This window comes from Megalobrama amblycephala, linkage group LG14 (genome assembly GCF_018812025.1).
Source record: "Megalobrama amblycephala isolate DHTTF-2021 linkage group LG14, ASM1881202v1, whole genome shotgun sequence".
NCBI lineage: Eukaryota > Metazoa > Chordata > Actinopteri > Cypriniformes > Xenocyprididae > Megalobrama > Megalobrama amblycephala.
In genome coordinates, this window is record NC_063057.1 from 40068121 (window position 1) to 40178953 (window position 110833).

The 110833-nt window shown below is 38.5% G+C and overlaps 5 protein-coding genes across 5 annotated transcripts; all 5 read right to left on the reverse strand.

Moving 5' to 3' along the window:
• Positions 1-14944: 14944 nt before the first annotated feature.
• LOC125245237 lies at positions 14945-24899 on the reverse strand. Its single transcript, XM_048155777.1, has 5 exons — positions 23320-24899; positions 23131-23196; positions 18985-19122; positions 18766-18837; positions 14945-15228 (listed from the first exon to the last, which is right to left on the reverse strand). Exons 1-5 carry the CDS (start codon positions 24755-24757, stop codon positions 15014-15016), a joined length of 1929 nt encoding a protein of 642 aa, XP_048011734.1. The 5' UTR covers positions 24758-24899; the 3' UTR covers positions 14945-15013.
• Positions 24900-25177: 278 nt separating this feature from the next.
• On the reverse strand, positions 25178-33952 carry LOC125245283 (histone-lysine N-methyltransferase set-1-like). Its single transcript, XM_048155820.1, has 8 exons — positions 32551-33952; positions 32089-32232; positions 30978-31140; positions 30700-30892; positions 28570-28647; positions 27716-27793; positions 26266-26319; positions 25178-25596 (listed from the first exon to the last, which is right to left on the reverse strand). Exons 2-8 carry the CDS (start codon positions 32195-32197, stop codon positions 25504-25506), a joined length of 768 nt encoding a protein of 255 aa, XP_048011777.1. The 5' UTR covers positions 32198-32232; positions 32551-33952; the 3' UTR covers positions 25178-25503.
• Positions 33953-34080: 128 nt separating this feature from the next.
• LOC125245255 (tripartite motif-containing protein 16-like) lies at positions 34081-40310 on the reverse strand. Its single transcript, XM_048155795.1, has 6 exons — positions 39358-40310; positions 36977-37072; positions 36658-36891; positions 35926-36085; positions 35725-35772; positions 34081-34607 (listed from the first exon to the last, which is right to left on the reverse strand). Exons 1-6 carry the CDS (start codon positions 39928-39930, stop codon positions 34081-34083), a joined length of 1638 nt encoding a protein of 545 aa, XP_048011752.1. The 5' UTR covers positions 39931-40310.
• A 12410-nt stretch (positions 40311-52720) lies between these two features.
• LOC125244473 (zinc finger protein 850-like) lies at positions 52721-87205 on the reverse strand. Its single transcript, XM_048154551.1, has 4 exons — positions 86947-87205; positions 86317-86451; positions 71417-72778; positions 52721-54293 (listed from the first exon to the last, which is right to left on the reverse strand). Exons 2-4 carry the CDS (start codon positions 86399-86401, stop codon positions 52912-52914), a joined length of 2829 nt encoding a protein of 942 aa, XP_048010508.1. The 5' UTR covers positions 86402-86451; positions 86947-87205; the 3' UTR covers positions 52721-52911.
• A 4853-nt stretch (positions 87206-92058) lies between these two features.
• On the reverse strand, positions 92059-108702 carry LOC125244474 (oocyte zinc finger protein XlCOF6-like). Its single transcript, XM_048154552.1, has 4 exons — positions 108553-108702; positions 107951-108093; positions 102771-103732; positions 92059-95378 (listed from the first exon to the last, which is right to left on the reverse strand). Exons 2-4 carry the CDS (start codon positions 108033-108035, stop codon positions 93996-93998), a joined length of 2430 nt encoding a protein of 809 aa, XP_048010509.1. The 5' UTR covers positions 108036-108093; positions 108553-108702; the 3' UTR covers positions 92059-93995.
• Positions 108703-110833: the final 2131 nt, after the last annotated feature.

Consider the following 110833-nt stretch of genomic DNA (forward strand, 5'->3'; position numbering starts at 1 on the left):
CTTTTCAGCCAAGTGGTTCACAAAAAGGTTCATTTCTCGAGGCTTCATTTGCTCACAATACCACCTGGTGTCAGTACTACCATTCATTATTGCATTGCTGCTTTGACTGATATACCCACCTGCCTGTTTGCTTTACCTGCCACGTCTAATAAATACTCTTATTCATTTCTACATTGTTGTGAGTTTATGTTCCGTAACACCCAGATCCTGGTTCCAAGCCGGCCCCTAAACCTCACTGGTCTCGAATAAGGGAAACCATGACGTTAGTAGGCGGAGCTTCCACTACAGACCGCAGTGTGAAAGGTGTCATTTTTAAAAACTGTTGGAGTTGAGGTAAATTAATTAAAAACAATAAGCAGTGGTCTGCAGAAGAGATCAACGCTCTCCTCGCCATCTGGTCAATGAGGGAAATCCAAAAGAAACAAGAAAGTAGTGTGGGGGGACATATATGAGGAGATGGCGGGAGAAACCGTGGGTTTAACCAATCCACCAACCAGGTGGTCAAAAAAAAATACAGGGATCAAAAAAAGAGAAGAGGGAAAGCGGCAGCAGACAAAATGGTACGTTGATGTCATTGGCTCTGGGACATCGGCCAGCAAGTCAGTCAACCGGCATGTTAAACCCAACAAATTCATTTGTTGAACAAAAATTGCGTTCCGGGAGGTTCCACCATTTTTGGTGGGGTTCCCCTGTAAAATTTGCATTCCAGAGGCTAAAATATCATGTTATATATTTTATGTTATATTTGGGGTTGAATTTGTTCTTAACCTTGTTTGATGTTGATGAGTAATATTTGTGCTTGGGCAGGAGCGTTAATCTGCATCTTGTCATCCACAGGGTCAGGCTGGGCATGTGGTCCATAAGGAATAGGAATTCCTCCAGGCCAGCGTACAACAATGTTTAATATGGCATTGCAGACTACTTAAACTTTGATGGAATGATCATTTTTCTGGTCACATAGTTAACTGCATTTGTGGATTTGATGCTTTGATATGCACATGAGTATAGTCTGTTGCACCAATGGTATTATGTATGCCACTCATCTTGTGGAAACCTTAACTACCATCTGGTGTGCCTCACTGTAGGGGAATTTTACTTAAGCCTTATAATAGCTTTTACCACTTTGTCAATGGCATGGCTTATGGAGGGTTGAGAAATTTCTGGTCGGTCTAATTAATTCCCTTTGGAATGTTCCTGTGGCAAGAAACCCAGTGGTAGCTAGATCTTGGAGATGTGGTGCTATGGGGTGAGAGCAGTTAGTGAAATGGCTTAGGTGTGGTTCCAGAGTTCCATGAATCAACAAGGACTTCTCTCGCCAACCTAAAGCGATTGAGCAGCTATTCTTCACTCCCAGCAAACATGTCCATGCTCTCTAAAGATGTGCTCTCTCCTGAGAGCTTGCAGCGCAATATCTTCAAGCCATGCCAAGTGTGTGTGTGTGAGTGTGTGTGAGTGTGTGTGAGTGTGTGTGAGTGTGTGTGAGTGTGTGTGAGTGTGTGTGTGAGTGTGTGTGTGAGTGTGTGTGTGTGTGTGTGTTCCTTTATCTTTTATAAAATGTAAAATTATATGTACTGATATAACATAATTGTCACAGGTGAGGCTCCCTCTCCGCTTCCTCCGGATCATCAGAGGGAGCTCTCACCAGAATATTGACTGTTGCTTTTGGACTCCATTTCCCATAAGCCCTCATACCTGGTAGTGTGTGTGTGTGCGCAATCAGTCCCATCGCGAAGTCTTGATTTCCTAGGGTGGTAATTTCTTTTGTTTCTTTTTGGGTAGTTATTCTGTGTTTGATATTGGACTGTTTTCCTGTTGCCTGATTCTCTGCTGCCTGCCCCGACTATTGCCTGTTCTTTGGATTGTGATTGTACTCTGCCTGCCCTGACCCTTTGCCTGTTTCCTGGACTGTGTTTGTTTGCCGCCTGCCTCGACCTAAGCCTGCCCCTGTTTACAATTCAGTTTTGTCTCTGCTATTCCCATTGCTGTGTTATGACCCTGTACTGTTTGACTCTGGTTATAATAAAGCTGTAGATAGATCCTCACTCTGCTGACCCTGTTACAATAATACTGTATAGAATTTAATGAATGAGCTAAAATATGATTCTACTTTCTTGTTTATAGAATAGATCATGTAATGCTTAATTTCCTTTCATGTCATAGGAGAGTTTGGATCCTTCATCGATCTGGTGTGTGGTGGAAGCATGTCCTTACCAGCTGGACAGACTTTGAATGGTGCAAGAATTTTAGGATTAAGAGGACCACATTCATGCAGCTATGTGATATCCTCAGGCCACATCTTGAAAGACATTTCACCAGATGTGTCTATATCACATTGTTTGTGGAACAGCAAGTTGTAGTATGTATCTGGAGGCTGGCTACAAACCTGGAATTCAGGTCACTTACACATTTATTTGGGATTGGATTGTCCACTGCTTGTATGGTAACAACATCAATCATTGTACAGGAATTGCTCCAAGTGTACATCAAAACACCTTCTGAAGATAAATTCAAGGTCATCATTCAAGGTTTTTGTAACCATTGGGGTTTCCCACAATGTAGAGGGGCTGTAGATGGTACCCACATTAGTATTTTATGTCCACCCGACAGCCCTGCAGACTATTATAACCGTAAAGGCTTTTATTCAGTCGTTCTACAAGGGTTTTGATTGATTCTGATGACCACAGTGAACCCTTTCCGCTCATCTTGAATGTCTGTCAACCACATTATTCGTCATCAACAGCGGTTCACTTCCGCGATTTGGTACGATTGCATTCATAATATCAGCAGAGAACTGTACCGGGATTTACTTGAACCGCACCCCAGACCAACCTTTTTAAGTGGACTCTGGTACGGTTTGCGGGTGTTCAGAAGACAGTGTTCACATCATCCATTTCAAACATACCAAACTCTGACGTCAGTTGAACCCGGGTGCACACCAAAAGTGCTCATAACTTTTATTCATATTTAGGCAGTTGCTAATTGCTGTGGTTTACTTATAAGATTTTGGTCATATTTCCCACCCTAAATGCTCATTTTATTAAGGCTAGTCCAGTGCTATATAGCTTTATTTTTATTTTTTGGTAAAATAGAAAATAATTTATATGCATAGTTTGTTCTATTGTCATGTGTGACTATTGTACATCTAACATAGTACATAATCTGGTAAATGTGCTGTCCTAATTATAAATAAAACCACATTTTTTCGAAATTTCTGGAAATTGCCACCACAAATCAGTTATTTTGACTGAAAAATTTGATTGATAAATATGATATCATGAGTGCTTCAAAGCAAGCATTGTTGGGGAAATATTCATGAAAATATGATTTAAAAAAAAGCCACAATGTCTCTTTATTTTCTTACTTATGTATGATGAAGAGATACAGATCAAGCATCAGTTACAAGCTACACTTAAAATGTATTACTTTAATATTCTAGATTTACTATTTGAGTAACATGATATTCATGTCTGTGTCAGATTACTGAGCTGTCTATACACGTAACTTTGTATGAAGAGTTTCAGCACTATGTCAAATTTCAAACACACATTAGTTCTCATTAATACAGGTTCATGTTAATGATTCTTCAAGATTTTCATCATATGCTAAAGTTTCAGAATTATTGGAATCACATTCTGCAAAGCTCTTGTTCTCTTAAAGGTGCCCTAGAACTTTTTTTTAAAAGATGTAATATAAGTCTAAGGTGTCCCCTGAATGTGTCTGTGAAGTTTCAGCTCAAAATACCCCATAGATTTTTTTAAATTAATTTTTTTAACTGCCTATTTTGGGGCATCATTAACAATGCACTGATTTACACTCGACGCCGTCCCTTTAAGACGCGAGCTTCCTGCCACACGAGCAGTCAACTACATTACAGCGCATTTACAAAGTTCACACAGCTAATATAACCCTCAAATGGATCTTTACAAGATGTTCGTCATGCATGCTGTATGCATGCTTCGAATTATGTGAGTAAAGTAATTATTTTGATGTTAAAAGTTTTATTCTGAGTGAATCTGAGGCTGGGCTCCGTGGCTAACGGCTAATGCTACACTGTTGGAGAGATTTATAAAGAATGAAGTTGTGTTTATGAATTATACAGACTGCAAGTGTTTAAAACATGAAAATAGCGACGGCTCTTGTCTCCGTGAATACAGTAAGAAACGATGGTAACTTTAACCACATTTAACAGTACATTAGCAACATGCTAACGAAACATTTAGAAAGACAATTTACAAATATCACTAAAAATATCATGATATCATGGATCATGGATCATGTCAGTTATTATTGCTCCATCTGCCATTTTTCGCTGTTGTTCTTGCTTACCTAGTCTGTTGATTCAGCTGTGTGCAGCTCCAGACGTTAACTGGCTGCCCTTGTGTAATGCCTTTTATAATGTTGGGAACATCATGGGCTGGCATATGCAAATATTGGGGGCGTACACCCCGACTGTTACGTAACAGTCGGTGTTATGTTGAGATTCGCCTGTTCTTCGGAGGTCGTTTAAACAAATGAGATTTATATAAGGAGGAAACAATGGGGTTTGAGACTCACTGTATGTCATTTCCATGTACTGAACTCTTGTTATTTAACTATGCCAGGGTAAATTCAATTTTTGAATCAAGGGCACCTTTAAGGGAAACAGCAGGAAACCACTGAAAGTGTTGAAGTTATTTGTGTCATCATATATCCTCGTGCCAGACCGAAGTCTCACATAGACAAAATCTCCAACCTCCAGGAGCAACACAACTCCATTAGAGGAGTTTAACCGATCCTGAGCCTGAACATCATATGCTACAACCACCTTCTCTCCATTCTTATAAATGGAGGCAGATGCTGTAGCTCCACCATGACCAAATACAGAGACTCTGAACATGTACGCTCCTTTCAGTAGGGCTGTGAAAATACCTGAATCAAATAACAAGAGATACAGAATCAGCTGTTTTCATGTATGATTGCTCAATTACCAAACACACTGTGTAATAGTTTTGAGAGATGGCAGATCGTTTAATTCTCTTATACACATTACACAACTGCAGAGAGGTCTGAATGGAGCAGAAGGGTTTATGACTCCATTTCATTGATAATTACCTGTAACTGGGTTGTAGGCGTTCCCTATGTTTGTGAAGACTTTCCTGTAGGTTATTGTGATTTCAGTGGTAAAAGGTCCAATCCACTGCCAGATTGCATCAGTCCAGCTGAAAAAGCTATTTCTCTGTCTGTTATTGAAAAACATTAGCAATATTGTGATATATTAATATATTACACTGAGAATATGTACTCTAAACTTATCATTCTTGCACACTTTCACCTCTATTTTCCTTTCTCACTTGACTCAGAGTAAGATTTGACATTTCTGTGATGGAAAAAAGATTCTGTTAAATGACATTTTTACTACTAATTGTAATAAATAATCTAAACAATTTACACAATATACACTCAACTTTAACATTTACACTATACAATGTATTGCATTGGTGTTTTTCTTTGCAGATCACTGATAAAATAGTGAATGTTTTTGTGAGGTACCATAATTTTTTTTGTTCATCTCATCCCTCAGATGTACATTTGAACCCATAGTGTACTACAAGTGGTATCTAAATACATTTTTTTAAATACAGAAATAGTATATTAAAAGCACATTTAAGTTCATATTTCATGGTGTCTCAAAATAGCACAGTTGAGTACACTTAGATGTTCTTAAGACTATCTTAAGAAGTACTAAAGAAGAGCTTTTAGTATATTAAGTACAAAATTAGCGCGCGGAAATAGAGCACTTTAAGTACGTTATTGAAATGTACCTTTTTTTTTTTTTTTTTTTTTACCTGGGCAGTGAAGTTCCTCCACACCAAACTCACTCATTCATGTCTTTATGGACCTTGCTTTGTACACTGGTGCGCAGTCATGTTGGAACAGGAAAGGGCCATCCCCAAACTGTTCCCCCAAAGTTGGGAGCATGAAATTTTCCAAAATGTCTTGGTATGCTGAAGCATTAAGAGTTCCTTTCACTGGAACTAAGGGGCCAAGCCCAACCCCTGAAAAACAACCCTGCACCATAATCCCCCTCCACCAAACTTTACACTTGGCACAATGCAGTCCTGCAAGTACCGTTCTCCTGGCAACCACCAAACCCAGACTCGTCCATCAGATTGCCAGACAGAGAAGTGTAATTCATCACTCCAGGGAACACAACTCCACTGCTCTAGAGTCCAGTGGTGGCGTGCTTTACACCACTGCATCTGACGCTTTGCATTGCACTTGGTGATGTAAGGCTTGGATGCAGCTGCTTGGCCATGGAAACCTATTCCATGAAGCTCTCTACACACTGTTCTTGAGCTAATCTGAAGGAAGTTTGGAGGTCTGCAGGTATTGACTCTGCAGAAAGTTGGCGACTTCTGCGCACTGTGTGCCTCACCATACGTTGACCCCGCTCTGTGATTTTACTACCACTTCGTGGCTGAGTTGCTGTTGTTCCCAATTGCTTCAACTTTGTTATGATACCACTAACAGTTGACCGTGGAATATTTAGTAGTGAGGAAATTTCATGAATAGACTTATTGCACAGGTGGTAACCTATCACAGTACCACGCTTGAATTCACTGAGCTCCTGAGAGTGACCCATTCTTTCACAAATGTTTGTAGAAGCAGTCTGCATGCCTAGGTGCTTGATTTTATACACCTGTGGAAGTGATTGGAACACCTGAATTAAATGATTTGGAGGGGTGTCCAATACTTTTGGCAATATAGTGTACATACATACACATAATAAATACAAAACACACACAAATGTAACGCCTGTTGCAACACCAACCAACTTTGGAATTTTCAGAATGCTTTTAGCCTGCTGAACTGTGCATGTAAATCACGAATCAGCTCCGGCCGGTCTAAGAAAGACTGGGATTTGGCATCTTTGTGGCCCTGTCAGAAACTAAACAGAGAACCCCAGTCCCCAGCTCTGGGGACTTCAAAAGCATCACCCCTTGTGTGTTAAGAGCCATGTGGCTATGGGCCAGACCAGCCAAATCCCAATACACACCACACACACACACACAGACACACACACACACACACACACACACACACAAACCCGCATGAAGATTGTATGCACAAATATGACTGTGCCTAAGTGTACCCGCCATTGTATTTCAAATTGCATATATGTAGCCCTAGTGTATAAGCTATGACCGTAGTGTGTTAAGACTAAAGCCGAGTTCAGACTGCACGATTTTCAAAGTAGTCGGGTCACTGTTCTTTTCACACTGCATGACTATCTTGGCCAGCATTCAGTCGCTGCTGTGTTCAAACTGCACGATGGATCGGCGACAGAAGGTTTCACACTGCATGACTTTACAATAGGAAGAATCGCCGACAACTCTGTCTGGCACGCAAACTACATTTCACAACCAAACACACGCAAGATGTGACAAGGAAACAACGCGATATCACGCGTGCAGGACCGGAGTTATTATTATTATTATTAAAAACGGTAGCCCGCAAGAAGCTTGAAATACGAGTTGCCTGTTCGCTGATTTGCAGCGAATATAAGAAAAAGAAAAGAAAAATATGGAGGAGGAAATGGTTGGGGAGACTGTGGATTGTGTGTTCTGCAACGAGAGTTGGAGGTAAATACATAACTTTTCAATGTGCTGCTGTTGCGGATGGTCAAGCAAATGTTTGTGTTTTTGTTTCAGTTTGATACAATAGTGTGAATGAAGATGCTTGCTGATGTTGTGGTCTATAACTCCTCCCCGAACTCCCCGCTGCTCTGTATCTTGCTCTCTCATTGGCTGTCGGTCATCGCCGATGTAGTTTTCAGTCAGAACACTTTTCACACTGCAGGATTTTGAATCGCCGACAGGTCCAGATATTTAGCATGCCAAATATCTCACGGGCGTCGGCGACTCGTTGGTGATTCTCTCAGATCGCGTCTTTGCTCATTCACACTGCGTGATTGTCACTCGCGTGAACGAGCACCGATTTGCCTGTGATTTCGGGCATTTGTCGGCGATTTCTCAAAACCTGTCGGCGAGCCAAAATCGGGGCTAAAATCGTGCAGTCTGAACTCGGCATTACTGTAGCTGTTGCTCTGGTCTTCATTAACAGCCGCTTGCACCACCTGCTGGTGAGCCGACTAACAGCAGATGGAGATCATGCATCGCCAATCTACTGCTATTCCTGCAGTTCCCGGATGTACAGTATTGAATTTTCTGTCGAATTTGTGGAAGCGAATTTGTAAAGAAAAATAAAATCGACAAAAAAATTGCCTGCCGGATATTTTTAGGTTGTATTTTTAAACAGACCAAATATTTTGGAAGTGAAATCTGAAAGGTGAATATAAATTATTGAGTTTTTAATAATGAAAATGTGTGAACGATTTGAAGTGAAATATTCATAGATTAAATATACGACCATGTTGAATTTCAGCCCATATAAATGCAAGTCCTAAAAATACAATGCATTAAGTGAAGTTATTAAATGTAATTTTGGGAGGAGTACGCCCATCTAATCTTCCAATTACACTGAACAAAATTATAAACGCAACACTTTTGTTTTTGCCCACATTTTTCATGAGCTGATCTCAAAGATCTAAGACTTTTTCTATGTACACAAAAAGCCTATTTCTCTCAAATATTGTTCTCCAATCTGTCTAAATCTGTGTTCGTGAGCACTTCTCCTTTGCCGAGATAATCCATCCACCTCACAGGTGTGGCATATCAAGATGCTGATTAGATGATTATTGCACAGGTGTGCCTTAGGCTGGCCACAATAAAAGGCTGTTAATAAATAATAATAATAATAATAAATGTTTTTTCATTTCACGCTTAGGTTAAATTCACAACTTTTGATGGAAACATAGTTAGTGTTCAGGATAATGCTGAAAGAGCTATTCTGTTCTGTAATGACAATGTTTCAAACAAAAAGAGATTAATTCAAACTATAGTTTCTCATAGACAGATCTATAATCTCATTATACTTTAAAATTTACATTATTATGTAGTATTTATATTATGGTTTGATTATAATTTCCTCATCTGCCGGTAAATCGCTGAGCTTGTGCAAACGTATTCACATCACTACGATCAGATGCTTTCTTAACTGCTGTTTTTCATTTTTGTAGTGCGTTGATTTTGTTATTGAAAGGAAACATATGACAGTGTCTGAATGTTCATTAACAGTATATCACAGCAAAGATATATTTCACTTAATGGCCACCAACAATAATGGTCACTAATAATAAGGGGAAAAAATGTTGAGTCTTTTGTCGAATCTTTAACAGCAAGATGAAAAAATAAGTGCTTTGTTACTGTACTTAGACACTCACTTTTGTCTGAGACAATCACCTCGTTCCATCCAGATTATTTCAATAATAAATTCTATTTCAATTTAAAAGAAAATCATTATGTGCAGTTTGTCATAAAATAGTAATAAAAAAGAAAGAAATCAGATCATGACTTTATGACTCCAGTCTGATATGAATGAACAGATTTCTCGTGCCACATGTATTTTAATGCAGCGTTTCACAACCGGGGAGCTGTGTAAAAACTCCTTCAAACATTTTTAAATTGCTAAAAATGTGTGTTAAAAAAATCATTTATTGCATACATTAACTCTCTGATGTCTTCAATAACAACAAATAACACAAATTTATAATAAAAATGTGAATCATAAAAAAGTTGGTCTGAATTGTGCATGATTTCATTTCCTGTGCTTAATTCCCAGTGCGTACACACAGGCCGCCTCTTTTTCATGGCTTGTTGCACTTATGGTTCAATACACATTAAAATACTGTCACAACCATCTTGACTCGTATTCACATAAACACATTGGTTATATTAGTTCTGTCAACCTTAAAGGTCCCGTTCTTCGTGATCCCATGTTTCAAACTTTAGTTAGTGTGTAATGTTGTTGTTAGAGTATAAATAAAATCTGTAAAATTTTAAAGCTCAAAGTTCAATGCCAAGCGAGATATTTTATTTAACAGAAGTCGCCTACATCGAACGGCCAGTTTGGACTACATCCCTCTACTTCCTTCTTTAATGACGTCACTAGAACAGTTTTTTGACTAACCTCCGCCCACAGGAATACACAAAAAAGGGGGCGTGGTCTTGTTGCGCTCCCACGGAGAAGAGCAAGAGTTGCGTTTGTAGAGTGTGTTTGTCGCCATGTCGTCGAAACGGTGTTATTTTCATCCCGCAGTCCAATCACCTTTGTTTGGCCTTCCCAGGGACGCTGTACTTAGAGATCAATGGTTATAATTTATGTTTAACTCGGCTCCCGAAAATTATAATTGTGGTATCCTTACTGCAATAGTTAATGTTGGACTGCAGTGCACATAATGGCCACAAGAGGGGACTATGTTTATGTATATGGCTGTTTTCCGTATGAGGTACTCTTCTGAGTGAGTGCTAACGTTGTACATTTTCTGTCGCTGCTTGTGGAGATTAAAGAGTTCAGTCTCTCGGGAATTATTGTCTTTTGTGTTCATTCGGCACGACACCACAATAATCCACATGTAAAACTATGTGCAGCACACGTTATGGTAAGAGGCGTGACCTTTCCGGGCAAGGTGCGCTCTCTATGGCTCTGGGTACGCTAAGCTGCTGTCGAATCACAACACAGGAACCGCTGGCACAATCAGAACTCGTTACGTATTTCTGAAGGAGGGACTTCATAGAACAAGGAAGTCATCAGCCCGTTTTTATGACAGTGGAAACAGCGGTATACAGATAAGTAAATTATGTGAAAAATACTGTGTTTTTTTTACACGCGAAACATGAACACATGTTATATTGCACACTATAAACACAATCAAAGCTTCAAAAAAACACGAAAAACGGGACCTTTAATGTGTTAGAGTTTGTTTTTTAGTTTAATGCAGTAAAAAGATTTCACACAGCATCCATTTTTTCTGTAATCATGTAAACAATTTACATTTTATGATCCTACTCTTCTTCATGCAAATGCTTCTAAAATTACCCTGAAATCAAAATGTAAGTTTTTTAGCTTTTAGTATGAATTAATGCTTTAAGGTTATGAATTAAGCAGGTGTGTTCAAAAACAATGACAAAATTCGCATTTAGGAGATTTAAGCTTTCAAAACTTACAGTCTCTCACTTCCACTAAAATGGATCACAGATTTTCATGAGCTGATTACTTGTTAAGTAATGCCGTTTCTGGGTCCAAGACTCGACTCGTTTCTCTTGAGAATGCCGTCTCTATGAGCGCTATTTCAATTTTTAAAAAGTTAAACATTTAAAATACAGTCTACACAACCATCTCCGTGCTCACAGCGTCACAGACATTAATATTTTAATGATTTATAAGATGAATCACTGTCTGGCCATCTGGGATTTTGGTATGGAGATAAAGGTTATGATCATAATTTTTTGGTAATTACACCACATTCTGTGTGTATATCAGCACCGTTTGTTGTGTTCTTGTGGAATGAGAAAGAGCGTTTGGACCCGGAAGCTCAGCCGCTTGACGTCAGACTAAACAACCGAACAGCAGCAGATCTTAAAGTTACAGCAGCCACTAAAGCTGTCTGTCATTAATGTTAAAGAACAAAGGTTGTGAATTTGACAAAAACTAAAAGCATTGTATTTGGATCAATTTTTGAAATTAAATTCAAATTCAAACCACAGGTAATTATGTCTGTAAAGAGTTTTATGCGCAATCTAACTTCTGTTTACGGTAAAACAGATTAGATCACTTCTGGTTTAGGTTTTTTATATGTGCTTAATGAAAAATGAGCTGTTTTATTCAAGATAACTTAAAAGGAGCGAGCAAAGATGAGCATAACTCTAATGGAATTCCTATTCTAATTCCATTTTTCCGTAAGTTGAATAGGGAAGGCGTAGGACATACAGCGTAAGCTTTTTGAAGAATATGAAAGTGTGGTTTTGGCGGAACCACTTGGAAGGTGATCATTTGTTTATATAAAGCATATACATTTACATTTTTTTTTTTAAATGGCCGATGGTTTCTCTAGATAAGACCCTTATTCCTCGTCTGGTATCGTTTAAAGCCCTTTGAAGCTGCACTGAAACTGTCATTTTGACCTTCAGCCATCTGGAGGCCATTGAAGTCCACTATAAGGAGAAAAATCCTGGAATGTTTTCATCAAAAACCTTCATTTCTTTTTGACTAAAGAAAGAAAGACATGAACATCTTGGATGACATGGGGGTGAGTAAATTATCAGGAAAATGTTATTTGAAAGTGAACTAATCCTTTAATAGAATAAACACCTATAACAATGTGAACTAGGTAGTTTCGCTGATTACCCTAAAAATCGATAGATATGCCGTCAGTTCATACTGCTGTTAACACTTTAAAAAAAATGAATGTGTGAATCTGAATTCTGAAGTTGTTTCAGAATGTTTTCCATTTCGTGTCTCTCTTCCATTTGTGGTGCAGCAGTAGCGAGTAAGGCTCACAGATCTGGCTTTTAACGCGATCGAAGCAGATTCAAATCCGCCTTTTGCCAAGCTCGCATTTATTTTCAATAAAAATTTAAATGTTCTAAAAGTGGAAATAAACTGCGAGTGAGTGTTTAATAATATTAAAAGTGTTTATTTGGTAGAGTTTGGGGAAGGTGTGGGGAGGGTTTTTATTCTCCCAATAATGCAGCATTCATTTAATAATTTTAATAAATTTAATCATTTACACTCTATGATATTATTGCATCCTTTTAATGTAAAGGTTTGTTTTTGTGAATTATGAGGACATTCCATAGGCGTAATGGTTTTTATACTGTACAAACCGTATTTACTATCCACCTACCCCTAAACCTAACCATCACAGGAAACTGCACATTTTTACTTTCTCACAAAAACTCATTCAGCATGATTTATAAGCCTTTTGAAAAATGGGGACATGGGGTAATGTCCTCATAAGTCTCCCTTTCATTGTAATACCTATGTCATTTGTGTCCTGACATGTCACAAACACACACACACACACACACACACACACACACACACACATACTTGTTTTCATGATATATCGGGACTTGTGAAAAAAACGTGAAATATTAGGACATGCCTTTCCCAAGGTCCAACAGACCTGGTTATCAAATAATTTCCTACCAATGCTTCAAGGAATAGATCCATCTGTTGAGATTTTGTCTAAGGCTATATTTTGGGCAGACCTGATTTTAATGCTACTTGTGAGGACATGTTTGGGTTTTTGTGACTTATGAGGTCATAGCAACAAACACTAATTTCATGTTTAAGTGATTTGTGAGGCCCATAGATACACATTCAATTTTCAGATTTAAATGACTTATAAAGACTCAGTAATGAATAAAATAGGGTGCATATTTGCAATTTGGCTGCTGTTAAATGTTTGAAATTTCTTTCTACATTAGAAGCAGCGGTGTACAATACAGGCATGCTCAATGCTCAGTAAACCTTTTTCGCATTTACAGGTTGATAAAATCTAGTAAAACTGAGTGGCTCAGAGATATATAAAATATATATATATATATATTGATATATTGAAAATTCTTTTGAGCTTATACAAAAGAAACACTTCTTGTAGAATTCATCCTTCCTGCGATAGAAAATGCCAGCCATCTTGTCGGTGATTGGCTGGAATGTTGTTTGTGTTATTTTGGAACAGAACCTGTGCACCTAGTGTTTTTTTGACATTACGATTCCTGTGTTGTCTCCTGAGACTGGGCTTTTTCACAGAGTATTCAAGGGGCAGGCAGCTAGCGGATCAAGGAGAGATGCCAGTACATTACGCGTATACAGGCAGGAGCCATCTTGGAAAACAGTCTCGACCAGTCGAGCCACGAACGCCGTGCTATGTGAGATGACCTGTGACTTAAACCTATCAACCAGCTCACTTAGCATGCCGTTCGTGGCTCGACTGTTTTCCAAGATGGCTCCTGCCTGTATACGTGTAATGTACTGTCTTTATTAAGCATATTATTATTAAACTGTTTGTACACTTACAAAGTTCTCAATGCACCTAGGTTCATTTTGTGCCAGAATTGTCCTTTAAAAGAACTACTCTCTTTAGTGTCATTCTATAAAGAAGAAAATTATGAATACATTATTAAAGCTTCAGCCTGAAACATTACAGTGGGTTCAGCTAACCAGTTTAATAATGTCAGAATGTACATCCCAGTTACATTAATGGAATTTAACACACACGGCCTGTTAAAAGTAACACCCACTCATAAGGATTTGTCAATAGCTGAAAGAGCACATTAAACAACTTGTGCAAAAACAAAGCAACACTGAAAACCTGGGAAATGTGTGTGAAAGTAAAAATTAATTTTAAGTACTTGCTTGTTGACACTGAGGGTATAAATTACATATACTTTTAAACCTTATTCTATGAAAGAAATTATGTCAGTTACTTGAAACAATGCATTATGATATTATCCTGAAGTAGTAAGAAAAAAAAAAAGTGTCTGAAGGGTGGGGATAATGTAACGTAGGTCCACTGGAGGCAAGTTGAAGTGATGAACCCAGTTTATTTCCAAACGTGAACAGATACAACATAAATGATCACGACTAAAACAGACTTGACTTGAACCATGAACAGACATGACTTGGAAAAGACTTGTCAGAGAACTCACCAGCAGCGGTTACAGAAAACAATCACGACAAGAAACTATGGAAACATGAGGAGTATTTATTAGGGCTGGCCGATATATCGCATGCGATTCTCACGCGCATTTTGTCAGTAAAGCCGGTTCCCTGATTACCGCTAAATCGCCATCACCTGCTTTCAAATGGAGCGGCATTTAATAGACAGCCGTAGATCACTGACAAGCTACGCAATATCGCGTTCATTATCGAAGGCGATTCATCTGCGATATGAACGCGATATTGCGTAGCTTATCAGTGATCTACGGCTCTGTCTATTAAATGCCGCTCCATTTGAAAGCAGGTGATGGCGATTTAGCGGTAATCAGGGAACCGGCTTTACTGACGGAATGCGCGTGACAATCCCATGCGATATATCGGTCAGCCCTAGTATTTATACACTCTAGTTCTATCTATTCATCTTCCTTTTCATTGATATGATTCTGTTGTGAATGTAGTATTTGATTGCAACCCAGTCTCTGTCTTTCAGAGCCACTGGTTCTGCCTGGAGGCAGGAGTCACAGTCCTTTTTACCTGGCACCTTGCAGCTGGTTATGAAATGAATCATGTGCTGCTCCACAGCCTTCACTTCATTACCTGTCCACTTGCTCCTCACCTTCCCAGCTGTCGAATGTAAACAAAAGAAATGTATTAAAGATGAAACAATGGCTCTGCTAAAGTGAAACATTGAGGATTTTGTTACATCCGTTCTCTGATAAGTTATGTTTTTTTTTCTCAGTTTAGTATTTCCTGTTTTATTTCACATGTCTGTCCCTATTTGTTGATGCTAGTTCGTCTCCTCTGTATCAGTAAGTGTTCCAGCATCAATTGTTTCCTAGTGTTAGTCCCCTAGTGTTATATTGACCTTTATTCTGTGTACCTTGACTCAGCCTAAGCCTTGTGATTTGGATACCTGACTGCCATTTCCAGTCGTGATAATTTAGTTATGATAGTATATGGCATTCCTTAAATGATAACACTTTATAATAACGTTCAGTTATAAGTCACTTTATGAATGTTTTATTAATTCAGTTACAGGTCATTTATAAATTATTAGATAATGTTGAACAAATCATTTACAAAACATGAAAAAACATTCATAAATGATTAAGTGATATACTAACATTTTATGAATGTTTTATTAATTCGGTTATAAGTCATTTATAATTTATTAGTTAATGCTCAGTGATTACTAAATGAGTATTAGTAAATTAGTAAATGATCATTAGTAAATGATAAGTGTATGATTTATTGATGAAGTTGTAAGCTGGTCAGTGTTCAAAAGCACAAACATGCAGGTATGCTAAAGCACTATTTTTAAGAAGAGTAACTTATGTGTTTTGAAGTGGATACACATTTATAAATACCTTACAGTCAGGTGATTCCAGTGGGTTGTGTTGTGTGTGTGGGATCTAGTGATTAAGTCAACCTCTGAACCGGTTTTACCTTCCACTGAAGCTCACATCAGGTGCACAGAGTTAAACACTCCATGTGTGTCAGAGAAGACAGCGGTCTATACCCTCACCAGTCAGCACTTACACTGCAGTACACACTACAAAGTGTTCAACACCTGTTATAGATGTGTAAACGCATGAAGAAATTATTTACAAAGCTTTCTGCATCCCCTATTCTAAAGTGTAAACTTTTCATCACTTATAAATGTGTTATATATCATTTGTAGACCTTTCTTACCTGTATACATATACAAATAATTTGTAACAAGTCATTTACAATGCTTTCTGCATCACCTATTCTAAAGTGTAAACTATTCATCACTTGTAAATGTGTTGCGTATCATTCGCAGAACTTCCTGTTACATGATCCATTGCATTCCATCACTTTACCCAAGCTTAAACTTTACATTATTAAAAAAAAAAAAAAAAAAAAAAAAAAAAAAAAAAAGAAAGAAATGAACACTCTGCCACTGTTTAACCAGCACTTAATCATTTAATTTTTATTTTGTTTTTCATGGAACAGCTCCTCACCATAACATGAAAACGAACCATAAACTGATAATAAACGTAGTCCATTATTTCGTGCATTTTATTTCAAGTCTTCAGAAGTCGTACAATGCCATCGTGTGAGGAAGATTCTTATAATGGTTATATTACGTTAATAATCGTACCAATCCGCCGTTTCATAACTTTCAAAATTGGCGCTTCTAACAGGTTTGCGGCAGTGACGTCAAACCTCACTCCTTATTGGCTGTTCCATTTGATTTGAGACTACCATAGTGTGTTTGCGACATGCCGAATTTGAGTTGCTGTGTTGAGTTAGATTCAGCGCGACGCTTAAAAGTATGGAAATGCAGATCAGGGGAATGTTTGCAGCGATTAAACACTTTAATTTCATTCTGTTACTCACACACAATTATGATTTGCTGTCATTTCGCTGATAATGTAGCACACGCGTCATTTTGTCTGTTCTGTATACTGCTTTTTGAATTGTTTTAAATAAATGATTGTGACTAACGTACATTTATCTGCCTGTTACACCACGTATATTGTCAAAATGGTTATGCTTAAGGTTATAGGGTGAAGTAAGGAGCTTAATTATTCTTTTTATAAAACAGTATATCAACTAAGATTGTATCAACAGTCACTGTAAATATATCTATATTGCGTTTTTATTTTTGTGAAGTGGCTAAAAAGTGGTCATGTTTAGGTATAAGGGGTGAGTTAGGGGCTCAAAGATATAATAGTAAAATATATTTGTATAAAAATATATAATTTAAATATTGGGATTCGTATAGATTTTTATATCCTGTAACTGAAAGGTATACTTTGCATATGGCAAATAAATGGTAAATTTACAAATTGTAGTTTGTACATAATTTATAAAGAAGATCTGCAAATGATATGTAACATTTATAAGTGTTGAACAGTTTACAATTTAGAATAGGGGATGCAGAAAGTGTTACAAGTGACTTGTATACATAAATAATTTGTAACAGGTAGAATAGGGGATGCAGAAAGCTTTGCAAATGATTTCTTCATGCGTTTACACATCATCTATAACAGGTGTTGAACACTTTGTAGTGTGTAGTGCAGTGTAAGTGCTGACTGGTGAGGGTATAGACAGCCGTCTTCTCTGACACACATGGAGTGTTTAACTCTGTGCACCTGATGTTAGCTTCAGTGGAAGGTAAATCTGGATCAGAGGATGACTTCATCACTAGACCCCAAACACTCCACACAGAACACAAGTCTGTGCTGATGAGTGAAAGGATTTAACACAACCCACTGGAATCACCTGACTGTAAAGCATTCATATATGTTTATCCACTTCAAAACAAATTACTCTTCTTAAAAATAGTGCTTTAGCATACCTGCATGTTTGTGCTTTTGAACAGACCAGCTTACAACTTCAATAAATCATATACTGTTCATTTACTAATGATTATTTACTAATTTACTAATACTTATTTAGTAATCACTGAGCATTAACTAATAAATTATAAATGACCTATAATTGAATTAATAAAACATTCATAAAATGTTAGTATATCACTTATTAATCATTTATGAATGTATATTCATGTTTTGTAAATGATTAGTTCATCATTAACTAATAATTTATAAGTGACTTATAACTGAACATTATTATAAAGTGTTACCATTTTTTTTCATAAATACTTCAATTATTATAAGTGATAAATAATGTATCAACTAATAACTTATAAACCATCTACTAATGATCTGTTTGATTTATTTGATTAAGATAACTTACAACACATTTGTAAATTGTTAGGATAACACTTATTAATCATTTATGAACCTATATTGTAATGTTTTGTAAATGATTTGTTCATTATTAACTAATAACTTATAAATGTCTCATAACTGAATAAATAAAACATTCATAAAATGTTAACATATCACTTATTTATGAACGTATAGCCATGTTTTATAAATGATTTTTTCCTAATTAAATTATTATAAATGACTTATAACTGAATTAATAAAACATTCATAAAATATTAGTACTTATTATCACTTATAAATCATTTATAAATGTATATTCATGTTTTGAAGATTATTTGTTAATCGTTAATAATTCATAAATGACTTATAACTGAATGTTATTATAAAGTGTTACCCATTAAATTTAATACATTTTTCTAAAAGAGTAATGTGGATCCAAAATGCTTACAGTATTTACCTTGCTTTGCAGTGGAGCACTTTGAAGAAGTTTGGGATGTAACCAATTGAAGTGCTGTGTTCTGCTGGGAATCTGAAAACCATGAATTTAAATATATTTCAGATAAAAGCTTCACATACTGCCCTCTCTGTGAAGGCAAGAATAAATAATTGTTTTCATTATGAACCCATTCACATTTTAGTATGCACATTTTGTATTTCGGCGCAATTTATATTTTACCATGTCTTGGTTGAGTGTTGCTGACATTTACGTTGTCCAAGACGGTTGAGGCAGAAGTGCCCCCCGAATGATCCAGGGAGGTTGAAGTGTGCGAGTGCCTCAGAAGTGTCCGATCCCCAGAAGTCTCAGTTCTTGAGCCTTTGAAAAGTAAAAATGAAATATGAGCATTAAATGACAATGAGTTTGTTTGATTGCCCCACAAGATTAAGGTTATAAACATGAAACTCTGAAAGGCAAAGGGGAGGTGTTGCTGCATTTTATAGTAATATTTTCAGAATTACTAAGAAGTCTAGTTTCAAATATAATTCTTTTGAAGTGTTGGTGCTTAATATAACAATATCTAGTGTAAATGATAAATCACATTTGAGACTTGTGCTGGCTACAGGCCACCATACAGACTTTACCAAAGAATTTGCTGATTTTCTATCAGAGTTAGTACTGGCTGCAGATAAAGTACTAATTGTTGGTGATTTTAATATCCATGTAGACAATGAAAAGACACATTGCTAAATGCCAATCCGCATTTAGAGACATTCTAAACTCTATTGGAGTTAGACAACACGTGTCAGGACGCCGTAATCATACTCTAGACCTAATACTGTCACATGGAATAAATGTTGATACCGTTGAAATTCTGCAGCAGAGTGACGACATCTCAGATCATTACCTAGTATCATGTATACTTAATTTAGCTAAGGCTGCAAAGCTGACTCCGTGTTACAAATATGTTTATTAATAATCTTCCTGATCAATTTAGAAGAACTCGATATTTCGACAGAAACTTTAAACTCTTTCTTTTCCAGCACTTTAGACACAGCTGCTCCTTTACGCTTAAAGATTAAAGAAAATAGTCCAACGCCGTGGTACAACGAGCACAAAACTAGAGGTATTTCGCATTGCATGGAAAGAGAACACAAGTTCATACAGAGAGGCATTAAAAGCTGCTAGATTGGCTTATTTTTCAACCCCGTTAGAAGAAAACAAACAAAACTCTCGGTATTTATTTGAAACAGTGGCTAAACTAACGAAAAATAAAGCTTCAAGCTAAGACGTTTCCAAGCAGCACAGCAGTAATGACTTTATGAACTTCTTTTACTTACAAGATTGATAATATTAGGGAGAAAATTATAATTAGGCAACCGTCTACTACAATTTTGCATCAGCCAGTGCATTGTAGTCTCCCTGACAAAAAAAAAAGATTGATTCATTCATTGCTATAGGAGAGGAAGCATTTCCTAAACTCGTTAAATCGACAACATGTTAGACTCTATACCGACTAAGCTACTGAAAGAAATGCTTCCAGAGGTCATAGATCCTCTTCTTAATATCATTAATTCATCTTTGTCCATCAGGATACATACCAAAAAAGTTTAAGCTGGCTATAATTAAACCGCTTATTTAAAAAAAAAAAAAAAAAAAAAAAAAAAAAAAAAAAACACGCAACTTGATCCTACAGAATTAGTCCTACAGGCCGATTTCAAATCTACCCTTTCTGTCAAAAATACTAGAAAAGGCAGTGTTTTCACAATTATGCTCCTTTTTAGAAAGAAATAGTATCTGTGAGGATTTCCAGTCAGGATTTAGACCGTACCATAGTACTGAGACTGCTCTCATTAGAGTTACTAATGATTTGCTCTTATCATCAGATCATGGTTGTATCTCTCTATTAGTGTTACTGGATCTTAGTGCTGCATTTGACACTATTGATCACAATATTCTTCTAAATAGACTCAAATTATGTTGGCATTAGTGGAATTGCATTGGCATGGTTCAAATCATACTTATCTGACCGTTATCAGTTTGTAGTAGTAAACGATGAGATGTCATATCAATCACAAGTTAAATATGGAGTACCGCAAGGCTCAGTACTTGGACCGTTGCTTTTCACTCTGTACATGCTACCCTTGGGAGATATCATTAGGAAGCATGGCATTAGTTTTCATTGTTACGCTGATGATACTCAGCTCTATATTTCTTCACCTGACGAAACTTACCAATTCACAAGATTAATGGAATGCATAGCTGATATAAAAAACTGGATGACCAGTAATTTCCTACTACTAAATTCAGGAAAAACAGAGATTCTAATTTTTGGACCGAAAACTTCTTCACGCAATAATCTAGAATACTGTCTAACACTTGATGGCTGCTCTGTTAAGTCATCGTCGTCAGTTAGGAACCTGGGTGTGCTCTTTGATACCAATCTTTCATTTGAAAGCCATGTTTCTAGCATCTGTAAAACTGCATTCTTTCATCTTAAAAATATATCTAAATTACGGCACATGCTTTCAATGCAAAATGCTGAACAGTTCATGCGTTTATGACCTCAAGGCTAGAAGGTTACTGTAATGCTCTACTGGGTGGTTGCCCTGCTCGCTTAATAAACAAACTCCAGCTGGTCCAAAACGCAGCAGCTCGAGTTCTTACTAGAACCAGGAAGTATGATCACATTAGCCCAGTTCTGTCAACATTGCACTGGCTCCCTATAAAACAACGTATACATTTTAAAATATTGCTGATTACTTACAAAGCACTATTGTTTAGCTCCCTTAGCACGCACTGAGCAAGCTCTTAAGGCATTATACTCCATCACGTCTATTGCTCAAAATTCCGGCCAGTTGATAATACCTAGAATATCAAAATCGACTGCTGGCGGTACAGCCTTTTCCTATTTATCACCAAAACTCTGGAACAGTCTTCCTAGCATTGTCCGGGAAGCAGACACACTCTGTCAGTTTAAATCTAGACTAAAAACACATCTCTTTGGCCTAGGATACACATAACCCATTATAGACTTGTATAATTCAATGTTAGGCTGCATAGTTTAGATCAGCCGGGACCGGGAACGCTTCCCATAAATCCTGATGTACTTGGTACATCATAAGAAGGATAGCGTCTATGTTAATATTAGTCTCTCTGTTTATCCCGAGGTTTACCACAGTCCGCCAGATCCAGATCTGATGAAGGACCAGCGCCAGGACACGACAACAACGCAGTCCTGAAGTGTCAACTAGTCTCTCCCTGTGAAGGCCTCTTTCCCTTTACCTCTGTACGTACAGATAAAATGTTGTCGGGATAATTCCAGTTCGCGTGGCTATGCAGACGTGACAAAATTCCTGTATTATAAATTTTTAAGGCCTAACAAGTAGTTTGTTGAGGGTTGATTTTTGAAGGACTACATGCCTGTGCACATATATATTCAAATGCGCATTCACATTTATGCATTTGGAAGACACTTTTGTCCAGAGCAACTTAGACGCTCTACTGTTCGAGCTACAGGAAAGCTCCCTATCGACCGAACACGTGATGCGCATGTGCGCGCTGTCTGTGTTTTTCGCGGGTTTGCGCAGAGAAAATGGATAATTGTTTTGGTGGCCGGAGCGCGTTAAGGGTTTTCTGTTAGAACAGTGTCATGTTAGCGGCCCCTAAGTTAATGACTAATGATCTTCGCAAATTCACTGTTACACTAATATCTATTATTACTGTAAAGCTGCTTTGAAACAATAAATACTATTAAAAGCGCTATATAAATGAAGGTGACTTGACTTGATTGTATTAATCTATGAAATCAAACTCAATGTCAGACAACAAAAGAGCTTAGTGGAAGTCTGAACCTGCTGGCTTGAAAAGGCCCACTCATATCAAAAAGTATACTGTATCTCTACTGTATGGTGGAATATAAAGAGGAAGGCCTATCTCTCTATTGTTTTCTGTATCAGAGTAATCTTTTAAGCTAACTATTCCTCTACCTCTTACTTTAAATGTTCAAAGTTACATTTTTCCTTTTTGACTTAAAATCCCAATAAAAGGCTGTCCTAACTTACTCCTCCTGTACTGCTAACCGGACTTTTTGCAAAACATTAATTACCTTAATCATGTACTATAACTATTGCTTTCTTAGTTGTCTTCTCTCATTCACTATTTCTTTATTTCTTGCTGCTGTTTAGACTTAATTGATTAAAACCTGTCCACCTTCTTTCTATTAATGATTCTAAATAATTCAGCACCATGTTTATACATAATCTCTCCTATCTTTTTACATTTATTTAAAACTGTTCCTTTAAGCCCATCTAACACTATCATCAGGTCTCTACTGTCTGTCTCCTTGGTCATAACCTAAAGATATTATCACATAAGTCAGTATACCTTCATGTTGATGTAGGTCAGCAATGGTTTCTTCACTGGAATCATCATCACTCGTGCCGACTTCATCTGGTTGGGTAAAAAAAAAAAAAAAAAAAACAGTTTGGACCAAATATTTAAATCAAAGACTAAATACAAGTATAAATGTGATATAAGAAGTACTTATAAACTACATTTAAAACTGAATTTCACCTTCAGGATTAATCTCAATGTCATCCAGCCCTTTCCCTTGCAGGTCAGACAGTCTTCCTTTTTCCATTGCTATCAACAGTTTGCTAACTTTTGCAAGCTGCATGGTACTCTCTGGAAGCCGATAGAATTCCCTGTGGACCCTTATATCATGTCCTAGAAAGGTAGCAAGTTGATCCATTTCATTTTCTTTTAAGTTTAGTACTGTTGACAAAGTGGCAACTTGTTTCCTCAATCTCGTTGAGGTGAGTGACTCTGGGTTTTTTGCACCACATCGTGTTGAATACTTGCGGAAGCAGTCAGAGCCTCTGTAATGGGAAAGCACACATGGGCGTGCAAACAAGTACACATTCTCTGTGTGGACTTGACACTCATTCCTGTTTTTAATGAGGAGATCCATTGCAGTGATCATGTCAGGTGTGAGAAGCACGGGCACCATTCGTGACCTTTTACCTCGAATCTCAACTCTGTCAAAGTACTTTGCAACCTTCCTCTCAAACTCAGTAAGGCCCATCATAATGTCAGGATTCAACTCTGTACGATTTCTGGATGTGAAAGCTTGGAGTTCCATTTTTGAAACTTCCCCTTGCCGCCTTCTGTTAAATAGTACCACCTGCGTCAAAGTCACTTGTGCAAGATTCCCAAAGCTTTTGATGTTAGGTTCTTCCTCAAGGTCCTTCATGCACTTAGCACGCTCAGTAGCAAGAAACTTGTGCAGCAGGGACACATCCTGTGTAAAGGGCAAAACATGTGGTTTATTCCATTTGGCTTGATGAAGTGTACCCAGTGCAGCACTTGAAATGGATTCCGCCCATCTTTTCTCATACAGAGTGGAGAATTGCTTGGCAGACTCTGCGACGGCATTGCGATTTGCAATGATAGCATTGCATTGTACAATGCCTGCAACCTTAGCCAAACTGTGACCCAATTTTAAAGCCAATGATGGGGTTTTATATGAGTTGCTATCCAAGTCATAACCAGCAACAGATCTCACTGCTTGTATCACGTGGGGGAAATTACTGGGCATAACAAGGTCTTCAGTGCTCTTCAAAGGTGTTGTAGCTCTTGCAGTTATCAAGAGTCTAGCCATCTCTCTCATTTTTTGACGTATGTAATCATTTCTTTTATCATTTGGTTTCCTGCCATTGTACATTGACTCGCCAAGACTAAGGATGTCTCTTTCACTCCTTACAACTAAAGAAATGTCATCCTGGTTCATTTCACAAGCAATCTTCCAAACAGCATCATGAACTGTCTCAGCTTTTGGTAGGTCAATGTGGATCCGTTTTTGCCCAACTCTAGACTCCACCTCAACAGACTTCTGAGGGCAGTTTCTGACATGTCTCCATAGACTATCTCTTGCATAGAGTCCTTGACAAAACTTGCAGTGACTGAAGTCATTAGATTGTCTGACTCTAGTGGGTCTTCGACAAGCAACCATTTCTCCAACACCACTGCTTGCCACAGTGGCATTATGGTTAAAGTTTCCCCTCTTCTTAAGAGAGCGTAACAAATCTTTTCTTTCGCGAGATCTTTTCTTAAAACTGAAAGCCTTTGCGACATCAAGCTGTGTACTGTGAGCGGATTCGAGGTGTCTTGCCAATTTAGAAATGGCCTTATTACAATATAGACAATATTGTTTCTTGTTGTACTTGCTTCGCTTTGCTTGTTTGGCAATGAAGTGACATTTATGGAGCTGTGCGAGGTCTTCTCTGATGAACTGTCACTGCAACTTATCACTGAACTACAATGGCCGCTGCTCATCTTTGAGGAACTAAAACTTCTCTGCTCCTTGGAACTGTTGGTACTGTCCGAACTGTGGGCTGTAGCGATCCCCAATGATTTTTCCTTTAACACTCTGTGGGGAAGATGATTGTCTATGATTTTTAGATCTCTACTAGAATAACTTGTGTCAGAGGAGTTGCCACTTGAATCTGGAACATAGCTGGCATCATCATAGTCCGAAGCATCCGAAGATTCATCAGTCATGTCATTAGAAATCTAAAGGAAAATGGAGAGAAAAGCATCTCATTCCATCAATAAGTTAAACATTTAATAATAGCTAGAATATTGTTATCCTAGTACCATCACATTGTGCATAACACAACATTTAAACATATTAATAAAAACCATAAAATTAAAAGTAATATTTGAGCTTCTTAATATGTTTTGTGTTTTACTATTTCATTATTGTTGACTATGGGTATTTATTACATGGTCATCTGAGCTTGTTGAGTTTCCATCATGAAATCCACCATCATCAACTGAGGGAGGTCCAACCTTTGAAATGATTAATAATGTTCATCAAACAGAAATGTTCACCCCAAGTTATATCCATTTAATGCTGATTGTTCCAAATTCACACCACACCGCTCCCATTCAGACTGCAGCCGAGATAGCATATGTATTCCCCCAATGCCAGTTTTATGCGTACCTAGGAACCTGTTGTCAATAATTTGCATCATATCTATTCTACATGTTATATACAAATTAATACTCTCCACTTAATTTAGCATTAGATTGAAAGCAAAAACAAATCTTTTTAAATATAATTGTAAATACATTTAGATGTCAATGTTTCTCAGATTAACCATCTGAGAAACATTTCTTTAAAGTCTTTGGAGTAAGAAATTAAGCTATTCTTAAAAGGCTAGGCTAATTTATGTTATAGAAATAATGTTCTTGTAACATTAAAATACTAAAAGATAAATACTTTTCTTATAATTACAAGATGGTTTGATTTAGGCTTGGATCAGCCTTCTCATAACGATCCTCACAACAATCATGATGACGCTTCAGATTTTGCAGACGCTGTTTTACTCTAAGCTGTTCAAATCAAACATCATGTGTACAAACCCGTAGTCTCACCTGGAATCATACACTATTTCCTAACAGTAAATATTCACATAAGTTAAAGAAGAAAAATAACTTTGAATGTAGCTATCTCACCTGCTCTGCAGTAAGTACATGATGGAAGGATGCAATTCCAGTGGAGTGATTGGCCTTAAATGAAAAGATGAATAAATATGTATTTTAGTACTATAACTGAAAATAACAAAATAATACATAATACTAATTAAGAAAATCATTTTGGTTCACAGGTGAACAATTTTATGCTCAACCTAACCCTGAGGATAATTTACTTACATTTTACAAACATAGTGACATTGAGATGAAATCGCAACATACTGAAGTTTTAAAGGTGCCCTAGAATCAAAAATTGAATTTACCTCGGCATAGTTAACATGAGATAACTATGAGTTCAGTACATGAGTTCAGTACATGAGTTCAGTACATGAGTTCAGTACATGAGTTCAGTACATGAGTTCAGTACATGGAAATGACATACATTGAGTTTCAAACTCCATTGCTTCCTCCTCCTTATGTAAATCTCATTTGTTTAAAAGACCTCCGAAGAACAGGCGAATCTCAACATAACACCGACTGTTACGTAACAGTCTGGATCATTAATATGTACGCCCCCAATATTTGCATATGCCAGCCCATGTTCAAGGCATTAGACAAGCCAGTATTAACGTCTGGATCTGTGCACAGCTGAATCATCAGACTAGGTAAGCAAGCAAGGACAACAGCGAAAAATGGCAGATGGAGCAATAATAACTGACATGATCCATGATATCATGATATTTTTAGTGATATTTGTGAATTGTCTTTCTAAATGTTTCGTTAGCATGTTGCGAATGTACTGTTAAATGTGGTTAAAGTTACCATCATTTATTACTGTATTCACGGAGACAAGAGCCGTCGCTATTTTCATTTTTAAACACTTGCAGTCTGTATAATTCATAAACACAACTTCATTCTTTATAAATCTCTCCAACAGTGTGTAATGTTAGCTTTAGCCACGGAGCACTATCAAACTCATTCAGAATCAAATGTAAACATCCAAATAAATACTGTACTCACATGATCCGATGTATGCATGCAGTATGCATGACGAACACTTTGTAAAGATCCATTTTGAGGGTTATATTAGCTGTGTGAACTTTGTTTATGCAATGTATATAGAGTCGAGAGCTTGTGGGCGGAGAGCGCGAGGATTTAAAGGGGCCGCAGCCTGAATCGGGGCATAATGATGCCCCAAAATAGGCATTTAAAAAATTAATTAAAAAAAAAATTTTGAGCTGAAACTCCACAGACACATTCAGGGGACACCTTAGACTTATATTACATCTTGTGAAAAAACGTTCTAGGGCACCTTTAAACAAAAATAAATTTTTTACAATACGTACAGTTTTTACAATACGTACAGTTTTTACAATACGAGTTTTACATTAAATGTTTGTTGTAGCAAGGTAAAAAGGGGTGTAATTTACATGAGAACCAAAAGAATTATGTAACTTTTAAAGAAAGAAATCCAGAGTAAATGTGTAGTAACCTGTTGGAAGGATGAACTGGATCTCTCGCTCACTTCTGGGTCTCCTGAAGGTTGAGACTGGATCATGTCACTTGGTGTCTGCAATGAAGTATAACAACAATTAGCAGTCAGAAATATTCAGAACAATAACAAACTAATGATCCTACCTATTTCAATTCAAAGAAATCCCACCCCCATTCTATCATAATCACCTGTGGACTAAGACTCACTGCTGAAGTCAAGGGCTGCATCAACTGTGCATTTAAGGAACACAAATTGTAGTAAAAATAGCTAATGTGAGGACCAGGGCTTTTCATTCAAGACTCTATGGAAATATTTAAAACTTACAATGTCCTCATATTGTGGGTAACAGATATTGTACAAACACACACACACTACACGTGTCACATCATACAATATCAGGACATCGTCTGAAACACAGTTCAGTCTTTCACAGCCTAAAGCAAAATGAGGACATGACGACTAAACACACAAAGAGTCAGTGTTTCTGTCTTCTAAGTTATACTGTTGTAGTAAAAGAAAGCTAAAATCTCCACAGTAATGGACAGGGATCTACTTCCCTAGAAGTTAAACCATGTAAACTGATAAGCAGAAGCTTGCATGGCCAATACATGTGTTTGAAGTAGATAAAAACATTGAATTGTGTGAAAATGAAGGTAACTTTTAATGTTTTGAGGTGTAGCTTGATCTTTTAAATGCTAGGGGTAATTTCCTTTCATGACAGTATGCAGAAACTAGTGATGGTAATATTGATTGTTGAACATTTTACATTTGTCTGCCTGAAGAAGGTGGAAATGCATTTTATTGATGCATAAGATTTGTGTGAGAGTAATCCAGAGTAAATGTGTAGTAACCTGTTGGAAGGATGAACTGGATCTCTCGCTCACTTCTGGGTCTCCTGAAGGTTGAGACTGGATCATGTCACTTGGTGTCTGCAATGAAGTATAACAACAATTATCAGTCAGAAATATATTGTACAATAAGTTTTAATTAAAAAAAGTATCAATGCATAAAAGAGCCAGAAAGAGACCCTTTTCTACCTTCACTTATTTTAATCAAACAGATAGTATTTAACTTTTTTTTTAAAAAGAATCTTCTTTCCTTCGTTGCATGTAAGCACACCTCATGGTAGGCCTGCACAATTCTGGGAAAAATATGAATCACGATTTTTTAGCTTAGAATTGATATCAGGATTCTCTACAACGATTTTTTTTTCTCATGAAATGTAATGTTTATTGCACACATGAACCATAACAAAACAAAACAAATTGGAAGTACCAAAAATATTTGTTTTGGCACCTATAGAACATTGCACATCACCACAAGCCTGTAAACATAGAGGCTTCAATGAATAGAACTACCGCGCTCGCTCGACGAGTGAAACGCGAGACTAATGCTGCGTTCACATGAAACGCGAATAGAGCGTCAAATTCGCGTCTACCGCGTCTAGTTTGCCGCTTGAACATTTTGAATGCATTCGCGCGTCTAGAGCGAAACAGACGCGCGAATGAGGCGAATTCGCGTCTTCCGCGCCGCGCTAAACGCCTCATTCACGCCGCGAGACCTCCAGACGCGCGTAAACGCGTCTTTACATTGACTTAACATTGAAATCATTCGCGCCAGACGCTCTATTCGCGTTTGGTGTGAACACAGCATGAAAGGCGCTTTGTCGTTGGCTGAGGGTGAAGCCCTGTGAGAGCGGTCCTTTCAAAATAAAGGCTGATTTTTTTTTTTTTTTTTTTTTTTTTAAATCGAAGTCATTTAAAAATTAAATCGTGAACAGGGTGAATCGAGATCGCGATTTTATAACGATTTATCGTGCAGGCCTACCTCATGGTGCATAATTAACTGAACATAGTGTATACAATTTCATCAGTAAAGTAATTCCACAAGAAGATATTGAAGGAGAGCATACATTCCTGAAGGGAAATTAATTATCTAATTATATTTTAACTAGAGATGCACTGATACCGTTTTTTAAGGACCGAGTACGAGTACCGATACTTTTTTCTAGTACCCACCGATACATTTATTAATTTCTCACTTTCTTTTTTTTCTTTTTTTGATGTTGCAGTTTTCCAAGTACAACACAGTGAGTGAACTAATGAATGTAGGACAGCTTCTTTATTATTAAATGAAAAAATATTTGTGCTTGTCACAAACTTAAAGAACAAAAATTTCAGTGTCCAAAAACCTTTAAAGGGCATAATTACCAATATATATATAATTGTTGTTATATAAAAGGAAATTTACAAACAATACAACAAACACTAAAGAGATAAAAATTAAATAAACTTGTTTTTCAGATACAGTAGGTTTATTTACCATGTATACATGCATTTAACATATTTTGTTGCTTTACTAACATTAATTACAGATATAGTACCTTTAAGACCGAATCCATGGATACTGACCGTCTATGATACTGAGTGACACATATCCTGTTTTCACCCAAATGTTTACGTCCACTTAAGTCATAACCGACTGTATTTACGTGAGATACTCCACACTATGGGTTGGAGTATGTGCATGACCATTCAGGTGAGAGGAGAACCGATCATGCGCTGTCTGAGAGAACTGGGATCGCGCGCAAGAAAGAGAGAGCGAGCACGTGAGAGAGAGCACGCTTGTGGTCTGTGTAATTCAGCGCAATTCCACCTATCCAGCCCTCACTAATAGAATAACAAAAGCATGTAGTTCGCAATGTGTGTGTTGTCGTCATTAATTTTGAAGTATTTCCACACCCCTGAGGCTGACATTGTTTCTGCTGTTGCCGCCGGTGTCTCTGTGCACGGACAATTTTGTCACATACGTCACGTGAGGTATCTGTCTTTGGTATCGTGGTATTTTTATGAGTATGAGTACAAGTACATGAGCTCTGTTAAAATTAGGGATGCACCGATGCCGATACTAGTATAGGTATCGGTGCATCCCTAATTTTAACAGATCCTATACCGTATGATCTATCAAGAGGTCTTACTTACCAGATTACGCCATGGCCACTGAGAATCTCCATAATCGTAGGTTATTTCAGTCTCTGCTTGGATGTTTTCAATTGCGAATAGACAAAGATGAGGTTTACCCTGGACTGTCAACCTTTTCATTTTACAATTTGGTGACGTGTGGCAATCATTCACCAGTCTTCCCAGAGAGCCATCTTCGCGGGACGCATCTATGCTAAAGTAGGAGAAAGCAAAAGGTTTTTCCACAAAACAACACAAGGCTTTAATGAATAACTGATCTTGTATAGGCCATGACTTACCACCATCTGACATTGTTCCATTCAAAATCAAACAAGAAAGCATTTTGTTTTTCTGTGTACTTCTTCTGCCTCTTGTCCTGTTCATATTGTGATATTAACTCCCCACGGTACTCAACGACAAATGATCCCTTTTCAATTGGTGTGCAGGTAAATACACCACGTCCTGAGGAAAAATTAATAAAAGTTATGCAACCAAAATTAGTTGAGAATCGCTATTAACGAGATATTGACAAATTACAAAATAAACAAACATCAGACTTAACAAAATAAATAATATATGAGTGTTAGTGTTGCACAGTGGCAGATTAAGTCGGCTAATGCTGTAGGTAACAAACAGCTTCAACAGAAGCTGAAAAGGGGTTAAAGTGGGTATTTCAGGGGTTAAAGTTAAAAAAAAAAAAATCCTGAGCCCTGCTCTGCTTTAGATTGGCTTGTAACATTAGTTAGAGCTGCATTCCTCTCGATTGGTAGGTGAAATCAATTGACTCGAAAATATTAAACCACATGCAAGTTCCCATGCAAGTTCCCAAATATATACATTTTTCCTCACGACGCTCACCGGAGATCCGGCATGGTGCTGGAATATTTTAAGCCCTGCAAATTTTTATCTGCTCGTCAGGCCTTTTCCTTTTAAAAATGTTTGTCCATATCTATTTTCTTTTATCATTTTTTTTCACTTTATCTTCACTTCAATTTGCTGATGCCCCCTGGCAGCCCCCACTTTGAAAATCACTGGCTTAAGACACCCAACATCAATGCTAAAGACTGGTGGAGAGCATGCCAAGATGCATGAAAGACAATTATTATACATTTATCATCATTATTATTATTATTATTATTAAATATTGATTTCTGAACTATTAAGTTAACAGATTATTATTGTGTTTATAAATTAATATTAACTTGTTTTCTTTGCATTATTTGAGGTATTTTGACCAGTAGTCATTTTCTGCAAATAAATAGTCTATAAAACAATATTTTTATTTAGAATTTGATTGAAATGTTATTAGTAGTATATGAAATGATTCAATCTTCCGTATTTTAAGGGACAGGTGGCAACCCTAGGTTAAAATAAAAATAAATATTTAAGTTTCAACCACATATGACATACCTTTAAAATCACTGATCCACTTGACCTTAAAACAAGGTTTTTCACATCCAGATAAAATAAACTTAATAGCCTCAGCCTCAGGGCTAATTCTTTTTCTCCTTTTTGACATGCTCTTCGACCATGTGCTCCTCAATTAGCAAAGATCTACATAGATATTAAAGACAAAAAGTCAGCAAGACAAGTACCAAAAAAGACCCATACTTGAATAAAATAGGATGTATGCATGGTATTACTCTGCCTATAGAAATAAATGAAATTTCAACTTAACGTTACTCATTTTCTCACCAATGCATGTCATTAACTTTAGCTAATTAGGCAAATTGATTGATGCTAACACTGTGCAACGACAGCTACAACAGTGTAATACAAAGCACAGATTTCTGTTAAAGAGCGGTCAAATTTAACATATACTCAAAGAATAACTGTCGTTGTGGTTGAAAATGAAGAAAAGTAATTACTTACCACTTACCAGGCCATGTCTGAGGAGATCTGCAGCAACACGACGTCGTGAGACTTTCGATGGCTCTGGGAATGTGGGAAAAGCCGGCACATCATGCAGGCCGCACTTCACTTGGTCCAAACAGACAACCGGACGACGGGAAGAAATGTGCCACTTACTGCTGTTATTTGGCCATTTAGACTCCCAATTATATATTAAACATTTTTGATAGTTCGGATTATGACATAATCAAGGTTTTCAACTCAAAGACCAGGAGAGACTCCACCTTATGTGGTAAATCCGGACCGTGTTTTTATGCTGGTCCACCGTGGCGTGATTATGCTGTTTCTGAAAGGAAGTTCTTTATATTAACTAATTACATTTATTTTAATTAATATGCATGTTCAGTTTGGAGTTTTGCAGTGTTAGATCTGTTTTTATAGTAGCTATTTCTTATTTTATCTGTGGGTGGAGTTATTCATCTGACAGGGTGGGTGGTATCTGCGATATTCTGACATGATAAAACAAGTCATATTTAAATTCACTACCAGTCTGCAAGTTCTTTTTATTTATAATATTTTTTAAATACATGTGTGATTATGTAAGCTTTTAAAAAGAAGAGTCCAGATATTCCCAGGCCCACATATTAATGATGTTGTCCTTTTTGTTTAATAAGCTAACATTATCTTATCCAGCTGATCAATTTCAATTAATTGAGGAACTGATTCTCTACAAAGAAAACAGGATACTTAATAAACAGTAGTAAATTGATGTTATTATTTTACTCTGATTACGTGGAATGTGTGAATTACAGTAGGCTAATTCTAAACTAGCTTAAAAAGTTGGTGTGTATGAAAACGTTTTTTTTATTTTTTATTACTGAAACCAATGACTCAAATCATACAACAATCATCACAACTGCATACAACAAAAACGCTTCACATGATAGAGATCTTTCAACAAATTAACAAGTCAAAAATAAAGAAATTATAAATATTTTGGTTATGAAAACGTACGTATATATGAGGACCGTTGAGTGCGTCATCAATGTGTGTTAAAAGTGTGTAAAAGTTCCAGATCTGACCACTAGTTGGCGTATCCGCAAGTGAGCAAAAAACATAAACGCACTTACACACTTCATGTCATGAAATTGTGATTTTTCAGGACATTGGAGGTTTTTTGTTTAGAGGCATTCTGGGAACATTTACAACTGTTTAGTGAGCGTGGAAAAATGAGGACCTCCAAAATGTCCTCATTTTTCCGAGTGTCCTCATATTGTAGGTGTGTTATCATAAAAATGTCCTCATTTGTCATGAAAACAAGAGCACACACACACACACACACACACACACACACACACACACTGATCTCACTGTCTATATGAGGATTCATTACACACATTTATTCTTCATGTTATTTCACTGACAGAAGTTCAGCTGTAGTATTAATGTAATGAAGAGAAAATAAGAGACTCTATAACATCTCACTGTTACTGATTCATCATGAGCTCAAAGCATTATGGGTAGAATCTCTCTACAGTCTATTCTGATTCATCAAAACAGTTTCACTGATGATCCATACCAAACATAAAACCCAGGATAGAGCGGTTGAGTGAATGTGGTCTGGACTGTGTGGATGAGGCTCATTGTGTCTCCAGAGACGCTGTAGAAGGACAGAGTTCCTGCACTGTGATCCACATACACTCCTATTCTCCTGCTGATGGACTTTACTGGGAGTTTAGTCTCTATGTTACTGTGTATGAATGAGTAACTGGAGGAAGAGCAGATCAAACTCCAGGACTGATCATTATATCCAAACAAACACTCACCACCCGATCCCTTCCTACTGATGCTCTTATATGACACTGATATACGCACATAATCTCCACTCCACTCAATCTCCCAGTAACAGCGTCCACACACACTCTCTCTACACAACACCTGAGGATTATATCCATCAAATCTGTCTGGATGATCAGGATACAGCTGGACTGTGTTAGTGGCAGTAATCACTCTGTTCCTCTCAGACAGACGGAGGCGTTTATTCACTGTGTTCAGATCCAGATTGAGCTGATGGGAATCTGATGGAGAGAAAACACATCAGAATCAGGAATTATCAATCTGTCTGATATCCTGTGCAAATCATCATTAAAAAAAAAATGGTTCTTTAAAACCATAGTGATATTTCACAATATTACTGTTTTTACTGTATTTTGGATCAAATAGCAGAAGAGACTTATTTTAAAAAACATTAACAATTTTTTTATCTGTCATGATATATATAATATACATATTTTTTCTTTATAATATTTAATTTTGTGTGATTACTATTATTATTCACCTATATATCATGAATTTTATATTATATATGAATGTCACTGAATGCCACATAACAGATTTGACTGGATAGTTTAAATATTATCATTAGTTTCCCAAGGATAAAAAAGCCAAGTGAATAAAATTATATTTATGAATGTTAAATAAATGTTTTAGAAATTTGGCACTGAAACCTTAATCACGTAGATTATCACAAACTGCAGCCAATCAGCAAACAGGAAGCATTCATAAAAAAATTCCAATAGAAAACAAGAAAAAACACATTGAAAAACATATTGTTATATTGTGTCTGAATTCTAAATGCAGAAGTTGTTTTCACTGGAAGTTCAGTATCTGCGCTACAGAAAGCTGACAGAAACACTGAAGTAAACAGTCATGGCGATGGAAATAATATTCTGGGTCTGTTCTTTATATGTGGATTACTTCATTAACTGGATTTCATTGGTGACTTTTAGAAAGTATAATGAATTAAAACACATGATAAACAACCAATTTCAGAATCTGCAAATATTATAATGCCTTTTTAACTTTGATTATAATTATTTATGAAAAGATTATATACATTATAAATACATTTATAATGCATTATATATATAAGGGCTTTAAGTGTTACCAAAATTTATTTTACAAGTAATTACAAGTTTCATCTTGTAAGTATTTGGCATTTATGTGCTTAAACGCCTCAACACCTTTTGAAGATATTGATTTCAGCGACTGCTGATGTTTTCTGAACGCCTCGTTAAGAAACACTAATTCACATGAAAACTCATGAAACTCTTCTGTCATGTTTTCTTTCTCCTTCTACAGGAAGAACATGAACACACTCAGTGAGTTTTTCTGCTTGTTTTCTCAGTGACTTACATTGTAGGAAGTCGTTCCTGGTTCTGGGAACAATGTTGGTGAAAGTGACTGTGGAAATCAACAGACATGAAGAGTGTGATTATCATGTCAAGAGAAAATGATCCCTGCATCCGTTCCTAAGACATTTCTAATATGATCTTCGACATGATATGCGATGATGGAGGATCATTTCTGAGAGCAGATGAATCTCCAGGACTTTACCTCTGTCAGAGATCTTCTTCAGCTCCTCTTTGCAGAAATCCTCCAGTTTGTCTCTCAGCTGACGGACAGATTCTCTCACAACATCAAAAGAGGAGAGAGAACTGAAGGGATCGTCCTTTACGTCTGTAGATTCAGGAGGAGCTGAGAGAGACTGGAAACTCTACAGAAAACAGAAATCAAAGCTCATCACCTCCACACTTCATCCAATAACCTGCACTACTGTCAGATTTGAGCAGCTCTTGTTGATCTTTAGTAACTCTCCTCAATCCAGCACTTTCACAGCATCAGATTCATTCTTATGTTCATTATATCATGTTAGAGCTGTAAGTGTTTGACACTTACACTATATGTGAACAGGAAAACACTTGATCAAACATCTGCCACGATCCCAAAGTCAGGTTTTGTTGTTTAAATACGCTAAAGCAGCCTTACTTCCTGTTTGAGGACTAAATATTTAAAATATTATTGAAGTTTTGAGCTGTTGTCGTCTGGAAGTTCAATATATCTTTCAGATAAAAATATTTTCTAAGAGATTTCCAGAGCTGAACTGCAGTTGTAAGTGTGTCTCTTTCAAAAGAAGAAGATCAGATGAGAGTCTGACTGATGATTATATAATAACCGAACACACAGATCAACACTTCAGTCAACGGCTCATTCTGCTCTCATGAAATGTTTCTCTGTGAGTCTCTTGCTCAAGTCCACTATGATCCTGTTCTTCTAGATCTCTGTTACCTGCAGGAAATGGATGTGATCCTGTGTGTGTGAAAGCTGCTCCAGCTCAGCGTCTCTCCTCCTCAGATCATTGATCTCCTGCTCCAGTCGCTCCAGTCGTCCTTCAGCTCGACTCACTGCAGTCTTTTCCTGATCTCTGATCCGCTGTGTGGCCTCAGAGCGGCTTCTCTCAATGGAGCGGATGAGCTCAGTGAAGATCCTCTCACTGTCCTCCACTGCTGTCTGTGCAGAGCGCTGTTAGGACACACATCACAATCACACAGTGGCTTCAGTGAGTCTGACTGAGACTTCTCAAACTTCTCTTCTTCTCCAGACTCACCTTATGAGACTCCACAGCCTCTCTCAGCTGCTGAAGATCTTTCTCTCTCTGCTGGATCCTCTGCTGGAACAACCTCTGCGTCTCCTTCAGCTGGTGCTAAAGGACAAACCAATAACAGGAGAAACGTCACATAAATCATCAAGTAAACAGATATGAATCCAGTATCAGTGAAGTGCTGAGATTGAAGGTTAAAGATCTTAAGATTATAAGATTATAGGTTCATTCATAAATGTCAGCATTATTTCATCAATGTCTAGTTTTATAGGGATAGTTCACCCAGAAATGTAAATTCTTTCATTGTTTTCTCATCCTCATGTCTTTCCAAACTTGTATGATTTTCTCTTGCAGAACATAAAAGATGTTCTGAATAATAGCCATGTCCAAACATCCACACTTGCGGTCTTGGCCACTTGAGAGCTCGTGCACGCGACAGGAAGTGCGCAAGACTGTCCAGTGTCTTAAAAATGCCCAAGTGTAGTGTGCTTCTGAGCGGTATTCGAGGCTAGCGTATCCCATCACGCATTATGTTCGGGAACTCACATGCCCCGAAATCGCGAGATGTCAAGGAAAACATTCGACTGTAAGTTAATTATACATATAATAAGTAGTAAAACATAAAGTATCGCGCATTGTATTGATGCAAAGATGAGTGGGCTAAATGTATTTTGTACAACATTTACAACTTTTATCACTTAAAGAAGCACCACAATTTTAAAATAGTGCCTTATGTTAGTTGCATAGCAACAATGAACAGACATTTAGAAGTGTATTTTAAAATGCAAAGTACTAAAGAAAATGTCACATGACTAAACATGCAAAACATATTTGACTTTTCCTATCACTTAAGAAGATTTATGTTTTGTCTCAATTTGCATATTATGGTCCAAAATAATATTCAAAATCAGAATTACTGTGTCCCAAATCATAGTATGATTATTCCAGAGATACCCGGATGATCTACTATTACTGTTTAGAGTCTGAATAGTGAAGATTGGCGCACACTCGAATGGATAATATTGACCACAACCCACTGTGTGATGGATGTTGATTTGATTATAACTAAAAAAACTTGAATAAAAAGTGTTAAAAAACTACAAACATGGTGGATGGACGAGTCTGTTGGTTAAGTAGAAAGGTTTAGATAAATATGTTTGAGTGAATAACAATCAGTATATAACCTAAAAAAAAGATCTTTATTCTTTGTTATCCACGTTATTTTTCAGCATTGTGAACTTTTGTAATGATGGATTTAAAAGTTAATGACAAACATATCATTATGCAAACACATGAGGAGAGTCAACTCAGAAAAGATCCACAGCTGGCAGATCAACCTGCTACTACATTTATCCATGAAACGGTAGGAAATTAAATTTAATTGAATGTGGAGAACGTTAACTGTGACAAGATGATTCACAGGACAGTTTAAACTGTGACAGGATGTGTGTAATTTAGGGCTGGGCGATATATCGCATGAGATTGTCACGCGCATTTCGTCAGTAAAGCCGGTTCCCTGATTACCGCTAAATCGCCATCACCTGCTTTCAAATGGAGCGGCATTTAATAGACAGAGCCGTAGATCACTGAAAAGCCACGCAATATCGCGTTCATATCGCAGATGAATCGCCTTCGATAATGAACGCGATATTGCGTAGCTTATCGGTGAACTACGGCTCTGTTTATTAAATGCCGCTCCATTTGAAAGCAGGTGATGGCGATTTAGCGGTAATCAGGGAACCGGCATTACTGACGAAATGCGCGTGACAATCGCATGCGATATATCACCCAGTCCTAGTGTAATTAAGTGATAGAGATGTCCGACTGAATATACTGGAGATTATTTCTGCATGGGCGAGAAGGTTTTTCTTTAAACCCTCCCAAACAACTTGAAAGGGTTAAAATACCTTCTTTTGTGTTTCTCAGAAAAAAGAAAGTCACTCAAGTTTGGAATAACATGAGTAAATGATGAATGTGAACTTCTGGTTTAAAGGGGTCCTATTAAGAAGCCAAATCATTCAATCCTGTCAATCATCATTACGAGCAAATATAATCAGCAGTCACTGTGCCGTCGCAGTGACAATTCTTCCAGCATTCCTCCACCTCCCCATCGCTGGTTATGGTAAAGTGTGTTACAACATTCCTGACACACAAGCTAAGCAGTAGATCAATCACAATATACTGGGACCATCTGACCAATCAGAGCAGACTGTGATTTTAAGCAGACTTAGATTTTCGGAAGGTGGGTTTAAAGAAACTGAAACTAAAACAGTGTTCAGACAGAGAGTGTAAACAGACATTAAATGATTTAAATGTATTCTAGTAGACACCATAAACAAAATGATGAACCTGTAAATGAGCATAATGGGACCTCTTAAAGTTCATACCTGTTTCTCTGTCCTCTGTGCTGCAGCTGATACAGTGTTGTGGTTTTTATGTTCATCTATTATACACAGCACACATATACACTTCTGATCAGTGCGGCAGAAAAGCTCAAGGATCTTGTCGTGTTTCGGGCAGATCATCTCCTGCAGTCGTCCAGTGGCTTCAGTCAGATTGTGTCTCTTTCCTTTAAAGAAGGTCTCATGTTGTTCAAGGTGATTCTGACAGTAAGAGTTCAGACACACCAGACAGGACTTGAAGGCTTTGTGTTTTCTTCCAGTACAGACGTCACACTGCACATCTCCAGCTCCAGCGTAACAGTCAGCAGGAAGTTTAATCTTCTTCAGTTTCTCCACCATTTCAGCCAGAATGGTGTTTTTAGCTAAAGCAGGTCTTGGACTGAAGGTCTGTCTGCACTGAGGGCAGCTGTAGACTCTCATCTGATCCTCCTGATCCCAGCAGCCTGTAATACAGATCTTACAGTAACTGTGTCCACAGGGAATGGCCACTGGATCCTTCAGGAGATCCAGACACACTGAACACATGAACTCATCCTGAGAAATTCTGGCTTCTGCCATTTTACTGCATGAATACAGAGACACAAACACACAACTGCTCAACTACACTTCAGTTTCTGTTTCCCTGAAGTCATGTGATTCCTGTTTCCTGGTTCTGTGTTTGAGTGACGGGTGTAAAACAGGTGTGTCTGTAAAGCAGCTTCCTCATTCCTGGTCAAGGAGAGCCTCATTGCTGCTAAGTTTCTAGTTTTCATGGGTGTTTCCACACACATTGTGTTTAATCAGTCTCAGAAACACTATAAGTTAGAGAGAAGCAAGACAGAATTATTGTTCCTTAAAGTCACAATGAAATCAAATTTGCCAAATCTTTTTTTTATTATTGAATATTGCAGTATTTATTATAAATGATTTATTCATGCACATCATTTTGTTAAATTCATGTGTGCTTGTAATCTTGAATCAAAATAACATCTCTTCTCTTATCTGATGATGTGTTTACTGGCGTGAAGGCGGGGCAACCTGTCACTCACATGAGATCCACCAATAGCAAACCACAACCATCCAATCAATTCCCCATGGACAAAATCAAGCCCAATCCTACATTTGTTCTTGTTCCAGAAGCTGTTTCACTCAGATATGTCACAACAGCGAACCAATTACTATCATAAGTTATATTTCATGCTGACATTAATACCTCATGAATGTTTTCACTCTGAGTATCATTAAATATTTAGTCTTTTAAATGATAATTAGGGATTATTTTTACTGTGAGTCATGTTTTCATACATTTAATCAAAGTTTGGAGTCTTGGATTATCAGAAAAGATTAGATGTGGGAACAGTGAGAGTGAGAACGTCTCGGGTTACGAGTGTAACCCCTGTTCCCTGAGTAAGGGAACGAGACGCTACGTCGAATGACGTGATGGGAACCCTCTGTATTTTGTGTTCGTGAAGCACCTCTGTATCCAACCAATGAGAAAGACGTGACGTCAGAGGCGTGTGACGTCACGGATCAGGAAGCTATAAAGCATACCCAGAACAAAGCATGCTAGCTTCTGTAATATGTCTGAAGCAAGCATTCCAGGTATGTAGGAGGTACGGCAACGTGACGTAGCATCTCGTTCCCTTACTCAGGGAACAGGGGTTACACTCGTAACCCGAGACGTTCCCTTTCGTGGGACCTATCGACGCTACATCGAATGACGTGATGGGAACGCTATCCCAACTACGCCGTGTCTCCAAGTGCCTGGCTGTTATCTTGTAGAACTCTGGCACCCGGAGTAACATTTAGGTTGAGATTATAAAATCTAATGAAGGTGTGCTGGGATGACCATTCAGCCGCACCGCATATGTCGTCCAGAGAGACTCCTGACAAGAGAGCTTTAGATGCAGCCATACCTCTCGTGGAATGAGCGCGCACAATTAAGGGACATGGGCGTCCCGCTGTTTCATATGCGAGTGAGATGACCTCAACCACCCACTTACTCATCCTCTGCTTGGATGCTGGGCCCCCTCTCTTAGGGGACCCATAACACACAAATAACTGATCTGTTTTCCTCCACAGGGCAGCTCTGTGGACATACGCATCCAGTGCCCTCACAGGGCAAAGCAGATTCTTCTTTTCCTGATCTGAATTTGTGAATGGAGGCGGGCAGAATGCCTCAAGTATAATGGGACCTGGGACCCTCGATGGCACCTTTGGAACATAGCCCGGTCTAGTGTGTAGAAAGGCCTTAATCATACCAGGTGAAAATTCTAAGCATGATGGAGCGACTGACAGCGCTTGTAGATCGCCGATCCTTTTTAGGGAAGAAACGGCCAATAGAAAGATGGTTTTTAGTGTCAGGAATTTATCCGACACTTCTTCTATTGGCTCAAAGGGAGCCTCAGCTAACCCTTGGAGCACAATAGTTAGATCCCAGGTCGGGGTTTTTGTGCGCACCGCAGGTCTCAACCTGAGTGCGCCACGGAGGAAGCGTATAACTAGGGGGTCTCGGCCCACCGAGGAACCCCCTACAGGATTATGATAAGCCAAAATGGCTGCAATATAAACCTTCAGTGTTGAAGGGGTCAAACCTTCTGAAAACTTTTCTTGAAGGAACTGTAGCACATAGCTGATAGGAGACTGGACAGGGTCCAAATTACGTTGTCCACACCATGTAGTGAACAATTTCCATTTATATGAGTACAGCTTCCTCGTGGAGGGAGCTCTGGAGTGAAGGATGGTCTCCACAACCTCGGTTGGGAGACCAGATTCTATGAGCCTTGCCCCCTCAGAGGGCAGGCCCACAGTTTCCACATTTCTGGACGGGGATGGAGAATCGTGCCGCCCGCTTGAGACAAGAGATCCTGTCTGAGAGGAAGCTCCAAAGGAGAGCCGTGAAGTAGTGACATTATGTCTGAAAACCATATTCTGGTCGGCCAGTAAGGGGCCACCAATATTAGGTCGACCTTCTCCTGGTGAACCTTCTCCAGAACTCCCGGGAGCAGTGAGACTGGGGGAAATGCGTACAGACGCAGCCTCGGCCACGTCTGTAGCATAGCATCCAGCCCTAGAGGTGCTGGGTGCTGTAGGGAATACCACAGAGGGCACTGAGCTGACTCCTCTGTGGCAAGTAGATCGACTTGAGCTCGACCGAAAGTTTTCCATATTAACTCCACCACCTCGGTGTGGAGTTTCCATTCCCCCGGTCTCGTGCTCTGCCTCGACAGAGCGTCCACCCCCACATTCAACCACCCGGGGATGTAAGCTGCTTTCAGCGAAAGGAGCTTTCCCTGGGACCAGAGGAGGATGTGACTGGCCAACTTGGATAATGGGTGAGACCGCAAACCCAGGGGGTTTGATGGTTGATGTACGAGACCACCGCAGTGTTGTCCGTACGGACCAACACATGGTGATCTCTCAGGTCTGGGAGGAAGTGTTTCAGTGCAAGAAACACCGCCATCATCTCCAGCCGATTTATGTGCCAGGAGAGCTGATGGTCCTCCCAAAGACCCTGAGCTGAGCGACCACTCATGATCGCCCCCCCAGCCTGTGAGAGAAGCATCTGTCGTAAGCATTACACGACGACGAGAAGTCCCCAGCACGGGTCCCTGGGACAGGAACCAAGGCTTATTCCACATGACCAGAGCACGAAGGCATCGCCGTGTGACTTTGATCATGCGAAAAGGATTTCCCCTCGGAGAAAACCCCTTGGTCCTGAGCCACCACTGTAAGGGTCTCATGTGCAGGAGGCCAAAAGTAATAACGTTGGACGCAGCTGCCATCAGACCCAACAGTCTCTGAAACTGTTTTACAGTGAGTGACTGGCCTAATTTCACCCCATTCACGGCCCCGAGAATGGAACTCACACGAGCAGGGGACAACTGCGCCTGCATCGTGGTGGAATCCCAGATTACTCCTAGATAGTTTGCAACCTGAGTCGGGACCAGCACACTCTTTTTGGCATTGAGCCTCAGCCCAAGCCTTTCCATGTGCGACAGAACAACATCTCGATGTTGAACTGCCAATTGTTCTGTTTGAGCTAGTATCAACCAATCGTCGATATAGTTCAGCACACGGATGCCCTGGAGTCTCAGCGGAGCCAGAGCTGCATCCACTCACTTCGTGAACGTGCAGGGTGAGAGAGATAGGCCGAAAGGAAGAACCCTGTATTGGTAAGCTTTGCCCCCGAAAGCAAACCTGAGGAACTTCCTGTGAGAAGGATGGATGGATACATGAAAGTATGCGTCTTTCAGATCTATCGCCACAAACCAGTCCTCGGACCTGATCTGAGGGATGATCTGTCTGAGTGTAAGCATTTTGAACTTCAACTTCTTTACAGATCGATTTAGCACACGTAAATCTATGATCGGACGCAACCCTCCATCCTTCTTCGGAACAATAAAGTAGCGGCTGTAAAAGCCCGACATTTTGCTGGGAGGGGGAACCCTTTCTATAACCCCTTTTTACAAAAGCGTCGTAACCTCTTGTTCCATCACCAGAGACTGCTCTGGGGTAACCACTGTGGGAAGCACCCCATTGAACTTGGGCGGTCGAGAACTGAACTGAATTCTGTAACCCTGTTCTATCATGAGCAGCACCCACTTCGAAATGTTCGGGAGACTTTTCCATTCTTCCAAATATTCTACTAAGGGAACCAGTCTCTCGAGACTGGTCTCTGGTGTTTTTTGAGCACTTGGCTCGTCTATCTGACGCGGCGCACCGGCAAACAAATGAATCACGTGCTGACCGACCCTCCTCAGAGGATCGGCGGAGACCGCTGTGTCCTGATGCACACTGGGTGGCAGGGTTGACAGGACGGTCCCCTGAGGGCACCGGGGAGGACCCGATATCCGAATCCCCCCGGATGGGGCTGCCCTCGACAGTGCGTCGCCGAACAGGCCAACAGGAGACAGCGGCGCGTCCATGAGCATGTTCTTATCCCTCTCTTTGATGTCAGAGAGGTTGAGCCAGAGATGCCTCTCCGTGGCCACCAGGGCTGCCATAGAGCGGCCGATGGATTTGGCTGTCTCCTTGGTGGCCCGGAGAGCTAGATCTGTCGCCTTTCTTAGCTCGTGAATCGCTTCAAAGGACGCTTCCCCACTCTCATCAATCTCCCCCAGCAGATCGGCTTGATATGCCTGTAAAATTGACATAGTATGAAGGCATGCAGCCGCCTGACCTGCCGCTGAATAAGCCTTGCCCACCAAGGCTTTAGGGGCTTGGTGGGCAACGTCGGGGTCTTGAGGGACGATGCAGACTCGGGCGAGAGATGGCTCGCAAGCGTCTCTTCGATCCGAGGCATCGCCCCATAGCCGTGATGTTTTAAGCCAACAATATTACTATATAGCGATGTCTGTGGGCTATACAGTCGATACTGGACTGGTCTCTTCCACGACCTCGACACCTCGGTGTGGAGGTTGGGAAAGAACGGCAGACCCCAACGCTGGGGTAGTGACCGCGGGAAGAAACCTCTCGTCTAACTTGCTTTTTGGTTTACTATCAGCTTTCTCCGCGGGCCAGTCAATATTTAGTTTTTCTACTGCCCTGGTCACTACCTCCAAAAGCTCCTCATATGCAGGGGATGAGGCTGGCGGTTCCTCATGGACGCTCTCCACATCAACCTCCTCGGAGGAAGATATGTTGAGCATCGGTGTCTCCCTTCGGGGGGAAGAAACCGCTACGCATGCTTCCGCCACCAAAGGAGAGACACTGGGTCTAGCAGGTAAGGGAAGCGATAGGGCAGCGCCCGTCTCTTCCCCCTCTGCTAGATCCATTTGTGAACCCCACGAGACCAGACCCACAGGGAACACTCACCTCTGCGCCCTCCTCAAAGAGCGCCCGGCGAGATCGCAGCACTCTGAGGGTGAGCCGTTCGCAATGTACACAGACAGCTCCTTCAAGAGCCGCCTGTGCATGCTCAACCCCCAGGCATTTCACGCACATCTCGTGTGTCTCCAGCCACAATGAAACGTGGGCAAGGAGGAGCACACTTTTTAAACTGCTGCTTTTCCGCCATTTTTATATATATGTGTCTTATTTTATGCTTGGGAACTCTTGTCCTCGGACGAAGAGACCACAGTGTGTATGGATAGACAATACAACAATAAATAAGACAAACAAGATACAGATAGCGCTTGCTGAAGACAACAGAAACTAGCGTGCTTTGTTCTGGGTATGCTTTATAGCTTCCTGATCCGTGACGTCACCCGCCTCTGACGTCACGTCTTTCTCATTGGTAGGATACAGAGGTGCTTCACGAACACAAAATACAGAGGGTTCCCATCACGTCATTCGGCGTAGCGTCGATAGTTCCCACGAAAGGGAACAGGATGGAGAGGGCAAACAGTTTGCAGTTTAGCTCAGTATTGCCATCTAATCAGCAAATATTGTGTTAAAAAACCATAGCACTTCATCCTTTCATAACATGAGGTTTTGACCAAATGTAGCCTATTCAATCTTGATTTTGGTGAAATATTGCAACAATTTGTGTGTGTGTGTTTGTGTGAAAAAAATAGTTTTGGACATACATGGTAATAACAAATAAAAAATAATAAAAAAAAAAACAGTTAAAGTAATTACATACTGTATGAGCATATAAAGCAAATACACTTCAAAAGCAGAAAGAAATATATGCAATATCTTTTCAGTTTCTAAGCTACTTTATTGATAAATGGGAGAAAATGTTCAATCTGGTTAATTGGAATACTAACATAAGGCCAAGTCAATATTACTGGAATGTAAAATCCAGTGCAGAAAGAAAAAAATAGTGAATAAAAGTAAACAAAGGGAAAACATCAATAAAGGGGAACAAAAATGCATAGCCTTCAAGTAGTGTGTAGTCAATAATGGATGTCCTGTATAAAATGTAATGCATAAAGCATGAGTGTATCAAGTAAGGGTATGGAGACAGACACAAGCTTAGTGGCAAGTAAAGTGAACATGAAAGTGGGTGGGGTGGAATGAACAGCATAAGGTCAGGTTTAGGCTTAAGAGGTAGAAGAAAGTATTCTGATGCCGACAATTCTTTTGTTGATATATAGCACAAGCAGTTTAATGGGTAACACATCAATGAAATTGGCATTAGGTCTCCAGAGAAGAACTGTGCAGGAACTGTATAGATCTCATCGTCACTTGCTCAGTGCAGGTATCCTCAGATTTTGTCACTCCATGAATTTGAATGTCTTGTTCATATTTATATGTAGAGGGGTAGACTATGCATGAAAGTAGTGCATAGTTTGAGTAGTATGTGAGTAGATGATAGATACAGCTGGATGGATAGATAGAGACTATTATAAAATATTTATGTAATGAGAAGTGTAATGAGTACCTTAACAGTTGTTTATTGAAAATGGAATGAAAATGTCCTTTTCCCTGTGGCAGTTTGTCGCAATAAAAATGGGTGATTTCTAGGTCATCTCCAATGTGAAGATCACAGAGAGCTTCATCCCTCCACAGGGAGACATCAAGTAGGCTGGGACCACACCGCAGCTTGAGATTCAGAATGGGAATATGGGAGCGAGTCATCTTCACCTTCTGCAGCTGTGAAAGCGGGTAAAAAAATGTTACAGGTAAGCAAAATAAAATAGGGGGCTTCAGGTATGTTCTAACCTAAAAATGCAGTCAACCAAATACAGAAAAAGTTTGGCTCATATTGTCTGTTGTACAATCTTGACTACTGCTCTACCGTCAGTGTTGGGGGTAACGCATTACAAGTAACTTGAGTTACATAATCAGATAACTTTTTTGAAACACATTACCTTTTCAGTTAACAGCAAAAAATCTGTTACTTCTTCAGATAAGTTACTTTTTCACATTTATTGACTGACAGCTCTCCTCATGTTGAGAGAAATAAAGTGCAGAGGTGTTGTGTGCCCTGTGTAAACATGATTATTGTACTTCTAGAAAAATATGAACTTGCATTTACTTGCATGAAAACATTCAGTATTCATCAAAATAAATAAAAAGAGTGAAATGCAATCTCAGAATTGTATGCAAACCTGTAGTAATTACCATTGAAATCGTGTTTTTCCACTTTTTTTGTGCATGTGAAGGATGCTGTTTACAAAATGGATGTTATTTACAAAAATGGAAGAAATAAAAAAAAAGCCACAGCAATAGGTCCAGAATAATTTTTGATAAGTACAATATAAAAGGTACGTACTTTTCCCCACCTGCCCCAGATGGCTATATTGATGGCTTGAATATATCTTGACTTCTTCGCCAGCTTTCTCTGCAGCAGCTGTTACACTTAATGGAGCTGTTCTAACTTTTTTTGCTGGCCCCACTAGCAAATGTGGTTGGCCATTCTTTGTAGGTAGCTCCCTAATCGAATTCAGGAGTTAGACCATTCTTTATGTGTAGATCGGCCTTGTCATTATCAGTGAGCACACAGATTGAAGATGTTATGTATGATGTAGGAAACGTGGACGAACCAGACAAATGAATCATTCAGATGATTCTTTCAAAGCATAATTCCAGAAACCCAAACTCAGAGAATCTCATTTTTGGCTCCAGTCCATCTACAGAAAAATCCTTGCTAATTACTTTTATGACCCCCATGCTTCCTGACAGAAGGAGAGGTGACAACCCAAATGGTCACCAGAAGATAAAGAGTCTTTGATCTCCAGATCAAAAGAGACAATGCAGGCCTCTTTTGTTTCTCTGAGTGACCTAACTTTACAGAAAACCCACGAAGACTGTTTCTACAACTAAAACTGCATCAAAATTGTTCCAAACAATTTGAAATGGACTTATCAAACAACTTTTAACTGCATACATTTTATATCATGTCCACACATACTACTTGTAACCAGTTATGCTTTAGAACACTCACAATTCATGTAAATGTGATAACTTTTGAATGACTGATTGAAAGTATGCCTTATTTGGAATGAATTTAAATCTCTAATGTATGTCTAAATCATGGCTTGAATGAAATCTGTGTAAAATGTATCATATTCCATTTAATAGAAATCATGTCTAAATGGTACTCTCTGCCGAAGCCGGCAATACTGGAGGTAACACTTATGTATGATTGGGGCAGAGAAAAGCCACCTTTTGAAACAGGACGATATCTGATTGGCCAAAACTCCTCTCAGAGGTGGGACAAACACCTTCGTTTAAATAGTCATATCACAAGACAAAGAACTAGTGAACTTAAGAACAAAGAGTAACCATGGAGTAACAAGAAGAACAGACAAGCAGCTCATTCAAGCCATCCAACTTTCACTCACTTTTTTTTTCCGTGAGAGTCTTGTGTGCAGCAAAGTTCAACCAACGACTTTTGCCTCTTCAACTTTAACTCCAGCCACGACAAAGAGACTTCCTTTAATTTTGCCAGAACGCTCAAATGGGATTGGTTTTTACCTAACCACCATCTGGACCTGAAAAGACAAATCATCGACTTGGAAAACCCTTCTCTCCACGCCGACGGGGAGATTCAGATTTAAAGTCGACTCAAGCAAGTACCTCCAGATTCTAAAGCTAAAGTTCGTTCAGGTCAGGTCTTTTGAAGTGCATATTTTGCTAGGAATCCTGTTCATCATATCACTCTCTCTCTTAAAACTCTTTCTCTCATTTCCTTTCTTTCTGCAACACATATGAATGTTTGTGTGTTTGTGTTAAATAAATAAAGTCCCTTGTAGATTTTAAAAGAAAGTGTCTTGTATTATGTGCTTGTAAAATTTAATGTCTTAAACTGTCTTTAATTTAATGTCTTAAACTGTCATCTTAAAGTTACTGCATTCTAATCGGTGTTGTCGCGATAGTGGATATTCATATCCGCTACAGAGCTTATTACGGTTTGAGTAGATGAACGCTGGACGGTTCAGCTGCTCGGTCGTAAACTAAATGACTCTTTATAATTTCCTATAAATTAATTATTTCATTTGAGCTAATTTTGCTCCTTTTCCTTACATGAAGCTCAATTTTAGAACCTCGGCACACATGTGTTTTAGCCTTATTGCTTATACAAGTTTGAATGCATTTACAAGTCAGTCTTGCTGGAGTAGTCGTTCTGAGGACAAGAGGAAAGCAAAGAAATGTTAGTTCCATTTCACACAATATGCAAACAATCATGCTGCCATTTTCTTCAGAACTTTTTAAAAATCATGAATGTGATTTGAAATAAATTACTTTAGCTGCTTTTGTGTACCCTCACACTTTCTGCAGGGCAAAACAAATTGTTGCAGAAGCAGGCCATGATGTGCTCTCATGTTTGAAGGCTGGATTTGAGGAACGCAAGCTGTGTTACTTTCCAGCTTTGCGGTACTGGAGTGCCAAGGGTAATAAAAAGGTGAGCTGGAATTTCAAAGATTTCTGGGAGGTACACAGTAACAGCAAAATGCCATCAATAGAGGTGCGGGCAGTGAGCCTTGTTGGTGATGTGTGCCTTGACATGGAGATGCAGGGTTTGTGTTTCGGACGGAATACCCAGAGGTACATGGATCATGGCATGCCTTGGGTCAAAGCTGTGCTCGGGAGGCTGCCCAAAATTCTGGACCACGATGACTTGGTTAAAGTCATGACATTTGTCAGCTGTATTGGAATGATTCAAAATGGCGAGTTCATTAGCTTCGATCAGCTGCGAGTGCTTGTGGAGGAGATTCTAGTCACCCAGGCACATCTGTGGTCATTACAGGTGTTGTTACGTTTTTTGCTGCCCAAGGTTTATGGGTTTAAACTCTGGGCTTTGCATGAGTCAATACCTTATAAACTAAAGATTGCAGCTGTTGCAGATCAAAAAACAGCAGAGAAGAGAGATTCACCTGAAAGGGTGTGTGAAGAAGTGGATGAGGCAGTTATGGACATTGATTGTCCTACTGAGGTGCAAAATGTGAAGAAGCTTCTGCCTTGTTTTTTGCCTGCAAACTGCTCCCTTGTGTGGAACAGCCTGGAGCTTTCATTGATAGATGTAGACCCTTAATTGCGTCCGAAAGATGCATACAATAAATATGTGAAGGAGTGCGAGAGGTTGATGGTTGCTGTGCGCAGCTATCGCGCATTCTACCAAAAAAGGCAGAAAATGCTGCACTGAACTGGTTAGACATCTAAGTTAGGCTTTGAAGGTGCTGGTGGTGGGGTAGGGTTAGTGAAGTGTTTTGGTCATGTGTGTGTTTTATTTTGCGTAGTATTAGATTATATATAGGGTATGTTCATTGTTATAGATTAGTAGTTCTGTCATTACTAGCTAAGTCAGGGTTAGGTGTAGGTTATGTGTGTTATTTGTAAAAAAAAACAACAAAAAAAAACCTTAACTTAATTATTTTTAAGGGTTACTTAGCATGTGCTGTAGTATCACACCTACAAAAAAAAAAAAAATTATAAATATAAGATATTGGTAAGGTCTTCATCTAACCAGGAAGAAGATAAATACTTCACATGTTGTTTGCCATGTCAGCCCTGTTTCTTTTTCATTGAACAAAAAGAATGTCAAGAGCTAAGACAACACCAGAAAAGCAGACTTTTTCAACACTCCAGTGAACTAATGTCATTGTCTAGAGCAGGGGTCTCCAAACTCAGTCCTGGAGGGCCACTGTCCTGGGGTGCGTTTCCCAAAGCGAACTATGGTCGTAAGTTCCATCGTTTCCAATAGAGTTCAATGGGACTTACAACCATAGTCACCAACGATGCTTTTGGGAAACTCACCCCTGGAGAGTTTAGCTCCAACCCCAATTAAACACACCTGAACCAGCTAATCAAAGGTCTAATTAGGCATACTACAAACTTCCAGGCAGCTTTGTTGAGGCAAGTTGGAGCTAAACTCTTCAGGACAGTGGCCCTCCAAAACCGAGTTTGGAAACCCTTGATCAAGGGCATGAAGTCCATCAATCCCTACTGCAGATTTTGTTTTAAGCATCACAGTGTGAAAACCCTGTGGTCAGAGACATTGGCACCAGTTTTCAAAACTATGGGCTACTGTCGTTTTGAAGATTGCCCATTTAATGTACATGTTGAGTCACTGATGAAAGCACCCTGAAAGCAGTGGTGGTTTTCTCTGGAGGTGATTTCTACAATAACCTGGAAACAAAATGACCTGAGTTTCATTTGGAGTCTATGCAAACAATTCCACAACTGGTCATCATGACACTCTGTCTTCTACAAAAGATGTAGGATATAGAGTACCTGGATGCAACAGAGTGTGTAATTCAGAAAGAGAGAGAGCAGAAGGTCCAACATATTTCGTGTATGAGCTGGTTGGAAGAAATCCATCCAAGGGTGCATCACCTTTACCTGTGGCAACTTATGTCACATGCGACCACACAACAGCATCTGTGACTCACTTCCTGCAAGCTTTTCAAATTGACCTTATCAGGATGTATGGAAATGGGGCAAACAAAAGGCCAGTCATGATTATATGTGATGGCTCCCTTGTGCTTATTCAGTCCATTTCTATTACATTCTGCAGAAAAGGTCTGGAGGATCTGCTGCACAAGTACCCAGGTGAAAAAAAGTACACTTCTACAATGTACTTAAAGTGCTCTATTTTTGCGCACTAATTTTGTATTTAATATACTAAACATTCTTCTTTAATACTACTTAAGATCATCTTAAGAACATCTAAGTGTACTCAACTGTGCTATTTTGAGACAGCAAGAAATATGAACTAAAATGTGCTTTTTATATACTCTCTGTATTTAAAAAATATATTTAGATACCACTTGTAGTACACTATGGGTTCAAATGTATAAGTGGTATCTAAATACATTGTTTAAACACTTTCTTTCTCATTTGTTCCTGAATTTCTTTGGATCTCAACATGATGTGCAGCTTTTGAGGATCTTTTGGTCTACTTCACTTTGTCAGGCAGGTCCTATTTAAGCGATTTCTTGATTGTGAACAGGTGTGGCAGTAATCAGGCCTGGGAGTGGCTAGAGAAACTGAACTCAGGTGTGATAAACCACAGTTGAGTTATGTTTTAAAAAGAACCTTTTCACACAGGGCCATGTGGGTTTGGATTTAGTTTTCCCTTCATAATAAAAACCTTAATTTAAAAACTGCATGTTGTGTGTACTTGTGTTATCTTTGATTCATATTTAAATTAGTTTGTATTAGAGAAATCTAATACATTGGTGAGCCACCCACTAGACTGCTCAGCCAAATACAAGTCTACGATAGTAGACCTACTATTGGTCTGTGGTGATTATGTGATAGGTAGGTGTGCTCTGGGGCTCCACCTTCTTTAATGAGGGCTGCTTCATTATAGAAATTTAAGTTGTATTTCTATTGAAAGTGACATGTTTAATACTGTAAAGCTGCTTAATTTAAAGCAATCTACTGTATAAATGTGATGTGATGTGACTGGGGAGCTGAACTGCAGATCTGGTACAAACATATCCACATCACTATGATCTGAAGCTTTCACAACTGCACTTTTCCCACTGCATTTATTTTGTTACTGAAAGAAAAATGCACAGCACATATTTACACATTCATATAAATGCCACTCGAGATGTTCACTTAAGTCCACTGCTACGAAGCAAAGACTGAAAAATAACTTTGCAGTGAGTATATCAGGGCTTTCAGGGCTGGTACAAGACCTCTCTATAACGAAAACTCTTATGTGAACCTTGAGTGAAGGCTCATGTGGTACTTTAAGGTTCCTTTATATCTAAAACTCTTTCCACATCGATCACATATGAACGAATTATCTCCAGTGTGAATTCTCTTGTGCATGTTAAGGGTTCCTGGTTGGTTAAAACTTTTTGTGTGAATTCTCATGTGGCCTTTAAGGTGGCCTTTTAGTCTAAAACTTTTTCCACAATGAGTGCAAGTGTAAGGCTTCTCTCCAGTGTGAATTCTCATGTGCATGTTAAGGGTTCCTGATTGGTTGAAACATTTTCCACATTGTTGGCAGCAGAAAGGGAGCTCTCCAGTGTGAATTCTCATGTGGTCTTTAAACGGACCTTTGCGACTGAAGCTCTTTCCACACTGAGGGCATGTGTAGGGTTTCTCTCCTGTGTGAATTCTCATGTGGTCTTTAAGGTGTCCTTTTAGTTTGAAACTCCTTCCACACTGAGGGCAGGTGAAAGGCTTCTCTCCAGTGTGAATTCTCATGTGTGTGTTAAGGATTGCTTTTTGCTTGAAACTTTTTCCACATTGTTGGCAGGTGAAAGGCTTCTCTCCAGTGTGAATTCTTATGTGGTCTTTAAACGGTCCTTTGCGACTGAAACTTTTTCCACACTGAGGGCATGTGTAGGGTTTCTCTCCTGTGTGAATCCTCATATGGTCTTTAAGGTGTGCTTTTAGTTTGAAACTTTTTCCACATTGTTGGCATGAGAAAGGGAGCTCTCCTGTGTGAATTATCATATGGACTTGAAGGTGTCCTTTTAGTTTGAAACTTTTTCCACACTGAGGGCAAGTAAAAGGCTTCTCTTCAGTGTGAATTTTCATGTGGTAATTAAGTCGTCCTTTTCGGTTAAAACTTTTTCCACAATGTTGGCAGCTGAAATGCTTCTCTTCAGTATGAATGCTCATGTGGCAATTAAGACTTCTTTTTAGCTTAAAAACTTTCCTACACTGTTGGCAGGTGTAAGACTTCTCTCTAGAGTGAATTCCCATGTGCCTTTTCAAGTTTCCTTTTCGAGTGAAACTTATTCCACACTGTTGGCAGAAATAACAGCTCTCTCCAGTGTGAACGTTCATGTGGACTTTAAGGTTTCCTTTTCGGTTGAAACTCTTACCACACTGTTGGCAGGTGTAAGGCTTCTCTCCGGTGTGAACTCCCATGTGGACTTCAAGGTTTTTACGCTGACTGAAACTCTTTCCACACTGCTTACAGATGAAATTACTTCTAGTCTCTCTTTTTTGTGAGGATGTCTTTTCAGTCTGTGAGCAACTAAAAGATTTTTCTTCATTTATGAAATCATGCCGTTTCTCATACAGATCTTTCTCCTTCATGTCATTCAGATCTTGACCCTCCTCTTCCAGCGCCATCAGGTCTAAGGCAAAAAAAGACAAAAAAAGTTAGCCCCAGTTTAAATGACACAAAGCAACAGACATTAAGGGTGTACTCACACTAGGCATGATTTCTTTGTATAACGAACAAATTTTGTTTTGCCCTCAGTTCACAGATAAGGTTTGTACTGTAAATATTAGGGGTGTCACGAGATCTCGCGAGACTAAAGTGTGACGAGATTTCTCATTGAGGCGAAAAGTAGTCTCGTGATGTTGCCATGAGTGTTAGGATGATTAGGAAAGAATATGCCACCGCTACATTTACATTACGCCCCCACTGTCCTTTTGCTTTGTGTTTAAATAAAAAAACATTTAATTAAGTTGGATAACGGTCGCCGCCACTCCATATTTAAAGAGTTACGCGCAATCGCTGAAAGGTATTTCAATACCTGCATTTTGAAAGCGGCTCCCTGATGCATGCAAATATCTCTCAATATGAAAGCTATTTTAGGCTGGGCAGTGTAGTTGTAACCATCTCTTAGATCTGAATCAAAGAAAAAGTTGATCTTATTTGCACTTTGAATATTGAGAAGGTGCGATTATGGTTGCACTTATTGTAAAGTGTTACTATAAAAACGAATAACAGTTTTCTCTAAATCTTATTAAGCACAAACAGTAAGGTTTCATTTGTTAACATTATTTAATGCACTGTGAACTATCATCAACTAACAATGAATGACTATTTTTATTAACTAACATAAACAAAGATTAATAAATACTGTAGCAAATATGTTGCTCATTGTTAGTCATTGTAAAGTGTTACTATTTTTATTTATACTGTTTTATTTCTATGATCAGTTTGTGGAAAAGAGATCAGTTAGGAGGTCAAAAGTTGTAGAAGCTCGTAAATCATGTGCAGTAAGGTCTGAAGAGACTGAAATCATACAGAAGAGAGGTCAGTCAGTTGAGTTAGTGGCAAAACGTTTTACAGTGCTTGAGTATTGTTGTCTTTTACTGCATATGATAATTCATACTCAGAAAGTAGAACTGAATGACATTCATTATAAGATGATTAGTTAAAACATTTCGAACACACCTGCAGAATATTTTTCCTAGTAATGTATTTCACCATTGAGAATTTCTTAAAAATAGTGTGTAAAAATCTTGTCTCGTCTCGTGAGATACCCATCTCGTCACACCCCTAGTAAATGTTTGATTATTAAAGGTGTGATATTTTTTTCCTAAAGAAAGAGTGATCCAACATGACATAGCTCATTTTAAGCAGTTATTTTATCAATGGTTTGTGATATTTCTTACAGATTTCTGCTCGTTGTAAATCAGATAAATTAGCACAGTACAAGTACATTTATTTGAATGCATTAATGAGAGAGCGATTGCGGGTTGTGTGAATTAGTCATACCATCTCTCTATTAATTGTGAAGCTGTGGGTTGCAAGTAGTTACTTCAAAAGTAAAAAAATATACTAAAGATAAAGATACTTTACTGATAAATCATAGGACAGTAGCTCAATATAATTATGCACATGCGTTGGTCTAAAATCACTTGAATGTCCAAAGTGGCAAGCCTTAAAACACATACAGTTGAAAAAGTTTAGTGAAGACGCAAAGTGAAATTTACTGTCTGTGTGTTGTCTGAGTATTTAAGTTTGCCTCCTTGTTGCTTCCATGCCGCTGACTGGACAGGCGGCCTACACACGCGGTAGTATGTTTTTAAGGGGAAAGTATTAACAGGATTAAATAACCAACATGGGAAAATTATGTTGGTTAGAGGTTCTGAATTTGATTAATCATCCAGCCCTAATATCCCTTACCCAACAAGCAAACTATGAGTTACAGTTCTTTAGCTCCATAATCCCTAAACCAGGTACTGGTTACCATAGAAGCAAAAGATTTCACATCAGCAAGATGAGACCGAAGGAACCTGTGACCAAAAGGAATTTTAGAGAGTTGCACTCTCACTTATCGAAGTTTCCCATCTCTAGATTTTCCTTTTTTATTGTTTTTGCCTATGGATTAATTCATACTTTTTTGAAATAGTGTTTTAGAATTGCTTACTGTAGTTAACAAAGATCACATGTATAACAAGTTTAGTATCTATGATCTGCAATCATTTAACACACATGACTGCAAATCCTCTTATGAGACAGACACCATCATTAAGTTTGCAGACAATTGTTGTAGGCAGAATAACCAAAAACAACAAATCAGCCTACAGAGCAGCGGTCAAGAACTAAGAGAGCTGGAGCCGAAATAACAACTTGATCCTCTATGCAACAAAGATGACGGAGAAGATCCTGGACTTCAGAGGGCTGAAACCCTCTGCACATTGCTCCATAGACATTAATGGTGAGAGAGTGAAGGTGGTGCAGAGTTTTAAATACCTGGGAGTTCATATCAGCCAGGATGCGACATGGACTGCCAACACCTCAAAGATGGTAAAAATAAAAAAGGTCACCTAAGACTTTACTTTTTGAGGTTGTTGAAGAAAGCATCACTTCCACAACAGCTGCTGGTGAACTTCTACAGGTCGGTAATTGAATCTTTCATCACTTACTGCATTGCAGCATGGTACTCTGGCTGTACTCTAGAAAACAGTAAGTCTCTTCAGCGTATTATAAATATGGAAGAGAGTGGCCACACAAACAAGATGGAAGAGCCAAACAAAAAGAATGAAGAGAACACTAGCAAGACTGCAGAGGAAAAAATAAAATATTGAAAGACCATATCAGAATTGCATTGGAGGCTTGTGGTCAGTTGCTTTAGCCTCTGTGATATAAAATGGCCTATATCTCACAAACTATCTTTAAGACATTGAATGTTTCCTACTGGAGTTTTTACAGTAGTCCATGTAGACGTCTTGTAGAGATTTCGTGAGAACTTGTCACTGCATCTTCGAAATTCAAATGGATCAAAGAACCGGAGACTGAAACTTCTGAGAAAATGCTTCCTTATCTGTTTGACCGGTCACAGGAATCCTCACTACTGACCAAGTGTTGTCATCATCTCCAGGAGTGATCCTGTACAGAGATGATGATGAGATCACAGAAGGGAAATGTGTGATTGCTCAATATGATGGCAAGCCATTCTTTGGCCAGATCATGGCAATTTATGGAGATGACATACAAATTAATTGCACAATCCAGAAAGGTGAGAAGAATTCATTTGTGTGGCTGGAGAAACCTGACTGCATTTACTATTCACGCCAGAAGATAATTGGTGTCATTTGAACCAGAGCAAATGCATTGTGCTGCTCGACTCACATCTTTTGATTGGCTAATGTTCAATCAGTAAAGGCACTTCCATCACCTCAAACATGGACTCATTAAATTGTGTCATTTTGTTGATGTTTTTTAAAAAATGGTTAATGATGTTGTTTGCATCAAAATTACAGTGGTGTGAATAAGTGCCCCCTTCCTGATTTTTTTTTTTTTTTTTTGCATGTTTGTCACACTTTAATGTTTCAGATCATCAAACAAATTTAAATATGAATCAAAGATACCCCAAGTAAACACAACATGCAGTTTTTAAATAAAGGTTTTTATTATGAAGGGAAAACTAAATCCAAATCCACATGGCCCTGTGTGGAAAAAATGCTTGCCACCTAAATCTAATAACTGGTTGGGCCACCATTAGCAGCAACAACTGCAATCAAGCATTTGAGATAACTTGGAATGAGTCTGTTACAGCGCTGTGGAGGAATTTTGGCCCACTCATTTTTGCAGAATTGTTGTAATTCAGCCACATTGGAGGGTCAGAGCATGAACTGCCTTTTTAAGGTCATGCCACAGCATCTCAATAGGACTGAGGTCAGGACTTTGACTAGGCCACTCCAAAGTCTTCATTTTGTTTTTCTTCAGCCATTCAAAGGTGGACTTGCTGGTGTGTTTTGGATCATTGTCCTGCTGCAGAACCCAAGTTCACTTCAGCTTGAGGTCACGAACAGATGGCTGGACATTGTCCTTCAGGATTTTTTGGTAGACAGCAGAATTCATGGTTCCATTTATCACAGCAATTCTTCCAGGTCCTGAAGCAGCAAAACAGACCCAGACCATCACACTACCACCACCACCACCACCATATTTTACTGTTGATATGTTCTTTTTCTGAAATGCTGTGTTACCTTTATGCCAGACATAATGGGACACACACCTTCCAAAAAGTTCAACTTTTGGGGAAAATACTGACTGATGAGACAAAAGTCTTGGGGATAATCAACATGTTTTCTGGCAAAACTAAGATGAGCCTTTATGTTCTTTTTGCTCAGCAGCGATTTGTGTCTTGGAACTCTGCCATACAGGCCATTTTTGCCCAGTCTCTTTCTTATGGTGGAGTCATGAACACTGACCTTAACTGAGGCAAGTGAGGCCTGCAGTTCTTTGGTTGTTGTTGTGGGGTCTTTTGTGACCTGAATTAGAAATGGCTTTATAACCTTTTCCAGACTGATAGATCTCTATTACTTTCTCATTTGTTCCTGAATTTCTTTGGATCTCAACATGATGTGCATCTTTTGGTCTACTTCACTTTGTCAGGCAGGTCCTATTTAAGTGATTTCTTGATTGTGAACAGGTGTGGCAGTAATCAGGCCTGGGTGTGGCAAGAGAAACTCAACTCAGGTGTTATAAACTAGAAGTTAATTTATGTTTTAACAGCGGGGGCAAGCACTTTTTCCACACAGGGCCATGTGGATTTGGATTTTATTTTCCCTTCATAATAAAAACCTTTATTTAAAAACTGCATGTTGTGTTTACTTGTGTTATCTTTGATTCATATTTAAATTTGTTTGATGATCTGAAAGTGTGACAAACATGCAAAAAATAAAATCAGGAAGGGGGCAAGTACTTTCACACCACTGTATATGTTCTTTCATAAACAAATGAATTACATTAAAAAAAGATGGTGTTAGAATTGTAAAATTCATTTTTGTTGATAAATGTTGTTAAAAAAAACACATCTAGTAAAAATATAGTTTGTATCAAAAGTAATCTTTCTTCTTTGACATGTCCAAAGTTAAATAAAAGCACTTTAACTTAATACCTCTCACTTTCTCTTTAATACAATAACTACCCTGTCCTTTAGTGTGACAATGTCCTGGTGTGACACGCATAAAAGAACCGCAGATTTGTCTTTATCTCAAAATATCTTAAAGAACAGTTAAGTATTGCAGTAATGGAGATATAATCATCACTCACCTTAAAATGGTATAATTTTCAGCAGTTTTAAAAGGATGACAGCAATTATTGAAAAAAATAACGTTATTCATAATGTCATAAATAAATAGCACTACATGAAGCTATAGATGTTAGTGACCCCCAATATTTTCTCAAACATCAGACTTCAAACTACAAAAATTTGTATATTTTTCTTCAAAAAGCGTTTTTTTTTTTTTTTTTAAATAATTTTTCACGGCCTATTTGTCAACTACCATAACATGTGTGAGCTTTGGATGAGTACACAATCTTCTCACAGCACATGCGTCTTGCACTTAAATGTTACAAATTGGCAAGGCTTAAATGAGTTTAGTTTAACCCTATAGTTCTCTTCGGTCAAAAATGACCAAAAACATTTACGTTTTGAAATAAAAATTTATCATTTAATTCATTGGAATGGGATGAAACTTGGTGACTTTTGTTGCATTAGCTATGTGAACAAAAAAAATCATGGACGTGATTCGGATATGTTAAAGAGTCATAAAAAATAGTCACACTTGTCTCCTTCGCGGTCAAAAATGACCGCCAAAGTAAATTAATGGGAAATACAAAAAAACAAACAAATTCAGAGACACTTTGGTGGTACAAACTACAAATCAGCCAAAAAAAAACTGCACAGAAATGAAGTGGGGACACTCTAAAATGTCAGATCATACCCAGCATTAAGATGTGATAAAACATACCTGTTCATTTTTGTTACATTTTTATTGATTCATTTTTTTGATGTTATGTGTAACAAAATGTTCACCTGTGTTCAGGTTTGACTGTTGTAAAATTAATGCAAAAATGGACACTTCAAATTAACATTTCAAACAAAAACCTTGACAAAAAGTAGTCTTTGAGAATGTCCAAGTATAAATCCAATTCCACAACTCAATAAAAAAAGTATTTGTCTAAAAACACTAGATAATTTATAAGGCACTTTAAATACAACTATCTAGTAATCTAGTGGTTACAATATGGCATTACAATAGTTTTTCTTTTTTTTCCTCCCACCAGATGGCACTAATCTATCTTCAGTTACATTGGGAGCTACATTTTAAAGGGTTAGTTCACCCAAAAATGAAAATTATGTCATTAATGACTCGCCCTCATGTCGTTCCAAACCCGTAAGACCTCTGTTCATCTTCGGAACACAGTTTAAGATATTTTAGATTTAGTCCGAGAACTTTCTGTTCCTCCATTGAAAATGTATGTACGGTATACTGTCCATGTCCAGAAAGGTAATAAAAACATCATCAAAGTAGTCCATGTGACATCAGTGGGTTAGTTAGAAGTTTTTGTAGCATCAAAAATACATTTTGGTCCAAAAATAACAAAAGCTATGACTTTATTCAGCATTGTCTTCTCTTTCGGGTCTGTTGTCAATCTGCGTTCACGACTCCGCAGTGATGCTGCTGACATAATGTCATCTCATCTGCTGAATGTTCCACATGTTCCAGCTGCGGCATTACTGGGCTCTCAAGTCTCACGTATTGAGCATGACAGTCACTCATTTCGATCTTTTGTCACGCACTCCCGACCAGAGATAAGCACTCGAGTCGCATTTTAACAGACTTCAGACTCGGACTCGACCTGAAATGACTTAAGACTTGACTCGGCACAAAAGACTCGGAATATTTTAAAAACGACAAGTCTTTTACCCTTAACTACTGATATAATAAATAAAGAATTTGTGTTGTGTTTAAATGGTTTTATAATATCTGCGTCACATATATTTCCTTATGTGTCATGGTAGATTGCACTCTTGTCATAGAATTTGATTACATATGTCCGTGCACGTAAACTCTGAAATGTCATAATAAGAGTCCCATGCAACATGACGGGAGCCACCGTGCCATATGTTCTTTCGTTTGGTTTATTATCACGTCAGATCAGTTAGATGCACAGAATGTGGGAAAACAATTAAAGACACTGGAACATCATCATCAAATTTTATGAGACATTGCATCCACAAAGGTTAGTCACATTAACTCACACAATTAGCTATTATACTGTGGTGTAGCTGCAAAGCTCTTTTGAATTGTCAGCCTGTTAAAATATGAACAAAAAAATCTAGACTTTAAACCTAGCACTACGTTTTATCAATCTTCGTATTATTTGCAGCTTTTCTATTTCTTAATGTGTGTCCATAAGAGAGATAGAAAAGAGAGAGATAGAAAGAGATGTTAATCCATTTATTACTTAAAGCTCATATTTTAACGTATCACAATCAGCATGTGTAGAGTTTCCAATTGACATTCTTAAACATTTCGAAGTTTGATATTTTTTGATAATGTCGTCAATAACAACAAAGCTGTATAACAAACCGTGACTCACAGGCGCCATCTTGTGTCCGTTTAGCGACTGTATTGAAAATGACTACTCGTGTTGCCAGGACGACTGTTTTGTACATTGTAATGGATTATAAAGTAACAAACAGGATGTACGTTATCCCTTACATCATATAATTTTGTCTATATAACACAACTAGGATAAAATATGGGATTTGAATATGAGATTTTTTTTTTTTTTTTAATGACTCGAGACTCGACTCGGACGTGTGACAAAAGACTCCAGACTTGACTCAGACTCCAGCTTAAAGACTTCAGACTTGACTCAGACTCCAGATAAAAGACTTGTGAACATCTCTGCTCCCGGCACACATTGTATTTCTCACACAGAAAAACTATTTTTCATGTATTTAATATGCGGCAGCGCCTAAAATGTATCTGGCCGCGCCGCTCTCTCTATGGAACCGGGCATGGAACCGCTCAGCCTTAGTCGAGCCTGCCACTTATCAGCCAATCAAAAAAAAGAAAGAGGCTACACAATAGCCAATCAGAAAATAGTACTATTGTATCTGGGTAAGATTTAACGCAACAACCAATGAAAAAAAAAGCATATCCTGGAATTTATAATGCTCGGAGCTCCACTTTGAGCACAGAGTAAGTCATGATCTCCTGTTTTAATGTTACAACTAATTCACAACTTTTAGACATGTTTGCGAAGGTTGTTTTGTTTACAGCGTGCATCTCCCTCAGACTGTAAACGATGCTCGGGCGCACCAAATAACACATCAGCAGCATCACTGCGGAGTCGTGAACGCAGATTGACAACAGACCCGAAAGAGAAGACAATGCTGAATAAAGTCGTAGTTTTTGTTATTTTTGGACCAAAATGTATTTTCGATGCTTCAGAAAATTCTAACTAACCCACTGATGTCACATGGACTACTTTGATGATGTTTCTATTACCTTTCTGGACATGGACAGTATACCGTACATACATTTTCAATGGGGGGACAGAAAGCTCTCGGACTAAATCTAAAATATCTTAAACTGTGTTCTGAAGATGAACGGAGGTCTTACGGGTTTGGAACGACATGAGGGTGAGTCATTAATGACATAATTTTCATTTTTGGGTGAACTAACCCTTTAAAGCTTTGGTCATTTTTGACCACGAAGAAGCCAAGTGTGACTCCTAACGAAGAGGACCAGAGGGTTAAACACAGATAGCAACGTGTGTAGTTCAGGGCTCACCTACGCTCGCGCCCAATCAACATCCGGTGATGACACTGTAAAATGACTGCTCATATGGAGCATGTGGCACTCGCAAACAAAGTTTAGGGGAAGCCAGAATGCGTATCCATCGACAGAAACTGTCGAACTGCGTGTGGCATCTGCGATATAGGGTGTTTTCACACCTATGGATCGCTTGTTTTGTTCCGAAACAGGGACTAAATTTGTTACAATGTTGCATTTTCTTCTTGGTTCGGTTCGCTTTCACATGGCAACATTTCAAAGCGTACCAAAATTCGTTCAGGCAAGTCACATGCGAGTACAACTGTCCTCTCATTGGTCAGAGTTTTCGCTGCGTCATCCATCAAAATAATGATTGACAAGCTAGCTTTCACATCGGATTGCTTTCACATCTCAAGCGAACCGCTCCAGAGTTCGTTTGAAAGCGTACCAAGACCACCTCTTCAAGCAGGTCTCGGTACGCTTGTTTGGTCCGCTTTTGGTGCACACCCGAGTGCGATTGCTGCTTTCACACCTGCCCAAACGAACCGCACCAAAGGGGGAAACCAACTCTGGTACGATTCAACCAAACTAAATGAGGCAGGTGTGAAAGTACCCATAGAGAGCAGAGAATTGTCAACACGCAACCATGTAGAGACAGAAATGACATGCCGCTGTGTAAATAAAAATAACACAAGGCTATTTAGTTTAATTAAAGAAAAAGGTAACCTTAAATGACTTCTGTTGAGATTTGGTGCTATATAGAAAATAAAATTAAATAAAAATTAAGTTGAACTTCAAGAGGGAAAAGTGTGTGTCTGATTGGTCCAGATGCTACATCTCATAGTACCCAGTTTAAAACAGAAAACAAAAAAATGTAAGCTTAACGGAAGTTACACCCATAGTCCGTGCCAAGAGTCATGGGGCATAGGAACTGTGAACTAACATGAACAAACAATGAACAACTGTATTTTCATTAACTAACATTAATGAAGATTAGTATATACAGTAACAAAAGTATTGCTCATGGTTAGTTCATGCTAGTTCATACAATAACTAATGTTTAACTAATGAACCTTAATGTAAAGTGTTACCAAAAATTGTGATGCTTAAAGTCATCATGAAATCAAATTTGACATATTTACTTTGTTAGTGCATATTACTAGTCTTGTGGTGAACAATTAATCCGTGCAAGTTAAAACACAGAAAAAAATTTTGGCGCGCTAATCTTTAATCTGAAAAGTTACTTCCGGTCTGGAATGGCGTTCCTTCACTGATGACGTCAGTTTGACGGCTTGGGTTGAAAACGTGTAAACCACTCCTCTGCAACCGTTCGTCTGCTATGAACGAGAGATGGAGAGGAGGAGTGCTGAAGTAAAACTCTGCCCTCTATTCAATATTCCGTTTCACCTGGAAATACGTCACTACACTGGAGAAGAGTCGTTTGCAATTTCCGGTTCACGGGGACTTTAAACTCGCCAATCACAATCTACTTATAATGTAATGACATTGTAGGTTTTTAATTCATTCTTATGATTTGAAAAACGAATAAACAAAAAAATAGGCTAAATTAACTACAGTGGAATTAAAACACACAAATGAACTATCCCAATAAAATGCCCTCATGTTTCAACTAAAGCGAATGATTAATGTGTGAGTTTATGACTGAGATCATCTTAAAGAATGAAACCAACCTGTTTGTTCTTCAGTTTCTTCATGTTTCACACTGAGTGTTTCTTCAATCTTCATGTCTTCATTCTCCTCTTTAATAAACTCCATCTTTATAATAGTGTCACATGGATCTCAGTAACTTCACCAGGAGTTTTCTGTATGTTTGAACTGTTTAAGATAAGAATAATTAACAGAAAGAAAAATAAAACCACTCTAAATCTCTGGGTGTGTCTGTCCGAGTCTGTCAGAGTAAGAGTTAATGGACTTAAATCACCTGATGAGACTAAAAACACTCAAAACTGAAATTACAAATTAATAAAAGAACTCAAATTATACAAACTCTATATTTAGTCATATTTTGTATTATTACATTTTCTATAGACAACATGTATTACATTACACAGATAAACATAAGCAGTTAATTAGTTATATTATTCATCTCACGTGTTTGTTTGTTTACATTTGGTTCAATTGACTCGGACTTTTGAGCGAAATGAGACGAACCTTTTCTATTACTCCACATTTTCTGTTACTGTGAATACACTTTACTAACAAAAACAACGTTTAATCTTGTTATTATATACACACAATACACAGTTGTCTATAAAGTGTCTCAATGTAAACACTGTAAATGACTACAAACACAAACCTTTCTTCAGTCGAATCACATCAGATGCCGGAGCACGGCGCAGTTTTTTGACGTCACGCCCCCACACCAAAATAAAAGTCCTGTCTGCACGTTAAAACTAATAGAAGTCTTCATACAGAAAAACATTCATATTGTTGATTTGTGGGATGAATCAGAGAATCAGAGCTTTTCCATGCCGTTTTTCAAGAGCTTCTGGCTTATATCTAAATGTAAGCAAGTGTGAACTGCTCTCAGTTCAATAATCTACAAAGCACTGATATTCTCAGTCAAGAATAAAGTAAAAATTCTTGGTCTTCACATTACAAAGGATTGTAAAGAACTTTTGAATATGTTAAACTTAAAATTGTGAAGTTTTAGATCAAAATTAAATGTTTGATTGCAGAGTGATCTAACTAATAGACATATCCATTTATTCAATCTTAATTTCTCCACAGAATATCAGGGCAATTAAATAAAATCAAATTTATTTGGTATTTAATATAATTAATTTTGTCAAGTTAACAAGTTCCCTATTAAGCTCTAAGATTTCCATTGATTAAGGGTGGACATTGATTTACAAACTTAATTTTACTCCCCACAATAACAGGTACATACTGAAAAGTAACAAAGGACTGAATAGAAATGAACATATGGTCTGTCTTTGATCTTATTAATAACGAGCAGTTTTGTTTAAAATATTTTTAGCTGTATAAAGGAATATGATTCACTAGATTAAAGTCATAGCCCGGTTACTTCAGTTGTTACTCCTCATCTACACTTATTAAGAGTAAATGTTGTTAAAGGATTAGTTCACTTTTAAATAAACTTTTCCTGATAATTTACTCACCCCATGTCATTCAAGATGTCCATGTCTTTCTTTCTTCGTTTGAAAAGAAATTAAGGTTTTTGATGAAAACATTCTTGTATTTTTCTCCATATAGTGGACTTCAATGGCCTCCCAATGTTTGAAGGTCAAAATTACAGTTTCAGTGCAGCTTTAAAGGGCTTTAAACGATACCAGACGAAACTGATGATTTTATTTAGATCAAAACCAAGATTGGATTTTGTGATCTAATCTGATTTCAAAATCCTTTTTCCCTTTTGACCAACCCATTTTCAAGATTTGATCCAATCCAGTCAGATTACTTTTGTATAACTGGCACTGAAAATCTTGCGGCACTGGTTTGGTTCTGATTAGGCCAAAAACAGGACTAGTTTGCAAAAGTAGGTTTCTAAAAAAAAAAAAAAACTTTGCTTGAGCGAGATGAAATCTGAGGACAAAAGATGGACAAAATTTGTCCCTTAAGAATTCCAACGATAAGCAGTGTGAGTAATACCAGCCCTCAAAGTTTCAGGTCTCTAAAGGCATGAACACACCAAGCCGAAGCCGACGAACTAATGGCGGCAAAAGCAGACTGCGGGGTTGGCTCATGTCGGCAGCGTCTGTGTCCAAAGTTGTCCTGACACACCAAACCAACATTCGACGGCCAAGTAGCACGTCCGTTCTGTGTCTGCGTAAGATGAAATGCATGTCTGAACCAGCAGGTGGCAGTAGCTGAACAGCCAATCAGAATGATCAGATGGCCCGATGGAACGACGAGCTCCAACGCCTATGTAAAAAGGACCAACTTCAGCTGACGGTGCAGAACACATTGAGAAAACGTAGTCAGTTGACGAACAAAAACGGCCTAATGGCCCAACGTCGGCTTGGTGTGAACCAAATGGCCCAGACATATGGCCCACAGAAACTGATGGTGTGAATGACAAAGAAACAGCAATGTTCAGAGCAGATTGCAGGGTAGATCGATGTCCTGTGGGAGGTCCTTAAGGCCTGTATACACCGGGACGAATAACGCATACGTTTATCGCCAGCATTTTTCAAGATGTTTTTTGTTCATACCCAATCGATTTTTACTGGCGATGCGCAGAGTGAACATGCAAATTCACTCCGACAGTATGTGGCGCTTAACGGTAGTGCAAATAAACATATTTATGATACTAATAAAGTTAAAGAAGATAAAAATGCAGATATAAAATGGCATATATACAGTGGGTACGGAAAGTATTCAGACCCCCTTACATTTTTCACTCATTGTTATATTGCAGCCATTTGCTAAAATCATTTAAGTTCATTTGTTTTCCTCATTAATGTACACACAGCACCCCATATTGACAGAAAAACACAGAATTGTTAACATTTTTACAGATTTGTTAAAAAAGAAAAACTAAAATAACAAATGGTATTCAGACCCTTTGCTGTGACACTCATATATTTAACTCAGGTGCTGTCCATTTCTTCTGATCATCCTTGAGATGGTTCTACACCTTCATTTGAGTCCAGCTGTGTTTGATTATACTGATTGGACTTGATTAGGAAAGCCACACACCTGTCTATATAAGACCTTACAGCTCACAGTGCATGTCAGAGCAAATGAGAATCATGAGGTCAAAGGAACTGCCTGAAGAGCTCAGAGACAGAATTGTGGCAAGGCACAGATCTGGCCAAGGTTACAAAAAAATTTCTGCTGCACTTAAGGTTCCTAAGAGCACAGTGGCCTCCATAATCCTTAAATGGAAGACGTTTGGGACGACCAGAACCCTTCCTAGAGCTGGCCGTCCGGCCAGAGCCTTGAGAAGAGCCTTGGCGAGAGAGGTAAAGAAGAACCCAAAGATCACTGTGGCTGAGCTCCAGAGATGCAGTCGGGAGATGGGAGAAAGTTGTAGAAAGTCAACCATCACTGCAGCCCTCCACCAGTCGGGGCTTTATGGCAGAGTGGCCCGACGGAAGCCTCTCCTCAGTGCAAGACACATGAAAGCTCGCCTGAAGGACTCCAAGACGGTGAGAAATAAGATTCTCTGGTCTGATGAGACCAAGATATAACATTTATATCAAGAACTGGCAGAGGACCCATAGTGTGCGTCTCAATCAGTTCCCTAGTTCAGTAGTCAGGGCACTGATCAGGGAGTTGGCCACATTCATTTACATGATATACTCATACACAACCTAGAAAGCTCAGGAGCTGATTGAGATGCAGGGATAGTCTGTAGGGGTCTTCCTCATCTACTTACGTCCTCTTCGTCGTCAAGAGGTGCGTTCCATTTGACCGTAAGTGGACTGCAAATTGGACTTCACAGGGTATTTCGCTACCTTAAGTAACATTCTATTCCGAAAGGGAGCGAACATGTTCAGTTCGAAGGGCACTGTGAATCACATAGGGAATATCGATACATCACTTCACAGGAAGTAGAGAAGTAAAATTACCCAACTGTCATTGTGCACCACGTCACCAGTCAGAACTACGATGGAGCAGAGCCGTTGAAAGACTTTTTAAACAGCTCTCTGATTGAGGAATTTATGTGTGTTTTGAGTATTCATACATTTTGTTATTCTTATACAAACAAAAGTAAAGGGTTATGGCGATGGGTGTTACATTTGCAGATTTTATTGTATGAATAGGCATGACAAAGTAAAAGTGTTGAAAAGCAACTGAGGCTCTGTCATTTTTTTTTTTTTTACGTTACCTCATGAGTGTTTACTATGTGGCTGCGCGTGGAAAAGAAAGTACACAAGATGAGACTCAGACCATGGATTAAGAATACATTTATACAGTTAACCAAATGAGAATTTATTTTCACATGGTATGACAATTCTAAAATAAATAATAATATCTATTTTTTTATATCATAATCTGCGCGACACCGTTGATGACTTTCTTTGATGATGTTTGCAGTGCTTTCCAAATGAGCGATTATTGTCAGCGAAGTCCACTTCAATGGATATACTGTGCTCAGGGAGTAGGGAGCAGTGAACACTGCGTAGGGACCCTGTCGAATGGAACGCAGATTTGGTATCAATGTGTGCTCGGCAAGACAGTTTTGTGCTTGAGCATCACCAAGTCGTGTTTTACTGCATCTCCAGGCACATTAACAAAAGCGCCACTCTCATTGTTCTGCCAGTTTTTAATGCGGCATGTAAAACCAAAAAACGAACCGAGGCATTTTTTAAACAATGATGCTTTTACGCCTCCCATTTTGTGTATCGGTGTGCACACTTACATTGGCGGCCTTTGTTTAGTCATGAGGCATTAAACGTCGGCAATAATCGCATACGATATTCGTTCTGGTGTGTACGGGCCATAACAGTGTTCTACTGTTTGTAGCCCTTTTGTCTTCATGTATAAAGTTCTGTCCCAGATATTTTGAAGAACAACACGCTGACATTGCTGCTGAAGAACTGTGCAACACTACTACCTTCAATAATTTTTCTCCCTACAAGAACTCTCATCAAGCTTACTTATTTTATGTATTAGAGAAATCTAATACATTCGTCGAAGAAGAGTGTGTAAAGAGCTATTCAAAAATAAAACGAGTAAACTCAGAAGCATGCCTTCTCCATCGTTTTTGATTCCTGTTCTCTTGGTGTATCTTCTGAACTATGTTGCAATGGTGGATGCACTATTATTCTTCTCTGATCCTGCCCAGGGAATGTCTGTTTGATGACACGATGTCTGTTAAAAGTATAGAAAACGTGTACTGTGCATATGTCAAACTTGGTTATCCGCGCACATCCGTGGTTTAGTATACTTTGAAAGATGTGCGGACGCGACTGCGCGTGAGATGCATCCGGGCGTGGAAAGTGAAGTACAGGTGCTGGTCATATAATTAGAATATCATCAAGAAGTTCATTTTTTTATTGTAAATTATTTTTAAAAATGAAACTTTCATATATTCTAGATTCCCTACATGTAAAGTAAAACATTTCAAAAGTTTTTTTTATTTTTTTTTATTTTTATGATTAGTGCGTACAGCTCATGAAAGTCCAAAATCCAGTATCTCAAAATATTAGAATATTTCCTAAGATCAATCAAAAAATGGATTTGCAAAACAGAAAAGTTCAAGTTCTTTAAAGTATGTTCATTTGTGCACGCAATACTTGCAAATGACTTGCTCCTAGCACAAATTACAGCATCAGTGAAGTGTGGCATGGAAGTGATCAGCCTGTGGCACTGCTGAGGCACTATTGAGCCTTCAGATCATCTGTATATTGTTGGATCGACTGTTTCTCATCTTTCTCTTGAAAATATCCCATAGATTCAGGTCAGGCATGTTGGCTGACCAATAAAGCACAGTAATATCATGGTCAGCAAACCACTTGGAAGTGGTTTTTGCACTGTGGGCAGGTGCTAAAGTCCTGCTGGAAAAGGAAATCAGCATCTCCACAAAGCTTGTCAGCAGATGGAAGCATAAAGTGCTCCAAAATCTCCTGGAAGATGGCTGCATTTACTTTGCACTTGATAAAACACAATAGACCAACACCAGCAGATGTCACGGCCCCCCCAAATCATTACGGACTTCAGAAACTTCACACTAGACTTAAGCAGCTTGGATTCTGTGCCTCTCCAGTCTTCCTTCAGACTCTGGGACCATGATTTCAACATGAAATGAACTTTTATCTGAAAATAGGACCTTCAACCACTGTTCACTGTCCAGTTCTTTTTCCTCCTTAACCCAGGTAAGATGCTTCTGATGTTATTTCTGTTTCAGAAGTGGCTTGGTAGTCCTTTTCCTGAAGATGTCTGAGTGTGGTGACTCTTGATGCGCTGACTCCGGCTTCATTCTACTCATTGTGAAGCTCTCCCAAGTGTTTGAATCTGCTTTACTTGACAGTATTCTCAAGCTTGTGGTCATCCCTGTTGCTTGTGCCTTTGCCTACCCAATTTCTTCCTTCCAGTCAACTTTGCATTTAATATGCTTTGATACATCACTCTGTAAACAGCCACCCCATTCAGTAATGACCCTCTGTGACTTACTCTCTTTGTGGAGGGTGTCAATGATTGTCTCCTGGACCATTGCCAAGTCAGCAGTCTTCCCCATTAGTGTGGTTTCAAAGAACAAGAGATACCCGGAATTTATACTGTACGGATGGTCATGTAATGAAACTCAAATATAAATATTCTAATATTTTGAGATACTGGATTTTGGACTTTCATTAGCTGTATGCTCTAAACAAATTAAAAAAAAAAAAAAAAAAACTTTTGAAATGTTATACTTTACATGTAGGGAATCTAGAATATATGAAAGTTTCATTTTTTTTAACAATTTATAATAAAAAAAAATGAACTTTTTCACGATATTCTAATTATATGACCAGCACCTGTATACCCAGGGCATAAGGCTTCTCTCCAGTGTGAATTCTCATGTGCACGTTAAGGGTTCCTGATTGGTTGAAACATTTTCCACATTGTTGGCAGGTGAAAGGCTTCTCTCCAGTGTGAATTCTCATGTGGCCTTTAAACTGACCTTTGCTCCTGAAACTCTTTCCACACTGAGGGCATGTGTAGGGTTTCTCTCCAGTGTGAATTTTCATGTGGTCTTTAAGGTTTCCTTTTATACTGAAACTTTTTCCACACTGTTGGCAGGTGAAAGGCTTCTCTCCAGTGTGAATTCTTATGTGGACATTAAGTTGTCCTTTTCGCTTGAAACTTTTTCCACACTGAGGGCATGTGTAGGGTTTCTCTCCTGTGTGAATTTTCATGTGGTCTTTAAGGGTTCCTTTTAGATTAAAACTTTTTCCACACTGAGGGCAGGTAAAAGGCTTCTCTTCAGTGTGAATTCTCATGTGGTCTGTAAGGTGTCCTTTTTGGTTGAAACTTTTTCCACACTGTTGGCAGCTGAAATGCTTCTCTCCAGAATGAACGCTCATGTGGCAATTAAGATTTCTTTTTAGGTTAAAAACTTTCCCACACTTTTGGCAGGCATATGACTTCTGTCCAGTGTGAATTCCCATGTGCCTTTTCAAGTTTCCTTTTCGAGTGAAACTTATTCCACACAGTTGGCAGGAATAACGGCTCTCTCCAGTGTGAACGTTCATGTGAACCTTAAGGGCTCCTTTTCGGTTGAAACTCTTTCCACACTGTTGGCACGTAAAAGGCTTCTCTTCAGTGTGAATTTTCATGTGGTAATTAAGACTTCCTTTTCGGTTGAAACTCTTTCCACACTGTTGGCAGCTGAAATGCTTCTCTCCAGTATGAAAGCTCATGTGGCAATTAAGACTTCTTTTAAGTTTAAAAACTTTCTCACACTGTTGGCAGGTGTAAGACTTCTCTCTAGTGTGAATTCCCATGTGCCTTTTCAAGTTTCCTTTTCGAGTGAAACTTATTCCACACTGTTGGCAGGAATAACAGCTCTCTCCAGTGTGAACGTTCATGTGGACTTTAAGGGTTCCTTTTCGGTTGAAACTCTTTCCACACTGTTGGCAGGTATAAGGCTTCTCTCCGGTGTGAACTCCCATGTGGACTTTAAGGTGTTTATGCTGACTGAAACTCTTTCCACACTGTTTACAGATGAAATTACTTCTAGTCTCTCTTTTTTGTGATGAAGTATTTTCAGTCTGTGAGCAATTAAAAGATTTTTCTTTAGATATGAAATCATGCTGTTTCTCATACAGATCTTTCTCTTTCATGTCATTCAGATCTTGACTCTCCTCTTTCAGTGACATGAGGTCTAAGGCAAAAAAAAAAGACAAATTAAAAAAGTTACATTAATGAGAGACAGATTGCAGGTTGTGTGAATTAGTCATACCATCTCTCTATTAACCCTGTAAAACCCAAATATAATAAAAAAAATGAGCATTTTTTTAGGAGGCCTCTGATGTAGAAATTAAATAATTTGTCAAATTTTTTACTTTTTAGTAAGTTTTTAGGGAAATATTGTATTATTGCAACGTTGGGCCTAGTTGGGAGCAGAATTTCTGTATTTGTACTCACTTTGTCTGAACAGATACAGAGCATTTAAGCATTCATTTGCAGGGTTGATTGCTTACTTAGCCCCATAACAGTATATATCATGAGTAATAATCACACAACAATCATATTTTTTATGAATAAGCATTTATTAATAAAAATTTTGAAAAAATAAAATCACTGTGTTTTGCAGTGATAGTCCCTAAGACAGTTCTTTTAATCTGAGAAGCACAGGCGAACATTGCACTTGCTACAGTGTGTTTGTGTATCCATTATTGCAGTGTCTGCAGCGTCCTCTCTTTGTCTTTACTGGGAAATGTGCAATCATGTCTTTGTGTACATCCAGTGGGGGGTGGTCCGATGACATCTTGGCATTCTGAAATGGAAAAAGTAAAAAAATAAGTTAATAATACATATGGGTCTTATATTGTAGTAGATAAACTGAAGGAATAGACTGGGTAGTCCATGTATCGAGGGTAGAGATCTAAGTATTATCCATCGAAGTGTTATAATTTCAATGAAAATGCTAATCAAAATTCCACTACTACATCCAAACAATACTGTCTGGCTGGCCTATTATCTCTCTACTTATCATATTAAAAGAACACATGCATCCCCCCAGAGCACTTACAGGTTCATGTTCAAGACCATTCACACCTGTCCCTGAAGAATGCAAAAGGCAACCCCCCAAAATCATTCAGAGCTCCTAATGCTATAAAATGCTACTAAGGCAACACTCATAAAAAAAAAAAAAACTCAGGATCTTTTAGAAGTTAAAAAAAAAAAAAAAACTACAAAGATACAGGGAGTTTCAGCTACTGCTCTAGATGACAGAGTTTCACATAATGCAATTTATTCCTGTGTTTAATTATGGTCTAAACTAAACTGAGTACAAATTTAACAGAAAAGCACATTTAGAACTTGGTTACAATGAATCATCTAATCCGTCCATCCGTCACACACAAACAATCTGCTGCGTGGAGACACGCGTCTGATGCCTGTCATGGGCAAACTCACGACTATGACAAGAAAAACCAAAATGCGTGAGGATTCAGTCTGTTTTAGGGTCTCGTCTTCCTGTTTTTGGTTCGTTTACATGTCTTTGGTCCGTGTTGCGTTCATATATCATTCGAACCGCACCAGAGTTCATATGGAAGCGGACCGAGACCCATCTTTTCAGCGGTCTCGGACCGCTTGTTTGGTGCGCACCAGGGTTCGGATGGCAGCATTCACATATGTTCAAATTAACCGCACTAACCGAGCAATCACACTAGGGTTCGTTTTTAATCAAACCAAGCATGACAAATGTGAACGCACCTTAAATCAAATTTGATTAATGTTTTCCAAAATAACTAAATATCTATGTGTTCTAGACATTGTAATAAACACAAAAAAATATGTAAGGAATTTTACTTACTTGAATCTTGACAAATCCCATCATGTAAAAAAAGGAGATGAGCTCAACGCGAAGTTTGCAGGTAGAGTGAGTTCATGGCCAGATGACCGGACCTATAAACACTTCTTATATCCAATAGCATTGTGAGGACAAACAATAGAACCCATTAACTATGTAAATGTGGTCTTGAGAGAAAAAAACATTCGCAAGCCTTTTTTTAAATTGTTGAAAGTGATGTAATTCTGCAACAGTGGGCTTTACAGGGTTAATTAAGAAGCTGTGGGTTGCAAGTAGTTACTTCAAAATTAGAAAAATATACTAAAGATACTTTACTGATAAATCATAGGACAGTAGCTCAATATAATGATACACATGCTATCATTCATCTAAAATCACTTGAATGTCCAAATTGGCAAGCCTTAAAACACATACAGTTAAAAAAGTTTAGTGAAGACACAAGTGAAATTTATCGCACCTTGGGGCTCGCCTCTCACACACTGTGTGTGTTGTCTGAGTTTTTGCCTCCTTGTTGCTTCCATGCTGCTGACTGGACGGAGCGGAGTCATGCGACTACACACGCGGTAGTACACGTGCTTGGCTCTCAAATGGGACTTTCTGATCACCTCTTCATTGAACTAAACTGTGTAATGCCTCTTCCCTGCCTTAGGGTGAAAACCACCATAACCTACCGTAACCTCAATTCTATCAATCCATTAATGTTTTCTGAATCTGTACAAACACACCTGTCCAATAATACTGTACAGACTAGTGCCCCTGAAATCTTTGCCAAATATAATGCCTCCATTTACAATGCCCTTGACATACACGCTTCTCTTAAATGTAGATGTGACGAGCAGGGCGGGCGAGAGCCGTGAGGGAACGGCGCGAGGCCGGTGACGCGAGTGATAATGAGCGTCACCTGCGAGGCGTGCCGGCCTCGAGTCTCTCACGGAGGAGCTCCGGAGGCATAAAAGGAGGAGCGACATCAGTGAAGGACGAGAGAGGACCAGGCCTGGACTTTATTTTACGTTTTATTATGTTTGTGTGGCCGGCAGACGTCCGCGAGGGTCTGCCGGCATTACTTTCGTTTTGTTCTTTGTTTATTTCTAATTAAAGTTTTGTTGAATGTTCGCCGGTTCCCGCCTCCTTCTTCCCGTATTGACGAACTTCGTTACATTGGTGCCGAAACCCGGGAGGAAGGAGGGACATGCTGTCGAAGAGCCCTCGCTGCTGAGGGGGATCGCGGTGCTGCGGAGTTCGGGCAGCGCGGGAGTGTGTGTAGACCGCGAGAGGCTGCCCGAGGCGGTGGTGCTGGAGCCTTGTGAAAGGTGGGACGGAGACCCGGATGCCGTGCTCCTGGGACGAGGTGGGGTGGCTGCCGTCCTGGACCTGGAGGGAGCGGAGGAGTCGCCGCCGTCTGCCGTGGGCCGGAGCCTGCTGCCGTCCGCCATGAAGGGGAGGAGCAGGGGACGGGGGACTCTCTGCCGGCTGCCCTCAGTCGGAGGAGCCATCGCCGGCCGCCAGGAGGCGGTCGAGGATCGGGCCGTCCACCGAGCGTCCAGTGCCACCGCATGGCACCGCGAGGAAGAGCCTCCCGGCTGGCTGAGGACCGGGCGGCAGTGTGTCTGGGAACCGGACCAAGAATTTTTTTTTTTTTTTTTTTCTTTTTCCTCTCTCCTCTCTCTCGTCCTGTCGCTCCCCTTGCTTCCGTCTCCTTTCTCTCGTCTCGTCTGTCCTTACCCCCAGGTGCTGCGGCCGCCGAGACAGGCCCCGGGGGGGAGTAAGCGCAGTCGCGGGAGTACCCCCGGCCTGCGAGGGGCGTTGGGGGTATGTGACGAGCAGGGCGGGCGAGAGCCGTGAGGGAACGGCGCGAGGCCGGTGACGCGAGTGATAATGAGCGTCACCTGCGAGGCGTGCCGGCCTCGAGTCTCTCACGGAGGAGCTCCGGAGGCATAAAAGGAGGAGCGACATCAGTGAAGGACGAGAGAGGACCAGGCCTGGACTTTATTTTACGTTTTATTATGTTTGTGTGGCCGGCAGACGTCCGCGAGGGTCTGCCGGCATTACTTTCGTTTTGTTCTTTGTTTATTTTATATTAAAGTTTTGTTGAACGTTCGCCGGTTCCCGCCTCCTTCTTCCCACATCTATGAACCGTGTTACAGTAGACTTGTACCCTCGACACATACATCTCCCTGGTTTACTCCTGAATTTCGCAAACTGAAAACTACTGGTTGCCGCCTTGAACACCTTTACAGGAAAACCGGTTTGAATATGCATCTTATTGCCTTCAAGGAACACATACAGTCAAACAAATCTGCTCTAAACACTGCACGCTCCCGCTACTACTCTACCCTCATTACTAATGCATCCTCTCGTCCCAAAACACTGTTTTCTGTGGTCAATAAACTCACCAACACTCCTGCACCTGTCATGAGTAACTCAGCAGACCTCTGAGAGTCATTCTTACACTTATTTCAAAATAAAATAAATCGCATATATGATCTCTTTTCACCTACTAACTCCTCTCACCCCTTGAATGACTTCCCCTCTGATTTTGTACCTGGTACTCTTACTGACTTTAACCCTCCAACCCCTGCTTATATCTCTGAGCTAATCAAGAAATCAAATGCATCTTTCTGTCGTCTTGATCCTGCTCCTACTGCTTTACTTAAAAACTGTGCACCTGTCATTTCACTGCCTATTTCACTTCTCATTTCTCAACTACTCAGTACTGGTGTTGTTCCTCTGGAATTAAAAACTGCAGCTGTCACACCTGTCTTAAAAAAACCTGGTCTTGATCCTTCTGACATGGTCAATTACAGACCAATCTCGACCCTTCCGTTTCTTTCAAAGCTGCTTGAAAAAGTTGTTGCTGCTCAACTTCAATAGTATTTGTCATCTCACAACCTCTACGACTGTTTCCAATCCGGCTTTCGCACTCACCACAGCATTGCGACAGCACTTCTCAAGGTTGTCAATGACCTCCTTATGGCCACTGACACCATTATCATTTTAACTCTGTTAGATCTTTCCTCTGCTTTTGACACAATCTCTCATAGTATTCTCATTTCACAACTCTCTGCTCTTGGTATTTCTGGTACTGCTCTATCCTGGTTCATTTCTTACCTGTCTGAACATCAGCATTACATCTCTATTCACCAATCCAAGTCCACTACAGGGTCTTGTTTTTGGGCCTTTACTGTTCATCATCTACATGCTCCCATTAGGTAACATTATCAGTCATCATGATTTCAACTTCCACTGCTATGCAGATGACACCCAAACCTATATTAGTTTTCAACACAATTCTCCTTCTCTTGTCAACTCCATATCTGCTTGTATTCATGATATTAATACTTGGATGACCAGTAACTTTCTCAAACTCAACACAGATAAAACAGATCTACTAATTGTTGGTTCACTGAAATCTGTATCTTGTTTCTGTCTTGACAGTGTTAACATCGCAGAAGTCTTGGTTCGACCTTCCACCTCCGTTAAAATCCTGGGTATAATCTTCGACTCATCACTCTCCTTCCTTCCACACATCTCTTCACTCACTAAGACTGCCTTTTTTCACCTCCGTAATATTGCACGTTTACGTCCCTTCTTACATACCAATGATGCTGAGACACTGGTTCACGCCTTCATTACTTCCAGAATCGACTATTGTAATTCTCTTTTCTATGGTTTACCAAACACAACAATTAATAAGCTCCAATACATTCAAAACTCTGAATGTATGGTTCTCACTTACTCAAAGAAATCTTCTCACATTACTCCCATTCTACACAGACTCCATTGACTACCTGTTCGATTCCGAAATCAATACAAAATACTTCTCATCACATTCAAAGCACTTCATGGTCTTGCCCCCCAGTATATTTCTGATCTCATTCAAACCTACTCTCCTATGTGCACATTAAGATCTTCTGATACTGGTCTGTTGTTGATCCCACATCACAAACTCATTTGGTGGTCAGGCATTTTACATCTCAGCCCCCTCACTCTGGAACTCCATTCCCAAGCACATTCGAGATCTCTCATCATTACATGATTTCAAAACCCACCTTAAAACTGATCTTTTTGTTTCTTGCTTCTCTGACCTCTGATTGTAAGATGTTATGCGTTATGCCTTTGATGTTTTTGTATTGTTTACCTGTCTGTTGTCATTTGTGTTATAATATTGTACAGCGACCTTGATTTTGTAGAAAGGCACTATATAAAATAAACTTATTATTATTAATATTATTAGTATGTTTTAAGGGGAAAGTATTAACAAGATTAAATAACCAACAAGGGAAATTATGTTGGTTAGAGGTTCTGAATTTGATTAAATCATCCAGCCCTAATACCCCTCACCCAACAAGCAAACTATGAGTTACAGTTCTTTAACTCCATAATCCCCAAACTGTAACCCCAAACCAGGTACTGGTTACCATAGCAGCAAAAACACATCAGCAAGATGAGACTGTGACCAAGGAATCTGTGACCGAAAGGAATTTTAGAGAGTTGCACTCTCACTTCACTTTCAAACAGACAAATACAGTTGAGAAATTGATAAACGTATCTAAGTGTCCCATCTAGATTTTCCTTTTTTATTGTTTTTGCCTATGAATTAATTCACACTCTTTTGAAATAATGTTTTAGAATTGCTTACTGTAGTTAAAGATCACACGTATAACATGTTTATGTTTCATGTTGATCTGCAATTTTAAAACACACAACTGAAAATCCTCTTATGAGACAAACACCATCATTAAGTTTGCAGACGACAATTGTTGTAGGCAGAGTAACCAAAAACAACGAATCAGTCTACAGAGCAGAGGTCAAGAACTAAGAGAGCTGGAGCTGAAATAACAATTTGATCCTCAATGCAACAAAGATGACGGAGAAGATCCTGGACTTCAGAGGGCTGAAACCCTCTGCCCAATGCCCCATAGACATCAATGGTGAGAGAGTGAAGGTGGTGCAGAGTTTCAAATACCTGGGAGTTCATATTACCCAGGATGTGACGTGGACTGCCAACACCTCAAAGATGGTTAAAAAAGGTCATCTATAACTACCTCTTAAGGTTATTGAAGAAAGCTTCACTTCCACAACAAATGCTGGTGAACTTCTACAGGTCAGTTATTGAATCTGTCATCACCTACTGTATTGCAGCGTGATACTGTACTCTAGAAAACAGGAAGTCTCTTCAGCGTATTATAAAAATGGCAAAGAGTGGAGCCTCCTCAAGCAGTGTTACCTCTTCAATAAGTGGAATGTGGAAAGACATACTCCTCCATCAACCAAGGCCACACCAACAAGATGGAAGAGCCAAACAAAAATAAAGAAGACCAGCTAGACTGCAGAGGGAAAATATAATACTGAAAGAACACATCAAAATTGAAGAACAAAAAATGTCAATCAGAAGAAAAATGCAATCCTCAATACAGACCAAGTGTTGTCATCATCTCCAGGAGTGATCCTGTACAGAGACATGAGTTGTTTCTGTACATATTCCAAAGTATGCTCTTGGCATAAACCAAAAAAAATAAATTTGGAAATGCTCCACAGATTGGAGACAGTGCTACTACTCAGCACCAACCTAAATGGAATGACTCCTTTTATGAAGATGATGAGATCACTGAAGGGAAATTTGTGATTGCTCAATATTATTATTATTTTTTTGTTTGCTTCATTGGAATGGGATGAAACTTGGTTTTGTCACATTAGCTATGTGAACACAAAAAAATCATGGACATTTTTCGGATATGTTAAAGGGTCGTAAAACACTTGGCTCCTTCATGGTCAAAAATTACCGCCATAGAAAATTAATGGGATTAATGGGAGATGGCAGATGACTAAATTAATTTTTCCCCAACACGAAGCCTTAAAATCCCCTCATCTTAAAATCCCTCCCCTGTTTAGCAAGACTGTCCAAATTAGTCCAATTTAGAGATGACTTGATGAGTAGCCTATCAATGTTGCTAATTGCCGATACCTAATTTTACCAAGAGAAAAGTCACAGAAAACAGCTGTGGTTGAATATTATGTCAGAATTAAATAAACGAGAAAGCAGGGATTCTTTAATTGCTCCTAGGTCCCTCAGATTTGCCAATGAAGCTTTCTTGCATGTCCCACGGTCATGTCTAAAATCGAAATGTGGAAGAGCTTTTGCAGTTGCTGCTCCACAGTTATGGAATGAGCTGCCACCTGACATTAAGAGTGCTTCCTCCATCTTTGTTTTTAAATCTAGACTTAAGACCCATCTTTATTCCTTAGCCTTTCCTGATTATTAAATTATGGATTAGTAATTGTTTTCTTTGTTAATTTTATTTCATTTTATATTTTATTGTATTTTATGATTGTTTTTGTATAGCACTTTGGTCAGTGTAAGCTGAATTTAAATGTGCTCTATAAATAAAATTTACTTACCAAATTTACTAATGAATTCATCTCATAATGGTTGGAGGATGGCGCTAAACGCACATGATCATTGTCTTAAAAGTGCTTGGACACCAGAATTAAAGATACTAAAATTAATACAATACATAAAAAAAGCATACAATAATGTACACTTATCAATGCGTTTATTATTTATGCGAGTTTTTTATTATTTTTATGTATGGTTAGATTTGATTTTCCGTAGTTAACCATGTTCATTAAACTATTTATTGCAATAATATATTCTACAATCAATAAGCCAAAACAAAGCTGACACTGAGGTATCCCTAGTGAAAAAAAAAGTATACTTTATTGTATTTTAAATATATTCCCTTTTTCTATAGTACACTGCAAATATACTAACAAAAAATGTACTATCATTAAATATATAAAAAGTATATTAGTATCATATTTTCACAATGCAACTTTTAACACACTTTAAAATAATTGTACTTTAGTATATTTTCTAAAAAATATATTTTAGAAAAATATACTTGAAGTGTAAGTTCAGTTTATTTTTTAAAAGTGTATTTATTTGCACTTTATGAAAATATATTTGAGGTATATTTTAACAGTGTGTTGAAAATGATCATTGTAACAATGCACTGAAAGTATATTTAAAAAATACACCATTTAATATCCTGAAGTTGTAGTGTATCTAATGTTAAATTTGAGTATATTTTTTAAGTTTACTTCTTCATCCTTGGAATTCATTATATTACTTGTGCTTATTTATTTCAGTATGAATGCATTACAAGCCCATTTAGTATATGCAGTGTAGCCTATACAATTTCCAAATATGTGTAAATGTTTATTAAGTTTACACTGGCAGAATCATTTTACAGTCGTACACACAAATCTATATTAAACAACACACCAGCAGCACAAGTAATGCGAAAAAATATGTCGAGTGGTTAAACTTATCGGAATTCAAATGTCTCTTCAACTTGGTCTGTGACCAATCAGATTTTGTTGCTCACTGCCTTCAGCCAATCAGAGCTGCTGACGTCACGGTCGTCGTCTGAATCCCCTCGCTCAGTCACTCAGGTGAAGTATAATGTCGCAATGTATAATTTATTTAATAAAACACTGAAAGCGCAATACATCGCTCAATCTTGGGGATTCTGACCAGTTCAATCAAGTGACATCGCAGCCTGACCGTGATGGCGACGACAACCGGCTAATCTAATGGCCTACGCGATCCTGAAAGAACCGGAGAAAAGTGCTGCTATTGGGAGGTGAGTTGTAGTCTACCAGTTAACAAACTTTATTTTGTTTTCTTTAACAAACGGAGAGCGATATTTCGGCTTGATATCTCCTTTTTGAGTTTTTGTGTGGTGGTTTATGGCACGTTTGTATGCAGCACCAAAACATTCATATGATTGGTCAAATCGGCCCGTATTCTGTACGATATTAATTCATACATTCATTAATTCAATTAATTCATAATTAATTGTTTTATGCTTGACTATGTACCGAAAACAATATCGACATGCCATTCTGATACAGTTCCTGCTGCTAATCCTCATTTACTGTTCAAAAATAGTGTTGGTTCAATGTAGGATTTAGACAGACTATTGTAAACGTGAATAAAGAGTTGAACATGCTGTCTTATATCTTTGGTATATTCTGTCAACAGATGCTGTTCTTCACTGTTCTGCGGTCATCATTGTACCATCAGACACAATGAGAAGCTCTTCAGAGAATGGAATATAATGTGTAATTTGTATTTGTGTATAGAGGGTCACCATGGTCCAATATTTTTTTTTTCTTTAATGAAAAACATGGTAAGTTTTGCTGAATCTAAGTTTAAATAAAAACTATTGGATTTGTCAATGAAATATGTCTCTTCATTAGTGATGTTGTTACATTTTATTTATTTTAATGGCCTTGAAAACAAATGCATTCAACTTTGGGAAAATGTGTTAAACTGTATTTAAATAGTAGCACAACTGTATTGTGTGAGATTATGTAATTCAAAGTACAGTAGTCAACATTTGAAGTGGATCAAAAAAGTTAGGACAACTTTGATTAAATGTTTTGATCCGCTTCAAATGTTGACTATATTATACAAAGTATAAATAATAACAAAGTATATTGTTATTGACTGCAAAGTGTGTAATGTTTAAGCCAAAGGTACTGAGCATACAGTATATACTATTACCTGTAAAATAATATATTCAGTGTATATTGCTTGTGTTTTCTGAAGACACTCGTAATTATTTTGTAATGTACTTAAATCACAAATAAAGTGTACTTATAACACAAAGTGTACTCATAACAGAAATAAAGTATACTTATAACACAAATAAAAGTATACTTATAACAGAAATAAAGTATACTTATAATACAACGTATATTATAACAAAAATATATACTTTTAACACAAATAAAGTATACTTATAACACAAATTAAGTACACTTTAATATCACTAATCAAGCATGTAATTAGTCCCTACACAGACATATACTTAAAGTGTACTAAGTATACTTGAAGTTGTTCCAATTTAGTACACAAGTATACTAAATATACTTAAAGTTGTATTTTAATACTACTTAATTTCAACTTAAATATACTTAGTACAAAATTAGTTGTTTCAAAATAACACACTTTAAATGAACTAATCATTAACACACTTGGAATATACTAATAATTAGTCTTGCTGCAAGTATACTTAGTATACTTTTTTTTCACTAGGGATGTATAATTACAAAATCACTATGAATGTTATCCATTTCTAAAGTAAGCTACATAAATGTATGTGACTAAGTTTCTGTGACAGCTCTCTGACGCGATTCGTCAGTGTCCGAATTCCTCGCTTTATTTCGTTCACTCCTTGCTTAGTGCACCATAGACATTGTGCACTTAACTGCCATGCATTATGTAGGCTATGTTATGTGTAACAAAATGTCCACCTGTGTGTTCAGGTTTGACTGTAGTAAAATTGACACTGACAATTAACATTTCAAACAAAAAACCTTGACAAATAGTAGTCTTTGAGAATGCCAAAGTATAAATCCAAATCCACAACTCAATAAAAACAAGTTTTTGTCTAAAAACACTAAATCGTTTAAAAGCCACTTTATATAGAACTATATAGGAATCTAGTAGTTACAACATGGCATTACAAAAGTTCTTTTTTTACTCCCACCAGATGGCACTAATCTATCTTCAGTGACATTCAGTTACACTGGGAGTTACATTTTAAAGCTTTGGTCATTTTTGACCACGAGGATGTCAAGTGTGACTCCTAACGAAGAGGACCAGAGGTTTAAAGGGTTAGTTCAGCCAAAAATGAAAATTATGTCATTAATGACTCACCCTCATGTCGTTCCAAACCCGTAAGACCTCCGTTCATCTTCAGAACACAGTTTAAGATATTTTAGATTTAGTCCGAGAGCTTTCTGTCCCTCCATTGAAAGTGTTTGTACTGTAGATTGTCCATGTCCAGAAAGATAATAAAAACATCATCAAAGTAGTCCATGTGACATCAGTGGGTTAGTTAGAAGTTTTTGAAGCATCGAAAATACATTTTGGTCCAAAAATAACAAAAAACTACGACTTTATTCAGCATTGTCTTCTCTTCCGGGTCTGTTGTTCATCCGGGTTCATGACTCCGCAGTGATGCTGATGATGTGTTATCTGGTGCGCCAGAGCTTCGTTTACAGTCTGAGGGAGACGCACGCTGTATTCAAGCTATTCTACATTGTTTGTATTTTAGTATTGCTATATTTTTTAAAATGGTGCGTAAGTGTGCATGTCGCAGATGTTCTAATCGCCAAAAACAACCACGTAAAAGTGCATTACCAACGACGACAGATGAAAGGATTCAATGGAATCAATTCAATGGAAAGAGAAGAGAAGACAATGCTGAATAAAGCCAAAATGTATTTTCGATGCTTCAAAAACTTCTAACTAACCCACTGATGTCACATGGACTACTTTGATGATGTTTTTATTATCTTTCTGGACATGGACAGTATACCGTACATACATTTTCAACGGAGGGACAGAAAGCTCTCGGACTAAATCTAAAATATCTTAAACTGTGTTCCGAAGTTGAAAAGAGGTCTTACGGGTTTGGAACGACATGAGGGTGAGTCATTAATGACATAATTTTCATTATCACCCCATGTTGGGTTAATGGCCATGTGCCCACAGACACTGACCAAAACCCCAATACACATCACAAACACACACACACGTATGGAGACTGTATTTACATTTAGCCTCAAAATATGACTATGCCAAATTGCACCCGTTGTTGTATTCAAGTGTGCATGCATGTATCCATATTATATAAGCTTAGTTATGACTTTAGTTGTGTGAGTTGTACCCCCAAACCTTTATATGTGAGTGTAAGACTGTATCTCTGTCTTTATGTCTTTTTCACACTGTCATGTTTGGTCTTAAATGAATCCTCTCAGGATGCTTTAAATAACTATGTATGTTCTGTTACGATACCATACATCAGTCTATTTTTAAGATCTTTTGGAGTAAAAGTTACCAATTCTGAAACCATCATAAATTATGCAAATTCAGCCGCAAGACAAGACAAAGAGAACTTTTCCTTCCTCAAAATCCACACTGGACATTGGCTGTTCAATAGGGCTGGGTAAAAAAATATCGATCTCCTGGACGTCTCGGCGACTGCGCTCCAATCACTCTCCTCTTCGGGATGACCACCTTTGGCGAAACAAAGTTTCAAGTCCTCAGTTCAAAACTTCCCGCGGAGACGGAAGAAGCCAACAAACTGCAGCCACGGACGCGCTGAATCTTCACACATATCTTTTTGAAACTCAGCACGCAAACTCATGCAGGTTCTGCTTCTCTCTAACTTAGATGTGATAAGTTACACGACCTAACCAAGTGAGACTGATTCTTTGCTGGCTTTTAAGGGACTGTCTGTGAGTTTTGCCATTTGTCTTCTCTCTTTTCCTGTCTTTACTTTCGCTTCTGTATGTTTATTCTTTGTGTATATTTAGCCGTATAGCCTATGTATTCGTAGTTTCATATATTAAATCCATTATATTCATGCTCGATTGTTTCTGTTACTTCTACGAAAATCAAGTTACTTCTACGTTTCGATTTTGCAAACTGCTTTACACTTTAATGCTAGAATAGGAAATTATTTCTCATGGCCAGAGGAATAATCTCCTTTTATAATAGTCGATAAGGAAAACTGATAGGTTTCACCCATAATTTGAACTAATTAATTAATTCGTTAGATGGTGGTTCACGGGGACTTTAAACTTGCCAATCACAATCTACTTAAAATGGGAGAACGTTTTAGGCTATTCATTCATTCTTGAAAAACAAATGAAAAAATAGGCTAAAAGTTAACCACAAGTTAACTACAGTGGAATTAAAATACAGGGACAAACTATCCCAATAAAACGCCCTCATGTTTCAACTAAAGCGAATGATTAATGTGCGAGCTTATGACTGAGTTCAGCTTTAAGAGAGTGAAACCAACCTGTTAGTGTCTCAGTTTCTTCTTGTTTCAGACTGAATGTTTCTTCAATCTTTATGTCTGCACTTTCCTCTTTAATAAACTCCATCTTTATAATGGTGTGTCACCTGGATCTCAGTCACTTCACCAGGAGTTTTTCTGAAAGAAGAAAAAAAGAAAAAGAAAGAAAGAAAAATAAATACAGACTAAATCTCTGGGTGTGTCTCAATTATATCTAGTTCAGTAGTTCAGCACACTGGAAAGAGAGTCAGAGTTAATGGACTTTTATTACCTGATTAGACTAAAAACTAAAATTATAAATTCATAAAAGAACAAAAATTATACAAACTCTATATTTAGTTATATTTTGTATTATTACATTTTCTATAGATTACATTTATTAGATTACACAGATTAACATCAGCAGTTAATTAGTTATATTATTAATTTTTACGTGTTTGTTTAAACATTTGGTTCAATTGACTCGGACTTTTGAGCGAAATGAGACGAACCTTTTCTATTACTCCACATTTTATGTTACTGTGAATACGCTTTACTAACAAAAACAACGTTTACTCTTGTTATTATATACACCATCACAGTTGTCTATAAAGTGTCTCAATGTAAACACTGTAAATGACTACAAACACAAACCTTTCTTCAGTCGAATCACATCAGATGCCGGAGCACGGCGCAGTTTTTTGACGTCACACCCCACACCAAAATAAAAGTCCTGTCTGCACGTTAAAACTAATAGAAGTCTTCATACAGAAAAACATTCATATTGTTGATTTGTGGGATGAATCAGAGATTTTCCATACCGTTTTTCAAGAGCTTCTGGCTTATATCTAAATGTAAGCAAGTGTGAACTGCTCTCAGTTCAATAATCTACAAAGCACTGATATTCTCAGTCAAGAATAAAGTTAAAATTCTTGGTCTTCACATTACAAAGGATTGTAAAGAACTTTTGAATATGTTAAACTTAAAATTGTGAAGTTTTAGATCAAAATTAAATGTGTGATTGCAGAGAGATCTAACTAATAAATGTAATGTAATTATAATATAAACAAGTTCCCTATTAAGCTCTAAGATTTCCATTGATTAAGGGTGGACATTGATTTACCAACATAATTTTTTCTCCCCACAATAACAGGTACATATTGAAAAGTAACAAAGGACTGGATAGAAATGAACATATGATCTGTCTTTGATCTTATTAATAACGAGCAGTTTTGTTTAAAATATTTTTAGCTGTATAAAGGAATATGATTCACTAGATTAAAGTCATAGCCCTGTTTCTTCAGTTGTTACTCCTCATCTACACTTATTAAGAGTGAATGGTGTTAAAGGATTAGTTCAGTTTTAAATAAACTTTTCCTGATCATTTACTATAATTTATAATTTACAAGCGGATAGGGCGGGGAATGTTTTGGTTTTGTTTTCATTTGTTTAGCACTGCTCATTTTCTTTTTCTCTGTGGCTTTTCAATTTATTATTTTTATTTTCTTAGTATATAATTGTAAATAAGGATTTTGGTTGGTGTTTTCATGTGTGTAAATTTATTTTTCGAACCACATTTTGTCATGTCTGATGTCCTTGTGTCATTCTCAAAATTGTTATTTATGTACATTTTTTTTTTAAATGTACATCTTCCTCATACCTCTATTCAGACTCCTGCAGCCAGTTGTTCAAGAAGTTTAATGTTTTGCTATCCAGTACCAGATAATCCATCTTAGTTTTGTCTTGGTTTTTATCAAAGCAAATTGGATTGGATCCCCCTGACCCAGATAAACAATTTTTCTGATGATCAAATCTGGATTACTAGTGCTCTACGGAGCTCCTGAAAAAGAATATGAGGATATGGAGGAAAACATTTCAATGCTTTTTGCATTCTTTAGCGTTCACTCATACAGAACTTTTGACTGGTTCATCTCTTATGATTGTGCCAGTGTAGTTTACAAACAGTGGTAAAAACACTTTGGATGTAATCAAATGTAATATTTTTTGGTTTGATATTTACAGTTGTTTGGGGATCATTTAATGGCACCAAAATCTTTTTTTTTTACTTTACAGGTTACCAAAAGGCTGATGTCTAATTTATTACTTCAACAGTTAAACTAATTAAGAACAAAATAAAAAATGTTTATGTAAATTAAATATATATTTACCAGTTTGTAAGTTTTAATAAATTTTTGTTACTGATATCCAGCCTTCTGATAGGATCAGTATAATCCAGATTTTTTTGGATAAAAGGTATCCCAATCTTACCAAAAAGTTTTGAACACCACAAACTGATGATTTTATTTAGATCAAAACCAAGATTGGATTTTGTGATCTAATCTGATTTCAAAATCCTTTTTCCCTTTTGACCAACCCATTTTCAAGATTTGATCCAATCCAATCAGATTACTTTTGTATAACTGGCACTGAAAATCTTGCGGCACTGGTTTGGTTCCAATTAGGCCAAAAACATAGGACTAGTTTGCAAAAGTAGGTTTCTAAAAAAAAACTTTGCTTGAGCGAGATGAAATCTGAGGACAAAAGATGGACAAAATTTGTCTGTCAAGGATTCAAACGATAAGCAGTGTGAGTAATACCAGCCCTCAAAGTTTCAGGTCTCTAAAGGCATGAACACACCAAGCCGACGCCGACGAACTAGTGGCGGCAAAAGCAGACTGCGGGGTTGGCTCATGTCGGCAGCGTCTGTGTCCAAAGTTGTCCTGACACACCAAACCAACGCTCGACGGCCAAGTAGCATGTCCATTCTGTGTCTGCGTAAGATGAAATGCCTGTCCGAACCAGCAGGTGGCAGTAGCTGAACAGCCAATCAGAATGATCAGATATTATTATATCACAAATGATATTACAAAACTAAGAAATCATTCTAATTTGACTAGGAATTAGGTTTAAAATAATTAAAAGTAATGTTCTGCTGTTGTAGAGTGTTTGTGACTGCAGAGCTCAGTGCAATAAATCTAAAGCAGTGCTAAACTGCTCACAGCATCATATAATTAACAACACAAACTATCAATGTATGAATCAAACTCACACGACTGCCGCCAGATTCTTTTCCATGCATCAGTTTATTATATCCATGTATGTACAGTCAAATCATATAAAACAGTGAAATCGCACTGGAACTATGTCCTGTCTGTCTTGCCTACACTGTGACGTGAGCTCCAGAGAGACTATTCACTCCTGTTGGTTGTCGTTCGTGAAATTCGCTCCTGATTTGCATAAAGTTGAAATATCTCAACTTTTGTCGCGTCTCCCGTAGCTTGACGCACCTACATTCTGTCGCCAACGGTCACTGTCGCTCTTGTCGCCGGAAGTCGCCAGCGCTCCATTGAAATGAATGGGATCCTGTCACTTTGTCGCTGGCAGTGTGAACGGGGCTTAAGACTTACAGTTCAGTCTGCCGATCACTTTTTGAGGAGAATGCTGATACACGCTTGAACCCTTTAAAGGTGCTAAAGAGGTTCTTTTTGTCGACTGAGTTTTTGAAATGAGCGCATGTAAGAACAACCCCCCTCCTTCACAGCTCATTTAGAGGGAACGCCTCCCAAAACTCGTGCACGAGTATCGGAACACGAGTGTTTACCACCGGCATTTGCTGTGTTATTAAGCCGGGTACACATTTAACGACTAGCTAAAACATTCTGACTATGCTCATTTTTATACTTATAGATTTATATACTTTCACATGGAATTTGAACACCGACTGTAATCGCAGACTGAAAGCAACTGGCTCTGACTGGACGCGTTTGAGCGCGATCAGTCATAAGTATCAATTTACATTCATAATCGGCCTTACAATCGTTAAGTGTGTGCGCGACTTAAAGCCGTGGATTCATTATGTCGGACTCACCGCAGGTAACTCATAATCTGCAGTTGTTACTCCTGTCTCCTGACAAAAACATTGCATGCGGCGCCTGTGGAGTGTGGAAAGTTACTGGAGAGCGCAGCCACGCGTCTCTCACATGGATCGTCATGGCAGCGATTGACAAACCAGAGGGCCAATCGTTTACGCGATCATCGCGTAAACGATTGGCTGATGTTTTTAAGGCCCTACCTCGTGCACAGATGATGTATATTAATATTATTACTTTCAGTGCACCTAATAAATAGTCTTTTATCAGTTAGTAAAGACAGTTTCAAGTAATATTGCAAAAATGTATAAAACAAAACATCCTCTTTAGCACCTTTAAGTCTGCGTGAACCGGAAGTTGCAAACGACTTTTCTCCAGTGTTGTGGTGTATTTCCAAGTGAAACGGAATATTGAATAGAGGGCAGAGTTTTACTTCAGCACTCCTCCTCTCCATCTCTCTAATAGGGTTGAACATTTGCATGACTCTGTAAATCAGTATTTTTTTTTAAATAATACTTAACAAAATTAAAATGTTTTCCTCCATAGTTAATACATGAGTGATTTTTTTAAAAAATAGCTCTATTTTGTAAACTAGAAATGTAGTGTTGCATTTCAATAAGGTTTTCAATACACTTCAAGAAGAACAAACTGTGTAATGTCATTTAGAACAAAACCAGGCCAAAACGAAGTTCATTTGGACTTCGAAATAGCTTCCTAAAGTAAACTTTCCTGAAACGTTCTGGTGGGTAGTGAAAGATTGTGTATTTTCATTATCTTTAGCTAGATGCATTTACATTGTGACTGTGCCTCAGATGAAATCAACTCTGTCTGTGTTTGTAAAGGTGTGAACCAAATGGCCCAGACATATGGCCCACAGAAACTGATGGTGTGAATGACAAAGAAACAGCAATGCTTAGAGTAGATTGTAGGGTAGATCGATCTCCTGTGGGAGGTCCTAAAGGCCTGTACACACCGGGACGAATATCGTCAGCATTTTTCAAGACATTTTTTGTGTTCATACCCATTTTTACTGGCGATGCACAGACTGAACGTGCAAATTCAATCCCTGACAGTATGTGGCACTTGTGCTTAACGGTAGTGTAAATAAACATATTTATGATATTAATAAAGTTAAAGAAGAAGATAAAAATGCAGATATAAAATGGCATATATATGACATATGAGAGATGGTAGTCAGAAACGGTACTGAAAATAAGTCACAATGACAGTAGTGCAAGTGAAAGGTAGTGCAAATAAACACATTTATGAAATAGACATTCTCAACTATATTTCTTAAATGTAAAAGAAAAAAACAAACAGTAAAAATATAGAAATATTTACACATTTATTGGTGTGGCCAAGAACTGGCAGAGCACCCATAGCGTGCGTCTCAATCAGCTCCCTAGTTCAGTAGTCAGGGCACTGATCAGGGAGTCGGCCACATTCATTTACATGGTATAATCATACACGACCTAGAAAGCTCGGGAGCTGATTGAGACGCAGGGATAGTTTGTAGGAGTCTTCCTCATCTACTTACTTCCTCTTCGTTGTCAAGAGGTGCGTTCCACTCAACCGTAAGTGGACTGCGAAGTGGACTACACAGGGTATTTAACCACCTTAAGCAAGATTCCATTCCGAGGGGGAGGAGGAGGGAGGGTCTAGCTAGCCTCTGTTTTGTTTGACAAAACACTTCGAACATCAACAGGAAGTTACTCCACACAGGATCGCTTAGAGCACCTTTAATGTTACCTCATGAGTGTTTATTATGCGGCTGCGCGTGGAAAAGAAAGTGCACAAGATGAGACCCAGACCATGGATTAAGAATACAGTTTACAGTTAACCAAATGAGAATTTATTTTCACATGGCATGACAGTTACAGCTTCAAAACTGTTAAGAGTCATTTTAAATTCTAAAGTAAATAATAATATCTATTTTTTTATGTTATATAATAATCTGCGCGACACCGTCGTTGACTTTCTTTGATGACGTTTCCAGGGCGTTCCAAATGAGCGATTATTGACAGCGAAGTCCACTTCAACGGATATACCGTGCTCAGGGAGTAGGGAGCAGTGAATACTGCGTAGGGACTCTGTCGAATGGAACGCAGCTTTGGTATCTGTGTGTGCTCGGCAAGACCGTTTTGTGCTTGAACATCACCAAGTCGTATTTTACTGTAACTTCAGCATCTGAACAAAAGGCACATGAACAAAAGCGCCACTCTCATTGGTCTGCCAGTTTTTAATGCGGCGCGTCAAACCAAAAAAACGAACCAAGGCATTTTTTAAAATAAATTACGCTTTTATGCCTGCCGTTTTTCGTGTCGGTGTACACACTCACATTGGCGCACTTTGTTTAGTCACGAGGTGTTAAATGTCGGCAATAATCGCGCATGATATTCATCCTGGTGTGTACAGGCCTTAACAGTGTTCTACTGTTTGTAGCCCTTTTGTCTTCATGTATAAAGTTCTGTCCCACAGAGAACTTCGGGTTAACATATTTTGAAGGCCAACACGCTGACATTGCTGCTGAAGAACTGTGCTACACTACTACCTTCAATAAATTCTTCTCCCCACAAGAACTCTGGTCAAGCTTACATATTTTATGTATTAGAGAAATCTAATACATTGGCGAGCCACCCAATAGACTGCTCAGCCAAATACAAGTCTACGATAGCAGACCTACTATTGGTCTATGGTGATTATGTAATAGGTAGGTGTGCTCTGGGGCTCCACCTTCTTTAATGAGGGCTGCTTCATTATAGAAATTTAAGTTGTATTTCTATTGAAAGTGACATGATCTCTTTTTTCATGTTTAATACTGTAAAGCTGCTTAATTTAAAGCAATCTACTGTATAAATGTGATGCGATGTGACTGGGGAGCTCAATTGCAGATCTGGTGCAAACATATCCACATCACTATGATCTGAAGCTTTCACAACTGCACTTTTCCCACCGCATTTATTTTGTTACTGAAAGGAAAACGCACAGCACATATTTAGACATTCATATAAATGCCACTTAAAATGTTCAATTTAATCTGCTGCCACTAAGAAAAGACTGGAAATTAATTTTGCAGTGAGTATATCAGGGCTTTCAGGGCTGGTACAAGTCCTCTCTATAACGAAAACTCTTATGTGAACCTTGAGTGAAGGCTCATGTGGTACTTTAAGGTTCCTTTATGTCTAAAACTCTTTCCACATCGATCACATATGAACGGATTATCTCCAGTGTGAATTCTAATGTGCATGTTAAGGGTTCCTGGTTGGTTGAAACTTTTTGTGTGAATTCTCATGTGGCCTTTAAGGTGGCCTTCTAGTCTGAAACATTTTCCACACTGAGGGTAGGTGTAAAGCCCCGGGTATACTTTGGCCATCCGCGTCCATGGCCGCACACCCTGTCCGCGTGCAGCCCTATTTTCGAGACCACGCGGGTCATGCACATGTGCAAGCAGGACAGAAGAGTCCACTAGGTGGCAATACGCACAGTACTGAGCACTATGTGCAGTCGTCGAAGAAGAGTGTGTAAAGAGCTATTCAAAAATAAGACGAGTAAACTCAGAAGCATGCCTTCTCCATCGTTTTTGATTCCTGTTCTCTTGGTGTATCTTCTGAACTATGTTGCAATGGTGGATGCACTATTATTCTTCTCTGATCCTGCCCAGGGAATGTCCGGTTGATGACACGATGTCTGTTAGAAGTATAGAAAACGTGTATTGTGCATGTGTCAAACTTGGTTATCCGTGCACATCCGTGGTTTAGTATACTTTGAAAGATGTGTCCGGGCGCGGAAAGTGAAGTATACCTGGGGCATAAGGCTTCTCTCCAGTGTGAATTCTCATGTGCATGTTAAGGGATCCTGATTGGTTGAAACATTTTCCACATTGTTGGCAGTGAATAGCTTCTCTCCAGTGTGAATTCTCATGTGGCAATTAAGTCGTCCTTTTCGAATGAAACCTTTTCCACACTGAGGGCATGTGTAGGGTTTCTCTCCTGTGTGAATTCTTATATGGGCTTTAAATTGTCCTTTGTAACTGAAACTCTTTCCACACTGAGGGCATGTGTAGGGTTTCTCTCCAGTGTGAACTCTCATGTGTTCTTTAAGGTTTCCTTTTATATTGAAACTTTTTCCACACTGTTGGCAGGTGAAAGGCTTTTCTCCAGTGTGAATTCTTATGTGGCAATTAAGTCGTCCTTTTCGGTTGAAACTTTTTCCACACTGAGGGCATGTGTAGGGTTTCTCTCCTGTGTGAATTTTCATGTGGTCTTTAAGGTGTCCTGTTAGTTTGAAACTTTTTCCACACTGTTGGCAGCTGAAATGCTTCTCTCCAGTATGAACGCTCATGTGGCAATTAAGACTTCTTTTTAGCTTAAAAACTTTCCCACACTGTTGGCAGGTGTAAGACTTCTCTCTAGTGTGAATTCCCATGTGCCTTTTCAAGTTTCCTTTTCGAGTGAAACTTATTCCACACTGTTGGCAGGAATAACGGCTCTCTCCAGTGTGAACGTTCATGTAGACTTTAAGGGTTCTTTTTCGATACTGATTTCGATTTCTTTTACCACACTGTTGGCAGGTATAAGGCTTCTCTCCGGTGTGAATTCTCATGTGGACTTTAAGGTTTTTATGCTGACTGAAACTCTTTCCACACTGTTGGCAGCTGAAATGCTTCTCTCCAGTATGAATGCTCATGTGGCAATTAAGACTTCTTTTTAGGTTAAAAACTTTCCCACACTGTTGGCAGGTGTAAGACTTCTCTCTAGTGTGAATTCCCATGTGCCTTTTCAAGATTCCTTTTCGAGTGAAACTTATTCCACACTGTTGGCAGGAATAATGTCTCTCTCCAGTGTGAACGTTCATGTGGACTTTAAGGTTTCCTTTTCGGTTGAAACTCTTTCCACACTGTTGGCAGGTGTAAGGCTTCTCTCCGGTGTGAACTCTCATGTGGACTTTAAGGTTTTTACGCTGACTGAAACTCTTTCCACACTGTTTACAGATGAAATGACTTCTAGTCTCTCTTTTTTGTGAGGATGTCTGTGAGCAACTAAAAGATTTTTCTTCAGTTATGAAATCATGCTGTTTCTCATTCAGATCTTTCTCCATGTCATTCAGATCTTGACTCTCCTCTTTCAGCGGCATCAGGTCTAAAAAAAAAAGGCAAAAAAAAAAAGTTATCCCCAGTTTAAATGACGCAAAGCAACAGGCATTAAGGGTGTACTCACACTAGGCATGGTTTCTTTATATAATGAACAATTTTTGTTTTGCCCTCAGTTCACAGACAAGTTTTGTACCGTAAATATGCTTGATTATTAATGGTGGGATGATATTTTTTCCTAATGAAAGAGTGCTCCGACATGACATAGCTCACTTTAAGCAGTTATTTATTTATGGTTCATAACATTTCTTACAGATTTCTGCTCATTGTAAACCAGATACAGATAAATTAGCACAGTACAAGTACATTTATTTGAATGCATTAATGAGAGAGAGAGATTGCGGTTGTGTGAATTAGTCATACCATCTTTCTATTAACCCTGTAAAACCCAAATATAGAAAAAAATTAGTAAATTTCTTTTTTGACCTCTCAGATATTGTTTTAGGAGGCCTCTGACAAAATTTTACTTTTTAGTAAGTTTTTAGGGAAATGTTGTAATATTGCAATGTTGGGCCTAGTTAGGAGCAGAATTTCTATATTTGTACTCACTTTGTCTGAACAGATATACAAAGCATTTAAGCATTCATTTGCAGGGTTGATTGCTTACTTAGGCTCATAACAGTATATATCATGAGTGATAATCACAAACAATCATATTTTTATGAATAAGCATTTATTAATAAAAATATTGAGGGAAAAAAAAATATTTATAAAACTTTTTCTTCTATCACTTTCAATGTGGTTTGAATGAAGTCTGTGTTTTGCAGTGATAGTCCCTAAGACAGTTCTTTTGAGAAGTACAGGCTAACACTGCACTTGCTACACAGTGTATTTGTGTATCCATTATTGCAGGGTCTGCAGCGTCCTCTCTTCGTCTTTACTGGGAAATGTGCAATCATGTCTGTGCGTACATCCAGTGGGGGGTGGTCTGATAACATCTTGGCATTCTGATATGGAAAAGGTAAAAAAAAAAAAAAAGTTAATAATACATATGGGTCTTATATTGTAGTAAACTGAAGGAATAGACAGGGTGGTAGACCATGTGTCGAGGGTAGAGATCTATATCCATCAAAGTATTATAATTTCAATGCAAATGCTAATCAAAAATCAAAATACTACATTCAAACAATACTGGCTGGCTGGCCTATTATTCTCTCTTCTTATCATACTAAAAGGTACACATGCATCCCCCAGAGCACAGGTTCATGTTCAAGACCATTCACACCTATCTCTGAACAATGCAACAGGTATACCCCCCCCCATTTTTAATTATGGTCTAAACTAAACTAAGTACAAATTTAACAGAAATGCACATTTAGAACTTAGTTACAATGAATCATCTAACAGTAAATTACAATTTGTGACCATGTGAGATGTGCAGTGTCCTTATGTAATGTGTAAGGAGCACAGGCTATTTTGACTACCACTCTGACCCAACGTTGTAGAATTACAACATGGACTTAATCTCTAAGGGTGCGTTCACACTTGTAGTTCGGTTCGTTTGGTCAGGACCAAAGAAGAAAAAAAAAACATTTAGTCCTGGTCTGATTAGTGTTCAGATTGGCAATTTTATCAACGAACCAAAAGATACCAAACCTTCAGGCATAGGGATACATTCACAACGTGATTGGTCGGATTTTATGACGTATTGACTATTTTGAGACAGAACTTACTGAACATCCAAAACAATGCTGTATGCTGAGGTAAATGCGCTCGTTGTGTGTGTGTAGCCTGCATGTGATGATATTTTGGCCAGCTGGGAACTCGTGAAGAGCTTATAAAATGTGTAAAGGAGTCAAAACAGTGGCGGGAATCCATCCGTCACACAAACGATCTGCTGCGTGGAGACGCGCGTCTGACGACTATGACGAGAAAAAACGATATATGTGAGGATTCTGTCCTTTTTAGGGTCTCGTCTTCCTGTTTTTGGTTCGTTTACATGTCTTTGGTCTGTGTTGTGTTCATATATCATTCGAACCGCACCAGAGTTCATTTGGAAGCTTGTTTGGTGCGCACCAGGGTTCGGATGGCAGCATTCACATATGTTCAAATGAACCGCACTAACCGAGCAATCACACTAGGGTTCGTTTTAATCAAACCAAACATGACAAATGTGAACGCACCTTAAATCAAATTTGATTAATGTTTTCCAAAATAACGAAATATCTATGTGTTCTAGACATTGTAATAAACACAAAAAATATGTAAGGAATTTTACTTACTTGAATCTTGACAAATCCAGTCATGTAAAAAAAGGAGATGAGCTCAACGCGAAGTTTGAAGGTAGAGTGACTTCATGGCCAGATGACCGGACCTATAAACACTTCTTATATCCAATAGCATTGTGAGGACAAACAATAGAACCCAAATGCTTCTTTTTAAATTGTTTAAAGTGATGTTGTAATTCTGCAACAGTGGGCTTTACAGTTTTAATTGTGAAGCTGTGGGTTGCAAGTAGTTACTTCAAAATTAGAAAAATATACTAAAGATACTTTACTGATAAATCATAGGACAGTAGCTCAATATAATGATACACATGCTATCATTCATCTAAAATCACTTGAATGTCCAAATTGCAAGCCTTAAAACACATACAGGTGAAAAAGTTTAGTGAAGACGCAAGTGAAATTTATTGCACCTTGGGGCTCACCTCTCACACACTGTGTGTGTTGTCTGAGTGTTTGCCTCCTTGTTGCTTCCATGCTGCTGACTGGACGGAGCGGAGTCATGCGACTACACACGCAGTAGTACACATGCTTGGCTCTCAAATGGGACTTTCTGATCACCTCTTCATTGAACTAAACTGTGTAATGCCTCTTCCCTGCCTTAGGGTGAAAACCACCACAACCTACCGTAACCTCAATTCTATCAATCCATTAACGTTTTCTGAATCTGTACAAACACACCTGTCCAATATTACTGTACAGACTAGTGCCCCTGAAATCTTTGCCAAATATAATGCCTCCATTTACAATGCCCTTGACATACACGCTTCTCTTAAATGTAGACTTGTACCCTCGACACATACATCTCCCTGGTTTACTCCTGCATTTCGCAAACTGAAAACTACTGGTCGCCGCCTTGAATGCCTTCACAGGAAAACCGATTTGAATATGCATCTTATTGCCTTCAAGGAACACATACAGTCAAACAAATCTGCTCTAAACACTGCACGCTCCAGCTACTTCTCTACCCTCATTACTAATGCATCCTCTCGTCCCAAAACACTGTTTTCTGTGGTCAATAAACTCACCAACCCTCCTGCACCTGTCATGAGTAACTCAGAAGACCTCTGTGAGTCATTCTTACACTTCTTTCAAAATAAAATAAATCACATATATGATCTCTTTTCACCTACTAACTTCTCTCACCCCTTGCATGACTTCCCCTCTGATTTTGTACCTGGTATTCTTACTGACTTTAACCCTCCAACCCCTGCTTATATCTCTGAGCTAATCAAGAAATCAAATGCATCTTTCTGTCATCTTGATCCTGCTCCTACTGCTTTACTTAAAAACTGTGCTCTGTCCACTACTGCCCCTGTTTCTCACGGTGTTCCCCAGGGTTCTGTTCTTGGGCCTTTACTGTTCATCATCTACATGCTCCCATTAGGTAACATTATCCGTCATCTACAACTTTCTCCCATCTCCCGACTGCATCTCTGGAGCTCAGCCACAGTGATCTTTGGGTTCTTCTTTACCTCTCTCACCAAGGCTCTTCTCCCCCGATAGCTCAGTTTGGCCGGACGGCCAGCTCTAGGAAGGGTTCTGGTCGTCCCAAACGTCTTCCATTTAAGGATTATGGAGGCCACTGTGCTCTTAGGAACCTTAAGTGCAGCAGAAATTTTTTTGTAACCTTGGCCAGATCTGTGCCTTGCCACAATTCTGTCTCTGAGCTCTTCAGGCAGTTCCTTTGACCTCATGATTCTCATTTGCTCTGACATGCACTGTGAGCTGTAAGGTCTTATATAGACAGTTGTGTAGCTTTCCTAATCAAGTCCAATCAGTATAATCAAACACAGCTGGACTCAAAAAAAGGTGTAGAACCATCTCAAGGATGATCAGAAGAAATGGACAGCACCTGAGTTAAATATATGAGTGTCACAGCAAAGGGTCTGAATACTTAGGACCATGTGATATTTCAGTTTTTCTTTTTTAATAAATCTGCAAAAATGTCAACAATTCTGTGTTTTTCTGTCAATATGGGGTGTTGTGTGTACATTAATGAGGAAAAAAATTAACTTAAATGATTTTATCAAATGGCTGCAATATAACAAAGAGTGAAAAATTTAAGGGGGTCTGAATACTTTCCATACCCACTGCATGTGTGTCTAGTTTGGTGAATAAATATTTCCATTCACAAGTTACTGATAATTATTGACATTCAGACTCCTGGGGACAGTTGTTCAAGAAGTTTAATCTGGATCAGAATGATCTGGATTTAGAAATCCCATGTTTTGCTATTCCGATCAGGCCAAGACTAGTTCGCAAAAGGTTTTTCAAAAAATCCAAAATACCTGAAAATTTCGCCAAAGCGAGATCAAATCTGAGGACAAATGACAGGCAAAATTTGTCCGTCTTGAGTCAAGGATTCCAATGACATAACACACTCGAGCCTACGCCTAACGGTTTAAGGGCCAAATTTACTAAACAGGCAAATTAGCGTGAGAGTGCAATTCCACAAATGAGCAGATGGGAGTGGAAAGTTTTGCGCCAATCTACTGCTGATGCGCAATTTAAAGAACACAGACGCAGTCAGATCATTTACATAATGACCAATGCAATCTACCAAGAGCAGTGCAAATTAGCATTGCAGGTCGACACATGCGCAACTTGTTACATGTAATATACGGATAACATCTTCCTCTGGCATTCCAAAGAAATTAATACGAGTGGAAAATATTTTCTCCCTTCTACCACGTGCTCTCTGTTCTCTGCGGTGTCTCCTCCTAGCAGCAACAATGGACCCTTCGCTAAGCCCCGCCCTCCTTAGTTACTGTTGCTACGCCTGTCAAGCTTTCGAGCCTGGCAAGTCATTTACAGTATGTATGCACCGGTGTCAGACGTTTTCAAGGAGATAATTAGTCATTTTTGGCGAACAGGTAAAATATCTGAGAGAGCAAGACAAAAGGGACTGCAGTATGCATTCGAGGGATATATCCACGACATAATATGCAACCGATTAGAAAATAATTTTATCAAAATTGAAGCTAAAGCTCCCAGCGCGAGCAGCAGCCACCTCATACGCTGACATTTCAAATGGGAAACACACAATTTATTGAGGAAAAGCTTTGTTCATCCACAGCAGGTTAAGTGAAATTTGTGAAAATAACCTAATAATAACCATAAGTCTTGTGGAATAAACACAAGACGTTAGCCTGGCCACTTTGCAATGATAACATTCTCCCGCTTATATTTTAAGCAGGCCAGGCTAACGTAACTCCGTCTTGCCTTTAATCATTTTATTTCACGTCCAAATATATGAATTATGAACAAAGAACCGTCATTCTTTCCAAGCAATGATGTGCTGAGTTATCTAGCTAGCTAACCTAGCCATCAGATTGTCCTACCCGGGCTTACTGCATATGCATACATCAATATTACATCATTGTTGTCATGATAAATAACACAAAATTACTGTATTTGCATTATTGTAAGGGCAGGTTTAATGTTGGGTAGGTGTATATGTTAATAAAGCCATAAACCATCACGCTGGAAGCACAATCTGATAGGTAACGTTAGCATTTTTCGGATTTTGTCAGATTTTGCTAAAGTTACCCACTGTTTCAATGGGAGGTAGCAAAATCTGACAGGGTAGCACAAATTGTCAGAACACCGGCATTTCTCCCCTTGGGTTTTAGGTTTCGGGAAGGGAAAAAAATTCAACCACTCCGTCCAAACTTTTAGGATACCGGGTATCAGGTTAACACAATCCATAAGCACAACGCTTCGGCATGTTCCCTCACTCGAAAGCTTGACAGACCTCCCGCGCCTAGTAACGGTTGCTAAACCACGATTGGCCTGTGGCGGTTTTCAGGCGTGGCTTAGTGAAGGGTCAATTGCAGCCACATCGCAAAATGGTTTAAGACATAATGGCGCAAATACCAGTAAATTGACTAGTGCAAACATTAGGGAATTGTGTTGCGTGATTCATTTAAATACTCTCCTCCCATAAATTTTTTGTCTGAAAGTGAAACTCCTAAAACTGCATATGCAATATGGTCAGCTGCAAAAACAACTCAGTTCATGCCTTTTCAGCACTAATTTTGCAGTGCGCGTCTTTAGTAAATCCTGACAGTAGTTTAACACCAAAAGAGGTTTGCACTAGCGCAATCTGTTAGTAAATCCTTCCCTAAGAGTTATGAGCGATTTCATACTTTTCACCACTGTAGCGCCCCCGTCAGGCCGATCGGGGTGAGTCTTGGTGACGTTGTAGCTAGTGTCAGTACTACCAGCCCTCAAAGTTTTTGGTCTTTAAGACTTACGGTTTGGTCTGCACGATCACTTTTAGAGGAGAATGTTAATACGCGCTTTCTCTGCTCTTGACTGAATAACTTTTGTAACTTAAATTGTAAGCATTAATCTGTATTTAATTTTTACAAGGAAGACTATCCAGCTTTATTTTACATTTGATTATTTCCATTCCTGTAGTATTTCTTACCAGAACACTACTGTTATACCCACCGGAAAAACTTAAAGCCTTGTTGATTTCATATCTCTCTTTATACTATTGCATTTATTTATGCAGTTGAAGAAAAGTAGATTTTTGTCTGTATGTGCTATTAATTCTTATTTTTAAGAAAGAAAATCTAAATCAGCAAAAAACGGTATCGGCAGGTCCATCAAGACCCCTAAAGCTTCAAAGTCCTATAGCTCTTCCTGGGTCAACATTTAATTCAGTAACATTAGTTTTGATTTATATGCTGTTTAATGTTGATGATCACATTATTTTACATGCATATGCTTACATAGGGTATCGCTTGTTTCTGCTTCTTCACCTGTGTTTTGATCAGGAGATTTAGTCATTTTTAAGAAGATGTGTAATAACACCCCCTACCAAATAATAGTGAAAACACTGAAAGTCGGAAATTCCCAATGGCGGGGAAGCGATTTCTGTCAATGGCGGGAAAAGAGTTAAATGAAAGATAGAATGATAGAGCAACAGAATGAACAGTGAAAGTAACAGAAGCTTGTACAATACACAAGTCAATTTATATTTTAAAATTACAAATACAATGAAAATACAGGTATTGTATCAACGAGTACCTTTTCCCTTGCATTTATTTTGTTACTGAAAGGAAAATGCACAGCACACATTTACATATTCATATAAATGCCACTTGGGATGTTCAATTAAGTCCGCTGCCACTAAGCAAAGACTGGAAAAGAACTTTGCAGTGAGTATATCAGGGCTTTCAGGGCTGGTACAAGACCTCTCTATAACAAAAACTCTTATGTGAACCTTGAGTGAAGGCTCATGTGGTACGTTAAGGTTCCTTTATATTTAAAACTCTTTCCACATAGATCACATATGAACAAATTATCTCCAGTGTGAATTCTGTGCATGTTAAGGGTTCCTGGTTGGTTGAAACTTTTTGTATGAATTCTCATGTGGTCTTTAAGGTGTCCTTTTAATTTGAAACTCCTTCCACACTGAGGGCAAGTGTAAGGCTTCTCTCCAGTGTGAATTCTCATGTGTGTGTTAAGGATTGCTTTTTGGTTGAAAGTTTTTCCACATTGTTGGCAGGTGAAAGGCTTCTCTCCAGTGTGAATTCTTATGTGGTTTTTAAATTGTTCTTTGCGACTGAAACTCTTTCCACACTGAGGGCATGTGTAGGGTTTCTCTCCTGTGTGAATTCTCATATGGTCTGTAAGGTGTCCTTTTAGTTTGAAACTTTTTCCACATTGTTGGCATGAGAAAGGGAGCTCTCCAGTGTGAATTATCATATGGTCTTTAAGGGTTCCTTTTAGTTTGAAACTTTTTCCACACTGAGGGCAGGTAAAAGGCTTCTCTTCAGTGTGAATTTTCATGTGGTAATTAAGTCTTCCTTTTCCCTTGAAACTTTTTCCACACTGAGGGCAGCTGAAATGCTTCTCTCCAGTATGAACGCTCATGTGGCAATTAAGACTTCTTTTTAGGTTAAAAACTTTCCCACACTGTTGGCAGGTGTAAGACTTCTCTCTAGTGTGAATTCCCATGTGCCTTTTTAAGTTTCCTTTTCGAGTAAAATTTATTCCACACTGTGGGCAGGCATAAAGGCTCTCTCCAGTGTGAACTCTCATGCGGTCTCCTTTTCGGTTGAAGGAAGTCTTTTCAGTCTGTGAGCAACTAAAAGATTTTTCTTCAGTTATGAAATCATGCCGTTTCTCATACAGTTGTTTCTCTTTCATGTCATTCAGATCTTGACTCAGCGCCATCAGGTCTAAGGCAAAAAAGACAAATAAAAGTTATCCCCAGTTTAAATGGCACAAAGCATCAGACACTAGGCACAGTTTCCTTGGAGAAAAGAACACAGCCCTGCACACAACAGGTAAATGCAGTTATCGCTGTTTTCCATGTTTGTGAAGTAAATATGTTTACACAGCTTTTTAAAAATGCCAGCGTTTCACATACGTTTGACCAATCAATGTACACTTATGTCACTGATAGTTCCTATAGTATTGGTTTAGACAGTACTGGAGCTACTTTAGTTCCCTCAAAAGGAGTTCCTAGAAGTAAAATCGTTCATAGTTAAAGCGACAATTGACATAACTTTTAACATTTTTTTTATTCTTTACTCTGATGTAGGAAGAATGTTTATACTGAAGGAAACTCAAACTGTATGCTTATATATTTATTTTAGATCAGTTTGTTTAGTGTAGTTAATAAAGTCTTTGTTTGTATCACACTTTAGGTTGTTCATTGGTTTGCACCTAAACAGAGTCCCCAATCATGCTGATCACAGCTACATGCACATACAAGGTGTTGGATAAGTATTACGATTTAACAGTCTATGGCCAAGAGAGTATTATGTTACTATAGTCTATAGACCAGTGGTCTCAAACTCTGCTCCTGGAGTGCCAATGTCCTCCAGAGTTTAGTTTCAACCCTAATTGAACACACACGATCCAGCTAATCAAGGGCTGCATCCGAAAACTGTAAAATGCTGCCTTCTGAGGACACATTTCAAGGTAGGAAGGCATCAAGGCACGTCCGAATCTAATGTTAGCTTCACTTCCTGTCTCATGAGATACCTTCCTCAGATCGATTTTTGAAGGAAGCATAGATGTATCCTTAGCTGCCTTTGATATCCCACAATCCTGTGCTTTCCATTCTGTGACAGTTGAGCTAGTCACAGAAGTTGCGTTAGTTGCGTTTGCTGCTCAGTTTGTGTTTTTTGATATCATTTCTATCGAGAAATTACTACTGTAATAATTAAATATTTGTTTAGTTCTCACCAAAGCTCGTGTTATATTGCTGTAGATCATTAAACTGTTATGCTGCCTCAGAAGTCTGTCCGAAATCAGTTTCGTGAGGTGCCTTCATGCACAAACGCTGCCGTACAAGTCATTCTCTTATAAGACAGCAAGGCAGCAAGACAGCTACCTAGGTTTTCGGACGCAGCCAAGGTCTTCAGGGTTACTAGAAACTTTCAGGCAGGTGAGTTAAAGCTGAATGGAGCTAAACTCTCCAGGACTGTGGCCCTCCAGGAGCTGAGTTTGAGACCACTGATATAGACGCTCTCACTAAACTACACTGGACGAGTGTTGGCAGGATGTTTAAGACAGATTCCATCAGAAATCCCTCAAATCATTCACTTGATCCAAATATTTTTTACTAGGGCTATCAATAGATTAAAATTTTTAAATCACAATTAATCGCACCCTTTTGTGCTGATTAATCACATGCCTATCATCAAATTAACCTGTAAAGACAGCCACGCGTGGCTAAAATTTTTTTTTTTTTTTCTTAATAAATTATTAAAAATAACAAAATCGACTTATTATTCCATAATTTTTTTTTCATACAGATAAAATATATCAATTGAAACTAAAGAATGTCTACTCTTATATGTGTGCAATCAGAGTAAAAACTAAATGTGTTTTTTGCAAAATTAAGAAAAATAACATGATGCATTATCTGACGTCACTTTCTCAATAAGTCCATTCTGATAGTTATTAAAAAATGAACTGTAACTTAGAGAATACTTATCACACAAACATTAGACATATGTCTAATGAAACGTTGAAATGTCAAGTCACATCGAAATAATCAATCAGTCGTTTGTGATGGGCCATGCCCACAGAGAGCGGACAGCATTCAAATTCTGAGGCGATCCATGACTCAACAGCTACATCAACTCGAAAAAATGCATAAAGCTTAGTTGGATTCATCTATAGTAGTCAACATTTGAAGTGGATCAAAACCTTTCATCAAATTTGTCTTAAAGCCTTCTTCTTAGGACAACTTTGATGAACTTTTTTGATCCACTTCAAATGTTGACTACTGTACTTTTCATATTTTTGAAATTAGGAATAATTCTAAAAGGATTTACCTCAGAGGAAGAGCGTAACCGGTTTCAATTTCTTTTCGAGGATCAACTTGATCCAGCTGAGAATTGCGAATGGTAAGTGAATGGTAAGTTTTTTATTCCTAAGTTTTTTATTCCTTTATTATAATTGTGATATAGACTAGTGTCTGTGAATATAAAACCACAAAATGAGTGTTTAAATATGAATCCTGCATATTCTGCCTGCATATTAATAATTTACATTAGTAAACATGCCATATTGGCTTTTCCAAACTATATTGTTATACTGAGATGAGTGATCTTGGGGACGGATGCATTCGAAAATGCGCTTCTGCGTCAACATCTTGAACGGGAGCTTGTGAAGTGTCCAAGCAGGTCCAAGATTGGCTGTAACCCACCGCCTTTCTTGGGTACAATGAAATAGGAGCTGTAGAACCCTAACCTCATCTCGGCTGGAGGGACTGGCTCGATTGCATCCTTCGCCAACAGGACTTCAATCTCTTTCCGTAAGATTGTGGCATTGCTGCTCCACACAGGAGTGAAGTAGATGCCCTGGAACTTGTAAGGATGCAAACTGAACTGCATAGCCGAGCCTGATGGTGCGGGTGAGCCAGAGGGATGACCTTGGAGGTGCTAGCCAGGCTTCCACAGACCGTACTAATGAGCCCACCCGCTCCACAGATGCACCATAGGGCAGCGAGGTGGAAGACAGGGACCCGACTCAGGAGGCATAGCACCCTGAAATGGGGTCTGGGTGTGTAATGCAACACCAACCTACTTCCACGTGGGGACAAAGGGTGCGTGAGAAGGTCTGGTAGTGCTCTCGAGCCGTATCCTGCTGCCCGCTGGCCAGTGAAGGAGGGGATGAGAGCGGCGAGGCTTCGTGGCGTCGCACACTGTCTTCCTCACCTCCTTCTTCAGTGGGGAGTGAGAGGGGCGAAGCATAGCTTCATGCACTGTCGTCTTCGGCCCACTGAGAAGAGGGGAACGAGAGTGGCGAGGCGTGGTATCGCACACTGTCATTCCCAAAGTCCTGAGACCCTGAGAGCAATCCCTTCTACCTCAGGGTTGCCTGTCTCAGGGCCGTTTGTTCACCTCTTGCCAGCAGGCTTGGCCGGGGACGGGACGCCTCTCTTGTGGCAAGCCCTCTGCTGACTAGGTGGAGGCTGTTGCTTAGGCTGAGCAGAGGCGGAGGCTGGCCAGTAAGCACACAAGGCAGTTTACACTCATTGGTGGGCACGTACTGCCTACTATGGCACCAGATCCAGGATGAAGGCCGGGACAGGAGATAGTCTGTCCAACCCCATGTCATCAGTTGTCGGCGGGATGGGAGGATGAAGGTTGAGGCGGGATATAGTCATTCAGCCTCATTCACCAATAACAGCGAATTATCAGTGAGTCCCAGTTGTCTCTGATGACAGTTTGTAAAACTATTCAGTGTCAAATTATCACTGCAGAGGCAGGTGTTGGTGGGGATTGTCAGCTCTTTATCAAGATGGCTCTTCACAAAATTAATCCACCTGTTCTTCATATAATCGTTTTTAAGAAATTAAATAAGGAGATTGAGCTGTTTTGTATATTATTAGAATCTCATTTCACAGATAGTTTGTTTCTGTATTGTTGAACATTTTTCAAAATAGTTGAACATTTTTCAAATATCAGTAGCCGGTAAAAAAAAAAAAAACACTGAAGCGCTGAGTGTAAAATAGATGCTCAGCACCTCGTCACACTGCTGGCGTTTTAAAAATGAGGCACTCCCATCAAAAACAATTGGAAAAATAATCTGGCCTCAGGAAAAAGCATTTTGTTGGACATATGGCCTATGCAGATAATTCACAGCTTTATTTGTCATTTCAACCTGATGATATTTGTCTTTGCTCGTATCGCTGTCTGCCTTTTTTTTTTTTTTTTGACATCTCAACTTGGATCTTCTCAGGTTGAAGGCAGCATTAGTATTTGTCTGGTCATGTGATCTTAACATGTCTGTCCACATGAGGTGACCCAAATAAATAAAACCACTTTAATTAAGACACTCATATGACATTATTCAAAAATATCGTTAATTTCAGTTTAGCGGGACATTTTAATAAGGATCAAATGATGGAGTTCAGCTTTGAGAATAAAACTGACCTGTTTGTTCCTCAGTATTTTCTTGTTTCACACTGAATGTTTCTTCAATCTTCACATCTTCATTTTTCTCTAGAATAAACTCCATCTTTATAATGTAACGTGGATCTCAGTCGCTTCACCAGGAGTTTTTCTGTGTGTTTGTCCTGTTTAAGATGAGAATAATTAACAGAAAGAAAAATAAATCCACACTAAATCTCTGGGTGTGTCTCAATATGCTCTAGTTCAGTGCACTGGGAAGAGAGTCAGAGTTAATGGACTTGAATGATCTGATTGGACTAAAAACATTAGAAACTGAAATTGCAAATCAATAAAGGAACACAAGCTCTTCATTTAGTCATTTTTTGTATTATTAAATGTTCTGTAAATCATTTAATAGATTATACAGATAAACAACAGTTTATGTTAGTCATTTCACATGTTTGTTTACATTTGGTTCTATTGAAGGAGAATGAAATGCACCTTTTCTGTTATTCAAGTGTGAATACGCTTTACTAACAAAGACCACGTTCATTCTTGTTATTATAGACACATTCACAGCTGTCTATAACGTGTCTGGAATGATTGTATTAATTTAAACACTTTAAATGAGTACAAACACAAACCTTTCTTCAGTCGAATCACACCAGATGCCGGAGCGCGGCGCAGGTTTTTGACGTCACACAGCCATATCAAAATAAAAGTCCTGTCTGCACGTTAAAACTAATAGAAGTGTTCATACAGAAAAACCATTCATATTGTTGATTTATGGGATGAATCAGAGATTCTAAAAGTTATCAATACCATAACGTTTTTCAAGAGCTTCTGGTTTATATCTAAGCAAGTGTGAACTGCTCTCAGTTCAATAATCTACAAAGCACTGACATTCTCAGTCAAGAATAAAGTCAAAATTCTTGGTCTTCATATTACAAAGGATTGTAAAGAATTTAAAGAATATTTTAAACTCATTAAGATCAAAATTATTTGTGTGATTGCAGAGAGATCAAACTATCAGAACTGTCTATTTACTCCATCTCAATTTCCCCACAGAATTTTGGGGCAATAAATAAAATCAAATTTCAACTTTATTTGGTTAAAGTGCATGACTGTGAAGGATATTACATTAATGGGGGATTTTGAGTGGAGTACTTAAATTAAAATGGTTTAAATAATTTATTTTAAATTAATTATTCCTACGCCTTCCCTATTCAACTTGCGGAACGAACGCAGCGGCAGTTACGTTTTTTCCGTAAGTTGAATATGGAAGGCGTAGGACATACAGCGTAAGCTTTTTGGAGAATATGGAAATGTGGTTTTGGTGGAAGCACTTAAAAGGCGATCATTTGTTTATATAAAGCATATACATTTACATTTTTTTCGAAAATGACGGATCATTTTTCTTGATAAGACTCTTATTCCTCGTATGGTATCGTTTAAAGCCCTTTGAAGCTGCACTGAAACTGTAATTTTGACCTTCAACCGTTTGGGCTCCATTGAAGTCCACTATAAGGAGAATAATCCTGGAATGTTTTCATCAAAAACCTTCATTTCTTTTCGACTAAAGAAAGAAAGACATGAACATCTTGGATGACATGGGGGTGAGTAAATTATCAGGAAAAGTTTATTTGAAAGTGAACTAATCCTTTAAGTTTCTAAATAAAAGATGCAATAACCGGTTTATTAGAAACACGATCTCTAGGGTTTCACAGACAAGGTGATTAAGCCAGGAGTAGGCCTTAGATCAATTAGGACATTTAAGTAACTTCTGAGACATTGTGAGACAAAACAACACCACTGACACATTTAAAGAGTCAGAGCAAGTTGCTTTCAGTTCAAACAGCTCAAACATGCATTTTAGTCTGAGACTATCTTAAGCCTTGTCTGCGAAACCAGGCATAAAAGTATATTATTAGTGAAATTAAAAGATCTGAGAACAAAATTCCCACAATATTGAGTTACACCTGTAGCAAACACAGATGAAGACCAGGAGACTCTGAATCTTCAGCTGGATTCTTTATTGAGATCGTACTGTGTCTCGCTGCAGTCATCAAGTCTGACTAAAAATGAAACATTGTAATTTTATATGTATTTTAGGAGCCTGTCCTTACAGGTAAAGACAAAGAGCTCATGTCACAAGTATAAAGCATAAACAAGGCATGTAAAGGATGTAAGCATTTCTTTTATTTAATCACTGCCCGAGTGATGGTCCAAAACCTAGGACTAATTCGCAAAAGTAGGTGAGATCAAATCTGTAGGTGGTGTGAGTACTACCAGCCCTCAAAGTTTCAGGTCTCTACAACTTACGGTTTGGTCTGGCCAATCACTTTTAGAGGAGAATGTTGATATGTGCTTGAACCCCTAATCTTTCTTTGCTCTTGACTGAATAACTTTTGTAACTTAAATTGTAAGCATTAATCTGTATTTAATTTTTACAACGAAGACTATCCAGTGTTATTTTACATTTTATTACTTCCATTTATGTAGTATTTCTTACCTGAACATTACTGTTATACCCACCTGAAAAACTTTCATATCTCTCTTTATACTATTGCATTTATTTGTGCTGTTGTTTGCAATTTGTGTATTTGTTCTTATTTTGTTGCTGACTTTTTACTTCTTTTTTTTTTAAATAAAAATTTTCATTGAAGAAAAGTAGATTTTTGTTTGTATCTGCTGTCAATTATAGTTCTTAGAAAAATCTGAATCAGAAAAAAATTGGTATCAGCAGGTCCATCAAGACCCCTAAGCTACACAGTCCTATAGCTCCTCCTGGGTCGACATTTCATTCAGTAACATTAGTTTTAATTTATATGCCGTTTAATGTTGATCGCGTTATTTTACGTATGCATATGCTTACATAGGGTATCGCTTGTTTCTGCTTCTTCACCTGTGTTTTGATCAGGAGAT

Excerpts from the sequence above, each read along its gene's own strand:
- LOC125245237 (XM_048155777.1), bottom strand. The coding sequence starts at position 24,757 with ATGGTTGCTTGTCGAAGACCCACTAGAGTCAGACAATCTAATGACTTC. Across the intron at positions 23,197-23,319 it reads CATTGAGATTAATCCTGAAG|ATGAAGTCGGCACGAGTGAT; the intron begins GTGAAATTCAGT and ends TTACCCAACCAG. Across the intron at positions 18,838-18,984 it reads CAACACTCAACCAAGACATG|ATTCCCAGCAGAACACAGCA; the intron begins GTAAAATATAAA and ends CATGGTTTTCAG.
- LOC125245283 (XM_048155820.1), bottom strand. The coding sequence starts at position 32,197 with ATGTCAAAAAGGAGAAAAAGAATTAGCCCTGAGGCTGAGGCTATTAAG. Across the intron at positions 28,648-30,699 it reads AGTGGCCATGGCGTAATCTG|ACACCAAGTGACATGATCCA; the intron begins GTAAGTAAGACC and ends ACTTCATTGCAG. Across the intron at positions 27,794-28,569 it reads CCAGTTCATCCTTCCAACAG|ACACCAAGTGACATGATCCA; the intron begins GTTACTACACAT and ends ACTTCATTGCAG.
- LOC125245255 (XM_048155795.1), bottom strand. The coding sequence starts at position 39,930 with ATGGCAGAAGCCAGAATTTCTCAGGATGAGTTCATGTGTTCAGTGTGT. Across the intron at positions 37,073-39,357 it reads CACAGAGGACAGAGAAACAG|CACCAGCTGAAGGAGACGCA; the intron begins GTATGAACTTTA and ends TTTGTCCTTTAG. Across the intron at positions 34,608-35,724 it reads CAGGAACGACTTCCTACAAT|ATTCCCATCAGCTCAATCTG; the intron begins GTAAGTCACTGA and ends TCTCTCCATCAG.
- LOC125244473 (XM_048154551.1), bottom strand. The coding sequence starts at position 86,401 with ATGGAGTTTATTAAAGAGGAAAGTGCAGACATAAAGATTGAAGAAACA. Across the intron at positions 72,779-86,316 it reads AGAAACTGAGACACTAACAG|ACCTCATGTCACTGAAAGAG; the intron begins GTTGGTTTCACT and ends TTTTTGCCTTAG. Across the intron at positions 54,294-71,416 it reads TATACAGGTGCTGGTCATAT|ACCTGATGGCGCTGGAAGAG; the intron begins AATTAGAATATC and ends TTTTTGCCTTAG.
- LOC125244474 (XM_048154552.1), bottom strand. The coding sequence starts at position 108,035 with ATGGAGTTTATTCTAGAGAAAAATGAAGATGTGAAGATTGAAGAAACA. Across the intron at positions 103,733-107,950 it reads AAATACTGAGGAACAAACAG|ACCTGATGGCGCTGAGTCAA; the intron begins GTCAGTTTTATT and ends TTTTTGCCTTAG. Across the intron at positions 95,379-102,770 it reads ACATGAGCCTTCACTCAAGG|TGTGAGTACACCCTTAATGC; the intron begins TTCACATAAGAG and ends AACCATGCCTAG.